A 144,179-nucleotide genomic window follows, 5' to 3' on the forward strand; every position below is an offset into this window, starting at 1 on the left:
AAGGCTTCCACTAGATATCAACCGTCTTTAGAACGTGGTGTCAGGATGCTCATGTGAAGGGGGGCCGGATGGGAGATGTTTTACTAAGGGGTCTGCCTACAGCCAATGGAATTCTCCGGTTGGAACAGTATTGAACTTTTATGATAAAAACATCCTAAAGATTGATTCTATACTTAGTTTGACAAGTTTCTTCGACCTGTAATATAACTTTTTGAACGTTTCGTCCGAATCGACCAGATCGCGCTTTTGGATTGTTTACCAAACGCCCTAACAAAAGAAGCTATTTGGACATAAATGATGGACATTATCGAACAAAACAAGCATTTATTGTGGAACTGCGATTCCTGGGAGTGCATGCTGATGAAGATCATCAAAGGTAAGTGAATATTTATATATGAATAATGTTGACTACCCAACATGGCGTATATTTCTCTGGCTGGTTTGGGATCTGAGCGCCGTTCTCAGATTATGCTTTTTCCGTAAAGTTTTTTTGAAATCTGACACAACGGTCGCATTAAGAAGTGAAGTGAATCTAAAGTTTCATGTATAATAGCTGTATTTTCATCAACATTTATTATGAGTATTTCTGTGAATTCATGTGGCTCTCTGCAATATCACTGCATGTTTTGGAACTACTGAATCTAACACACCAATGTAAAATAAGATTTTTACCGAACAAAACATACATGTATTGTGTAACATGAAGTCCTATGAGTGTCATCTGATGAAGATCATCAAAGGTTAGTGATTAATTTTATCTCTATTTGTGCTTTTTGTGACTCCTCTCTTTGGCGGGAAAAATGGCTGGGTTTATCTGTGACTTGGTGGTGACCTAACAATCGTTTGTGGAGCTTTCGCTGTAAAGCATATTTGAAATCAGACACTGTGGCTGGATTAACGAGAATGTTATCTTTAAAATGGCGCCTAATACTTGTACGTTTGAGAAATTAGATTTATGAGTTTTCTGTTGTTTTGTATTTGGCGCCCTGCAATTTTATTGGCTGTTGACGAGGGGTTCCGCTAGCGGAACGGGGTGAATTATGAATTATACAATTTGTTTTGGTTAATGATCCAGTGTCCAACTGCGATCACCTATGTCCTGTCTCGTGCTTGCCGTTTGCAGTTTGTCTCTCTGGTTAGCTTTTGTCTCTGTAAGAGGTGAGTGGGTCAAATGGACCTGAGGAAGCAGCGAAGGTCTGGACTAGATTTTACTTGGCATTGCTTCCATTGGTTGGTGGTTTCCCCTACATACAGTAGCTGAAGCATAGGTGTTCAGAATCACATTACATGCAATTAATGCACCTTTACTGCATTCCCCTTCACAAGTACAAATAGAATACTAATGTGAATTTAAATCCTGCGATTAGATATTTGCATGGTTAGACACATCACCAAGCCAAAACAATGAATGAGAGGGCAGACACAGAAAATGTAACAAGTTGTTGCATTGTTTCAAGAAAATGGATTTGATAGTGTAAAACAGTCAACTGATTGCCAATATTAGATTTTTAAACTCTTAATGAACCTTTCATTCTCCTCTGACAACTCCTACAGACTAAGACATACATAGGGGGTACAGTATGAGCTACACATTGATCTGGGATTGGGTGTGAGACGAAAACATGTCAAAAACATGGGAACTCACCCCAAACTCAAATCTATCTAAAAGGTAGTTGGGAGTTTAGACATCTGATGCCAGACATTGGTATTGACATATCAAATCATCTCAAACAGGAAATAGTATAAAATGGTATTGAAAATAAAACAAAAAATGCTGCTCCTTACTCATTTGACTAGGAATTGTTTATTAAAGGTGAGAAAACAAAAACAGCCACATTCAATCAATTTATTGCTTAAACCCTATTTACACATTATAAATACGTATCACTACATACAACCATTGTTCCTAGTCCTACATGGAGCTGTTATTTATTGTTTGAAGAAAGACAGAGAGGAGAGGATACTGAATGTGCATCCCAAATTTTCACATTTACATTTTTGTCATTTATCAGATGCTCTTATCCAGATCGACATACAGGAGCAATTAGGGTTAAGTACCTTAATCAAGGGCACATCAATACATTTCTCACCTAGTCAGCCCGGGGGTTTCGAACCAGAGACTTTTTGGTTACTGGCCCAACACTTAAAAAGTTAGGCTAACTGCCGACTCAGTAGTTATCATGAATATGTGGAGGTGTAACACCGCATCCCAAATGGCACCCTATTCCCTTTATAGTGCACTACATTTGACCAGATCCCATGTAGTGCACTAAATAAAATAGGGTGCCATTTGGGACACCTAATTACACCCCCACAGCTTCATAATGACTGTACTGAAGTTTGACTGTAGTAGGACTGAGGCAGATTGGCACCAAAAAAAATTCAGACGGGGGTAGAGGACGTTACAGACCCAAAACTCAAGAAACAGACAAAACGGCACATTGTCATTCCAAGTCGTGCAGTAAAAACCGCTCTGTGCACACAGTGTTCTCTGGATTATAAGGCCTTTAACAGTTCTGAATTAGAGAGAAACAAATCCTCATCAACAATTGGTTCCCATGAGGAGAGAGAATAGGAGAGGGAGAGCGGGGAAAAAGGTAATCTGGAGTTTGTCTGTGACTCAGAAAATACATCTCTCTCCTCAAAGGAGCTGATGGTCTAATTTCTTTGTAGTATTATTCTCATGGGAGTATCATCATCCAGTCTTGAAGATACCCCTTAATTTGAAGCTCCTCTACCATTAAGTCAAGAGGGAAATATGTCAGTCAGAACAAGTCAGGGTCTTCCAGACTCAAATGGTCTGATGCAAGCTTACCGGGTGAATGGGTTTGTGTGTGGTGGCCGACTGTGCATGTACGTCTCTGTCCTGGGTCTGCGCTAGCTGCTCTCCCGGGTGTCCGGCTGCTGCTGTTGCTGCTGCTGGGGGAGGGAGGTAGAGGGGGGCATCATTTGGGTCTGGGAGGGGGGCATAATGATCTGGTTCAGCCCGCTGTAGACTGGTGCTTCCAGCACCACCGGCTCCTCACAAACACGCTCCAACTTCACCACTGCTGTCACACCTCCTCCTCCTATGCCCATGCTTCTGCCCAAACTTCCAACTACGCCCCCACTCAAGATAGACGACTTGCGGGTGCAGTCGATGCAGATGTAGTCCTCGTTCTCGGCCATCTCGCAGGTCACACCCACACACACCTGGTGGAACCACTCGTCACAGCCGCCGTCGCACTGAACCCAGTCCACCTGACAGAGGGAAGAGATAGGCGATCACACCTTCTGCTTAAATAAGGATATAATATCATCAGCTAATGCTCAGAAAAGGTCATTGCCCTTCAGATTCACAAGAGTCATACTTGTAGATAGTTTGTGTTTTTAAAAGGAATATACCATTACGTACTTGATGTATAATAAGCATGATATTTATGTTGCATTTAAGCCTAATCCAATCCAGTCCCCCTTCAAGTTCTGTTAAGCTGGAGGATATCCCCATGCCTCTGTTGTGTTCTGAGAGCACATGGCTGGGAAGGACTGGGAGGGTGGTTAGGCTACTCATTGACTTAATTTACAGTCACATCCAACAGCACATAGCTTGTCCTGTTAATACGTTGTGTAACTAAGGTGTTCCAGTGCTGTTATCAGCTGTTGATATTCAATTGTTCCATGATGCTCACTTCCAAAGATGTTTGCTTCACAGTGTTCAATATTAACTCGGCATACTTGGCTCTGCGTCATACTCAGCAAAAAAATACACAAAGTGAGACATTCAGTTTTTGTTTTGAAGAGCTAATATCATTAAACCTCCTAAAAGGAAAGTATTCAAACCTCCAGAAATTGACATTTTGCCTACGCATCTCTACTTTTACTTGGGTCAAAACCTGACTTGTGTTTTTGATATGGCCCACCCTCTCAGGCCACACACTGAACCCATCTCAGGCTCTCACTGACCTATGTTGCACCGTTAACCAATAAACCCTCACACCTATCAATCATCTATGGAAATCATCTGTCAGAATGATTCTGAGTCGCTACATCCTCTCTCAAATGAGCCCCTCTCCCCTGATCCAAAAATGCTCCTTTTTATTCAAGGTCTGATGACAACTACAGAAGATGCACTGCCCTCTGCTGGCAAATTAATGGTCTCAATCAGTTAGTCTGGAATACCAGGGCAGAAGTCAATCCCTTCGCTGAGGTTGTACCCATAGACACAATAATAGCCACACCTAGGTGTTCTGACCATATTCCTTACACCTCTTCAGTAATTTTGAAATGTGCATCAAGTAGTGTATACTGGAGAGAGGGTTGATTTTGGACTAAATACACACACACAGACACACACACAAACTGTGTACATGCTTCTTGTGTCGCTCTCACCTTGTCCTTGCAGGGTCTCATACAGTTCTTGGATGCACAGACAGCGTTCTCATCATTGGAGTCCTCAGCTCCGGACCAYTCGTATTTRGACGGTATATCCAGGATCTTCTTCTCTTTCCTRTTCTCCAGRCCKTCCCTGACAGCCTCAGKCTTGARCACAGCTTTKTCCTTCCTCTTCCTCTCCTTATCCTCTTTAGCTAGGCGCTTGGCCAGCTGTTTCAGTTCACGGTTCTTATCCGGGTTCAGCTTCAGCTTRTTCTTCTTGGGTTTCCCCAGCGGGTCTAAGAGGCTCCGTTTCGGATCCTTTGAGGACTTGGGGGACCGCATCATGTCTCCGACCCCCGAGACAGCTGCCATGAGAAGCTGGTGCTCCGCCCTCTCCAGCTTCCTCTTCCTCTTCTTCTCAGAGTCCTTCATCTTGATCTTCATCGGCTTCTCAAACTGAGAATCCTCATGCTGGGAAGGGAAGACAGTAAAGAGGGATGGACACAATTGCTCAATTAATAATCCCTACTGAAAGTGCTTTTAAGTCCATTAAGTAGACTTAATCAGGATGCAGGAAACCAGCCTTAGTATCACCCATGTTCAGTTCATACATGTGTTTTCAGCCAGTGACTGTGTATTCTTTACTGGAGCTGCCCTCTTGGCCATGTCTACCTTGACCTCAATAGGTCAACCTGGTTAAATAAAAAAACAAAAATATAAAATGCTACATGCAAAAACTTCAAAGATTTTACTGAGTTAATTCATAAGGAAATCAGTCAATTGAAATAAATTAATTAGGCCTTAATCTACAGATTTCACATGACTGGGAATACAGATATGCATAGGGTTGTGATTCAGAAAACCAGTCAGTATCTGGTGTGACCACCATTTGCCTCATGCTTGCAGCGTGACATCTCCTTCACATAGTGTTGATCAGGCTGTTGATGGTGGCCTGTGGAATGTTGTCCCACTCATCTTCAATGGCTGTGCAAAGTCACTGGATATTGGCGGGAACTGGAACACGCAATCGTATACGTCAATCCAGAGCATTCCAAACATGCTCAATGGGAGACATGTCAGGTGAGTATGCAGGCCATGGAAGATCTGGGACGTTTTCAGCTTCTAGGATGTGGACAGATCCTTAAAACATGGGGCTGTGCATTATCATGCTGAAACATGAGGTGATGATGGTGGATGAATTGTACGACAATGGGCCTAAGGATCTCGTCATTGTCTCTGTGCATTCAAATTGCCATTGATAAAATGCAATTGTGTTCATTGTCCGTAGGTTATGCCTGCCCATACCATAACCCCATCGCCACTATGGGGCACTCTGTTCACATCAGCTAACCGCTCACCCACACAACACCATATTGTCATCTGCCCCATCAGCGAAAAGCACACTTCTCCAGCATGCCAGTGGAATTCGAAGGTGAGCATTTGCCCACTGAAGTTGGTTATGACGCCAAACTGCAGTCAACTCAAGACCCTTGTGAGGACGACAAGCATGCAGATGAGCTTCCCTGAGACGGTTTCTGACAGTTTGTGCAGAAATTCTTTGGTTGTGCGGTTGTGGTAAAGAAATTAACATTAAATTCTCTGGCACAGCTCTGGTGGACAGTCCTGCAGACATCATGCCAATTGCGCGCTCCCTCCAACTTGAGACATCTGTGGCATTGTGTTGTGACAAAACTGCACATTATACTGGCCTTTTATTGTCCCCAGCACTAGGTGCACCTGTGTAATGATCATGCTTTTTAAATCAGCTACTTGATATGCCACACTTTACATGTTGCATTTATATTTTTGTTCAGTATAAAAATAAGTGTATAAACCAATGCCTCTCTCCTACCTCCATGACCTGTAGGAACCTCTCCTCAGAGGGAGGGTGTGTGGCCTCCAGGATCCTCCAGATGTGCTGGGTCTCGTCCAGGGACACCTCCAGCAGGTCCCCCACCATCATCAGCTCCTCCAACTGGGCCTTGGCCGGAGGGGACAGCTCCAGCACAGGGGGCTCCAGGGATCGAGGCACCAGGGGCGTCTTCCTGGGCTGCTTCCTGGGGGTGCTCTGGTCTGGAGGTTAGAGGGGGAGAAGGATTCATCAATCAACCAATGAAAACACATATTTACCCTCTCAATATCTACATGTATAGTTTAATGTAAGGATAAGTAATTTGAGATTCTCATTTCTAAATAAGGTTCCAAAGACAATACACATAAGGAAAGGAAACAATACTCCAGAACATAAAATGACACATTTATAAGTTACTATTTTTAAGTATAACATGGGAGAGAGAGTTTGTGTAGCCATAGATTATAATGCCATGTCTTACTCTGAGGGCAGGACTTGGATGCAGAGGAGTAGGCGTGTTCAGCGCAGAAAGAGGGTGTGGTGGGCCACATGTGACTGACTACTTCCTCTGACTTGACAGGGATCTCCTCATCACAAAACAGGTACGGCTTCACTTCACCTGGGTCCTGACACACACACACACACACACACACACACACACACACACACACACACACACACACACACACACACACACACACACACACACACACACACACACACACACACACACACACACACACACACACACACACACACACACACACACACACAGAGCGCGAGTGACAGCGAGAAAGTGGGGCAGGTGAGGACACAATGCTAGAAAAGCAGGATTTGCTAAGTGCTGTGTCTTTGCATGAGATAAATTGAATAGCAATGTTTTACTGGCTTTGTTACCACTCCTGCTGAAACATTGCCTATAGAGTACTAGCAGCTATACAGTAGTATTTGGTTTTATTTTAATTGATTCAACAGGTATTTTTGATATTTAAAAAAACTTGGATGCTTGAGAAAACTCTCCATTGGCCATGTTTGAAGTATCCCTATATTTCTGTTACTACAGGCTATCACTCTGTTATTAGTGCGCCTGCGCAGGAGTCTCGGTGGTGATGAACCTGGCCTGAGTGCAATGGCGACCATGTAGTGTGCTAATATGGTTAAGTAAACGTTGTTAAACTGGAACCTTGTCGTTGTGTCATTTCGAGTTAACAGGCCACACCACAGTACCTTCATGTCGTAGCCATATGTTTCCCTGATGTCCTCGTCAGAGTCCGTCTCCTCGTCATCGTAGTCGACAGACTGGCGTGGCGACGCTGCCCTGCTGAACCCTGCCTGCTGGAACGTCTGGATGTGACCCTATGGAGAGAACAGACGTCACAGTCATTCTGTTACTTCTCATCAGTAGTAATAATACTACCTTGGAACCAATCTCTGTTTTTCGCTCTCTAATGCACTGAACAAATAAGGAGAGGACCTGGAAAAACCTGGAACCTGGAAAAAACCACTTCAGTCTGTTCATCTCATGACTTACCTTATCCCTGAGCATCTTGTTTAGAGGAATGATTGGCCACGAGAGCCATATAGAGCGATAACAGCCAACTTTTACACTGGACGCCATGTTAGCGCCTACAAACTCTCTTTATACATGGCTCTTAGTAGCATATGGCAGCAGTAATCTCTTACCTGCAGGTCAGGGTTTGCGGCAGCCTTCTGCAGCTCGGCGTTGATGATTTTCTCGGTCTTCTCCCGGGCAGCCTGTTCTACCATCCTCTGACTGAGCACCGACAGCTTGGCCAGGGCCGAGGACAGCTCGTTTGTAGCCAGGGCCTGCCTGGCGCGGTCCTGCAAGTAGAGAGGAGTTAGATTAATCGATTCCATTAATGAATAGAGAGGAGTTTAAATATGTGAATAATATGTGAACCCTTGCACATACACTTCTTACTATGTTTTGCAAAATTTGATTTATCGAACCTAGCAACCAAACTTGTGTTGAACACATCTCTTCCTGCAGTGGTGCAGAGTACTTAAATAAAAATACTTTAAAGTACACTTTAGTTGTTTGGGTTATCTGTACTTTACAAATTATATTTTGGAAAACTTTTACTTCACTACATTCCTAAAGCAAATAATGCACTTTTTACTCCATATATTTTCCTGACACCCAAAAGTACTTGTTTCATGTTGAATGATTAGTAGGACAGGAAAATTGTCCAATTCACACACTTATCAAGAGAACATCCCTTGTCATCCCTACTGCCTCTGATCTGGCAGTCTCACTAAAAACAAATGCTTTGTTTGTAAATGAGTTGGAGTTTGCCCCTGGCTATCGGTAAATAACACCAAAAAAAAATATTTTTAAAAATGGTGCCGTCTGGTTTGCTTAATATAAGGAAAGTGAAATAATTTATACTTTTGATACTTAAGTACACTACCGGTCAAAAGTTTTAGAACACCTACTCATTCAAGGGTTTTTTTAATTTATTTTTGATATTTTCTACATTGTACAATAATAGTGAAGACATCAAAACTATGAAATCATGTAGTACCTAAAAAAGTATTAAACAAATCAAAATATATTTTATATTTGAGATTCTTCAAATAGCCACACTTTGCCTTGATGACAGCTTTGCACACTCTTGGCATTCTCTCAACCAGCTTCAACTGGAATTATTTTCCAACAGTCTTGAAGGAGTTCCCACATATGCTGAGCACTTGTTGGTTGCTTTTCCTTCACTCTGCGGTCCAACTCATCCCAAACCATCTCAATTGGGTTGAAGTCAGGTGATTGTGGAGGACAGGTCATCTGATGTAGCACTCCATCACGCTCCTTCTTGGTCAAATAGCCTTTAAACAGCCTGGAAGTGTGTTGGGTCATTGAAAAATAAATGACAGTCCCACTAAGCGCAAACCAGATGGGATGGCGTATCGCTGCAGAACGCTGTGGTAGCCATGCTGGTTAAGTGTGCCTTGAATTCTAAATAAATCACTGACAGTGTTAACAGAAAAGCACCCCCACACCATAACACCTCCTAAATGCTTCACGTGGGAAATACACATTCAGAGATCATCCTTTCACCCACATCGCGTCTCACAAAGACACGGCGGTTGGATTCAAAAATCTCCAATTTGGACTCCAGACCAAAGGACATATTTCCACTGGTCGAATGTCCATTGCTTGTGTTTCTTGCCGCAAGCAAGTCTCTTCTTATTGGTGTCCTTTAGTAGTGCTTTTATTGCAGCAATTCAACCACGAAGGCCTGATTCACAGTCTCCTCGGAACAGTAGATGTGTCTGTTACTTGAATTCTGAAGCATTTATTTGGGCTGCAATTTCTGAGGCTGGTAACTCTAATGAACTTGTCCTCTGCAGCAAAGGTCTTTCACTCCTGTGGCGGTCCTCATGAGAGCCAGTTTCATCATAGTGCTTGATGGTTTTTGCAACTGCACTTGAAGAAACTTTCAAAGTTCTTGAAATTTTCCACATGGACTGACATTCTTGTCTTCAAGTAATGGACTGTCATTTCTCTTTGCTTATTTGAGCTGTTCTTGCCATACGGATTTTGTCTTTAACCAAATAGAGCCATTTTCTGTATACCCCCCTACCTTGTCACAACACAACTGACTGGCTCAAACYCATTAAGGAAAGAAATTCCACAAATTAACTTTTAAGAAGGCACACCTGTTAATTGAAATGCATTCCAGGTGACTACCTCATGAAGCTGGTTGAGAGAATGCCAAGAGTGTGCAAAGCTGTCATCAAGGCAAAGGGAGGCTACTTTGAAGAATCTCAAATATATTTTGATTTGTTTAACACTTCTTTGGTTACTACATGATTCCATATGTGTTATTTCAGTTTTGATGTCTTCACTATTATTCTACAATGCAGAAAATAGTAAAAATAAAGAAAAATCCTTGAATGAGCAGGTGTTCTAAAACTTTTGACCAGTAGTGTATATTTTAGCAATTAAAATATACTTTTGATACTTAAGTATATGTCAAATCAAATACTTTTCGACTTTTACTCAAGTAGTATTTTACTGGGTGACTCACTTTTACTTGAGTCATTTTCCATTAAGGCATCTTTACTTTTACTCAAGTATAACAACTGAGTACTTTTTCCACAACTGCCTACCTGCCAGCCCATGGCCCTCTCCGTCAGGCACTGTAGGGCCTCCCCCTCAGGCAGACGCACCGGCAGCTTCTGGAGGGACACCAGGAGAGACAGGATGGTCTCCAGACGCGGGCGACGTGACCTCTGGCATAACGGACACAGGAATTTGGCCTCCTTGCTGTTGCTTTGGCACCCGGCCGAGCCCATGAGCTTCTTCTGCGAGCCCGCTTTCGGTAACGGCACGCAGGCTCCATGGAACCAGTCCTTGCACAGTTCACACTGCAGCATAAACCCGCTGGCAGTCTTACGACACAGACAGAACTTGACCTCCTCAATGCGGTCAGACATGGCCATCTTAGCCAGGTTGGCAGCTCGGAGGGAGTGGATGGCCTCAACTTCTTTCTGCTCCTTGGATTTGAATGCCGCTACGACGATGGCCGGGTCACAGGCATCTTCATAACTCTCGTCAAGGTCGCTGAGACCCTCCAGGTCTAGACCTCTCTCCTTCTCAAGGAGCTCCTTGACTCGTTTGCGTTTGCTCTTGCTGTTGCCGTAGATACCAATATCCACACGCGGACTAAGGACCTAAGAGAGACAACACACAGAGAATAGAGATTAGCACACATGCTATCTAACTACTAGTCCTATGATAATATTGGTCCTATTCTACCTACAGTATACAGATGGAATTCACAACAATCTGCGTATGGTGGTCCACCAACTTCTGCACCATTCTACATAGCTTACGCAAATATATCATATTGCACTCTGGGGTCAGCATAGTCTGAAAAGGGCTGCTTGGTTAGAAAAATCTTTCAAAACACCATCACAGCGACATACTCATCCATGATTTCCCAATGCCTAGGTACAGCCCAACCCAGGGTATTATGTCTTACCTGTAACAGGGTGTAGGTGGAGTTCTTCTTGAGAAAGGTGCGTGCGGTCCTCTCCCTCCAGGCGCGGGCTGAGGCCACCTGGGATTCGACCTGGGGCAGGGGGTCCAGCCGAACGGGGATGGAGCGACCCCTCGCCAGCAGGCTCTCCAGCTGCTCCAGGTATGCATAGTTACTGCCACACTGAAGGGAGTGAGACATTTTTTTAATTAAGTAATGTGTCGCACAGTATGACCCTTTCCATTCACATGTATCATTCATATTCTGACAACAAGATAAATGACAAACTTATCTAGTAAAAATAACCATGTTCCCAACCAACTATTTATATGAAAGTCAATTTCCGGTCGGATAAAAAAAAAAAAAACTCACGACAGGCCTGATGGAAACAGTATAATTGGCTGTAAACTTTCCAAATGTCGACAGAACAAAAATACACTAGACGGGATAATTGTTTTGTTGGTAAAATAGATAAATGGGACAAATGCAGCCGAAACGCTGTCACAGTAAATAATACGGTTGTGTGGTCCACCCACTATGAGTTGGAAAAGCATGCAGACTGCACAGTTTATTATTCTACAGATTAAATAAATTACGAACTTCAGAGGGTGGTGAAAGTGCACAGTGATGAGCTTGATGCTTCTTTCCAATAAATATTGAGAGTCTTAATTTTATGCTGGTGGCATGATCTGTACTTGGCTGTCAATAAATAAAAATGATCTCGCTCTTATCCATAAACTCATCATAAAGCCTACCCTCTGCTCTGTATCTGCGAGCTGTTGACAAGACAGCACGTGCCAAAAAACAGATAAACACATTTGCTGTTTCTCTCAGACTTTGTGGCAAAACCATGGACAGAGTTAAAAATTGGGATGGAAACACATCGCACGTCTGTTTTTTATTAGGTACAGTTGAAGTCGGAAGTTTACATACGGTTAGGTTGGATTCATTAAAACTCGTTTTTCAACCACTCCACTAATTTCTTGTTAACAAACTATAGTTTTGGCAAGTCGGTTAGGACATCTATCTATTTTTCCAACAATTGTTTACAGACAGATTATTTCACTGTATCACAATTCCAGTGGGTCAGAAGTTAACATACACTAAGATGACTGTGCCTTTAAACAGCTTTAAAATTCCCGAAAATTATGTCATGGATTTTGATAGGCTAATTGACATCATTTGAGTCAACTGGAGGTGTGCCTGTGGATGTATTTCAAGGCCTGCCTTCAAACTCAGTGCCTCTTTGCTTGACATCATGGGGAAATCAAAAGAAATCAGCAAAGACCTAAGAAAAAACATTGTAGACCTCCACAAGTCTGGTTCATCCTTGGGAGCAATTTACAAATGCCTGAAGGTACCACGTTCATCTTTACAAACAATAGTACGGAAGTGTAAACCCCATGGGACCACGCAGCCGTCATACCGCTCAGGAAGGAGACACGTTCTGTCTCCTAGAGATGAATGTACTTTGGTGCAAAAAGTGCAAATCAATCCCAGAACAATAGCAAAGGACCTTGTGAAGATGCTGGAGGAAACAGGTACAAACGTATCTATATCCACAGTAAAATGAGTCCTATATCGACATAACCTGAAAGGCCGCTCAGCAAGGAAGAAGCCACTGCTCCAAAAACACCATAAAAAAAGCCAGACTACGGTTTGCAACTGCACATGGGGACAAAGATCGTACTTTTTGGAGAAATGTCCTCTGGTCTGATGTAACAAAAATAGAACTGTTTGGCCATAATGACCATCGTTATGTTTGGAGGAAAATGGGGGACGCTTGCAAGCCGAAGAACACCATCCCAACCGTGAGGCACGGGGGTGGCAGCATCATGTTGTGGGTGTGCTTTGCTGCAGGAGGGACTGGTGCACTTCAAATGGACAAGCATACTTCCAAATTTGTGGCAAAATGGCTTAAGGACAACAAAGTCAAGGTATTGGAGTGGCCATCACAAAGCCCTGACCTCAATCCTATTGAACATTTGTGGACAGAACTGAAAAAGCGTGTGGGAGCAAAGAGGCCTACAAGCCTGACTCAGTTACACCAGCTCTGTCAGGAGGAAAGGGACAAAATTCACCCAACGTTTGATACAATTTAAAGGAAATGCTACCAAATATTAATTGAGTGTATGTAAACTTCTGACCCACTGGGAATATGATGAAAGAAATAAAAGCTGAAATAAAAATCACTCTACACTATTATTCAGACATTTCACATTCTTAAAATAAAGTGGTGATCCTAACTGACCCAGGACAGGGAATGTTTACTAGGATTAAATGTTAGGAATTGTGAAAAACAGAGTTTAAATGTTTTTGGCTAAGGTGTATGTAAACTTCCGACTTCAACTGTAAATGAAAAGTTGTGCTTTTTATTTGCACTACGTCATTAAGCACAGCTTTTGACTCCCAAGAAGCCAGTTTGCTGGAAACAGACCTTTGCTGGTAAAATGTGCATATTTTTTGGTGTTACAATATTAGAATATTAGTCATCATCCCCCAATTCCGTGATATCCAATTGGTAGTTACAGTCTTTTCTCATCGCTGCAACTCCCGTACGGACTTCGTACAGCTGGCGACCAAAGCCAGTCATTAGAGCGTGATGGGACAAGGAAATCCCGGCCTGCCAAACCCTCCCCTAAACCCGACGACACTGGGCCAATTGTGTGCCGCCTCATGGTTCTCCCGGTCACGGCCAGCTGTGACGCAGCCTAGGATCGAACCCGGGGCTGTAGTTAGACTGCAATGCCACTGGGGATGCCCCCGCTTGAAAATCTTTCGACAAATTGATGGAAACATAGCTAATTTAAGCTTCTAACAAATGATCAGGCCATTCCGTTGCGTATAAACAGAGCCGAGGGCATCAAATACAAATATTGAGAGATGCCCATCTATCCTGTAGCTACATCTATATACATCACAAATTGAATCTATACTTAGTAATTACCGTGCGACGCGACACTACCTGAACGGCATCCACCTTGGCACTCCACTCCTTGGCCTTGTGCAGAGCCTCTCGGAGGGCCAGGACGTTGGGCAGGTAGGCCGGTATGTTCCTGGCCTCTATCATGATGCTCTCCAGGGTTAGCATGCTGTGCCGAGGCCTGGGGAAGGGAAAGAGACAAGAAATAATGTATTTAGAGAAATTCATCATCTCACAGTTACAGGCATCCTTTGATGCAATATGCTAAACAGGAATTGGGTCACGTTCAGAAGGGATAAATCCTTTTGAAACCGAGTGGTACTACCTGAACTTGTCCAGTAAGAAGACCGATTTGCCATACATTTTTGCGAAGGTGTACCCTATTGAACACGACCCAAGCATATGACACCAAAGCTATAGGTATATGCTTGGGTCGAGAGAGGGCAGCTTCACTTCAAGTCCTTAGGAAACTGCGCAGTATTTTGTTTTTATATGTATTAATTTCTTACATCGTTAGCCCAGAAATTGTTATGTTTTATTACATACAGCCGGGAAGAACTATTGGATAACAGAGAGACGTCAACTTACCAGCACTACGACCAGGATTACGACTTTCCCAAATCAGTGCTTTTGTCTGCACCTCCCAGGGCATTTGAACTGATTCCAGAGGTCGACCCAAAACAACGCAGACGGAAGAGTGGGTGCCGGAGCGGTCTTCTAGTGAGGCTTCGGTTGCTCGCACACCACCCACCGCTTCAGAGTATATTACTCGCTAATGTCCCGTCCCTAGTTAACAAAGTCGACGAAATTAGGGCAAGAGTTACTTTCCAAAGAGATATCCGGGATTGTAACACTCTGTTTCACGGAGACATGGCCAGCTGGAGACAGCTGGAGACGTACCGCATTTAATCATGGCAAGGCGACTGGAAAAATGGCTGAATACAAACAGTGTAGTTATTACCTGCGTAAGGCAATAAAACAAGCAAAGAGTCAGTATAGAGACAAAGTGGAGTCGCAATTCAATGCCTCAAACACGAGATGTATGTGGCAGGGTTCACAATCACGGATAGCAAAAAAAAAAACAAGCCCCGTCGAGAACATCGACGTCTTGCTTCCAGACAAATTAAACAACTTCGTTGCACGCTATGAAGACAATACAGTGCCACCGATACGGCCCGCTACCAACGACTGTGGGCACTCCCGACGTGAGTAAAACATTTAAACGTTAACCCTTGCAAGGCTGCCGGCCCAGACGACATCCCTAGCCGCATACTCAGAGCATGCGCAGACCAGTCTGCTGTCCCCACATGCGAACCAGTCTGCTGTCCCCACAAGTGAACTAAATGACTATCGCCCTGTAGCACTCACCTCTGTCATCATGAAGTGCTTTGAGAGACTAGTCAAGGATCAAATCACCTCCACCCTACCTGTCACCCTACTACAATTTGCTTACCGCCCCAATAGGTCGCCAGACGATGCAATCGCCATCACACTGAACACTGCCCTATCCCACCTGGACAAGAGGAATACCTATGTAAGAATGCTGTTCATTGACTATAGCTCAGCACTTAACACCATAGTACCCTCCAAACTCATCATTAAGCTCGAGAGCCTGGGTCTCGACCCCGCCCTGTGCAACTGGGTCCTGGACTTCCTGGTAGTCCGCCCCCAGGTGGTGAAGGTAGGAAACAACATCTCCACTCCGCTGATCCTCAACACTGGGGCACCACAAGGGTGTGTTCTCAGCCCTCTCCTGTACTCCCTGTTCACCCACGACTGCGTGGCGAAGCACGCCTCCAACTGAATCATCAAGTTTGCAGACGACTCTACAGTGGTAGACTTGAATACCAACAGCGACGAGACAGCCTACAGGGAGGTGATGAGGGAACTTGGAGTGCGGTGTGAGGAAAATAACCTCACTCAATGTCAGCAAAACAAGAGATGATCGTGGACTTCAGGAAACAGCAGAGGGAGCATCCCCCCTATCCACATCGACGGGACAGTAGTAGAGAAGGAGGACAGTTTTAAGTTCCTCAGGGTACACATCACGGATAAACTGAAATGGTCCACGCACACAGTCAGTGTGGTGAAGAAGGTGCAACAGCGCCTCTTCAACCTCAAGAGGCTGAAAAAAAACTGGCTTGTCACCCAAAACCCTGACAAACATTTACAGATGCACAATCGAGAGCGTCCTGTCGGGCTGTATCACAGCCTGGTACGGCAACTGCATCGCCCACAACTGCATCACCCACAAACTACCTGCCCTCCCGGACACCTACAACACATGATGTCACCGGAAGGTAAAAAGATTATCAAGGACAATAACATTTACATTACATTTACATTTAAGTCATTTAGCAGACGCTCTTATCCAGAGCGACTTACAAATTGGACCACCCGAGCCACTACCTGTTCACCCCGCTTCCATCCAGAAGGCAAGGTCAGTACCGGTGCATCAAAGCTGGGACAGAGCAATAGAAGCTGTTTTTCAATCAAGGCCATCAGATTGTTAAACAGCCAGACATAGCACAGAGGCGGCCGCCAACCTACAGACTTAATATCATTGGCCACTTTAATAAATGGAGCAATAGTCACTTTAATAATGCCATTTTAAGAATGTACATATCTCACATTACTCATCTCATATGTACACTACTGTTCAAAAGTTTGGGGTCACAACAAATGTCTGTGTTTTTGAAAGAAAAGCTAATTTTTTGTCCATTAAAATATCAAATTGATCAGAAACACAGTGTAGACATTGTTAATGTTGTAAATGACTATTGTAGCTGGAAACAGACTTTTTATGGAATATCTACATAGGCGTAAAGAGGCCCATTATCAGCAACCATCACTCGTGTTCCAATGGCACGTTGTGTTAGCTAATTCAAGTTTATCATTTTAAAAGACTAATTGATCATTAGAAAACCCTTTTGCAATTATGTTAGCACAGCTGAAAACTGTTGTCCTGATTAAAGAAGAAATAAAACTGGCCTTCTTTAGACTAGTTGAGTATCTGGAGCATCAGCGTTTGGGGCTTCGATTATAGGCTCAGAATGCACAGAAACAAAGAACATTCTTCTGAAACGTCATCAGTCTATTCTTGTTCTGAGAAACGAAGGCTTTTCCATGCGAGAAATCGCCAAGAAACTGAAGATCTAGTACAACGCTGTGTACTACTCCCTTCACAGAACAGCGCAAACTGGCTCTAACCAGAATAGAAAGAGGAGTGGGAGGCCCCGGTGCACAACTGAGCAAGAGGACAAGTACTTTATAATCTTTTTACCGTTGGCTACCTTGTAGTGTGTTCATATAGTATAGTAGACTTTGTTAAACTGGAACCTTGTCGTTGTGTCATTTCGAGTTAACATTGGTAGCAGAGGATGGCTAATAACTACAATGTGCCACCTCTCTTCGACGAGAAGAGGTCGTACGAAAGTTGGAAAAATGAACTGGGAATCTGGACACGCATTACTAATCTGGACGCGAAAAAGCAAGCACTTGCGGTGGTATTATCGCTCGAGGGAAGAGCGAGAGATACAGCACTGGGAATATCAGTTGAGGATTTGAACAAGGATGACGGTATGGGAACTTTGATCACAGCACTGGATTCTGTATTTCTTAAAGAAGAAAAAGGGCCGGCCTACGAGGCATATTCAAACTTTGACAGTGTTACGAGAGATATGTCGGTTGCAATGACGGACTACATCATTGATTTCGAACAGAGGTACAATAGAATGCGTAAGTACGACATGGTTCTCCCGGAAGCAGTGTTAGCTTTCAAGTTGCTAGATACTGCCTGTCTAGATGGTAGGGAGAAACAGTTGGCTTTGACTGCTTGTACTGTGCTGACTATTGCATCTATGAAGTCGGCAATAAAAATAATATTTGGTGAAAAGACGTCTGTCGCGCCAATAACAGATGGAATGCAAGTGAGTGACGCAGCATATTACACGGAGCAGCAGAGAAAAGGCGCCAACAAGTCACGTTCTCAAGACAACCAGAAGAGGGTGCCATTTCCCGGCACAAATCCACTGGACAAATATGGAAGGAAATCAAAATGTGCTATTTGTCAAAGCACTTACCATTGGGTTAAAGACTGTCCTCATAAAAACGAACAAGTTAAACTAACAGACGAAAATGTAAACAGAGATAGAGCAGTGTAACATTACACTGTTTTCAAATGAATCTGCTTCTGATACTGAGATTTTTATAGTTGAATCCTTAGGATCTGCTGTGATTGATACTGCATGTACACGGACAGTGTGTGGTGCAAAATGGCTTGATAGCTATGTCAGTGAACTAAATATGAAAGAAGTACAAAATATGATTGACACACCAAGCAACAGAGCATTCAAATTTGGAGATGGGAGAATTGTCCATTCTACCAAGAGAGTTAAGATACCAGCAAAAATTGGTCAGACTAAGTGTCACATTGAAACAGAGGTGGTCCCTACAGATATTCCCTTACTATTAAGAAAAGCTTCCCTCAAGAAGGCAGAGGCTGTACTTGACATAAAAAATGACAAGGCAGTGATGTTTAAACAACCAGTGACTCTTGAACTTACTACCTCAGGCCACTATTGTGTAAACATTTTAGACAAAGACATCACATGCAAAGAGTCCATGCAAAAATGAGATTCTGACTGACACAGAACACATGGAGATTCTGACAGTCACAGAGAACATGAGCACTAAAGAAAAACACAAAGTATTGTTAAAGCTTTACAAACAGTTTGGACATGATACAGTTGACAYACTTCAGAATTTACTCAGCAGTTCAGGGAATAATGATGATGAGAGGTACGAAACTGGAAACAAAGTGTACTACAAACGAGTTGACTGTCAAGAGTGGAAAGTAGTCATTGGTCAAGATGGTGTGGTGATATTTGTGAGGCACGGAGGCATCATTGTCAGGGTGCATCACTCAAGATTGCGGAAAGTAAATTATCAACAAGATAGAGGGGCTGTTGCTGAGAATCAGTCTCCTAATGAAAATGACAAAAAGAACACAGTAACAGACACAAACCTACCAGATGTCGCATCCAATGATATGGACACTGAAACTGACACAGGAAATGGAGCAGAGACCTTCAACCATGCCACAGGTAATACGGTTGAGCGTTCAAATGAGGAAAACATTCAACAACAGCCACATGTGTTAAGAGAACATGGTTGTTCCAATCTGAAAACTGGACAAACTGTTAAATACATGGACAGAGAAAGTGGTATTCCACATACAGCAACCGTCATTGGACGAGCAGGAAAAGCAAAACACAAGAACTGGGACAACTTGCAGTACTCTGAACCAGGTACACTTTCTGGTACAACAGGGTCAGCTGACCTGTCACTTGTAGATAATATCAGAATTGAACCAATGGAAAATCAAGAAAAACAGAATGACATTCAAAATGATGATGTACTTGAAACAAAGGACGTGTCATTTGACTCAACTAAGCTAGATGAGCTCAGTAATTGGAGGAAAAATTGAGTGTTTGAGGAAGTCAAAGACATTGGCCAAAAATGCATCTCAACAAGGTGGGTGTGTACCCTTAAAGAATCCTTAACTGGAATAGTGCCTAAAGCACGTCTAGTGGCTAGAGGTTTTGAGGAGCTGGCTGCTAAAGAACTCCCAAAAGACTCACCYACATGCGCCTCAGAGTCACTCAGATTGCTGATGTCAGTGATCTGCCAGAAAAAATGGAAATTTCATAGACATCAAATCTGGATTTTTGCAGGGAAAAGAGCTGTCAAGGGACAATCACATCCGACCTCCGCCTGAAGCTAAAAGCGAAGGAACACTGTGGAAACTAAAAAAAGTGTGTGTATGGACTGGCAGATGGATCACTCTACTGGTACAACAAAGTCAAGGCAACAATGCTGAATACAGGTGGAAAAATGTCACAAGTGGATCCTGCAGTCTTCTATTGGCTTGATCAAGACTGRAATGTGACTGGAGTACTTGCCTGTCATGTTGATGACTTTATCTGGGGTGGCTCACAGACCTTTGCTTCAACTGTGATTCCACACCTCAAAGCTGTTTTCTAGGTTGGCCGTGAGGAHCATGATCATTTTTGTTATGTTGGCATAGAGRTTATTACAGTTGATGGAAKAATACTGATGCAACAGGAGAGCTATATCAAGAATCTTCAACCCATCCACATGGATTCTTCAAGAGCCGTACAAAGGAATTCCCCTCTATGTGGAATTGAAGCTGGTCAATTGAGGTCAAAGATACAATTTGTCCTATGGGCTGCGAGACAGAGTAGACCTGGTTTGATGGTTGCAACTTGGCATCTAACACAAAACACACCACTGTACAAACCATTCATGAGGCAAACAAAGTTGTTCGTAAACTGAAATCACAACAAGTGACTTTGTTGGAAAAGATGACTCTTTGAAACTAGTTGTCTTCAGTGATGCTTCGCTAGGTTACACATGGTGGGACAAAACGGCACTTTCTACCTGTAGTTTGTGTCACTGACAACTACTCATTAGTTGATGCTGTGAAGTCAACCAAGTCTGTCACAGAGAAAAGACTTCGAGATTAGCAGCATCAAGGAACTTAATCAAGCACAGAGATCCAGCGGATTCTGTGGTCGACCACAAAGGAACAGCTTGCTGACTGTCTGACTAAAAAAGGAGCATCCGGTCTTGTGCTCCTACAGGCTCTCGCTCCTACAGGCTCTCAAGTCATGGAAAGTGGCAGCTTGAGTAATACAAATAAAAACTGTCACACAACCCATTTGTAATGGGGATCTTGAATAATACTTGGACATTTAATTATGTTGTTGATGTTTTATTTGTCTTTAAAGAAAAGGGGGAGATTGTTAAATTCATGTTTTAAGTATCCCTATATTTCTGTTAATACGGGGCTATCACTCAGTCAAGAGTGCGCATGCGCAGGAAGTCTAGTCGTTGATGGACCTAGCCTTGAGTGAAATGGCTACCTTGTATTGTGTTCATATAGTATAATAAACTTTGTTAAAATGGAACCTTGTCGTTGTGTCATTTCGAGTTAACATTCTGTCTATTATGGAGTGGTCAGAACAGTCACCGGATCTCAACCCTATTGAGCTGTTGTGGGAGCAGCTTGACCGTATGGTACGTAAGCAGTGCCCACCAAGCTAATCCAACTTGTGAGAGGTGCTTCAGGAAGCATGGGGTGAAATCTCTTCAGATTACCACAACAAATTGAAAAGTAGAATGCCAAAGGTCTGCAAGGCTGTAATTGCTGCAAACGGAGGATTCTTTGACGAAAGCAAAGTTTGAAGGCCACTATTATTTCAATTCAAAATCATTATTTATAACCTTGTCAACGTCTTGACTATATTTCCTATTCATTTTGCAACTCATTTCATGTATGTTTTCATGGAAAACAAGGACATTTCTAAGTGAACCTAAACTTTTGAACGGTAGTGTATATACTGTATCCTTCACTATCTATTCTTTATTTTCTATTATATCTTAGCCGCTCTGTCACTGCTTATCCATATATTATATACTTATAAATATTCTCAACCCATTCCTTTAATAGATTGTGTGCATTAGGTTTTGTTGTGGAATTGTTAGATATTACCTGTTAGATACTGCTGCACTGTCGGATCTAGAAGCATAAGCATTTCCCTACAATCGCAATAACATCTGCTAACTATGTGTATGTGACCAATAAAATTTGATTTGAGGTGACTTAAGAAAAGCATTGTCATATTCTCATTTACCTGGCCTGTAGGCAGATGAGAGAACTGTTCCATAGGTGTGTAATGTGTATCTTCATCATTACCTGGCCTGTAGGCATGCACGGGCCTTGTCCTCCCATCTCTCTGACACAGTGAGTATCTCCTGCAACTCAGCCATGGCCTTCTCCACAGCATGGTGTGGTGCCAGCCCCACCCCAGAGTCTATCAGCCGCTTCATCAGCTCCAGGGTCACCCGGTGGGGCTCTGCCAGCGTCACACGCACCTAATGATAACAAAATGTTTCAATAAAATATTTTTCCTCTCCCATAAAACATACATTTTAGACTGTTGAAGACAGCACAAACAAACTGAGGTAAAACACTACGCTAATGTACAATAATATCATCAGTCATCACCTCATCCAGCCAGCGGGCCTGCTGCAGCTCCTGTTTGAGCCTGGGAAGCTCAGGTAGTTCCACATCCAGACCTCCACCCAGGTCTAGCAGGGCCTGCAGCTTGGAGGAGTCAGGCAGCTCGTCAGCCAGGGCTACCTGGGCTCTCTCATGGAAGTCCTCCACGTTCTCTAGTAACTCCTGTGGAGGGAGGGAGAGAGGGATGAAGGGATGAGGGATATGGTGTTAAATACTAACAATCAAGAACTACTAATCAACTAATACTGGTTTGGGGACAGGTCAACTTCAGTATTATAATACAAATAGAGTAGGATGTCAGAGGAGGAGAATTACTGTACATCTCTTAAGAAGGGCCTGTGACTGTATTAGGTTTGGGACTTACTTTGACCTGTCGAGCCTGTCCGATGACACAGGGCAGTTTGAACAACTGCTCTACAAAGACTTTCAGCTCCTCCACTGTCAGCTTGTTACGAGTCCTGCTGCTCTCTGGATGCTGCCTGGTACTGGAATACAGAGACATACTTTGAGTTGATTTATTACTCACAGGTAGAGGTATACATGTTAAATGGTGCTTTAGGTTATGTCCCAATTTGCTACCCTTCTCCTAAAGTGTGCACTAGCACACTCTCCCTCACAGATTATATGGTGTAAAAACAATAAAGGAGAATGCTGGCACCAATCCAATGCTTTTAATTCCATGGTGTGGAGTGTGCAAGTGCACAACTCGGGAGAAGGGTAGAGAACAGGGATATAAACTTTAGTGTGACATAACAGCAGTGTGTGTATCTGTACTCTACTGACCTGTGTCTCTGCTTGCGGCTGAGCAGTACCTGGGCCACAGAAGAGCAGGTTTCGGCCTCCTTCACCATCTCTCTGAGCCGACGGAACAGACTGTTCTCTGGATACTTCCTGTCCTCTGCATCCTCCAGAAGAACCTTCAACTCTATCAGGCCTGACAAAGGGAGATTGACAGAGACAGGAAAGAAAGACATGAGGCATGGGGTATCGTAGTACAATTGTTATAATATTGTGCAGAGTATTTCCACCTTTACAGTACAGATAGTCCTCCTACCTTTCTTATTCTTGTGGTCAGCAGCCAAGGCCTCAGTGACCCGCTTGACCCAGGTGTCATAGGACAGGGCTCTGGACTTCACCCCATACAGCATGGAGGGAAACTCCTCCAGATCATACCGGTAGCTGGAATACAAAGAGACAGAGGAGCGTCAGAATCTATTTAATATTGATTGCTATACGTGGTCAAATTTACCCATATTAACCCTATTCATTCATTAAAAAGCAACGTTCAATGGAGATTATAATTATTTTGGGTCAGTGAAACTACATCCAAGTCGTCACTGATGCATTGACAGGTAAAACAACTATCATTAAATCAGTGGGCTCTTATAGGGGCTTCTGAGCAGTACAGAGTTCATAACTCCTCCTACTTCATTCATCCATCCATCCATTTATCCATTCCTTCTCAGCAGAGACACTTGTAACTCCCCAAATGAATGTATTCACTCACCCACCCCTCTCTCCTCAGTAGAGCTGCCCTCCCACCCCAACAACCACCCCTCTCCTTAGTAGAGCTGGGACGATAAGAACATTTTTATCGACACTGACCATAATGATGATGGCGCCGGAGAGGGCTGCCATCATATCGGCTCTAAACCAACCATGATATTTGTAAAAAAAAAAATGCGTTGTTCGTAACTTGTTTTGTACATAATGTTGCTGTTACCGTCTCTTATGTACAAAAAGAGCTTCTGAACATCAGAACTGGAATTACTCAACTCAAATTGAACGAGGAGTTCTTCTTCAATGAGTCGGACGCGAGGGATATACTACAGACACCCGACCAGGCCCAGATCCCCGTGATTCACTGGAAAAGGAAACTGAGCTTTCGCGGAAAGAGATCAGGTTCCCTTGTGAGGATCAGGCGACGAGTGGCTAATCTGCCCTTTCCTTCCGTTCTGCTAGCTAACGTTCAATCGCTGGAAAATAAATGGGACGGACTGAAAGCATGTATATCATACCACCGGGACATAAAAACTGTAATATGTTAGGTTTCACCGAATCGTGGCTGAACGATGACAATAAGAACATACAGCTGGCGGGATATACACTCCATCAGCAGGACAGAACAGCAGCCTCTGGTAAGACACGGGGCGGGGGCCTAAGCATATTTGTAAACAATAGCTGGTGCACGATATTTAAGAAAGTCTCAAGGTTTTACTCACCTGAGGTAGAGTATCTCATGATAAGCTGTAGACCACACTATCTACCTAGAGAGTTTATCTGTATTTTTCGTAGCTGTCTACATACCACAGACCGATGTTGGCACTAAAACCTCACTCAATGAGCTATATACCGCCATAAGCAAACAGGAAAACGCGAGGCGGTGCTCCTAGTGGTCGGGGATTTAAATGCAGGGAAACTTAAATCAGTTTCACTTCATTTCTATCAGCATGTTAAATGTGCAACCAGACACAAAATACATTCTAGACCACCTTTACTCCACACACAGAAGCGTACAAAGCTCTCTCTCGCAAAGCTCTCTCCTCCTGATTCCTGCTTACAAGCAAAAATTTAAGCAGGAAGCACCAGTGACTCGCTTTATAAAAAAGTGGTCCGATGAAACAGATGCTAAACTACAGGACTGTTTTGCTAGCACAGACTGCAATATGTTCCGGGATTCTTCCGATGGCATTGATGAGTACACCACATCAGTCACTGGCTTTATCAATAAGTGCACAGTGACTGTACATACATACCCCAACCAGAAGCCATGGATTACAGCCAACATCCGCACTGAGCTAAAGGGTAGAGCTGCCGCTTTCAAGGAGCGGGACTCTAACCCGGAAGCTTATAAGAAATCCCACTATGCCCTCCAACAAACCATCCAACAGGCAAAGCAACAATACAGGACTAAGATCGAATCGTACTACACCGGCTCCGACGCTCGGCGGATGTGGCAGGGCTTGCAAACTATTAGACTACAAAGGGAAGCACAGCCGAGAGCTGCCCAGTGACATGAGCCTAACAGATGAGCTAAATAACGTCTATGCTCGCTTCGAGGCAAGTAACACTGAAACATGCATGAGAGCATCAGCAGTTCCGGACGACTGTGTGATCATGCTCTCCTGCAGCCGATGTGAGTAAGACCTTTAAACAGGTCAACATTCACAAGGCCGCTGGGCCAGACAGATTACCAGGACGTGTACTCCGAGCATGCACTGACCATCTGGCAAGTGTTTTCACTGACATTTTCAACCTCTCCATGTCTGAGTCTAATACTAACATGTTTCAAGCAGACCACCATAGTACTTGTGCCCAAGAACACTAAGGTAACCTGCCTAAATGACTACCGACCCATAGCACTCACATCTGTAGCCATGAAATGCTTTGAAATGCTGGTCATGGCTCACATCAACACCATTATCCCAGAAACCCTACACCCACTCCAATTTGCATTACTGCACCAACAGATCCACAGATGATGCAATCTCTATTGCACTCTACACTGCCCTTTCCCACTTGGACAAAAGGAACGCCTATGCGAGAATGCTATTCGTTGACTACAGCTCAGCGTTCAACACCATAGTGCCCTCAAAGCTCATCACTAAGCTAAGGACCCTGGGACTAAACACATCCCTCTGCGACTGGATCCTGGACTTCCTGATGGGCCGCCCCCATGTGGTAAGGGTAGGTAACAACACATCCGCCACGCTGACCCTCAACACGGGGGCCCCTCAGCGGTGCGTGCTCAGCCCCCTCCTATACTCCCTGTTCTCTCATGACTGCACAGCCAGGCACAACTCCAACAACGTCATCATTAAGTTTGCTGATGACAAAAGTGGTAGGCCTGATCACCGACAACGACGAGACAGCCTATAGGGAGGTGGTCAGAGACCTGACCGTGTGGTGCAAGGATAACAACATCTCCCTCAACGTGATCAAGACAAAGGAGATGATTGTGGACTACAGGAAAAGGAGGACCGAGCACACCTCCATTCTCATCAACGGGGCTGAAGTGGAGCAGGTTGAAAGCTTCAAGTTCTTTGGCGTCCACATCACCAACAAACTAACATGGTCCAAGCACACCATTACAGTCGTGAAGATGGCACGACAAAACCTATTCCCCTCAGGAGACTGAAAAGATTTGGCATGGGTCCTCAGATTGTCAAAAGGTTTTACAGCTGCACCATTGAGAGCATCCTGACGGGTTGTATCACTACCGGGTATGGCAACTGCTCGGCCTCCGACCGTAAGGCAATTGTAAATGAGAACTTGTTCTCAATTTGCCTAACTGGTTAAATAAAGGTGAAACAAATAAAAAGGCACTACAGAGGGTAGCGCATACGGCCCAGGACATCACCGGGGCCAAGCTTCCTGCCATCCAGGACCTCTGTACCAGGCGGTGTCAGAGGAAGGCCCCAAAAATGGTCAAAGACTCCAGCCACCCTAGTCATAGACTGTTCTCTCTGCTACCGCACGGCAAGCGGTACCAGAGCGCCAAATCTAGGTCCAAGAGGCTTCTAAACAGCTTCTACCCCATAAGAGTCCTGAACAGCTAATCAAATGGCTACCCAGACTATTTGCACCCCCCCCCCACACGCTGCTGCTCCTGTTTTCATCTATGCATAGCCACTTTAATAACGCTACCTACATGTACATAATTACCTCGACACCGGTACCCCCGCACATTGACACATTGACTCTGTAACGGTACCCCCTGTATATAGCCCTGCTATTGTTATTTACTGCAGCTCTAATTATTTGTTATTCTTACCTCTTACTTTTTTTGTTGTTGGTATTTTCTTAAAACTGCATGGTTGGTTAAGGGCTTGTAAATAAGCAATTCACTGAAAGGCCCACACCTGTTGTATTCACGCATGTTACATATACAATTTTATTTTATTTGACAAATCACTTAGCGATCATTACGATAAGTAGCCTATTTTAGATAAATGTGAAGTTTGAAATAAGTTTGTTAACATGGGTGATTGTTAATAGGACAATTGATAGCTACAACCATTAAACTAGTAGTAGTTTAAAGGATAATAAATAAAAAACTGGTGCACATTGTTATGAAGTTATTGTTCCAGATGGACTTTTGTCCATATCACACAGCTGTAGTAATTTACCGTAGACACTTGATTCCCAGGGGACAGTCACAAAGCTCCTTGGCGTGGTGCAGACAGACGAGACGCTCTGGGCTGCAGGGACACGTCAGAGCTGACAGGAAACAGGTGGTCTTACACTTCTGACACTGCCGTTCGTCATCAGGGACCAGCTCAAACACCTCCTGCTCTGAGGACAGCACACCCTGCAGACACAGAGGGAAAATCTCAACCAGAAAACAATCCACTTCAACTAGACTGGAAGGACAAATGTGAAATTACATAATTAATTAACTTTTGGGGTGATAGGAAATAATTTGAAACATATCTTTGGGATTGTGCGACGTCAACATATTGTTAGATAGTGTATCATCATAATGTATTCCCAAGTAAACCCCGCTTGCATTTCTTCACCCTCTCTGTCCTGGCCCTCCTGTCAAGTTTTCCTAAAGTGACAAAAGGTTGTTTATATAGAAATACCCCTGGGCCCTGTCCCTCACCATCTCCTGCAAGGCCTGTCTAAGCCGTGTCTCTTCCTCCATCATCTCTCCCATCTCTCTGAAGACTGCAGCAGCCAGCTCCACGTCCAGGCTCTCGGGGTCGGCAGCCATCTTGCACAGCAGCTCCTCGTGGGAGAAGACACAGTAGCGGTGGAGCCGCCGGTAGTGGGCCACACACTGACGACCCATCGGGAGCTGGAAGGGGATGGACACACAGAGACAGTCAAAAGTCTTTAATCGATTCCTTGGATCTTTTCTCCTCAAAACATCAAGGAGAAGCAAAGAAAGCAATGGAACGGGAATATCTAAGATGATTGATTCACCAAGACAGCAATGTGGACAGTAAGGGTATAAAATACTTTACGAAATGATTTTAAGCTCCCAACTAGGCTTGGGCGGTATACCGGGGCATTTGGAAATACCCACGGGATGGTTTTCCAATACCGCCAATAGCATTGAAACTATTTATTTGATGTTTTTTTTATGAATTTTAATATCTGTAGCTACTCAAGTAAATACCTGCAGTCAACTTGTGCAATATGTTTGGAGATAAAGATTGTGATCTTCCATTTCACCAGTAACCTAATTTTTCATTATGAAGCTTAACGGTAGTACCCAGTCACAGAACTACCGAGACCACAGCCTTGTGAGTCACTCACAGTTGTGCAGCATGCGCCAGGTGATCTAGTTACAGTATGGAATTCACAACTAAATGTTTTCCAGCTGGATATCTTATAACTAAGTAACTGTCTAAAATGCAGTAAATGCTCTGAAGTTCTGCATTTGGTTTGCTAATATAGTAGTTAGTTAGCTAAGTGGTTAGCTTCTTCCAAAATCAAGCATTCAGATAATCCCCTCCTGGATCCAAAGCCTTGCTGTCTAATATTTGTTTTGTGCATGCAGCATTTGAGTTACTTGTATAGTTCAGGTCAGAGACTATAAAATATTCGCAATGCGCTTGTTAGCATTCACTATGGGATTTTACATGTTCTTGTTAGCATTGTTAACCTTTAGATTACATATTATCAATTGGGGTTTGAAGTTATGATAATCTTGATACCGCCCAAACCTACTCCCAATTTCAAAATTCCAATTCAACATTCTGGTAATATTTGTTTACACACAAACACTTGCTAAAACTTTAAACTCACCCAGTCTGCGGTACAGAAGTTGACAGCCTCAGCAAAGTTGTATCCCTGGTTGAAGCCACTGTGGTAGGCTCTGGGAAAGGTCACCACAAACTCCCCCGCACACTGGTTGGTGCGGAAAACCTAAGTGGCACAAACACACACCAGTAAAAGACACGATGCAGAATTGGTCTCGTAAAAGCAGCGGTGGAAAAAGTACCCAATTGTCATACTTGAGTAAAAGTAAAGATGCCTTACTAGAAAATGACAAGTAAAAGTCACCCAGTAAAATAGTTGCGTAAAAGTCTAAAAGTAAAAAAAATTCAAATTGCTTATATTAAGCAAACCATATGGCAGTTTTCTTGTTTTTAAAATTTATAGATAGCCAGGGACACACTCCAACACTCGGAAATCATTTACAAAGTAAGCATGTGTTTAGTGAGTCCGTCAGATCAGAGGCAATAGGGTAGACCAGGGATGTTTTCTTGATAAGTTTGTGAATTGGACAATTTTCCTGTCCTCCTAAGCATTCAAAATGTAATGGGTACTTTTGGGTGTCAGGGAAAATGTCTGGCGAATGTAGTGAAGTAAAAGTTGTCTAAAATATAAACAGTAAAGTTCAGTATAGATACCCAAAAAAACTACTCAAGTAGTACTTTAAAGTATTTTTACTTAAGTACTTCACACCACTGCGTAAAAGGGGCCAGTTCTGAGGCGGAGTTCTGATCGAGGGTCAGATCCCCACCCTTGTCCATATAAACTTATTCATTGTGATCCAACAGGCAAAACTGTTCCTAGATCAGCACTCCTATGAAACAGTTGATACATACGGCTACTGATGGAAACACACACTACATACGGGCACTCCGTGCTCCATGAGGACGTTGGGATTCATGATGGTGACAAGCTGGTGCAACAGGTCAGGCTGAGAGTCAAACAGCTCTGGGGCCAGCTTTTTCATCACTGACTCCAGCTGCTCTGCCGCGTGGGCCGGGACACCATACCACGTCTTAGGCTCCCCCCTGGAGAGACAGGCAGAGAAAGAGAAGATGGTTAACCAATCAGACGAATGAAGATGGGGAGTACAATTGCATCTACGACCCATTGCAATGTAATGGGAATTTTAATGTTGGTGCTTTTCTTATAACTAATTTCTGTGTTCTATTCTTGTGCTGTTCTATAAACCAATGTTTGTGTTCATGCAAGTGACTGTACAAATCCTCACTTATCAGTAGCTGCAATTTGGCAGTACGCTCAGACGTTGTTTTGAGAACGAACAAAAGATCTCAGTTTCAAGGTCTCAGCTCAGAGAGGAGAAGCCTCGTGAGGTGTTGGTCTGTCACATGTTATAAAACAGTATTGGTCAGTCACATGAATGAAACAAAACGGTACTGATTAATTAATTATGCTAAATCATCCAAATATAACTTGTCTGTGTATAGCCATATAGAAGACAACTGCTGGGACTGCCCAGGGAGAGCTCCTGATTGACATGTGTACTATAGTGTATTGAGTTGGTTGGAACCTCTCCAGCGCGCTGACAATAAACAAAGATTCATTTAAGACGGACTTTCCCTGTGTAAGAATTTTTCCACAACAGCAACATTGTATACGGTTTACATTGTTTTGTACGTGCATTTGTCTGTCTCTTCCCACTGAGGACTGTTAAAAATACATTTTATTTGTGTACTTTGGATAAAAAATATATAGTATTACTAAATATTTGGGTAAGCTGTTGATTTAGGACAAGAAATTCATGTTTGTTACTTTACCAGTGCAGGAAGTTGATGGAGTAGCTCCAGTGGTCCTCGATGTGCCAGCAGAAGGAGGAGAAGCACATGCCCACATAGAGCCAGGGCACCTTCATGCCAGATATATCCACGTTTATGTGGGTAAGGACCGACTGCTCCAGGACTGGCATGTTGTTCAGGTTCCAGCCTGAATTGGCATACTCCTACAGAAGAACAAGACAGAGGTGATGGAAGTTACTTATTCATACTGGGGCTCTTTCTCAATTAATCTTTCCACGATTCCTTGTGTCCTCTCTCTATTCCAAAAAGGCATTAGAGGACAAGATCCAACTGTAGGAACAGATCTTCACCTCCAATGCGTTTTGAAAAGGTGGCGAAAGACTAACGAGAAAGAGTCGAGGTCCTTTGTCCCAGTTGGTGCATAGTTACCTCTTCGTCTCCCAGTAGCCGTCTCTTGCCATCCCTAACGGGGAAGCCGCTGCCCACCTCCTTAGAGCTGATGTCAGCTCCGTACTCCACAATGACATCCTCCTCGATGGAGCTCACCAGACGCCAGAACTCCTTCTCCACTAGCTCTGTAGGCACCATCTGGGGGTGCAGAGAAAGGAGAACACACACATGCATTGTTTAGATGTGATTGCACATTAGTGGGAGAGAAAGGTTAGGTGTTCAACTTCAAACAGCATGAAGGACGAAAAAAATAAATAATAATAAATCACCCAAAGAAAGTGTGTTGACTTGATTTTGAGATGAACCTAGCCAGAACATATGTATTCCAAAATAAATTGTTTTCTTTAGATTCTTGCATATTACTTAAGGTGACCGTTTGATTTTGATACGTACGTGCACGGGCATGTTGAAGTAGTCTGACTTGAAGTGGTCAGCCATCTCTCCAAAGCTCTGGAGGGTGTACTCCCTCACGGCTTGCTCAAAGCCAAACGCCTCCCGTGGCTTACTGCACTCCTGTAGGGTGAAACGGGGTGGGACAGCCAGTGAGAAAACATCATCCTATCCCATTGTCCTCAACAAGATTTATGTACAGTACCAGTCAAAGGTTGACACCTACTCATTCAAGGGTTTTATTTGTACTATTTTCTACAATGTAGAATAAGAGTAAAGACATAATTTCATAACATATGGAATCATGTAGAAAAAAAAGTGTTTAACAAATCAAAACATATTTTATATTTGAGATTCTTCAAAGTAGACACCACTTGCCTTGATAACTTTGCACAATCTTGGCATTCTCTCAACCAGCTTCACCTGGAATGCTTTTCCAACAGTCTCGAAGGAGTTCCCACATATGCTAAGCACTTATTGGCTGCATTTCCTTCACTCTGCGGTCCAACTCAAATGGGTTGAGGTCGGGTGATTGCGGAGGCCAGGTCATCTGATGCAGCACTCCATCACACTCCCTCTTGGTCAAATAGACCTTACACAGTCTGGAGGTGCGTTTGGTCATCGGCCTGTTGAAAACAAATGATAGTCCCACTAAGCACAAAGCAGATGGGATGGCATATTGCTGCAGAATGCTGTGGTAGCCATGCTGGTTAAATGGGGAACCACACATGGGGAGATCATCCGCTAACCTACTCTGTGTCTGAAAGACACGGCGGTTGGAACCACAAATATCAAATTTGGACAGACCAAAGGACAGATTTCCACCGGTCGATTGTCCATTGCTCGTATTTCTTGGCCCAAGCAAGTCTCTTCTTCTTCTTATTGGTGTCCTTTAGTAGTAGTTTCTTTGTAACAATTTGACCTTGAAGGCCTGATTCACGCAGCCTCCTCTGAACAGTTGATGTTGAGATGTGTCTGTTACTTGAACTCTGAAGGATTTATTTGGGCTGAATTTTCTGAGGCTGGTAACTAATGAACTTGTTCTCTGCAGCAGAGGCAAGTCTGGGTCTTCCTTTCCTGTGGCGGTCCTCYTGAGAGCCAGTTTCATCATAGTGCTTGGTTTTTGCGACTGCACTTGAAGTTCTTGACTTTTTCCATATTGACTGACCTCCATGTCTTAAAAGTAATGATGGACTGTCATTTCTCTTTGCTTATTTGAGCTGTTCTTGCCATAATATGGACTTGGTCTTTTACCAAAAAGGGCTATGTTCTGTATACCACCCCTACCTTGTCACAACAACTGATTGGCTCAAACGCATTGAGGAAAGAAATCTCACAAATTAACAATTAACACCTGTTCATTGAAATGCATTCCAGGTGACTATCTCAAGAAGCTGGGTGAGAGACCGCCAAGAGTGTGCAAAGCTGTCATCAAGGCAAAGGGTGGCTATTTGAAGAATCTCAAATATATGTTGATTTGTTTAACACTTTTTTGGTTACTACATGATTCCATATGTGTTATTTCATAGTTGTGATGTCTTCACCATTACTCTACAATTTAGAAAATAGTAAAAGTAAAGAAACCCTTGAATGAGTAGGTGTGTCAAAACTTGACTGGTTCTGTATATCATCACAGCTTAACAAACACTACAACCTATTCACACGGAGCCAAACTTATAACACGTGGTAGGCAGGTGTGAACTGTTTGCACGTTTTTTCTTGATGTAATACTCCTTGTGATTTACTTTGTTGTATGTATTTATGCACTATATATGTGATGATGTTGTGCTGTTTGAGATACATTTTCCGAAAGCGACACAAAAAATAAACTATTATAATTCACAACTTCTGCAAAAATCTTCCATTGATATAGAATACATGCATGACTAGCATGAAAATTCAAGTTAGCTGTCGTGGGTTTCTTAAGTGAGGAATCAGCTTCGGATTGGGTAGTGGCAGGGTCACCAGAGTTCCATACCTCAGCAACACACTTGGGGCATCGCCAGTCCCCCTTAGGGACATCCTGTAGGGGCGGAATCAGACAGAAGGTGTGGTAGCTGTCATCACAGCCGTCACACAGCAGGAGGCGGTCCTCCTCGTCGCCCCGCCCACACATCAGGCACATGTAGAGGTCAATCTGGGGGATCTAGAATAGGAAACACAAAATAATAATAAATCAAATGATTACATTCAAAAAGTGGTCCATGAAACTAAAAACATTTTGAGCTGTTGTCCACTAGTGATTCATTTGTTTCTAAGCACTCTAGTGAGTGAGAACAGGACAACACAGACAGTGAAGAAAAGTTGAAATCAACTCATACTCATGAACTCATACAATAATCTAGATTTATTATAGAATATTAGACCGACACAAATGAGGAAGTTAACTGGTGATACTCACAAAGTTGACCTCCAGGGTTTCTTTGCGTGGTCGCATCTTAATGGCAAAGGCCTGGGCCTTCAGGTAACGCTGCTTCTTATTGAACCCATCGTCTTCTCATGTAACACAAGACAACAAAATTGCTCCAATACTGAGCTGAGGGAATTGACATTCCACAACTTGCATTTTCCACAAAAATACAGAAAGAACATTGCACACTAATTATGCTCCAAAACATTTAATGGGTATAGCAACCAACATTTCGGCACGCAGTGCCTTCTTCAGGGTTAAATGGCAAATGCTTGAACCAGGTTATGTAGACAAAAGGTGCAATTAGTTCAGCCAATGAACACAGTGAGGAGAGTATCATTGTAATTAAGGTAATGAGGGACAAAAAAGTGGTTAAAAAACTAAGATTATACAGCATGTCAAGATGTAAATAATTGCCCCATGTATTCAACATCTTATGTCAACATGATTAGATAAAATGTAAAATCTCGGTCGACCGAGAGTAGTCTCTTCTTTCTTTCTTTTAAACGTTGTACTTTTACGTGTATAGACACACCCTGTGTTTGAATGAAATCCACATATGCACTGAGCTTCTCTGGTGCTTTAAGCACTGTTGAAATAATTAAGATACACACACAAACAACTCAAGAGGGAACCTGATGACCACGCTGTGTTAAAATCTCTCTCTCCCAGCAGGCACTACAGCACAGCAAGTGTTCATAGTGCTGTCCGCGCTGAAGCTGCAACATAAGTACAGCCAATTTTCTTTTTTTCTTACTTGTCTCTGAGAAGTTCTGTTACCGAAATTGTTTAGGAAAACCATTKCCTCCCTATTCCATTAACCCTTTCTCTCTTTAAGTGAAATATGTATGCAATGCATCCACATGACCAATAGGGCCTGACCTACAGACTACCATAATAACAACAGCAAAATGGATGCGGAGGACGTGAAAAAGAAACTTGAGAACAGGGGAATGTTTACTGGTTGCTCAGGAGGGAAAGGGGAAGTCAGATGTGTGAAAGCCATTTGAATTAGTTGTGGAAACTACTGGAGATCAAGAAAAAGGAGGGTATAGGAGCAAGCGCTGCTTCAGTAGTGTGTGCCAAACAGGTGCTGTTAGATTACAATATAATTGTTCTGCCCGTTTGGAACACTGTAAACATTAAATAAATTAAGTAATACCAGAGTCTGCTTTAAAACCTTTATTACAGCATAGCAAAGATTAAAAACAGACGAATTTGTGAAATTGCTTTACCCAACATTTTGCATTGCGTGAGGCTTGGTGCTCACATACATCAGAGTAGGATATTAAACAAACATTCAAACAGTCAACAAAAGCAGGATCTGTCTTACTTCTGTAGGTAGATGTATATATAAATAAATAAATAAATAAATATATATATATATATATATATATATATATAAGTAAGGCACGTTTTAACAGTTAGGTTATTGAGTATAGGCCCAATTAATTTGGGGTTTCCTCTCGCCTTAATTTTCTTAGTCAATTAAGGCAAGGGCTGTTTCCTCGTCGCCTCACTCCGCTGCTGTCTCCGCTGCATAGTTCTCAACACCAATATGCTGGTTAACTTTGCTATTATGCAAATAGCAACATACAGGGAATGGCGCCAATTCAACGCTGCACTGAAGATTGTTTCAGAACTGTTCAGTGACCAATATCCATTGCGGGAAAAAATATATTACTTTATGATAAATGTGTTTGTTAGTGTTGCCCCATTATTCTTACAAAATATAACCATTTACAATTTCAGTACCACGTCTTAGAGTGATGGACTGTGAGATCCCCAAGGCCTCCGCAATGGATTAGTACACTGAGACGTACGAATCAGACAGGTATCTGGTGCACCATAATTTWAAAAAATCAATTTGCGACTGCTCGACAAAAGAAATCTCAGTTGACCAAGTCTATTGGCCAAACAATTGACAAAAAATAAACTAGAGACAGTGCCTTCGGAAAGTATTCAGACGCCTTGACTTTATCACATTACAGCCTTTTCTAAAATGTATTAAATAAAAAACAAAACCTCATCGATCTACACAGAATACCCCATAATGAAAAAGAGAACAGGTTTTGGAATGACTGTATATTTATTTAAAAAAATAACTGAAARACATTATTTATATAAGTATTCAGACCKTTTGATATGAGACTCGAAATTGAGCTCAGGTGCATCCTGTTTCCATTGATCATGCTTGAGATGTTTCTACAACTTCACCTGTGGTAAATTCAATTGATTGGACATGATTTGGAAAGGCACACACCTTTCTATATAAAAGGTCCCACAGTTGACAGTGCATGTCAGAGAAAAAACCAAGCCATGAGGTCGAAAGAATTGCCCGTAGAGCTCAGAGACATGATTGTGTCGAGGCACAGATCTGGGGAAGGGTACCAAAACATTTCTGCAGCATTGAAGGTCCCCAAGAACAGTGGCCTCCCTCATTCTTAAATGGAAGAAGGTTGGAACCACCAAGACTCTTCGTAGAGCTGGCCACCTGGCCAAACTAAATAAACAGGGGAGAAGGGCCTTGGTCAAGGAGGTGACCAAGAACCCAATGGTCAATGACAGAGCTCCAGAGTTCCTCTGTGGAGATGGGAGAACCTTCCAGAAGGTCAACCATCTCTGCAGCACTCCACCAATCAGGCCTTTACGGTAGAGTGGCCAGACAGACTCCACCTGACAGCCCGCTTGGAGTTTGCCAAAAGGCACCTAAAGACTCTCAGATCATGAGAAACGAGATTCTCTTGTCTAATGAAAACAAGATTGAACTCCTTGGCCTGAATGCCAAGCATCACGTCTGGACGAAACCTGGATCCATCCCTATGGTGAAGCATGGTGGCAGCATCATGCTGTGGGGATGTTTTTCAGTGGCAGGGGCTGGGTGACTAGACAGGATCAAGGCAAAGTACAGAGTTTCTTTATAACCTGATCCAAAGACCTCAAGACCTCAGACTGGGTCGAAGGTTCACCTTCCAACAGGACAACGACCCTAGCCAAGACAATGCAGGAGTGGCTTTAGCACAAGTCTCTGAATATCCTTAAATGGCCAAGGGAGAGCCCGGACTTGAACCCGATCAAACATCTCTGGAGAGACCTGAAAATAGCTGTGCAGCAACGCTCCCCATCCAACCTGACAGAGCTTAAGAGGATCTGCAGAGAAGAATGGGAGAAAATCCCCAAATCAAGGTGTGCAAAGCTTGTAACATCAAGAAGCCTCAAGGCTGTAATCACTGCCAAAGGTGCTTCAACAAAGTACTGAGTAAAGGGTCTAAATACTTATATAAAATGCTTATTTTCAGTTTTTAAGCAACAATTTCTAAATCTGTTTTTGCTTCGTCATTATGGGATATTGCGTGTAGATTGATGAGGGATGAAAAACAAATTAATCAATGTTAGAATAAGGCTGTAACGTAACAAAAATGTGGAAAAAGTGATAATCCGTATACTTTCCCTTACATGTACTTATGCATGCATACACGTACGCATGCATGTATGTACGTACGTAAACTCAGCAAAAAAAGAAACGTCAGGACCCTGTCTTTCAAAGATAATTTGTAAAAATCCAAATAACTTTATAGATCTTCAATGTGAAGGGTTTAAACACCGTTTCCCATGCTTGTTCAATGAACCATAAACAATTAACGAACATGTACCTGTGGAACGGTCATTAAGACACTAACAGCTGACAGACGGTAGGCAACTAAGGTCACAGTTATGGAGACTTTGTAGAAATGCCTCTCTAGTGTCCTGACTGAAAAACATCAAAAGAAAGATGCCCAGGGTCCTTGCTCATCTGCGTGAACGTGCCTTAGGCATGCTGCAAGGAGGCATGAGGACTGTAGATGTGGCCAGGGCAATAGATTGCAATGACCGTACTGTGAGATGCCTAAGATCAAATCAAAATCAAATCAAATGTATTTATATAGCCCTTCTAAAGACAGCGCTACAGGGAGACAGGACAGACAGCTGATCGTCCTCACAGTGGCAGACCACGTGCAACACCTGCACAGGATCGGTACATCTGAACATCACACATGCGGTACAGGTACAGGATGGCAGGTGTACGTAAACCTCAGAATTCAACTGTACATACTAGAGGTCGACCGATTATGATTATTCAAGGCCGATACCGATACCGATTATTGGAGGACCAAAAAAAGCCGATACTGATTTAAAAATGAAAATATGATGAAAAATATATCTATTTATTTGTAATAATGACAATTACAACAATACTGAATGAACACTTTTAGTTTAACTTAATATAATACATCAATACAATCAATTTAGCCTCAAATAAATAATCAAACTGGTGCAATTTGGTTAAAATAATGCAAAAACAAAGTTTTGGAGAAGAAAGTAAAAGTGCAATATGTGCCATGTAAAAAAGCTAATGTTTAYGTTCATTGGAACTCATTAGAACTTAGAATCTGGTGGTTCCTTTTAAACTTGAGTCTTCAATATTCCCAGGTAAGAAGTTTTAGGTTGTAGTTATTATAGGACTATTTCTCTCTATACCATTTGTATTTCATATACCTTTGACTATTGGATGTTCTTATAGGCACTTTAGTATTGCCAGTGTAACAGAATAGCTTCCGTCCCTCTCCTCGCCCCTACCTGGGCTCGAAACAGGAACACATGGACAACAGCTACCCTCGAAGCATCGTTACACATTGCTCCAAAAAAGCTGRGGCCCTTGCAGGGCAAGGGGAACAACTACTTCAAGGTCTCAGAGCAAGTGACATCACCGATTGCAACACTATTAGCGCACACCCCGCTAACTAGCTCGGGAGTTGATAGGCTTGAAGTCATAAACAGCTCAATGCTTGAAGCACAGCGAAGAGCTGATGGCAAACGCACGAAAGTGCTGTTTGAATGAATGCTTACGAGCCTGCTGCTGCCTACCACCGCTCAGTCAGCCTGCTATATCAAATCATACTTAATTATAACATAATAACACACAGAAATACGAGCCTTAGGTCATAAATATGGTCAAATCCGGAAACGATCATTTCGAAAACAAAACGTTTATTCTTCCAGTGAAATACAGAACCGTTCCGTATTTTATCTAACGGGTGGCATCCATAAGTCTAAATATTCCTGTTACATTGCACAACCATCAATGTTGTCATAATTAAGTAAAATTCTGGCAAATTAGTTCGAGCCAAAAACTGTTGCATATACCCACCCTGACTCTGCGTGCAATGAACGCAAGAGAAGTGACAATTTCCCTAGTTTAAAATTGCCTGCTAACCTGGATTTCTTTTAACCAAATATGCAGGTTTAATAAAATATACTTCTGTGTATTGATTTTAAGAAAGGCATTGATGTTTATGGTTAGGTACATCCGTACAAAAATTGTGCTTTTTTCGCAAATGCACTTTTGTTAAATCATCCCTTGTTTGGCGAAGTTGGCTGTCTTTGTAAGGAAGAAATAGTCTTCACACAGTTCGCAACGAGCCAGGCAGTCCAAACTGCTGCATGTACCCTGACTCTGTTGCACAGAACAGAACACAAGAGAAGTGACACAATTTCCCTGGTTAAAAGAAATGCATGTTAGCAGGCAATATTAACTAAATATGCAGGTTCAAAAATATATACTTGTGTATTGATTTTAAGAAAGGCGTTGATGTTTATGGTTAGGTACACATTGGTGCAATGACAGTGCTTTTTTTTGCGAATGCCCTTGTTAAATCACCCATTTGGCGAATTAGGCTATGATTCAATGATAAATTAACAGGCACCGCGTCGATTATATGCAACGCAGGACAAGCTAGATAAACTAGTAATATCATCAACCATGTGTAGTTAACTAGTGATTATGTTAAGATTGATTGTTTTTTATAAGATACGTTTAATGCTAATTAGTATTTGGTAGTATTGCCTTTAAATTGCTTAACTTCGGTCAAACGTTTCAGGTAGCCTTCCACAAGCTTCCCACAATAAGTTGGGTGAATTTTGGCCCATTCCTCCTGACAGAGCTGGTGTAACTGAGTCAGGTTTGTAGGCTTCCTTGCTTGCACACGCTTATTTTAGTTCTGCCCACAATTTTTCTATAGGATTGAGGTCAGGGATTTGTGATGGCCACTCCAATACCTTGACTTTGTTGTCCTTAAGCCATTTTGTGGTCATTGTTCATTTGGAAGAACAATGTGCGACCAAGCTTTAACTTCCTGACTGATGTCTTGAGATGTTGCTTCAATATATCCACATAATTGTCCTCCCTCATGATGTCATCTATTTTGTGATGGGCACCAGACCCTCATGCAGCAAAGCACACCCACAACATGATGCTGCCCCCCTGTGCTTCATGGCAGTATAGTGTTCTTCAGCTTGCAAGCATCCCCCTTTCTCCTCCAAACATAATGATGGTCATTATGGCCAAACAGTTCTATTTTTGTTTCATCAGACCAGAGGATATTTCTCCAAAAAGTACGATCTTTGTCCCCATGTGCAGTTGCAAACCATAGTCTGGTATTTTTATGGCGAAATTTGGAGCAGTGGCTCCTTCCTTGCTGAGCGGCCTTTCAGGATGTCGATATTGGACTTGTTTTACTGTGGACATAGATACTATTGTACCCGTTTCCTTCAGCATCTTCACAAGGTCCTTTAATGTTGTTCTGGGATTGATTTGCACTTTTCGCACCAAAGTAAATTAATCTCTAGGAGACAGTACGCGTCTCCTTCCTGAGCGGTATGATGGCTGCGTGGTCCCATGGTGTTTATACTTGAGTACAATTGTTTGTACAGATGGACGTGGTACCTTCAGGCGTTTGGAAATTGCTCACAAGGATTAACCAGACTTGCGGAGGTCTACKATTTTTTTCTGAGGTCTTGGCTGATTTCTTTTGATTTTCCCATGATGTCAAGCAAAGAGGCACTGAGTTTGAAGGCCGGCCTTGTAATACATCTACAGGCACACCTCCAAATGACTCAAATTATATAAATTAGGCTATCAGAAGCTTCTAAAGCCATGACAGAATTTTTTGCAATTTCCCAAGCCGRTTAAAAGCACAGTCAACTTAGTGTATGTAAACTTCTGACCCACTGGAATTGTGATACAGTGAATTATAAGTGAAATAATCTGTCTGAACAATTGTTGGAACAATTACTTGTGTCATGCACAAAGTAGATGCCTAACCGACTTGCCAAAACTATAGTTTGTTAACTTCTCTAGGGTACGTGAGACGTTAGCGTCCCACCTCTTCAACAGCCAGTGAAACTGCTGGGAGCCAAATTCAAATACAGAAATACTCATTATGAAAATTCAGAAAACAAAACATATTTTACATAGGTTTAAAGATTAACTTCTTGTGAATCCAACCACGGTGTCAGATTTAAAAAATGCTTTCCCGCGAAAGCATACCTTACGATTATTTGAGAACATAGCCCAGCAGACAAATCATTACAAACAGTAACCAGCCAAGTAGAAGAGTTACACAAGTCAGAAATAGAGATACAATTAATCCCTTACCTTTGATGATCTTCATATGGTTGCACTCAGCAGACATTCATTTACTCAATAAATGTTCCTCTTGTTCGATAAAGTCTCTTTATATCCAAAAACCTCAGTTTTGTTCGTGCGTTTTCTTCAGTAATCCACAGGGTCAAACGCAGTCAAAACAGGCAGACAAAAAATCCAAATTGTATCCGTAAAGTTCATAGAAACGTGTCAAACGATGCTTATATTCAATCCTCAGGTTGTTTTTAGCCTAAATAATCGATAATATTTCAACCGGACAATAACGTCGTCAATAGAAAATGTAAACAAGAAACGCACTCTCTCGGTCGTGCGCATGAAAAAGCTCTGTGACACTTTAAGGGTCCACTCATTCAGACTGCTCTTACTTCCTAATTTTTCAGAATACAAGCCTGAAACAATTTCTAAAAGACTGTTGACATCTAGTGGAAGGCATAGGAACTGCAATTTGAGTCCTAAGTCAATGGATACTGTAATGGCATTGAATAGAAAACTAAAAAAKCAAAAAAATAACTACTTCCTGAATGGATTTCTCAGGTTTTCGCCTGCCAAATCAGTTCTGTTATACTCACAGACACTGTTTTAACAGTTTTGGAAACTTTGGAGTGTTTTCTATCCAAATCTACCAGTTATATGCATATCATATCTTCTGGGCCGAGGAAGCAGGCAGTTTAATTTGGGCATGCTCTTCATCCAAAATTCCAAATGCTGCCCCCTACCCTAGAGAAGTTAATTGAAATGCATTCCAGGTGACTACCTCATGAAGCTGGTTGAGAGAATGCCAAGAGTGTGCAAAGCTGTCAAGGCAAAGGGTTGGCTACTTTGAAGAACCTCAAATATATGTTGATTTGTTTAACACTTTTTTGGTTACTACATGAATCCATATMTGCTATTTTAAAGTGTTGATATCTTCACTACTATTCTACAATGTAGAAAATAGTAACAACAAAGAAAAACCCTGGAATAAGTAGGTGTCCAAACTTTTGAGCACACAGCCATGCAATCTCCATAGACAAATATTGGTAGTAGAATGGCCTTACTGAAGTGTTCAGTGACTTTGAACATGGCACAGTCATAGGATGACACCTCTCCAACAAGTCAGTCAGTCAAATTTCTGCCCTGCTAAGCTGCCCCGGTCAACTGTAAGTGCTGGTATTGTGAAGTGGAAACGTCTAGGAGCAACAACGGCTCAGGCGCGAAGAGGTAGGCCCAACAAGCTCACAGAAAGGGACTGCCGAGTACGGAACCTCGTAGCACGTAAAAAAAATCATCTGTCCTCGGTTGCAACACTCAGTTTCAAACTGCCTCTGGAAGCAACATCAGCAAAGTAACTTTGCTACACGAAATGGGTTTCCATGGCTGAGCAGAAGATATATTTTTGCTGTTTTAAAGTTCATTTTCTGCAATTCTACACATTTTGCCATGGAGCTGAAAGAAAATGTTGCAGTTTAAAAGCTAATTTTGGGTCCCTGGCTGGGCCACTCAAGAATATTCAGAGACTTGTCCCAAAGCCACTCCTGCATTGTCTTGGCTGTGTGTTTAAGGTAATTGTCCTGTTGGAAGGTGAACCGTCGCAGGTTGTCAAGAAACTCTGCACTTTGCTCCGTTCAGCTTTCCCTCAATCCAGACTGGTCGACTAGTCCCTGCCGCTGAAATACATCCCTTAAGCATGACGCTGCCACCACCATGCTTCAGCGTAGGAATGGTATCAAATCAAACTTTGTCACATGTGGCGAATTCAACATGTGTAGACCTTACCATGAAATGCTTAGTTACAAGCCCTTAACTTGTAATGGCTTGGGGGCAGTATTTCAACATCTGGATGAGAAGCGTACCCAAAGTTAACAAAGCCTGTTACTCAGGCCCAGAAGCTAGGATATGCATATAATTGGTAGATTTGGATAGAAAACACTAAAGTTTCCAAAACTGTTCAAATAATGTCTGTGAGTATAATAGAACTGTTTTGGCAGGCGAAAACCTGAGGGATATCCATCCAGGAAGTGGGATATTTTTGATGTGTGTAGTTTTCAACTGCCCGCCTATACAGTATGTGTTGGGTTAGGACCCAGATTGCAGTTCCTATGGCTTCCACTAGATGTCAGTCTTTAGACATTGTTTCAGGCTTGTATTCTGAAAAACGAGGTAGAATGAGACATATTGTAAGTGGCATGCAGAATGAAGCAGAGCTCCTTTGCACGCGTGACCGATTGCGCGCTGTTCGTTGTTTTTCCTTTCTATTGAAGACGCTATTGTCCGGTTGAAATATTATTGATTATTTAGACAATAGACAACCTGAGGATTAATTATAAACATCGTTTGACATGTTTCGACAAACTTTACCGGTACTATTAGGATGTATTCGTCTGCATGTTGTGACCGGCATTGAGCCAGTGGATTACTGAACAAAACGCGCCAAATTTTTGGAACATAAAGAACTTTATCGAACAAAACAAACATTTGTGTAAAAGGAACTCTTGTGACTGCAACCAGTTGAAGCTCAAAGGTAAGTGATTAATTTTATTGCTATTTCTGACTTGTGACTCCTCTACTTGGCTAGAAAATGTTTGTATGCTTCTGTAAGCGGGGCGCTGTCCTCAGATAAATCGCATGGTATGCTTTCGCCGTAAAGCCTTTTTGAAATCTGACACAGCGGCTGGATTAACAAGAAATTAATCTGTAAGCCAATGTATAACACTTGTATCTTTTAATGAATGTTTATAATGAGTATTTCTGTATTTTGAATTTGGCGCTCTGCAATTTCACCGGATGTTGTTTAGGTGGGTCGCTAGCGGAACGCCTGCGCCAGAGAGGTTAATTAACCAACAATGGAGTTCAAGAAGAGTTAAGAAAACATTTACCAAATAGACTAAAGTAAAAAAAATATTAAAAAGTAACAAGAACAACTAGGCCATAAACAGGGGGTACCGGTAAAGAGTCAGTGTGTGGGAGTACAAGTTAGTTTAGGTAATTTGTACATGTAGATAGGGGTGAAGGGACTATGCATAGATAACAAACAACGAGTAGCAGCAGTGTACAAAAGAGAGGGGGATAGAAGCTGTTTAGGAACCTTTTGGTCCTAGACTTGGCACTCCGGTACCACTTGCCGTGTGGTAGCAGGGAGAACAATCTATGAGACTACGGTGGCTGGAGACGGACAATTATGGGCTTTCCTCTGACACCGCCTGGTATAGAGGTCCTGGATGGCAGGAAGCTTGGCCTCAGTGATGTACTGGGCCGTACGCACTGCCCTCCGTAGCGCCTTATGGTCAGATGCCGAGCAATTGCCATACCAGACGGTGATGCAACCGGTCAGGATGCTCTCGATGGTGCAGCTGTAGAACCATGAGGATCTGGGGACACATGCCAAATCTTTTCAGTCTCCTGAGGGGGAATAGGTTTTGTCATGCCCTGTTCACAACTGTCCTGGTATGTTTGGACCATGATAGTTCGCTGGTGATGTGGACACCAAGGAACTTGAAACTCTCGACCTGCTCCACTACAGCCCCGTCAATGTTAATGGCGGACTGTTCGGCCCGCTTTTTCCTGTAGTCCACAATCAGCTCCTTTGTCTTGCTCACACTGAGGGAAAGGTTGTTATCCTGGCACCACACCGCCAGTTCTCTGACCGCCCTACAGGCCGTCTCATCGTTGTCGGTGTTCAGGCCTACCACTGTTGATGGTGTTGGAGTCGTGTTTGGCTACGCAGTCGTGGGTGAACAGGGAGTACAGGAGGGGACTAAGTACACACCCGAGGGGCCCCAGTATTGGCTAGGTGATGAGCGGTGCCTGGTTTCCTACCAAAATCAAATCAAATTGTATTTGTCAAATACACATGGTTAGCAGATGTTAATGCAAGTGTAAGCGAAATGCTTGTGCTTCTAGTTCCGACAATGCAGTAATATCCAACGAGTAATCTAACCTAACAATTTCACAACAATTACCTTAGACACACAAGCGTAAAGGAATGAATAAGACTATGTACATAAAAAAAATATGAATGAGTGATGGTATAATACAGCATAGGCAAGATGGAGTAGATGATACAGAGTACAGTATATACACATATGAGATGAGTAATGTAGGGTATGTATATATATATATATATATATATATATAAAAGTGGCATTGTTAAGTGGCTAATGATACATCAAGATGGCAAGATGCAGTAGAAGGTATAGAGTACAGTATATACATATGAGATGAGTTAATACAGGTAATGAGTGGAGAACAGGAGGGCTTCTTAAAGAAAAACTAACAGGCCAATTCTTACTGGTTGGTAGGTGATCAAATACTTATGTCATGCAATAAAATGCAAATTAATTACTTAAAAATCATACAATGTGATTTTCGTTTTAGAATCCGTCTCTCACAGTTGAAGTGTACCTATGATAAAAATTACAGACCTCTACATGCTTTGTAAGTAGGAAAACCTGCAAAATCGGCAGTCTATCAAATACTTGTTCTCCCCACTGTATATATACACTGCTCAAAAAAATAAAGGGAACACTTAAACCACACAATGTAACTCCAAGTCAATCACACTTCTGTGAAATCAAACTGTCACCTTAGCAGCACACTGGTTGACAATAAATTTCACATGCTGTTGTGCAAATGGAATAGACAACAAGTGGAAATTATAGGCAATTAGCAAGACACCCCAATAAAGGATGGTTCTGCAGGTGGTGACCACAGACACCTTCTCAGTTCCTATGCTTCCTGGCTGATGTTTTGGTCACTTTTGAATGCTGGCGGTGCTTTCACTCTAGTGGTAGCATGAGACGGAGTCTACAACCCACACAAGTGGCTCAGGTAGTGCAGCTCATCCAGGATGGCACATAATGTGAGCTGTGGCAAAAGGTTTGCTGTGTCTGTCAGCGTAGTGTCCAGAGCATGGAGGCGCTACCAGGAGACAGGCCAGTACACAGGGAGACGTGGAGGAGGCCGTAAGAGGGCAACAACCAGCAGCAGGACCGCTACCTCCGCCTTTGTGCAGGAGGAGCACTGCCAGAGCCCTGCAAAATGACCTTCAGCAGGCCACAAATGTGCAGTGTCTGCTCAAAACGGTCAGAAACAGACTCCATGAGGGTGGTATGAGGGCCCGACATCCACAGCCCAACACCGTGCAGGACGTTTGACATTTGCCAGAGAACACCAAGATTGGCAAATTTGCCACTGGCGCCCTGTGCTCTTCACAGATGAAAGCAGGTTCACACTGAGCACGTGACAGAGTCTGGAGACGCCGTGGAGAACGTTCTGCTGCCTGCAACATCCTCCAGCATGACCGGTTTGGTGGTGGGTCAGTCATGGTGTGGGGTGGCATTTCTTTGGGGGGCCGCACAGCCCTCCATGTGCTCGCCAGAGGTAGCTGACTGCCATTAGGTACCGAGATGAAGATCCTCAGACCCCTTTGAGACCATATGCTGGTGCGGTTGGCCCGGGTTCCTCCTAATGCAAGACAATGCTAGACTCATGTGGCTGGAGCTGTCATGCCAGTGTGTTCCTGCAAGGAGGAAGGATTGATGTATGGATGGCCGCCCGGTCCCATACCTGAATCCAATTGAGCACATCTGGGACATCATGTCTCGCTCCATCCACCAATGCCACGTTGCACCACAGACTGTCCAGGAGTTGGTGGATGCTTTAGTCCAGGTCTGGGACTACCTCATCAGGAGCATGCCCAGGCATTGTAGGGAGGTCATACAGGCACGTGGAGGCCACACACACTACTGAGCCTCATTTTGACTTGTTTTAAGGACATTACATCAAAGTTGGATCAGCCTGTAGTGTGGTTTTCCACTTTAATTTTGAGTGTGACTCCAAATCCAGACCTCCATGAGTTGATAAATTTGATTTCCATTGATCATTTTTGTGTGATTTTGTTGTCAGCACATTCAACTATGTAAAGAAAAAAGTATTTAATAAGAATATTTCATTCATTCAGATCTAGGATGTGTTATATTAGTGTTCCCTTTATTTTTTTGAGCAGTGTATATATATATTTTTTTTATTCGGCAAAATCGGCATCCAAAAATACCGATTTCCGATTGTTATGAAAACTTGAAAATCGGCCCTAATTAATCGTCCATTCCGATTAATTGGTCGACCTCTAGCCTGAATACATTCTAAATGCACTGTATATGGCATTATCTTTCCGACATACTTTATATCTGGTTTAAGTTGTTTAAAAACAAAGCGTTAACATGCGAAAATGTATATACAAAAAAATATATATATATTTAAATGAAAAATATATATATAGCTTGGACTTAGGCGTCCCGATAAACTGCTTAGGCGGCCTGCTCTAGAGTTTCTATCGAAACTCACTTGTCGTTGCAGCATCTCCTCTGGATAAGTGAAGTCAAATAAATACTAGCTAAGTTCCTTACCAGCCGGTACAATCTCTAAACCAACCATCTTGGGACCACTGCCAAAGATCTGCATGGGCTTGGGCTCTTTGTTTTCCCGCTAGGAGAGGAGACAAAAACATGATACAAAATCAGGGAACGTTCCTGGGATGAGTCCAAAATGTTACCCGTTTCCCTATATAGCGCACTACTTTTGACCAGAGTATTATGCAGGCCCCAAAGTAGTGTACTATATAGGGAATAGGGTCTATTTCAGATGCAGAGTCCTGGAGAGATGTCCAGGAAACAGTTAGATCTTGTTGGAATGACAAACATCAACCACTGACCCCGTGGAGAGTTCTACTGACTGCAGCTGGGGAATCTAGGAAATGATGAAGGGGCAGAAGCTGGGTCGCTGTTCAATTTAAAAGGTAGCCAACAACAGTAATGTGATATTGGGCCTGGATAATCAATGAATCCATGGTGATACCTCTGTAGGCATTATGTTTGTTGCTGTATATTGCATGTCATTTGGAAGTCTTTATGCCAAACTACACAAAACAATTGCCATACAGTAAATTCTCTGGATTACCTCAAGCAGAGTTTCCGTTAACCTGTAATAGCAGGCTTCTGGCAAAAAAAAAAAAAATGTAAAGGCTGATAAATTTCCCGGCGCCAATTGTCCGGGAGAATAAAAATAAAAAATAAACGAAATAATGCTCATCGATCTATAGGTTAATTCTCATACTGTTGTGGAATTAAAATTGGCACGTGTACAGTATATTCGTTATGCATCTTATCCATCACATGCGTACAGATTAGAGGTCGACCGATTAATCGGAATGGCCGATTAATTAGGGCCGATTTCAAGTTATCATAACAATCGGTAGTCGGCATTTTTGGACACCGATCATGGCCGATTACATTGCACTCCACGAGGAGACTGAGTGGCAGGCTAACTACATGTTATGCGAGTGCAGCAAGGAGCCAAGGTAAGGTGCTAGCTAGTATTAAACGTATCTTATAAAAAACAATCAATCAATCTTAACATAAATCACTAGTTAACTACACATGGTTGATGATATTACTAGTTTATCTAGCTTGTCCTGCGTTGCATATAATCGACGCGGTGCCTGTTAATTTATCATTGAATCATAGCCTAATTCGCCAAATGGGTGATTTAACAAGGGCATTCGCAAAAAAAAGCACTGTCATTGCACCAATGTGTACCTAACCATAAACATCAACGCCTTTCTTAAAATCAATACACAAGTATATATTTTTGAACCTGCATATTTAGTTAATATTGCCTGCTAACATGCATTTCTTTTAACCAGGGAAATTGTGTCACTTCTCTTGTGTTCTGTTCTGTGCAACAGAGTCAGGGTACATGCAGCAGTTTGGACTGCCTGGCTCGTTGCGAACTGTGTGAAGACTATTTCTTCCTAAAAAGACAGAATACTTCGCCAAACGGGGGATGATTTAACAAAAGCGCATTTGCGAAAAAAGCACAATTTTTGTACGAATGTACCTAACCATAAACATCAATGCCTTTCTTAAAAACAATACACAGAAGTATATTTTTTTTTAAACCTGCATATTTAGCTAAACGAAACCCTGGTTAGCAGGCAATATTAAACTAGGGAAATTGTGTCACTTCTCTTGCGTTCATTGCACGCAGAGTCAGGGTATTTGCAACAGTTTGGGCCGCCTGGCTCGTTGCGAACTAATTTGCCAGAATTTGACGTAWTTATGACATAACATTGAAGGTTGTGCAATGTAACAGGAATATTTAGACTTARGGATGCCACCCGTTAGATAAAATACGGAACGGTTCTGTATTTCACTGAAAGAATAAACGTTTTGTTTTCGAAATGATAGTTTCCATATTTTACCATATTAATGACCTACGGCTCGTATTTCTGTGTGTTATTATATTATAATTAAGTCTATGATTTGATAGAGCAGGCTGACTGAGCGGTGGTTGGCAGCAGCAGGCTCATAAGCATTCATTCAAACAGCACTTTACTGCGTTTGCCAGCAACATTGCGCTGTTTATGACTTCAAGCATATCAACTCCCGAGATTAGGCTGGCAATAAAGTACCTATTAGAACATCCAATAGTCAAAGGTATATGAAATACAAAATGGTATAGAGAGAAATAGTTCTATAATAACTACAACCTAAAACTTCTTACCTGGGAATATTGAAGACTCACGTTTAAAAGGAACCACCAGATTCTAAGTTCTAATGAGTTCCAATGAACTTAAACGTTAGCTTTTTTACATGGCACATATTGCACTTTTACTTTCTTCTCCAAAACTTTGTTTTTGCATTATTTTAACCAAATTGAACATGTTTCATTATTTATTTGAGACTAAATTGATTTTATTGATGTATTATATTAAGTTAAACTAAAAGTGTTCATTCAGTATTGTTGTAATTGTCATTATTACAAATATATATATAAAAATCGTCTGATTAATCGTTATCGGCTTTTTTGGGTTCTCCAATAATCGGTATCGTTGAAAAATCATAATCGGTCAACCTCTAGTAGATAGAGCCTTTGAGCGGAAAATCTGTCAAGAGGGTACGAGAGCTGCTGCTACAGCATCTCAAACAGCAAATGCATAGGCAATGGAAGGCAGGTTTCATCAGCGTGTCACACACAACTTTGCAATAAGCTGGAGGCAGTATACATTTTGAAAAAATATACTTAATTGTTTGAAACCTGAATGTTTTAATACAAGGCATGTCTTACCATGCTTCAAAGTAGCCTAGCCAAAAATTTGACCATATCCATGAAGGCAATTATTTTATAATCAACTTTCTTTCATTGTCCAGTAGCCAAAGGCACAATAGTAGTCACAATAGCATCCCAAGATAGTTTTTGCATATTAGATCTTCCCTCTTTCTAATGGATATTTTCATCTCTGTTACATGAAACCACTCACATGTGCACTTTTGACAGCAGTGTTTTCTCGCCAATTGCATTAACTATTGAACGAACATTCGTACAGAGTCATCTGCCTTGTGCAACATTTTCTGACCTGTTGCATCAGACCAATTGCTTTTTAAAGTTTCCTATGTAGCCTAGACCAACTGGTTCGATCATCCCACATCTGACCCAAAGTCAGATTGGAAATAAGCTATTTCTCTCTCGACAAGCTGATCAATAAAATAGGTAAACTTTTCTTCTATGCGGGATAGCAGATTGCTGCTATCCCCCATAGGAGAAAAGTTTACCTATTCTATTGGTCATCTTGTCGAGAAAGAAATAGGCTAGTAATTTTGCTATTCGTTACTCGTCTTGTTGGCAGAGGAAAAGTAAATGTGGATAGTTATTCTGACATCTTCAAAGTGCACATCAGAATTCGGCAAGAAGGACCGCACATTGTTGCATCCTAGACTTTCATGTTCCGTTAATATGAAGTACAACAATCCAAACGTGATTTCTGTCATTCTGAGCACCGTGGGTGAACGTCCTAATCAGGTTACGCACCCATTACATATGGGTCCGGTAAATTTCTCAAATGTCCGTCGAAATTTGTAAATCATGCAGCGCCTTGTGTCACCATTGCAGATTTTAGAGAAACAATAAATGTCGGTACATATAAGTGTCTTATATGGGCTGAATGCTCAAATTTGTGTTAATATAACTGCACTGTCCAATTTGAAGTAGCTATTACTGCGAAAAAATGCCATGCTATTGTTTGAGCGCTCCTAACAACAAAACTAATTTTTTCACTGCGATAGGTTTGATAAATTCACCTCTGAAGGTGAAACGTGTACTTAAATCAGAGAAAGATTTCAGAATGTATGCAAGGAGTCTGCCATTTTTTAAATTTGTAAATAATGTGAGATTATGTTGAAATAAATCATAGTGTATTAACCTGATCATTTATAGTTTTAATAAAATAAGTGTTATTAGGAACAAAGGGTCCCAGAAATAACATGAAGTGTCGTTTTGTTAGATAAAATCATTTTTCATATCCTAAAAAGGTCCATATAGCATGTACGATCGATTTTGTATTTCCACTCGTTCAAAGTGCAAATCTGTGAAATCTAACCCTAAACGTTGTTTCAACCAGTCAAATCACGTTCGTATGTATTCCTCAGAGATCCTAGAACGTAACCAGACTTCACTATATCATTAGGGGTGTAGTATATCCTATAGGACACTAAGTTTGGTCAGAGAGCGACGCCTTCATGGCACGCCGATGACGCGGGCGGTCTTCACTTGATCGACTGTAACTTTGTCAAATAAGCACAAATCAGGGTCAAACAAAGCTAGCCAATGAGCAGAACCCCGTATCTGTCGCAAAATGTAGCTGCTAACCTTGTGCGACAGCCAGTCTTTTCTATTTGGACAAAAATAAGAATATGGAGTTATGAAAACTGGTTGTTTTGCAAATGTGGAGCCTATAACATGGCTACTAATACTGGAAAAGCTAAATCAGCGTCCAAGTATACAGATTTGACGATATTCTTGCAGAACATTTTTATATGAATGTAAATGTCTCCTTCACGATTTGCCCAAATGTACCTGGGTGACTTTCACATTTTACATTTAAGTCATTTAGCAGACGCTCTTATCCAGAGCGACTTACAAATTGGTGCATTCACCTTATGATATCCAGTGGAACAACCACTTTACAATAGTGCATCTAACTCTTTTAAAGGGGGGGGGGTTAGAAGGATTACTTTATCCTATCCTAGGTATTCCTTAAAGAGGTGGGGTTTCAGGTGTCTCCGGAAGGTGGTGATTGACTCCGCTGACCTGGCGTCGTGAGGGAGTTTGTTCCACCATTGGGGTGCCAGAGCAGCGAACAGTTTTGACTGGGCTGAGCGGGAACTGTACTTCCTCAGAGGTAGGGAGGCGAGCAGGCCAGAGGTGGATGAACGCAGTGCCCTTGTTTGGGTGTAGGGCCTGATCAGAGCCTGAAGGTACGGAGGTGCCGTTCCCCTCACAGCTCCGTAGGCAAGCACCATGGTCTTGTAACGGATGCGAGCTTCAACTGGAAGCCAGTGGAGAGAGCGGAGGAGCGGGTGACGTGAGAGAACTTGGGAAAGTTGAACACCAGACGGGCTGCGGCGTTCTGGATGAGTTGTAGGGGTTTAATGGCACAGGCAGGGAGCCCAGCCAACAGCGAGTTGCAGTAATCCAGACGGGAGATGACAAGTGCCTGGATTAGGACCTGCGCCGCTTCCTGCGTGAGGCAGGGTCGTACTCTGCGAATGTTGTAGAGCATGAACCTACAGGAACGGTCACCGCCTTGATGTTAGTTGAGAACGACAGGGTGTTGTCCAGGATCACGCCAAGATTCTTTAGCACTCTGGGAGGAGGACACAATGGAGTTGTCAACCGTGATGGCGAGATCATGGAACGGGCAGTCCTTCCCCGGGAGGAAGAGCAGCTCCGTCTTGCCGAGGTTCAGCTTGAGGTGGTGATCCGTCATCCACACTGATATGTCTGCCAGACATGCGAGATGCGATTCACCACCTGGTTATCAGAGGGGGGAAAGGAGAAGATTAATTGTGTGTCGTCTGCATAGCAATGATAGGAGAGACCATCGTTGAGGATATGACAGAGCCAAGTGACTTGGTGTATAGCGAGAATAGGAGAGGGCCTAGAACAGAGCCCTGGGGGACACCAGTGGTGAGAGCACGTGGTGCGGAGACAGATTCTCGCCACGCCACCTGGTAGGAGCGACCTGTCAGGTAGGACGCAATCCAAGCATGGGCCGCGCCGGAGATGCCCAGCTCGGAGAGTTGGACTTTAGTGTGAAGGGGACTTCACACTAAATGTCATGTAGTTTGCTCATACTTCAAGTTATCCGTCTGAAACTTTGCACATACACTGCTGCCATCTTGTGGACACCATCGGATTTACAACCAGAGTGATGGCTAGACGTGGGACCTTTCTGTTGCATTTCAAAGATGGTAGGGGAGAAAAAAAGTTGTTTTTTTCTTTGTATTTTCTTCTACCAGATCTATTGTTATATTCTCCTACATTCAATTCACATTTCCACAAACTTCAAAGTTTCCTTTCAAATGGTACCAAGAATATGCATATCCTTGCTTCAGGGCCCAAGCTACAGGCAGTTAGATTTGGGTATGGCATTATAGGCGAAAATTTGAATAAAAAGGGGAGCATCCCTAAGAAGTTTTAAAATGCTGCTGGTCAAATGCGCCACAGTTACCAGCATATATAAGTACAACCCCCAACCTAACTTTCTACAGCACTTGTGATAAGAAATAGGCTGTTCTGAATTACACAAGAGGAAAAGATAATGCCATTACAGTAACCATGTGACCCCATGAAAAAAATGACCTCCACAGGAAGATGAGCAGATTTGCCAAGAAGAAAGGTCTCTGTTGATGTTATGGGCAGACACAGTACACGCAAGGCTAAGGCTCTCTGTCTATTGAGAATGTAGCTAATGCATCCAGAGCCAGCAAACAGGCTGCAAAGGCCCTCTTACTAATGAGAATCTATCTCCATCAATTGCATTTCCAGTGCATTAAGTCCACAAAGTTAGGCAAAAAAAAGAAGAGTAAAAATGCAGATAATTTTTTGTAAATCACCATGTGAACTCAAAATGAAAACTGATAAAATAAATTATAAAAACAAAAACAGTCTCCAGTGATCACCTCATCACCGACCTCGGACTTCAGGCGGCGGGAGCGTCGCTCAGTGAGCGGGCAGTCCTTGTTCTGAGTCCCGTCACTCAGGCTGTCCCTCTCTTCATCCTCCTCCTCCTCCTCTTCCCCCATGCCCTCGTCCTGCACCTCTCCGTCATCTCCCTCCTCGTACAGATGGTGGATACCCTGAGGGGGAGAGAGAGGGTAGGGAGCAGAGTTAAAAATCAGCAACAGAGGAAGGGGAAGGCCTACTTACCCACTTCAAAACAACGTGGTGGTAAGGTAGGTGTTACTGTGGCAGATGTAAGGTGTTGGTTGATAGATTCTTGGAAAGTGGTTGAATAGAGCAGGGAGTAGTAACATTTCAAATCAAATTGTATTTGTCACATGCGCCGAATAGGSTATATAGGTCCGGGATGGCAGGAAGCTTGGCCCCAGTGATGTACTGGGCCGTTCGKACCACCCTCTGTAGTGCCTTGCGGTCGGAGGACAAGCAGTTGCAATACCATGCAGTGATGAAACCAGTCAGGATGTTCTCGATGGTGCAGCTGTAGAACCTTTTGAGGATCTGAGGACCCATGCCAAATATTTTCAGTCTCCTGAGGGGGAATAGGTTTTGTCGTGCCCTTTTCACGACTGTCTTGGTGTGCTTGGGCCATGTTAGTTTGTTGGTGATGTGGATGCTAAGGAACTTGAAGCTGCTCGGTCCTCCTTTTCCTGTAGTCCACAATCATGTCCTTTGTCTTTATCATGTTGAGGGAGAGGTTGCTGTCCTGGCACCACAAGGTGTCGTCGTTTGTTGGTGATCAGGCCTACCACTGTTGTGTCATCAGCAAACTTAATGGTGTTGGAGTCATGCCTGGCCATACAGTCATGAGTGAACAGGGAGTACAGGAGGGGACTGAGCACAAACCCCTGAGGGCCCCCCCGTGTTGATGATCAGCGTGACGGATGTGTTGTTTCCTACCCTTACCACCTGGGGGCAGCCCTCCAGGAAGTCCAGTTGCAGAGGGAGGTGTTTAGTCCAAGGGTATTTAGCTTAGTGATGAGCTTCGAGGGCACTGAGATGTAGTCAATGAATAGCATTCTCACATAGGTGTTCCTTTTGTACAGGTGTGAAAGGGCAGTGTGGAGTGCATTAGAGATTGCATCATCTGTGCATCTGTTTGGGCATTATGCAAATTGGGGTGGGTCTAGGGTTTCTGGGATAATGGTGTTGTGAGCCATGACCAGCCTTTCAAAGCACTTCATGGCTAAAGATGTGAGTGCTGCAGGTTGGTATTCATTTAGGCAGGTTACCTTCGTGTTCTTGGGCACAGGGACTATGGTGGTCTGCTTGAAACATGTTGGTATTAGACTCAGACAGGGAAGGGATGAAAATGTCAGTGAACACACTTGCCAGTCGGTCAGCGCATGCTCAAGCTACACGTCCTGGTAATTCGTCTGGCCCTGCGGCCTTGTGAAAGTTGACCTGTATAAAGGTCTTACATCGGCTATGGAGTGAGATCACACAATCGTCGGAACAGCTGATTCTCTCATGCAAATTTCAGTGTAACTTACCTCAAAGCGAGCATATAAGTAATTTATCTAATCTGGTAGGCTCATATCATTGGGCAGCTCTTGGCTGTGCTTCCCTTTGTAGTCTAAGTTTGCAAGCCCTGCCACATCCGACGAGTGTCGGAGCCGGTGTAGTACGATTTGATCTTAGTCCTGTATTGACGCTTTGCCTGTTCATCGAAGGGCATAGCAGGATTTCTTATAAGCTTCCGGGTTAGAGTCCCATTCCTTGAAAGCAGCAGCTCAGTGCAGATGTTGCCTGTAATCCATGGCTTCTGGTTGGGGTACGTACAGTCACGGTGGGGACGACGTCCTCAATGCACTTATTGATAAAGCCAGTGACTGATGTGGTGTACTCCTCAATGCCATCGGAAGAATCCCGGAACTCATTCCAGTCTGTGCTAGCAAAACAGTCCTGTAGCTTAGCATCTGCTTTATCTGACCACCTTTTTTTATTTATTGACCGAGTCACTCGTACTTCCTGCTTTAGTTTTTGCTTGTAAGCAGGAGGATAAAATTATGGTCAGATTGCCAAATGGAGAGCTTTGTAAGCATCTCTGTGTGTGGAGTAACGGTGGTCTAGAATTTTTTCTCCCCCTCTGGTTTGAAAATTAACCTCTGGGGTAGGGGGCAGAATTTTGACGTCCGGATGAAAAGTGTGCCCAAAGTAAACTGCCTGTTACTCAGGCCCAGAAGCTAGGAAATGCACATAATTTGTAGATTTGGATGGAAAACACTTTAAAGTTTCTAAAACTGTTAAAGTAATGTCTGTGAGTATAACAGAACTGATATGGCAGGCGAAACCCCGAGGACAAACCACCCCCTCAAAAAGAAAATTCATCTTACCACTTTTTTCAATGGCTATTACTTTAATTATAAGGCCAAGTCCTCCCAGATTGCAGTTCCTAGGGCTTCCACTAGATGTCAAGTCTTTAGAAAGAGTTTCAGGCTGGGTTTTGGAAAAGTGACCCAGAAATTGTAGTTTTTCTAGGTGGCTCCCATTTTGGCTGAAGTGTTTCTAAGTGCGTGGAAGAAAGCGCGTCCTCTGGTATTTTTCTCTGGTAAAGACAATAACGATTCTAAGTCTTAATTTTTATTGTTTATTTGCGTATTAGGATACCTAAGGATTCATTATAAACATTGTTTGACTTGTTTGGAAAAGTTTATTATTAATGTTTGGGATTCATTTTGTATGCATTTAGATGGAGGGAAAATGGGTGGATTATTGACTTAAAAGTGCGCCAGCTAAACTGAGTTCATATGGACATAAAGAAGGACATTATCGAACAAAAGGACCATTTGTGATGTTTCTGGGACATTTTGGAGTGCCAACAGAAGAAGATCAAAGGTAAGGCATTTTTAATATCGCTATTTCTGACTTTTGTGTCGCACCTGCCTGGTTGAAATATGATTTTCATGTGTTTGTATGCGAGGCTCTGTCCTCACATAATCGCATGGTTTGCATTCGCCGTAAAGCCTTTTTGAAATCTGACACAGCGGCTGAATTAACAAAAAGTTAATCTTTATTATTTTCAAGAATGTTAACTTCTCTGGGATATTTGGGACGCTAACGTCCCACTTGGCCAAAAGCCAGCAAAAACGCAGAGCGCCAAATTCAAATATATTACTATAAAAATCAAACTTTCATTAAATCACACATGAAAGATACCAAATTAAAGCTACACTTGTTGTGAATCCAGCCAACATGTCTGATTTCAAAAAGGATTTACGGTGAAAGTACACCAAACGATTATGTTAGGTCAGTACATAGCCACAMAYKKACACAGCCATTTTTCCAGCCAAAGAGAGGAGTAACAAAAAGCAGAAAGTGATCAAATTAATCACTAACCTTTGATGATCTTCATCAGATGACACTCATAGGACTTCATGTTACACAATACATGTATGTTTTGTTCGGTAAAGTTCACATTTATATCCAAAAATCTCAGTTTAGGCGGGACGCTACTGTCTCACTTGGCCAAAAGCCAGAGAAAATGCAGAGCGCCATATTCAAATAAATTACTATAAAAATCAAACTTTCATTAAAGCTACACTGGTTGTGAATCCAGCCAAACTGTCAGATTTCAAATAGGCTTTTCGGCAAAAGCAAACGATGCTATTATCTGAGGATAGCACCATAGTAAACAGAGAGAGAAGCATATTTCAACCCTGCAGGCGCGACACAAAACACAGAAATAAAAATATAATGCATGCCTTACCTTTGACGAGCTTCTGTTGTTGGCACTCCAATATGTCCCATAAACATCACAAATGGTCCTTTTGTTCAATTAATTCCGTCGATATACACTGCTCAAAAAAATAAAGGGAACACTTAAACAACACAATGTAACTCCAAGTCAATCACACTTTCTGTGAAATCAAACTGTCCACTTAGGAAGCAACACTGATTGAAAATAAATTTCAATGCTGTTGTGCAAATGGAATAGACAACAGGTGGAAATTATAGGCAATTAGCAAAGACACTAAAGGAGTGGTTTTGCAGGTGGTGACCACAGACCACTTCTCAGTTCCTATGCTTCTTGGCTGATGTTTTGGTCACTTTTGAATGCTGGCGGTGCTTTCATCTCTAGTGGTAGCATGAGACGGAGTCTACAACCCACACAAGTGGCTCAGGTAGTGCAGCTCATCCAGGATGGCACATCAATGCGAGCTGTGGCAAGAAGGTTTGCTGTGTCTGTCAGCGTAGTGTCCAGAGCATGGAGGCGCTACCAGGACAGGCCAGTACATCAGGGACGTGGAGGAGGGCAACAACCCAGCAGCAGACCGCTACTCCGCCTTTGTGCAAGGAGGAGCACTGCCAGAGCCCTGCAAAATGACCTCCAGCAGGCCACAAATGAGCATGTGTCAGACTCCATGAGGTGGTATGCGATGGGGACCGACATCCACAGGTGGGGTTGTGCTTACAGCCCAACCACCGTGCAGGACGTTTGGCATTTGCCAGAGAACACCAAGATTGGCAAATTTGCCACTGGCGCCCTGTGCTCTTCACAGATGAAAGCAGGTTCACACTGAGCACGTGACAGACGTGACAGAGTCTGGAGACGCCGTGGAGAACGTTCAGCTGCCTGCAACATCCTCAGCATGACCGGTTTGGTGGTGGGTCAGTCATGGTGTGGGGTGGCATTTCTTTGGGGGGCCGCACAGCCTCCATGTGCTCGCCAGAGGTAGCCTGACTGCCATTAGGTACCGAGATGAGATCCTCAGACCCTTGTGAGACCATATGCTGGTGCGGTTGCCCTGGGTCCTCCTAATGCAAGACAATGCTAGACCTCATGTGGCTGGAGTGTGTCAGCAGTTCCTGCAAGAGGAAGGCATTGATGCTATGGACTGGCCCGCCAGACTCCCAGACCTGAATCCAATTGAGCACATCTGGGACATCATGTCTCGCTCATCCACCAACGCCACGTTGCACCACAGACTGTCCAGGAGTTGGCGGATGCTTTAGTCCAGGTCTGGGAGGAGATGCCTCAGGAGACCATCCGCCACCTCATCAGGAGCATGCCCGGCGTTGGGGAGGTCATACAGGCACGTGGAGGCCACACACACTACTGAGCCTCATTTTGACTTGTTTTAAGGACATTACATCAAAGTTGGATCAGCCTGTAGTGTGGTTTTCCACTTTAATTTTGAGTGTGACTCCAAATCCAGACCTCCATGGGTTGATAAATTTGATTTCCATTGATAATTTGTGTGATTTTGTTGTCAGCACATTCAACTATGTAAAGAAAAAAGTATTTAATAAGAATATTTTATTCATTCAGATCTAGGATGTGTTATTTTAGTGTTCCCTTTATTTTTTTGAGCAGTGTATATCCAAAATGTCCATTTATTTGGCGCGTTTGATCCAGAAAAACACCGGTTCCAACTTGTGAAACGTGACTACAAGATCTCCTAAAAGTTACCTGTAAACTTTGCCAAAACATTTCAAACTACTTTTGTAATACAACTTTAGGTATTTTTTTACGTAAATAATCGATGAAATTGAAGACGGGATGATCTGTGTTCAATACAGGATTAAAACAAGCTGTAGCTAGCTTCCTGGTCATGCGCCTCTAACAAACAGTACACAACAAGTGACCCTGATTCAAAATGGCCGTACTTCTTCATTACACAAAGGAAAACCCCTCAACTAATTTCTGAAGACTGTTGACATCCAGTGGAAGCGGTAGGAACTGCAAAAAGGTCAATTAGAAATCTGTATTCCCAATGAAAATGTATTGAAAAGAGAGTGACCTCAAATTAAATCTGAATGGTTTGTCCTCGGGGTTTCGCCTGCTAAATAAGTTCTGTTATACTCACAGACATGATTCAAACAGTTTTATAAACTTCAGAGTGTTTTCTATCCAAATCTACTAACAATATGCATATCTTATCTTCTGGGGATGTGTAGCTGGCAGTTGAATGTGGGTATGCTTTTCATCCAAACGTGAAAATGCTGCCCCCTATCCTAGAGAAGTTAAATATTTGAATTTTTGAATTTCGCGTGCTGCAATTGCACTGGATGTTGGCCAGGTGAGACACTACCATCCCACCTACCCTAGAAAGGTTAAAAGAACAACCACGTTAGATCATTTGTTTTGTGAGATTAAAGACGTTATAAACGGAAATATTGTAACTTTAAGAGCTTCCACAATGTTTGTCAGAGTTAAATCTAAATGTTGTATAACTTATATGATTAAATATGAAACAATTTGTGAGAAGACGAAATGTGATTTCAGCTTTCGAAATGAGATAACTTTATTTGAAAAACAATTTTCCAGTCAGTAACCATGCCCACGTGAGTACAGATATTACGCCAAAAGGATGGAACGCCCCTTTTGCCAGAGTGCTTATAAAGGACTCCTAAAGAATTAACATGCCGAGTTGCTGCCGGTGTGGAAAGTGGTCCCTGAATAATCAAGCATTGAGACCAGAAAACGTGCAGTGGTGGCTACACGTTGAAATGGTTGCAATTTAAATATAGACCAAGCAGGCAGACGGTGTTGAGCCGGACGTCAAGAATGGTTACTCTACCAGACCAGAAAATGGTCAGACCCTCTGAAACTCGACAAGTGAAGAAAGATGAAGACTATACCAAACATTCTCAGTCTGCAGCTGGATAATGTAAAGGAGTCTAGAACTTTGACCAAAGACACAAGGAAGATCTCAGCAGACAACCATTGTGTACCTTTGATGTCGAACGACTCCCAATAGATGGGACAGGGCACTTTCGAGAGAGAGAGACGACAAAGACATACATTGCAATTATTTTCAAATTAGTGGTTGTTAGGGTGCTAAATATCCATAATTACAATGAGCGTATTTTCCACATGTATGTATAATGGGTTCTCTTCGTCTCTCCCGCTCTTTCTTTCCCCATCCCTTTCATTGTGTAACAAGCTGTCATAAGTCCACTAGGGACTTTATTGCATTATGTGAGTAATCAACATAAACACACACACACGATAGATTATATGTAATTCTGTGTGATTAAATTAGTAAATAAATAATTAAGCCAATTTGTGTATCGCTGAATCACATTTAGACTAGGGTTCGTGCAGATTTGAAGTCAACAACGTTCAGAATGAGACTGATGAGGTAATAATAATTCATGGATAACAATATATTCTGATATATTCTTGAGTTCATTCGAGAAACGTTAACTCATTAACATGTCTAGGACTGAGGTTCCGCTAGCGGAACCCCTCGCCAACAGCCAATGAAATTGCAGGGAGCCAAATTCAATCAACAGAAATCTCATAATTAAATTCTCAAACATACAAGTATTAGACACCATTTTAAAGATACAATTCTCATTAATCCAACCACTGTGTCCGATTTCAAAAAAGCTTTTCGGCGAAAGCAGAACATATCATTATGTTAGGTCAGCAACTAGTCACAGAAAGCATACAGCAATTTTCCAACCAAAGAGAGGCATCACAAAAAGCAGAAATATTGATAAAATTCATCACTAACCTTTGATATTCTTCATCAGATGACACTCCCGGGACAACATGTTACTCAATACATGTATGTTTTGTTCGATGAGGTTCATATTTATATCCAAAAACATCAGTTAACATTTGGCTTTGCCTCCAAAACATCCCGTGAATTTGCACAGAGCCACATCAAATCACAGAAATACTCAAAATAAACATTAATAAAATATACAAGTGTTATTCACAGATTTAAAGATATACTTCTCCTTAATGCAACCGCTGTGTCAGATTTTTTTTTAAATTTACGGAAAAAGCTAACCATGCAATAATCTGAGTACGGCGCTCAGAGACCAACACAACCCAAGAAGATATCCGCCATGTTGGAGTCAACATAAGTCAGAAATAGCATTATAAATATTCACTTACCTTTGATGATCTTCGTCAGAATGCCCTCCCAGGAATCCCAGTTCCACAATAAATGTTTGATTTGTTCCATAAAGTCCATAATTTATGTCCAAATTCCTCCTTTTTGTTCGCCCGTTCAGTACACAATCTAAACTCACGACACGCGGGCAGGTCCAGGCAAAAGTTCAGACGAAAAGTCATATTACAGTCCGTAGAAACATGTCAAATTAAGTATAAAATCAATCTTTAGGATGTTTTTAACATAAATCTTCAATAATGTTCCAACCGGAGAATTCCTTTGTCTGTAGAAAAGCTATGGAACAGAGCTCACGTCAAAAACAACAGTAGCTACATTTGCATAAGCTGTTTTCTGGTGACATTTATTTGGATACATCCATAACAATGAGCTAATGAGGCGCGATTTCGCCAGGCAAAAAAATTTGCTCTCCCGTCAGGACACTGTTGAGGAGCTAGCCAAAAACATAGCTAACACAATCACTTCAAACACTGAGGCTGTTAGCAGTTGGTGTTATTCTTCAATAACAGACCCCAAAGCAAATCAGGGGGAGAAAAATATATTTATTCAAAGAGAACAAATCATAGTTGTTATGCTGGAAAGTAGATGGTAGATGTTCATTCTTCCCTGTCCTCAGTGTTTTCTCAACTGAACAAAGAGACAGGATGTAGTTTATAACCCAAACCTAGCCTGTGGTTGACCAATTAGAAATCCTTGCAGTAAAATTGGGCCAATAGCCAAATATCTATTTTCAGGCTCAATGTATAGACAATTCGGACCAATGAGAACTTGCCACATATAGCTTTGAGTCCTGTTCTGAAATTTCTCCCACAACTACAATAGGCCTATGTGTAATGTGTTAAACATAGTCGTCCTTTAGTCCTCTGCATTGTGTATTTATCTTTGAATATTCTTACACTGTAAAGACTGCAAAGTAGCGGCACTTCGTTTTACCTATTGGCATTTCTTTGTATATATCCACAAAATTTATCCCAGCCGATTCAAGATGTCGACTGACTAAGAAATGCTACCTGCCTGTCCGTCTCGTCTTGACTCCTACAAGTTAATTACTATAGACAGCTGGAGATCGAATTTTAATATTGAAACAATGTTGCAAATGTCAGAGAGACAGACAGCAAGGTTTATACTAATCTCCACTGTTGAAAACTAAATGTTAGTCTAAAAGAAATGAATGGTAACCAGTGGTAACTTGTGGAATAGACACCGGCTGGAACGAGCATTTAATCAATCAGCATTAGACCCACCCGTTGTATAATTCCCTATAACGCACGGTATATCTGCACGGTAGCATTCAATGGCTATAGTTCATTCTTACATCTTCTGTGTTTGAGCTGCTTTTGAAAGCAAAATTCGAACTAAAAACATATTTTCATAATAGCAAGCTAGGACAGATGGTTTGGTTAGCTAAACCAGCAAGTCTGTTTGGTTACCAAGGCAACTACTGTAGCTATCTAGTAAATGTGCTAGCTATTAAAGCAGTAAAGGTGTTAAATTATAACCATGCAACTCCGCGGAAGGTTAGTTCCATTCCACTAGCACGTTGTGGAACACACCTTCCATGTAGTTCATTATTTTCCATAGAACGCATAGCCCCTCATTAATTATCCCTTACATGTTGTGATACAGAATCAGAAGAGGCTGGTGAGAGGAGCTATAGGAGGATGGGCTCATTGTAATGGCTGGATTGATTCTGTCCTAGCCATTACAATGAGCCCGTCCTCCTATAGCTCTWCCCACCAGCCTCCTCTGTACAGAACACTGTTACAAATGTGAATGTAGCAAGGCAAAGCACAAAAGGAAAGTACTACATGACAGGGTATTGACATGAGTTGTAAGAATGTAGAAGTGTGAATACATAGCACAAACCTATGATGATCCACACCTAACATTTGCCAATAGAGGGCTGATGCAATTTACTACCTCTATTGACATCACAAAAACATTTCTCACTCCAGAGCCTACATGTTCTTGTGTGCATGTGTCAACCAATAGCACTTACAGTGAGCGTGGCTCCAGACTGGAAGAGCTCATAGGGGTAGAGGATCCTCTCGAAGTGGGACCGCAGCAGAGAGCCCATACCTTTCCCTGGGGGGAAACCCATCCTGCTGCCCACCTTGGACCATCTCTTCTCCTTACACACTGTCTCAAAGCCTCCCTCGGAGGAGACAATCTGAAATACAATGTTTTTTAGTGAGATGGTTATGGTTGACTCACACACAAAAAGCATATTTTCAGAATACTAAGGAGACATTCAAATGTACACCAGCACTTAGCACCTCTGCTGTCCTAAAACAAAATCCAAAACAAACGCTACTTACGCCTAAGATATAAATAAATCATAGCATACTTATACAAACACACCACATGTTTCTAAAAACAGTATACTGTTCAGGTGAATGGTCTGACTCCGGTCTTACCTTGCTGAGCTGGTACAGATCGAGGATCTTCCTCTCCACATGAGGGAAGCGCAGCCTGGACCCCTGCAGCTCCCAGAACTTGGCAATCTGATCCAGGAAGTTGAGCTTGACTCGAGTGAGGGCCTGAAAGCAATGGGAGAGGTGAGGGAACGGTACAAACACATGAAAGTCAATTCAAGTGAAAAATCTGGCATGCTCAACTCTAAACAGGACTATAAAGAGGTGCCTTGGAGAAATCAAAGTAAAGACAGCCTACAAAAGCCAGTGACTGATATCCTTTAAACTCTTAATATAGGCTAAGTTACAACTTTTCTGACCCTAAAAACCCTTCCTAAAGTAGACCTACCACCCATTCAGGCCAGTGCGGTTAACTCAGTCATTGTATTCAAGAGTGCTGCCCCCAAAATGTGACGGCAGCTGCAGTCAATGCACATAAGGACTGCACTGTCAAGCCACACCATCATATAGGTTACCTCACCAAAAAACATGTTTATTCATAGACTACCAAAACATAATAAAATAACATACATACATCAGTGAATGACTGACAAACTCATTCAAATAACTAGCTTATTTGACTACTAACTTAGGCAATAACTATTTTTATTTCTTTTTATTTAACTAGGCAAGTCAGTTAAGAACAAATTCTTATTTACAATGACGGCCTATTTAGGCCTATACCTTATAACGACTACATACAGGGTACCTAACTGCATTTCCAACATAGCCTTCACAGTGTTGTAACTAGGTACAGTATACTTACCTCCAATTCATTGAGTCTCTGGACTCTGGGAGTGAAGCGGAAGTTGCGTACGTCGCAGGCAAAAGGAGGTGTCCAGTCCTAAAAGACAGAAGAGAACAATGGAAACCAAATGAACAACTTTGGTTCAGATTTTCATACAACTAAGTAATGTGTAAGTAAAAGCAACAAAAATAGAAAATACTTGTCAAAATAAACATTACATAATACTATTCAAATCCCCTTTCTACATAAATAATATAGGGATGTGTGGATACAGATTGGGAAAGCGTCAGCCCAGGAAATTGGATGTAAAGAAATATATATATTTCTAAAATGTTTAAAACCACCCAACAACACCAGAATACTGGATATGACATAAATAATAATTGAAGTCCCTGTAGTCTAATTGCTTTAAAATGGGCACAGACTTATCCCCAAACGATATATACACATATATATATATATATATATATATTACTCTTCACAGCTACATACATGGATATTGCTCATATTGTAGTCATGATGTAGCAAAGACTTTGAAATCTAGGCCATCAAATGAAAAGCAACGAGGAATTGGTATATCAAATTGTTAATAGTTCCAAAAATTTATCTAGACATCTAATTCGTGGGACGTTACTTGATATCCCGAACGTAACAGTTGCAATCTGTCCAGAAAACACACCAAAAAAAAAGAGTCAGACGGGAGTCTGGAATAGAGGCCGCTGTTTTAAATGACGGCTTTACTTGAACTGTTTGGCTAAATATAAACATCCAAAATCATTGTTCAAATAAACTGAGAAACATACAAGAAATGACTCATTTTGACCTACTCGACTAAAAATGTGCGTGGGCTAGGCCGAAAATACCATAAATAGATGACAACAAGGGCACAAACCAATGCAGGAGTAAATCTTAAAATGGAAGCAATGTGTTATATTCCAAAAGCAGAAACAGTGAGGTTACCTCGGGCGGTCGAATTTTGCAGATGCCAGCTCTCTCTGCAATAGGTCGAATCTTGTTTATAAATCCTAGTGGATCCGAAAAATCTTCCCAACTCGGTTCAAAAACTGGGCACTCGGGAGGGGGTACGAATTCAGCAAAATCAGACATGATGAAATCACAACTTATACTTTCTTTAAAAGACAATAGTACTTGTGTTTAAAATGTATTGTGTTGACATCTGTGAGTGACATCAGTCCATGATTCGGTTATCTTTCAATTAGCACACATATTGTTGCTTCGGGAACTTCTCCTTCATGGTCATGATTGTTTTAGTCTCAAGAAAAATCATTTCAATGAAGACAATTTCTTGATATGCCAACAGCTGGGCGACATGACAATATTGTTGAGTTGACGTCTCAAAGACAAAACTGTAAAAGATCAAAAATACATTTCCAGTCCTATTCCATTTTAAGGAAATTGCTGGGCCAAGCCGGGCGGCGTCCACCCCACCACTCCAGTACAGCAACGTTAAATGAAAGCCTGAGAACTACCTGGGGCTCAGGACGTCAGTCAAAAGCGCCATCACTCCCCTTTAAAATGAGGACATATGATCCCGCAACAAAATAAAAACGGCCCAAAAAAATGTGATGTATAATTATTCTAAGCTCCATATTAACCCAATAAACATTTCCCATTATTTGCGATTTCACTTTTGAATATCCATTGGTTGTGACATCTTCATATGCCAGGAAAGGGCATTATTTCATCCAGATTTCGCAATTTTATCCATTTAAAGTTGCGCCTTAATGGTCATCCAATCTAAATACGACGTTCTTCAGTAGTTTTCCAAGCTAAATGAGTGCGACCCTCTTCATCCGACGAGTAGCTCGTGACCATCAACATCGAAACCTGAGCAGTTAGCTTAGCAATTAGCGCACATTGTTGATCAAACCACGTCCACTGCGACGTCCATTCAATTGAAGGATAACGTTAGTTAGCTCGTCGCTACAACAGGCGGGGGGTTCCGTGGAGATGAAGGGTCGACATTCCCGATGCAGCAACATACGTTATTTGCTCCACAATAAACCAGACGACGAGCTAATTTAAACCATTCTCATGCACACGGTTCTCTTGCTTCGAGTACTTTTCTAGCTGCTGTTGTCATTAAAAACGAAGATACTTCCTAGCTTAGCTAATTTAGCCTAGCCACACTATGCTGTGACTGCTTGCTAGTTGCTGGCGAATAACTTCGTATGGTGTCTTTCTTTAGTTTGCTCGCACAGTTCTGGAATATACATTTTTCAGGATAAACATTTCCTCTAAAATTGTTCAGTAGATGCCTATGTTGCTCGACGCTATGAACTTTCAAATATTGTGTATGTATATATATATATATTTATATATTTCCCACCTTTCTTTTACTAGCAACGACCATATCACTACCATGTATGTAACAATAATATACCAATCCTCCACTTCCGCCTCCACATCCGCTTCAAGAAAACTAGAACCATGGTTTATTTACTATTTCCCTCTATACAAAATCATATGCCTCCAGATATGTACATCAGCATTTATGGTAAATTAGTTGTAGTTCTGTAAGGAATACTAGGTTCATAACCAAGTGGGGGAAAAATCCATCGTCTCTCGTGGTGCTTTCATGACCACTGGGATTCGGGAAAAAACGAGATCAATCGTGACGTCAGTGATATTCAAGTCGGAGAAGTCTAGGATGATCCCAGAGGTTTTCCGACTTGGAATTCCGAGTTGGATGACTGTTCAAAACAATTTATCCTGCTCGAAACATTTTTCCGGAATTGCCAGTTGTATTGAACACACTGATGTCGGAGATATCCGAGTTCCCAGTTGTATGCAACGCGGCATGAACTCCGAATTCTCGCCATGATAAACTCTGATATCACCTAAGGAATTTATCTCTATAAAATATTTTTTGTCAGTTTGTAACAATTAAATATTATTTATAAAAGCAATCTATTATGTTTAACACTATATTTTGATTACAAGCATGATTGATAGCTGTACTTTTAGTTTACGGTTGATCAGCTTGTTGGCCATTTGCCAATCGGCGTTTCAACGAGTTCAAAGCATGTGTGAATGCATCTAAATTCTATTTACGACTTCACAACTCGTAATTACCACTTTTCCATTTGGTTATGCTGTGTTCCTGTGCTCGTCGGAGATTCCTATTTGATTTTGAAAATACGACTTTGTTTTATTCATGTGCTTTTTGGTCTGAACAATTCTTCAAACAACGTTGCTGATAAATATTTTGCTAGTTTGCTTAACAGTGACAATGTGGTCAAACTATCTACATTACCCATAGACCTATTGTAGCTGTCAAAAACGGATTTGTTATTTTGGTTGAAAAGTTAAGGTTATGGTAAAACGTCACAACATTTTCATGGTTGTTTCACACTTGTAGGCAAATTCCGACTTGTATGCAGATATAGAACAATGAGGGTTAGCTAAAAAAAATATTTGATGTAGGGTCGTTCAAGTGAAACTTCCCAGTCGGAACTAACTTCGGATAACTCCGAAAGCACATATACAGCATTAGTGTGTATAGATAATAGAAAAGTTAACCCCATACAAATACAGTGAAAACACGTAAAACACACCCTATCCCCTCACAGCACTCAAATGAAGTGGACACTTCTGATGACGTTTCATGACGTCTGACGAGTATACACTTGCAAGGCGAGGGAGGTATGAATGATTTTTAAATGGGCCGCCCTTGCTCGGATATTCGTTACTCCCGCGATGATTGTATTTTCAGCCAGCGGCAGTTTGTGGGCGCTTTATATGCGTTACAGTCAATTATGATTGCATGTCTACTTATTATTAACTATATCATTATTAATATACGACTACTGTATGGTAGCTAGCAAAATAATTAGCTAACTAATGTTAGCCTGCCTAGCTGGAACTTCTGAAGAAGGAAAATGTTTTATTTCTACAATTTCCTAAAGCTAACCAAACAAAAACATTACTTTTACTAGACGTGTTTGTGCCGTCATGTGCATTAGTTGCACAAGTTCTAACCTTTTTATATTCGTTTTTACTTACACTTGTATGTTGACTGCTCCATTTATGTTGTTTTTAAGTTTTGGCTGACTTTTCTTAGTGGATGTAAAATCTTCGTGAATTGAATTATGGGGAGTTTCAGGCCCTGAGTGAACATAATTGTACACTCGCAAACTCGACTAAAACGAGGGCTGAGGGGCTTACGTTGCATACTTACTTTCTTGGCTAATAATTTGGACTGCCCGAACTGATTTAGGATTCCCCCAAGGGCATAGAACGAGGGTGTGTCTTTTAGGTGTTTGGACCGCAACATAACAATACTGCAGGTGTTTCACCAGATTAGAATCGCCCCAGAAGTATCCCGATGCAAATTCATATTAATATTATCCATCCACCCCCCTGATAGTTTTCAATTCAGTTGCATTATACAATATCAAAATACAAACAGTTGTTAAACTAACAACCTTAAACAATTAACAACAACAAAACAAGAAAAAACAGGAAAGATATAATTCATGATGTATGCAAATGTTATTGCGGGTTTAGCTAAATGCTTGTGTTTCTAACTCCGACAGTGCAGTAATATCTAACAAGTAATGTGTAACAATTTCACAACAAACGTACTGTTTGTTGTGAAATTGTTACACATTACTTGTTAGATATTACTGCACTGTCAGAGTTTGGGCACACCTACTCATTCAAAGGATTTTTCTTTATTTTTACTATTTTCTACATTGTGGAATAATAGTGAAGACATCACAACTATGAAATAACACATATGGAATCATGTAGCAACCAAAAAAAGTGTTCAACATATCAAAATGTATTTGAGATTTGAGATTCTTCAAATAGCCACCCTTTGCCTTGATGACAGCTTTGAACACTCTTGGTATTCTCTCAACCAGCTATATGAGGTAGTCACCTGGAATGCATTTCAATTAACAGGTGTGCCTTGTTAAAAGTATGTTTGTGGAATTTCTTTCTTAATGCGTTTGAGCCAATCCCTTGTGTTGTGACAAGGTAGAGGGTGGTAAAAGACCAAGTCCATATTATGACAAGAACAGCTCAAATAAGCAAAGAGAAATGACAGTCCATCATTACTTTAAGACKTGAAGTTCAATCAATCCAGAACATTTCAAGAATTTTGTGCAAAAACCATCAAGCGCTATGATGAAACTGGCTCTCATGAGGACCACCACAGGAATGGAAGACCCAGAGTTACCTCTGCTCCAGAGGATAAGTTAAAACTTCTTATGGCTGCGATATGACAAGAGCCAGTGAAAGTGCAGGGCGCCAAATTCAAACAACAGAAATCTCATAATTAAAATTCCTCAAACATCTTATACCATTTTAAAGGTAATCTTGTTGTTAATCCCACCAAGGTGTCCGATTTCAAAAAGGCTTTACAGCGAAAGCACCACAAACGATTATGTTAGGTCACCGCCAAATCACAGAAAAACACAGCCATTTTTCCAGCCAAAGACAGGAGTCACAAAAAGCAGAAATAGAGATAAAATTAATCACTAACCTTTGATGATTTTCATCAGATGACACTCATATGACTTCATGTTACACAATACATGTATGTTTTGTTCGCTAAAGTTCATATTTATATAAAAAAATCTCAGTATACATTGGCGCGTTATGTTCAGTTGTTCCAAAAACATCCGGTGATTTTGCAGAGAGCCACATCAATTTCCAGAAATACTCATAATAAACGTTGATCAAAGAAAAAAGTGTTATGCATGGGATTTTAGATCCACTTCTCCTTAATCTTAGCGCTAGGGGTCAGAATTTCTTTTTTGTCTTAAAATAATGTTCCCAAGGTAAACGGACATTTTCTCTGGCCCAGATCGTAGAAAATGCATATAATTTACAGATTAGGATAGAAAACACTCCAAAGTTTCCAAAACTYTCAAAATATTGTCTGTGAGTATAACAAAACGTATTCTGCAGACGAAAACCTGAGAAAATCTAACCCGGAAGTGATATTTAAAATTAAAAAATCTGTGTTTCCTGGACCGTCTTTCTTCCATTTAAAGGGGTATCAACCAGATTCCTTTTCCAATGGCTTCCTCAGGCTGTGACCAGGCTTTAGACATAGTTTCAGGCTTTTATTTTGAAAAATGAGCGTGATTTTTCAAAAGTAGCCAGGTGTCCTCCGAATAGTTCCTGCGCGCGCAAGAGGGGCTCTCCATTTTCCTTTTGTCTCTTAATGAATAGGTTATGGTCCGGTTTAAATATTATCGATTATGTTTGTTAAAAACAACCTGAGGATTGATTATAAAAAACAAATGAATATCACCGAAGGTGGCTCCCCTTCCCGTTCGGGTGGCGCTCGGCGGACGTCGTCACCGGTCTACTAGCTGCCCCCGATCCCTTTTCGTTTGGTTTTGTCTAATTGTTTTCACCTGTTCCTTGTTGGGGTTTTGGGGTGGTTGGTATTTAAGTTTGATTAGCCCGCTTGTGTTTGTGCGGGCTTGTTTCTGTATTTGTATTTTTTTCCAGAGTGTACTTAGGTGGAGTGTATTACGCCTATGTTCGGCGTTACCTTTTGTACCTTTTGTGGATGGACATTAAAGCGTGTTTTTCCCTGTATCCTCTGCTCTCTGTGCCTGACTCCACACCCATTCACTCTTTGAGCATTACAACGATAGGTGGATTAACAACAAGCTAAGCTGTGTTTTGGTATATTTCACTTGTGATTGCATGATTATAAATATTTTTAGTCTGATACGTTTGGGAATTTTCTTCTGCCTTTCAGGACCGGAACGAGGCTGTAGTTTTCTCAACAACGCGCAACCCAAATGGCGTTTTTTTGTTATAAAAGTAATATTTATCGAACAAAAATAACATTTATTGTGTAACTGGGAGTCTTGTGAGTGCAAACATCCGAAGATTATCTAAGGTAAGCGATTCATTTAATTGCTTTTCTGAATTTCGTGACCATGCTAATTTGGGGCTAGCTGTTGTAGCATTGATTGCTACACTCACAAAAGCTTGGATTTCTTTCGCTGTAAAGTATATTTTCAAAATCTGACACGATAGGTGGATTAACAACAAGCTAAGCTGTGTTTTGGTATATTTCACTTGTGATTGCATGATTATAAATATTTTTAGTAATATTTTTGCATTTGGCGCGCTGCAATTCTAGCGGTTGTTTAGGAAAGTGATCCCGCTAACGGGATTCGTAGCGCAGAGAAGTTAATGCAACCGCTGTGTCAGATTTCAAAAAAGCTTTACGGAAAAAGCAAACCATGTAATAATCTGAGGTCGGCGCTCAGAGCCCAATCAAGACAAAAAGATATCCGCCATATTGTGCAGTCAACAGAAATCAGAAGTAACATTATAAATATTCACTTACCTTTGATGATCTTCATCAGAATGCACTCCCAGGAATCCCAGTTCCACAATAAATGTTTGATTTGTTCGATAATGTCCATCATTTATGTCCAAATAGCTACTTTTGTTAGCGCGTTTGGTAAACAAAATAAAAACTCACGAAGCGCGTTCACTAGTTGCAGACGAATTGTCAAAAAGTTCCGTTACAGTCCGTAGAAACATGTCAAACGATGTATTGAATCAATCTTTAGGATGTTTTTAACATAAATCTTCAATAATGTTCCAACTGGAGAATTCCTTTTTCTTCAGAAAAAGCAAATGGAACGGGAGCTACCTCATGTGAAAGCGCGTGACCAGCTCTTGGCACTCTGCCAGACCTCTGACTCAATCCCCTCTCATTCAGCCCCCCTCCTTCACAGTAGAAGCCTCAAACAAGTTTCTAAAGACGGTTGACATCTAGTGGAGGCCTTCGGAAGTGCAACATGACCAAAATCCCACTGTATCTTCAATAGGGGCTGAGTTGAAAATCGACCAACCTCAGATTTCCCACTTCCTGGTTGGATTTTTTTCTCAGGTTTTTGCCTGCCATATGAGTTCTGTTATACTTACAGACATAATTCAAACAGTTTTAGAAACTTCAGAGTGTTTTCTATCCAAATATACTAATATTATGCATATATTAGCAACTGGGACTGAGGAGCAGGCAGTTTACTCTGGGCACCTTATTCATTCAAGCTACTCAATACTGCCCCCAGCCATAAGAAGTTGATTGGAGTTACCAGCCTCAGAAATTGCAGGCCAAATAAATGCTTCACAGGGTTCAAGTAACAGACACATCTCAACATCAACTGTTCAGAGGAGACTGCATGAATCAGGCCTTCATGGTCGAATTTCTGCAAAGGAATCACTATTAAGGACACCAATAAGAAGAAGAGACTTGCTTGGGCCAAGAAACAAGAGCAATGGACATTAGACCAGTGAAAATCTGTCATTTGGTCCGATGAGTCCAAAATTTTGACTTTTGGTTTAAATTGCTGTGTCTTTGTGAGACACAGAGTAGGTGAGCGGATTATCTCCACATGTGTAGTACCCACTGTGAAGCATGAAGGACCAGGTGTTATGGTGTGGGGTTACTTTGCTGGTGTCACTGTCGTGATTTATTTAGAATTCCAGGCACATTTAACCAGCATGGCTACCACAGCATTCTGCAGCGAGAAGCCTTCCCGTCTGGTTTGCGGTTAGTGGGACAATCATTTGTTTTTCAACAGGACAATGACCCAACACACCTCCAGGCTGTGTAGGGGTTATTTGACCAAGAAGGAGAGTGATGGAGTGCTGCATCAGATGACCTGGCCTCCAGAAGGCCAGCATCCAGAAGGCCAGCACTCTCTACAAAAGCTTTCCAGAACTTGCAAACTGCTTTTTATACTGTTCAACATACCTTGTGTCAATTGAAGCTTATCCTCAATACTGACTAAACTAATGGTGTTTTCTAATGCAAGAAATAGACCTCTGAACCTTTCACCTATTACTACCTGTCAGGGCAAGGAGATTGAGGTTGTAACCTCATATAAATATCTTGGAATTTTAATTGATGACGGCCTCTCTTTTAAATTGCATATTCAACAARTMACAAAAAAATTGAAGCTGAAATTGGGWTTTTATTTTAGGAATAAGGCCTGTTTTTCTTTTGAAGCCAGAAGGAGGCTAGTATCAGCTACATTTATGCCTTTACTAGACTATGGGGATATTTTATATATGAATGCTTCCGCTCAGTGTTTGAGATCAATTGACACTCTTTACCATGGCACTTTGAGATTTAACTACAAAACCCTTACGCACCACTGCACTTTGTATACCAGGGTTGGCTGGCCTTCTCTAGTCACTCGTAGGCTCAGTCACTGCCATTTTGGGTTTACTACCTTTTTATTTGGGCATTTTTATTGTTCAGAAATGTGGTGGGTACTCTCTTCGTTCGCTGGACTTTATCCTGCTAACTGTTCCAAATGTCCGAACTGAATTTGGAAAAAGGGCTTTTATGTACTCTGCGCCATCGTCTTGGAACACCTTACAAAATACTTTTAAACTGGAAGAACTTGTCCCGATTGGTGTTTTTAAATCACTGATGAAGGATTTTGAGGCTGATTCCCTGACCTGTCAATGTTTTTAATTTGCTGTTTTTGATTTTGTTATACTCTTGTGTGAATGCAATGGTTTTTACTAGATTACTTGTAGTTTTTCATGTTGTCTGTCTGTAATTTTTGTAATGACTTGGTGCTGCCTATCTTGGCCAGGACGCTCTTGAAAAAGAGATTTTAAATCTCAGTGAGCCCTTCCTGGTTAAATAAAGGTTAAATAAATTTAAAAAATTTAAAAATCCTGGAGTCGCCTCTTCACTGTTGAAGTTGAGACTGGTGTTCTGTGAAGGGAGTAGTACACAGCGTTGTACGGGATCTTCGATTTTTTGCAATTTCTCGCATGGAATAGCTACCATGTCTCAGAACAAGAATAAACTGATGAGTTTCAGAAGAAAGATCTTTGGAACACAGGAGTGATGGCTGCTGATAATGGGCCTCTGTACGCCTATGGAGACATTCCATAAAAAAGCTGTCGTTTCCAGCTACAATAGTCATTTACAACAATAACAATGTCTACAGTGCACTGTATTTCTGATCAATTTGATGTTATTTTAATGGACAAAAAATTTGCTTTTCTTTCAAAAACAAAGACATTTCTAAGTGACCCAAAACTTTTGAACGGTAGTGTACATATGAAATGAGTATTGCAAAATATGTAAACATTATTAAAGTGACTAGTGTTCCATTTATTAAAGTGGCCAGTGATTTCAAGTCTATGTATATAGGCAGCAGCCTCTAATGTGCTAGTGATGGCTATTTAACAGTCTGATGGCCTTGAGATAAAAGCTGTTTTTCAGTCTCTCGGTCCCAGCTTTGATGCACCTGTAGTGACCTTGCCTTCTGGATGGTAGCGGGCTGAACAGGCAGTGGCTCGGGTGGTTGTTGTCCTTGATTATCTTTTTAGCCTTCCTGTGACATCGGGTGGTGAAGGTGTCCTGGAGGGCAGGTAGTTTGTCCCCGGTGATGCGTTGGGCAGACAGTTGCGGGCAGTACAGTTGCCGTACCAGGCGGTGATACAGCCCAACTGTCACACCCTGATCTGTTTCACCTGTCTTTGTGCTTGTCTCCATCCCCCACCAGGTGTCGCCCATCTTCCCCATTATCCCCTGTGTATTTATACCTGTGTTCTCTGTTTGTCTGTTGCTGGTTCGTTTTGTTCATGAAACCTACCAGCGTTTGTTCCCCTGCTCCTGCCTGTTTCTTGCTCTTGTTTTCTAGTCCTACCAGGTATTGACCTTTCTGCCTGCCCTGACCCTGAGACTACCTGCCGTCCTGTACCTTACCCCACCTTACTGGATTATTGACCACTGCCTGCCCTGACCCTGAGACCGCCTGCCGTTCTGAACCCTTTGAACCCTTTCTGGATTATTGACCCCTGCCTGCCATTGACCTGTCATTTGCTTAACCCAGTATAAGGAATTATCTTTTGTTTCTTCAACACTGTCTGCATCTGGGTCATAACTGAAACGTGATGCCAACAGGATGTTCTCAATTGTACATTTGTAAAAGTTTGGGAAGGTTTTAGTTGCCAAACCAAATTTCTTCAGCCTCCTGAGGTTGAAGAGGCATGCGCCTTCTTCACAACACTGTTTGTGTGGGTGGACCATTTCAGTTTGTCAGTAATGTGTATGCCAAGGAAGCTTTCCACCTTCTCCACTGCGGTCCCGTCAATGTGGATAGGGGAGTGCTCCCTCTGCTGTTTCCTGAAGTCCACGATCATCTCCTATGTTTTATTGATGTTGAGTGATAGGTTATTGTCCTTGCACCACACTCCCAGAGCCCTCACCTCCTCCCTGTAGGCTGTCTCGTCATTGTTGGTAATCTAGCCTACTACTGTTGTGTCGTCTGCAAACTTGATCATTGAGTTTGAGGCGTGCGTGGCCACGCAGTCATGGGTGAACAGGGAGTATAGGAGGGGACTGAGCACTCACCCTTTTGGGGCCCCAGTGTTGAGGATCAGCAAAGTGGAGGTGTTGTATCTCACCTTCACCATCTGGCCTTGAGCTAGGCCCATATACCAGCTAATTCTAGGGCTACAATTCCTCCTTTGCCAATTGGCCTGGACCCTTTATTGTCGACATAGAGCCCCGCCGATCCATCACGACTGGACTGCCGATGTGATTGCCCGATGTGGTCTCAACAGGCTATTCTGTTACGATGTCGCCGAAGAACCATCTACTAGCCCCGGCCCGCTAGCTTTTCTGAACACTGTGTCCCCTGCTCGCCTAGCGTAGTAGTGACCACCGAACGGCACCCTGACTCACCTATTGCTGCTCTTTTGACCTTATGATCACTCGGCGACACAGCTGATGCCCCCTGGACTGTTTCAATAACACGGTATCTCATTTTGTTTACCTGTCGGTCCCAGCCTCGAACTCAGGTTCTGTATGTACCTAACTGACCCACTCTGCCCATTCATCGCCATTTACCCGTTGTGGTCTTAGCTCTCCTGATCAACAGCTGTGATTGCGTTATGCCTCTCTCTATTGTCAATATGCCTTGTCTACTGCTGCCTTGGCTAGTTCTTATTGTTTTATTTTACTGTAGAGACATCAGTCCCGCTCAAAATGCCTTAGATAGATAGCTCTTTTGTCCCACCCCACACAAATGCGGAGACCTCACCTGGCTTAACTGGTGCCTCCAAAGACGAAACCTCTCTCATTGTTGCTCAACGCCTAGGTTTACCTCCACTGTACTCACATCCTACCATACCATTGTCTGTACATTATGCCCTGAATCTATTCTACCACTCCCAGAAATCTGCTCCTTTTAATCTCTGGCCCCAACTCACTAGACGGCCAGTTCTTAAAGCCTTTAGCCGTACCCTTATCCGACTCCTCCTCTGTTCCTCTGGTGATGTATAGGTTAACCCAGGCCCTGTATCCCCCAGTTCCACTCCTATTCGCCAAGCACTATCATTTGTTGACTTCTGTAACTGTAAAAGCCTTGGTTTCATGCATGTTAACATCATAACCATCTTAAATAAGCATGCCCCATTTAAAAAATGTTGAACTAAGAACAGATATAGCCCTTGGTTCACTCCAGACTTGACTGCCCTTGACCAGCACAAAAACATCCTGTGGCATACTGCATTAGCATTGAATAGCCCCCGCGATATACAACTATTCAGGGAAGTCAGGAACCAATATGCTTAGTCAGTTAGGAAAGCTAAGGCTAGCTTTTTCAAACAGAAATTTGCATCCTGTAGCACAAACTCCAAAAAGTTCGGGGACACTAAAGTCCATGGAGAATAAGAGCACCTCCTCCCAGCTACCCACTGCAATGAGGCTAGGAAACACTGTCACCACCGATGCATCTACGATAATCGAGAATTTCAAGAAGCATTTTTCTATGGCTGGCCATGCTTTCCACCTGGCTACCCCTACCCCAGTCAACAGCTCTGCACCCCACACAGCAACTTGCCCAAGCCTCCCCATTTCTACTTCACCCAATTCCAGATAGCTGATGTTCTGAAAGAGTTGCAAAATCTGGACCCCTACAAATCAGCTGGGCTAGACAATCTGGACCCTCTCTTTCTAAAATTATCAGCCACAATTGTTGCAACCCCTATTACTAGCCTGTTCAACCTCTCTTTCATAGCGTCTGAGATCCCTAAAGATTGGAAAGCTGCCGTGGTCATCCCCCTCTTCAAAAAGGGAGACACTCTAGACCCAAACTGTTACAGTCCTATATCTATCCTACCCTGCCTTTCTAAAGTCTTCAAAAGTCAAGTTAACAAACAGCTCACCGACCATATCGAATCCCACCGTACCTTCTCCGCTATGCAATCTGGTTTCCGAGCTGGTCATGGGTGCACCTCAGCCACGCTCAAGGTCCTGAATGATATCATAACCGCCATCGATAAATCACTGCATTCTTTTCGGCAGACTCAACAGCCTTGGTTTCTCAAATGACTGCCTCGCCTGGTTCACCAACTACTTCTCAGATAGAGTTAGTGTGTCAAATCGGATGGCCTGTTGGTTGGACCTCTGGCAGTCTCTATGGGGATGCCACAGCGTTAAATTCTCGGGCCGACTCTTTTCTCTGTATACGTCAATGATGTCGATCTTGCTGCCAGTGATTCTCTGATCCACCTCTACGCAGACAACACCATTCTGGATACTTCTGGCCCTTATTTGGACACTGTGTTAACAAACCTCCAGACGAGCTTCAATGCCGTACAACACTCCTTCCGTGGCCCCAACTGCTCTTAAATGCAAGTAAAACTAAATGCCTGCTCTTCAACCCATCGCTGCTCGCACCCGCCCGCCTGTCTTGCATCACTACTCTGGACGGTTCTGTCTTAGAATATGTGGACAACTACAAATACCTAGGTGTCTGGTTAGACTGTAAACTCTCCTTCCAGACTCACATTACCATCTCCAATCCAAAATTAAATCTAGAATCGGCTTCCTATGTCACGTTCCTGACCTTATTTTCCCTTGTTTTGTATTTATTTAGTATGGTCAGGGCGTGAGTTGGGGTGGGTTGTCTATGTGTGTTTTTCTATGTTGGTTTGTGTTTGGCCTGGTATGATTCTCAATCAGAGGCAGCTGTCAATCGTTGTCCCTGATTGAGAATCATACTTAGGCAGCCGGGGTTTCACGTGTGGTTTGTGGGTATTTGTTGCCGTGTTAGTGTTTTTTCACCACACGGTACTGTTTCGGTTTTCTGCACATCGTTTATTGTTTTTGTATTTCAGTGTTCAGTTCGGTTTTAATAAATCATCATGAGCACTTACCACTCTGCATATTGGTCCGATCCTTCTCGCCTCTCCTCGTCCGATGAGGAGGACGAAATAGACAATCGTTACATCCTATTTCGCAACAAAGCATCCTTCACTCATGCTGCCAAACATACCCTCGTAAAACTGACTATCCTACCGATCCTTGACTTCGGCAATGTCATTTACAAAATAGCCTCCAACACTCTACTCAGCAAACTGGATGTCGTATATCACAGTGCCATCCGTTTTGTCACCAAAGCCCCATATACTACCCACCACTGTGACCTGTATGCTCTCGTTGGCTGGCTCTCGCTTCACATTCGTCGCCAAACCCACTGGCTCCAGGTCATCATTTGCTCGGTAAAGCCCCACCTTATCTCAGCTCACTGGTCACCATAGCAACACCCACCCATAGCACTCGCTCCAGCAGGTATATTTCACTGGTCATCCCAAAAGCCAACTCCTGCCTTTGGCCGCGTTTCCTTCCATTTCTCTGCTGCCAATGACTGGAAGGAATTGCAAAAATCAGTGAAGCTGGAGTCTTATACAGTGAGGGAAAAAGTATTTGATCCCCTACTGATTTTGTACGTTTGCCCACTGACAAAGAAATTATCAGTCTATAATTTTAATGGTAGTTTTATTTGAACAGTGAGAGACAGAATTACAACAAAAAATCCAGAAAAACGCATGTCAAAAATTTTATAAATTTATTTGCATTTTAATGAGGGAAATAAGTATTTGACCCCCTCTCAATGAGAAAGATTTCTGGCTCCCAGGTGTCTTTTATACAGGTAACGAGCTGAGATTAGGAGCACACTTGTAACGATCGTCGTCTTCCTCGGATGAGGAATAAGAAGGATCGGACCAAAACGCAGCGTGGTAAGTGTCCGTGTTAATTTTAATAAATAAACTGAACACTGCAATAACAAAAAAACAACAAAGAGAGTGAACGAAACGAAACAGTTCTGTAAGGTGAAGACACACAAACAGAAAACAACTACCCACAAACACAGGTGGGAACAGGCTACCTAAGTATGGTTCTCAATCAGAGACCACGATTGACAGCTGCCTCTGATTGGGAACCATACCATGCCAAACACATAGAAATACAATACACAGAACAAAACATAGCATGCCCACCCCAACTCACGCCCTGACCAAACCAAAACAGAGACATAAAAAGGATCTCTAAGGTCAGGGCGTGACAACACTCTTAAAGGGAGTGCTCCTAATCTCAGCTTGTTACCTGTATTAAAGACACCTGTCCACAGAAGCAATCAATCAATCAGATTCCAAACTCTCCACCATGGCCAAGACCAAAGAGCTCTCCAAGGATGTCAGGGACAAGATTGTAGACCTACACAAGGCTGGAATGGGCTACAAGACCATCGCCAAGCAGCTTGGTGAGAAGGTGACAACAGTTGATGCGATTATTCGCAAATGGAAGAAACACAAAAGAACTATCAATCTCCCTCGGCCTGGGGCTCCATGCAAGATCTCACCTCGTGGAGTAGCAATGATCATGAGAACGGTGAGGAATCAGCCCAGAACTACACAGGAGGATCTTGTCAATGATCTCAAGGCAGCTGGGACCATAGTCACCAAGAAAACAATTGGTAACACACTACGCCGTGAAGGACTGAAATCCTGCAGCGCCCGCAAGGTCCCCCTGCTCAAGAAAGCACATATACATGCCCGTCTGAAGTTTGCCAATGAACATCTGAATGATTCAGAGGACAACTGGGTGAAAGTATTGTGGTAAGATGAGAACAAAATGGAGCTCTTTGGAATCAACTCAACTCGCCGTGTTTGGAGGAGGAGGAATGCTGCCTACCCCAGGAACACCATCCCCACAGTCAAACATGGAGGTGGAAACATTGTGTTCCAATGGCACGTTGTGTTAGCTAATCCAAGTTTATAATTTTAAAAGGCTAATTGATCATTAGAAAACCCTTTTGCAATTATGTTAGCACAGCTGAAAACTGTTGTTCTGATTAAAAAAGCAATACAACTGACCTTCTTTAGACTAGTTGAGTATCTGGAGCATCAGCATTTGTGGGTTCAATTACAGGCTCAAAATGTCCAGAAACAAAGACCTTCCTTCTGAAACTCATCAGTCTATTCTTGTTCTGAGAAATGAAGGCTATTCCATGCGAGAAATTGCCAAGAAACTGAAGATCTCATACAACGCTCTGTACTACTTCCTTCACAGAACAGCGCAAACTGGCTCTAACCAGAATAGAAAGAGTGGGAGGCCCGGTGCACAACTGAGCAAGAGGACAAGTACATTAGAGTGTCTAGTTTGAGAAACAGATGCCTCACAAGTCCTCAACTGGCAGCTTCATTAAATAGTACCCACAAAACACCAGTCTCAACGTCAACAGTGAAGAGGCGACTCAGGGATGATGGCCTTCAAGGCAGAGTTGCAAAGAAAAAGCCATATCTCAGACTGGCCAATTAAAAGAAAAGATTAAGATGAGCAAAATAACAGACACTGGACAGAGGAACTCTGCCTAGAAGGCCAGCATCCCGGACACACCTGTTATCCAGATACTGACTGTTAGCACTTGGTGGTCTATAGCAGCTTCCTACAAGAATGGGCTTTAGGTGAGGCAGATTAACCTGTAGCCCTATTACTTCAACAGTATTTAACATGAGCTCCTCTCTAAGCTTTACAGAAATGTGGCTCTGAATATAGACCGCAACACTGCCCCCATTGGCATTTCTGTATTTTCTGTGGATGTTATAACCATGTATCGCTACCACTGTAGGTATTATCGGTATTATCTAAGTGAGTTTCAGAGATAGACACAATATGGATGTCATCTCTTACTGGCAAGTTATCGATTTAATGAACCTTGTTTCTTAGAATACATATGTTAATGTGTGCTATTTTTGTAGGGGACAGAATTCGGTTGGACCATCAAATAATTGGCATATATATTATTCTTATAGAATTTCTACGTAGGCGAGGATATTGGAAATTGAATCAAAGCCTATTGGATGATAACTTGTTTTGAATTAGGACCGAAAAATGTATAAATGACTTATTCCAACATAACATAGGTTCAGCGGATTCCTTTATTGTATGGAATACTTTTAAATGTGCCGTTAGAGGCCATGTAATTCTCTAAAATAAAAGCAATTTAGGTCAAAAGAGTCCAAAGGAAGTGGAAGGACTAATAGTACACACTGCCCTAAAAACGGTACCATAGAGGAACAGAAAATGTTGGAGGAAAAACAAAAAGAAAATTAGGAACTTATTCAAGAAATGAAGTGTAATATATTGTAAAAAATAAAGAGAACTGGATGGAATATGGGAACAAATTCACCAAATATTTWTTTTTATCTTCAACATAGAAATGCTACCAAAAATAATTTACTGAAACTTGTTACAAATGGTGGAATCACCCATGATTCACCAAACAATATTTTGAAAGAGGAAGCAAAGTACTTTAAGCATATTTTTTCATTTCAGACTCCTTCATCTCCACTAACCAAAGATAATTGTATGGACTTTTTTGGGCAACCTTTCCAAACGTACCACCAAACGTGTGTGATTAGAATGCTTATTTAGAATGTCCAGTTTCGATTGATGCAACAGTCAGCATTTGAGCTGGCCACACAGTTTTTTCACAGAAACATTTTGCACAAACACAGTCCTTACAAAGTTATGTCGTGAATGTGACTAGTTTATTTTTGGATGCAATGTTCAGACATTCACTGAAGTAAATACAGCATAACACAATCATCCAAACTGTAAAATGTAGGCTACATTTGTCCTTGCGCTAACATAGGAAAGATTGACATAACACAAACGGTCATATTTAGATAACTCTCGGCTGACAGAAATTACAATATTAATTAGTTAATAGCAATTACTATTTATAATTCATAACGTCACGGGTGAGCTCACCATTTGATCTAAATAATTGAGTAAAACACTTTCTAGAAATCGAAAGTAATCCGATGATGGGTAGTTTATGCACACCGCCATGTTTTTTGGGGGGTCAACCAAAGATAATAAGAGGAGACGAAGAGTTTGATATTTTTGCAGTATGCATGTTGAAGGGGGTGTGTCGTCTACCATCGTTCACATCTCATTATTCACTTCCGAAAGTTGAATCGAAACATTTGTGAACCCTCCCTCACCTCATTTTGTGATAACCTCTTTGGTATGACAGACATGAAACCCAGAATTACGTGAAACCCAGAATGCGTTGTGTGTCAACAAACATGGCTCCACACATAGCTGGAATTAGCTTAGCTCATCATAATTAGTACAACCTTCAAAATAATGTATTTTACACACACGAAGAYAGTCGGAATGCATGATTCACCAGTACTTGAAAACATGTGAATAAAACAGTAAATAAATAAATAATTACCACACAAAACATTTTCTGTGGTGCGTGCCTGCATATAAGTGGCGCGTGCCTGCAGTCAATCATGTAACCTCTGACTCCCACTCTGAGCTATTCAGTGTTGTTGTTTATGTATGTAGCTAGTAGGCTAAGCTGTAGCATTAGCAATGTGTTTCAAAAGGAGACAACTCACAAATGCAGAAATTCTGGAGATTTTTATAAATTCTGACAATTAGTTTGAGTATGGTCAGATTCTGACAGTGACAGTGAGGAGCTGCCCCCCAACCTTGTAGCCAAGGAGAACCCTGATTCTGAGGACCCCTTGACCACTGACGAAGTCCCAGGGTCCTTTGAAGATGCTTGTGGTGATGGAGGCAGACCGACAGTGGATGAAGTACGGGAGGTCTGTGGTAGCTGGAAGGCCGCCAGCCATTTCACCCCTCCTGTCCCTGCTGTTTGCTTTGAGTCCCAGTCTGGAGTGCAACGCCCCTTGCCATTTCCATCTGAGGCAGAGTGCTTCAAGCTGTTTCTGACAGAGGAGCTGGTGGGAGACATAGTAGAGGAGACCAATCGCTATGCCTTGGAGCTACAGGAGAAGAGAGAGCCAGGAGTGAGGGGGAAACTCGCTAAATGGGTGACAACCACAATTCTTTTACATCACCGTATAGTTTACCAATAAAATGGTCTGACGGTGATCAGGACATACTTGGTATACATATCCCAAAATAAATAAATAATCTCACTACAATACATTTTAATAGAAAGTTAGCAAAAATGTTGGAAGGATGGAAAGGAAAATACCTGTCTATTTGAGGAATAATCACACTGATTTACCCAGTTTACCTATTTGCTTATGGTCTTGCGTACACCTAGCAACCTGTTTTTTTAAATGATATGAGCAAAAAATAATAAATTTTATTTGGAACGGCAAGCCAGACAAAATTAAACGTGCCTATTTATTTAATGAATATGAATTCGGAGGACAGATATGATTAAATATTTAAGCATTAGACCTCTCACTAAAGACATCAGTCATACAGAAGTTATACTTAAATCCAAACTGGTTCTTCAGCAGATTAGTAAAAATGTCTCACCCCATGTTCAAGAAGGGCATTTTTCCCTTTATTCAGATTACAACCTCTCACTTTCGGTTATTTGAAAATGAAATGGTCTCCAAAATATAGCTATTTTTAAAACAAGCCATAGAAAGCTGATTGCAATTTCAGTTTAATCCACCAGAAAAGACAGAACAAATTATGTGGTTAAACTCAAATATTCTTATTGATAAAAGAAAACAGAATTTTTCGAGATAGAAAAATGAAAAATGTATAATCTTTGTAAAATATTATAAATAGAACTGGTGGATTGATGTCACACATGCAGCTAACAAATATATATGGAAATGTCTACTCTACCCAAAATTACAACCAACTTATTGCAGAATTACCGCAAAGATGGAAGAGGAAAGTGGAAGGGGGAACTTTGGTTAAAGAAAATTGTGTTAAATAAAAAAGTTTACCAGTTTAATGTAAGGACCAAAAACTTCACAGCTGTGCCGTATAGAGTGCAAATAGTTGGGAAAAGATTTTTGATGTACCGATTCCATGGCACATGGTTTATGAACTGATTCGCAAAACAACGCTGGATTGAAAATTTAGAATTTTTCAATAAAAATTATTATTTAAAAAAAATCGAAGAGACCGACTCATCAGACCATTTGTTTTGGTACTGTCCATATGTAGCTTGTTTTTGGTCACAGGTTCAGGAATGGTTGTAGAAGTGCAACATTTACCTGAAGCCAACTCTGCAGATAGCACTACTGGGTGATTTGAAAAGTCATAGTCAATACTTTTAGCAAAACATTTTATCTTTAATTTACAATCTGTAGAAACTATGAGAAGAGATGGCAAATATAAATAAAAAATGGATGATGTTAAGAGATAGATGAGATGGGTTGAGTGGAGGGATTAAAAACAACAAGATAACTAATGTAAAATATACTGTGTCCGTGAAATGTATATAGGTTCAGAACTTGTGAAACGGCACAGTTAAAAATATATGGAATTTTTTTAAACCAAACTGGATGGTCTTCAGAGATAGATGGGAGGGATTGATGGTAGCTGAAAGATTGGAGCTATTGTAATACGTTGGGTCTGTAATATGTATATAGTATGTATAAACTGGAAGTAGAAGCCTAAGAGTTGTTGTCTATTAGTTTACTCCAATTAGGGGAGAGGTGGTAGGGTTAAGTGAAAATAATAAAGGAACATATTTTTTTTTTAAGATATGTGTGTATATATACAGTACCTGTCAAAAGTTTGGACACACCTACTCATTCAAGGGTTTTTCTTTATTTTTACTATTTTCTACATTGTAGAATAATAGTGAAGACATGAAAATTATGAAATAACACATGGAATCATGTAGTAACCCAAAAAGTTTTAAACAAATCAAAATATATTGGACCGCAGAGTGAAGGAAAAGCAGCCATGTGCTCAGCATATGTGGGAACTCCTTCAAGACTTAGAAAAGCATTCCAGGTGAAGCTGGTTTAGAGAATGCCAAGAATGTGCAAAGCTGTCATCAAGGAAAAGGGAAGAATCTCAAATATAAAAATATATTTTGATTTGTTTAACACTTTTTTGGTTACTACATGCATACATATGTGTTATTTCATAGTTTTGATGTATTCACAATTATTCTACCATATAGAAAAACCCTTGAATGAGTAGGTGTGTCCAAACCTTTGACTGGTACTGTATATGGGGGATTGGAAATGATGCAGAAAATTACATTGATGGAAGCTACAATCTATCTGCAGTGTTAAAGCCCTCTGCCTGCCTTTGACCTGTTGTTTGCCTGCCCCTGGACTAGAAATAATTATTTGACACTGACTGAATTCCCTAATTATGTTAACCATGAATGCTTGTTATGATTTAATCTTTGTGATTATGAATTTGATTGGATACATGTTATTTTGTTTCCTTTGTTATGCAGCACAGACTACTCAGTAAATATACCACTTTATGGTTAAAGGAATTCCTGCCTCAGTCTCATCCATTCCTCTGTCACCTGACACGTGACCACCTGTTCACCTTCACTGCCAGTCATCCTACCTGTCCAGCTACCCACACAGATTCCACTAATCTTTCAATCGTCCTTCGAGCTGGATGACGACTGAACCAAAGACAGGTGAAAAGGAAATGGAGGAGGAGAGGGAAGAATTGTCTCCACTGGAAGGAAGAAGAGAGGAGGAGAGAGCAGCTGAGGGAAAGGTCTTGGAACAAAGGAAATATCCAGGAGCTAAGCCTAAAGCAACAAAGGCTTCATCCTCAACCACCAGCAGCACCAGAAGAACCAGGCAAGCACCTGGTTATCTTAAGGATTATGTGGTCGAGTTTCCGACATCAAAGGGCAAGCCCACCAGAGCTCAAAGTGGTGATGGATCAACTGTACGTTTCAGCCATCAACCATCCCCTCTGAGCCAAGGACCGGAAACTGCTTTGGAGAAGGAAAGTGGTCTACATGAAGAACCCATGGAGGTGACTCCCACAGCACAGGTTGTTAAGAGAATTTTGTTCTCAATGTTCATAAACTGAACTTCAATTAAACTACTCGGTCTGTTACCAAGAATTTGTAAGGTTCTTGTTGAAATGAAACAGACAGAGGCCAGTCTACAATAGTCAGAATGTTTATTTACGAGAGCGCTCCTTATCATTTCCTGTACATTGGTTTATATACCTTTATATACCTTTCATTTCATAAATGTCCCTCCTCCTCTCAGACAATATAGTTCACAAGTCTTCTCCTACTCATACATTGCCTGCCACCTGTTATACAATCTACTACAAGCCCAAAGTTTCTCCCCTCCCTGGGTGGGGAGACTTCCTTCCCTGTTATCAGTTTCACAGAGGTCACAAGTTGTCTGCCACAGTTCCTCTTCTCTTATGGACAAACATTCTCCATCCTTATACAGAGACAGGGTAGAATTCTGTTAGTTATAGTTCTACGTTAAATGTATACATCATTTAGTCATTATTCATAAAATTCATAACACAGGTCGACCAGCTTCCTGAGGCAGGTTCCGCTCACCCCTTAACTAATGGGAAATCATCGAGGCACTCTAGATGGAGTGGGAGTTCGACCAGTGGATAACCCTTTGGAAGTGGCCTTGGCAGCCGCCATTCACTAGCCCTCAGTGATTCACAGACTGCTGTCCTACAAGAGAGGATGAAACTATTAGCTTTGGAGGAAATTGAGCGTCAGATTGAGGATTAACGACAGGCTGACGAACGTTGTCACCTATTGGATGTGCAGGCCCGTAGAGCTCTACAGGAACGGGAATTCATTGCCAAGGACCTGGCACAGCAGCGACGGCACCGTCAAGCCAGAAGGGAATTGGAGGAGGCACGGATGGTCTCATCCTTCCTGGAGAGGAACGAACAGGGAGTTGACCTACCCACCCCTCCACATGGACCTGACCTGTCTGCCTTTCTTTCCCAATCTGCCCCTCTGGTACAGCATGGCACACAGTCTCCGGAGGCTCCGGGTCAACAGCCAACACGGAGCACGGGGGACAGGCCGCTCCACCAACGCCCTCTATGCCAGTGACGCAAGTTAGCATTCCTCCATCTGGACAAAGCATCACTCCTTCGCCTTTCCGCCAATTACCAACCACGGCAAATCGTTCCTCTCGTCCAGGGCCAGGCCAGTCCTCAAACATCAGGTGGGAGTGCTCTCACCCAATTCCGGCTGCCACCAATGGAGGGTCTGGGACAGTAGCGGCCCGGCCCAATGAGGCCACAGTGGGCTCATCAGAAGTCCCGGGTTTATCCTTCACGCAACCAGAAGAGGGAGCCAACATTATGAAACTTCTAGTAGCCTCAGCCTATGGAATTCGCAGACCCAAACTGCCATACTTTGAGAGCGGAAAGGAGAGTGAATTTGTCCTTTTTGAAATGGCATTGGAGAGCCTACTGGGGATTCACAGTCATCTGTCAGAACGCTGTACTAAATYCAAAGTACTAATGGATCATTTACGGTTTCCCAGTGCATACAGGCTGGCCCAATCCTTTATGCCCTCCGCAACACCATACACTGCCGCTCTCCAGGCCCTGAAGGCGAGATATGGTGAGCCACGCCAACTAGTCCTGAATGAACTAAACAACATCCTGAACATGTCTCCAATTAAAATGGGAGACCATGCTGCCTTCCAAGAGTTCTCCCTGGCTGTCCAATCCCTGACCTCGATGCTGAAATGTGGCTCCCACGTGGACAGGCTTCCAGTGTACCTCAGAGACAGTTTCATTGAACATTGTTTGAACAAGGGCATCCTGAAAGAGGGCTCGAGAAGCACCTATGCTCTCAGAGACCTGGCCGCATGGTTGGAGGTGAAGGCAAAGGCGAAGAGCATCGCTCACCAGGCCACAATCTCAGCCATAGCCACCGGGGGAAGGAAGGAGTTTGAACGCCAGGGGGGACAGAAAAGGCCAAATCCCACTACAATGTACTTAAATAGTGAAGCCGGGGAGGAACCCGGGAAGAAGACCCCTCTCAAGAGCAAGAACATCCAATTCCATTCTTACTGCCCATATTACAATAGTAAGGGGCACTTCCTTGGCTTATACCCCAGGGTAAAAAAGCTCACTCAATTGAAGGCCTAGATCACTTCAGGCGAGCGATGCTACAAGTGTGCCCGTAGCCATAAGGCGGAGACCTGCACATTGAGGAAACCCTGCAGTCGCTGTAAGGAAATCCATCTCACAGTGTTGCATGATGTAATTCCACAAGCACAGAAGGAGCAGAGTATGCTCATGGTAGGAGCTGTAAAGGAGCTGTACCTCGACCAGCAGAACCGGTTTCCAAGGGTCATGTTGAAGGTGTCATGTTTTGTCTTTGATCATCATGTCTTGTCCCTGTGCTTCCCTCTGCTGGTCTTATTAGGTTCTTTCCCTCTTTCTATCCCTCTCTCTCCTCCTCCCTCTCTCCCTCTCCCGCTCTCTCTCTCTATCGTTCCGTTCCTGCTCCCAGCTGTTTCTCATTCTCCTAACGACCTCATTTACTCTTTCACACCTGTCCCCTATTTTGCCCTCTGATTAGAGTCCCTATTTCTCCCTCTGTTTTCCGCTTCTGTCCTTGTCGGATTCTTGTTTGATGTTTGCTGTCCCTGTGTCCTTGTTCCGCCCTGTCGTGTTTTTGCCTTCTTCAGATGCTGCGTGTGAGCAGGTGTCTATGTCAGCTACGGCCTGTGCCTTCCTGAAGCGACCTGCAGTCTGTGGTCGCGTCTCCAGTCGTTCCTCTCTARTGACGAGAGGATTTCAGTTTCCTGTTTTGGATTTACCTTTGATATATCCAGGAGAATCATTGTTTGTTTGATACTGGAATAAAGACTCTGTTTCTATTACGTCGCTTTTGGGTCCTCATTCACCAGCATAACAGAAGGTGGTCAAGGTCACTCTGCAAAGTGAAGGGAGAAGCATTGATACATTCGCCGTTCTAGATGATGGGTCAGAAAGAACAATCATTCTCACGGCGGCCACCGGCAGCTTAACCTGGAGGGGACCTCCGAGACCCTTAATCTCAGAACGGTGCGATATGATGTTATCCAAATGAAAGGCTCTGCTGTGACCTTTAGCATTTCACCTTCAGGAAACAGGGACGTGACCTATAACATCACCAATGCCTTCACGGCAGATGGCTTGAATCTCGCAGAGCACTCCTGCCCGGTAAGTGTTCTACAGAAACAATATCCTCATCTACGAGGATTGCCTCTTCCTAACCTGGCCAGAGTAGCGCCACTTATCCTGAWTGGGTCAGACCACCCACATCTCGTCACCCCYACTGAGCCTATACGAGCTGMACCAGAAYGAGGGCCCATTGCTGTCCATACATCCTTGGGTTGGGCTGTGCAAGGTCCAGCCCATCTACTTCTCTCCACCCAAGCTGTACAGTCACAGCAAGTCCTCTTCACCAGAATCAATCCAGCTCCATCCCCCTGTGCAACCACTGACCTCCTTCGGAATGTAGAGATGCTCTGGAAGATGGACACCTTCTCCAACCGGAAGCTACATGAGGTCACCCGCTCGAAACATGACTCGTATGCATTAGACCTCCTGGAGAAGCGCACCACCACCACTGAACTGGATGGCGTTCAGAGGTACGCGACCCCACTGCTACGGGTGCCCAACCATTCTCCTCTGGCAACCACAACACGGGCTGTACTCCCACTACTGCGTGGAATGGAGCGATGCCTGGTGAAGAATCCTGAGCTTGCTGGAGTTCATAACCGAGAGATTCATAACCTTGTGAAGGCAGGCTATGTCACAAAAGTGACCYCTCATGAAGAGGGAAACCCACTCAGCGAATCCTGGTATCTCCCTCACCATGTTATCCAGCAACACGGTGGGAAGTACCGACTTGTCTTCAACTGTTCATTCCAAGCTGCTGGTCAAAGCCTGAATGACTGTCTACTCCCGGACCAACCTCGGTGTCCTTCTCCGGTTCCAGCAGCACTCTACAGCCATCAGTGGAGACATCAAAGCCATGTTTCATCAGATTCATCTACTGCCTTCCGACACCACACTGCTCCGGTTCATATGGCGAGGGCGAGATATGGAATGAGACGCAGAGCCCACCATCTATGAATGGCAAGTACTCCCATTTGGCACCACCTGCAGTCCTTGCTGTGCCATATACGCTCTGCAGAGACACGCACGGGAGCACACAGACAGTGACCCAGAAGTTTGGGATTCAGTGGAAAATGCCTTCTATGTGGATAACTGCTTACAGAGCATCCCATCCACGGCTGAAGCAAAAGCACTCCTTGATAAAGTACGGAATCTCCTGTCCAAAGAGGGATTTGAGGTCCGACAGTGGGCGAGTAACAGAGCGGAGGTTATCCAGCACCTTCCGCCACAAGCCAGGTCCAGTAGCAGTGAACTATGGCTATCGCAGTCTGGCACTAACCCACAGAGCCCACTCTAGGACTGAGATGGAGCTGCATACCGGATACCCTTGGGTACAAGCACCGCTCAGCCCTGAGTACTGAAACACCCACTCTGCGCACCATCTATCGGACCCTGGCCAGTCAATACGATCCCCTTGGGTATATCCTGCCATACACAACCCGGGCCAAAGTCTTAGTCCAGGACCTGTGGCAGACCAAGAGGGACTGGGATGAACCGATCCACCCGGCTGACCTAGTGGAACGATGGATCTGTTGGGAAACAGAGTTATCGGAGCTCTCTGAAGTCCAAATGCCAAGATGTTATGTACCACCCTGTGCTGACCAACTGGGATCATACCTGGAACTGCATGTGTTCTGTGATGCTTCGGAGCGAGCTTATGGGGCGGTTTCCTATCTAAGAGTGGAGGATAAGGCAGGCCACACCCATGTCTCCTTTGTCATGGCCAGGTCCAGGGTCGCACCCAAGAAGCAGTTGTCAATGCCTAGGCTGGAACTCAGTGCTGCCCTTTCCGGAGCCCAGTTGGCTTCTACCTTGCGAGCCGAGCTCACCTTGCCAATCCAAAGGGTCATCTACTGGAGTGATTCGACCACTGTATTGACCTGGCTCACATCGGTGTCCTGTAGACTGTAGACTGGAGTCACTGGTGCTTCCTGCTTCAATTTTTGCTTGTAAGCAGGAATCAGGAGGATAGAGTTATGATCAGATTTCCCAAATGGAGGGCGAGGGAGAGCTTTGTACGCGTCTCTGTGTGGAGTAAAGGTGGTCTAGAATTTTTCTCCTCTGGTTGCACATTTAACATGCTGATTGAAATTAGGTGAGACTGATTTAAGTTTCCCTGCATTAAAGTCCCCAGCCACTAGGAGCGCCGCCTCTGGATGAGCATTTTTCTGTTTGCTTATGGTGGAGAATAGCTCATTGAGTGTGGTTTTAGTGCCAGCCTCGGTCTGTGGTGGTATGTAGACAGCTACGAAAAATACAGATGCAAACTCTCCAGGTAGATAGTGAGATACTCTTCCTCAGGCGAGCAAAACCTTGAGACTTCCTTAGATATCGTCCACCAACTATTGTTTACAAATATGCATAGGCCCCCGCCCCGTATCTTACCAGAGGCTGCTGTTCTGTCCTGTCGAGTGTTCTTAATGTCGTCGTTCAGCCACTACTCGGTGAAACATAAGATATTATACTTTTTGATGTCCTTTTGGTAGGATATACGTACTTTCAGTCCGTCCCATTTATTTTCCAGCGATTGAACGTTAGCTAGCAGGATGGAAGGCAAGGGTAGATTATCCACTCGTCACCTGATCCACACAAGGCACTCTGATCTCTTTCCGCGAAACACCCATTTTCTTTTCCAGCAAATCACGGGGATCTGGGCCTGGTCGGGTGTCTGTATTAGTATATCTCTTCCATTCAACTCATTGAAGAACTCTTTGTCCAATTCGAGGTGAGTAATCCCAGTTCTGATGTTCAGAAGCTCTTTTCGATCATAAGAGACGGTAGCAGCAACATTATGTACAAAACAAGTTACGAACAATGTGAAAAAACAAACAAAATATCATGGTGTGTTAAGAGTCTGGCAGCCCTCCTCTCCGGCACCATTTTCAAACAATTGTTAGTTTGGTAAATTATATTTTCAGAGTAGTTTCCCCAAGACTGAGATCATCTCAAAGAACAAAACGTATATAATCTCTTAAACCTGCGTTTATCACAGACCTTATTTTCGGCGTTTATCCAAAAACCTCATTCATTTCAACCATAGGCTTTGACCATGGCTGAGTTTGTGCCTACAAAAATATGCCATTACTATTCTGCCCTAAAAAAAAAATTCTGTCACGAACTCGGATACCTCCTGCGCCTTGACCTGTTGTTTTGGCCGGTTGTTTCCTTAGGAGGATTGCGGAGGATTACAGGAATGAGGTGGCTATCTTTAGCAAGCAAATAAAACATTTGTGTGAACTTATGGGGAAAATGCAAATTTGAACTTTCTTGTTCTCAACTCCTGTGACTGGACGCCGCTCGGGCTTGATGGATGTATCCCTGCCTTGTCATCTGTCCCTATACGAATGGCCTGTGCTACTTGGAACTTGCCTGCCAAGGAAGCTGTCTCCATCTGCTTCTCCTCCTCCATCTTGTAGTGGAGTAAACAGAGAACAGCAAGAGGATTGTTCCAATCAGCGCTAGTCCCATGTCACAAGTCGTGGAAACCGCTGCTAAGCGGCCTGGAGTGTCTGCGAGAGATCTGGAGCAGATTGACATGAGGAATAGTTTTGCGGCCCTGGTGCCTGATCTACCTGCGCCTTCATTGCTGGGACTGCCTGTGTTTGCGACGACTGTGCTGACTCCAATACGCCGACTACAGCATTGGCTTCGTCAAGTTTGGCTCCTTTCCCTCTCTCTGGATCTGACGGGGCACTGCCTGCTGTGGGAGGTCTGGACCTATAGCCGGGAGCTGTGGGCATATGCTATCCTGCTTCTCGTGGGCCTGTGAAAGGTTCCATGAATTGTGTGAGGGGTAGGAATGGGCAGATTTCTCCATCCCCTTCTCTGGCAGTTGTATTGGGCAGTTCAATGGTGAGAAATATCTCAGTCTGTCACGTTCGTCGTATGAACTGGAAGCATACTCGGACCAACGTGTAGCGTGATCTGGGTTCCACATCTTTATTTAGTGAAACACACAAAACATTAAAGAGTAACGAAACGTGACGACAATGGGGCTGACATACAACTACCCATAAACAATATCCCACAAACACAGGAGGGAAAAACAGCTACTTAAATATGATCCCCAATTAGAGACAACGATTACCAGCTGGCTCTAATTAGGAATCATACAAATCACTAACATAGAAAACAAAACTAGAACCCCACATAGAAAATATAAACTAGACTAACCCCCCCAGTCACGCCCTGACCTACTCTACCATAGAAAATAAGGGCTCTCTGTGGTGCAGACTCCGGCTGTAAAACCTGAAACCAAAAGGGAGGGTTAGGGGAGGTGTCTAGTGTCGGTTGCGGCTCTGGTGCGGGGCGAAGAACCCGCTCATTCCGCGGATCCGCCAGCATTGGGGGCGGCTCTGGTGCGGGACGAAGAACCCGCTCAGCTCGCGAATCCATCATCTTTGGTGGCGGCTCTGGTGCGGGCCGAGGAACCCACTCATCCCGCGGATCCAGCCATGGACTCAGGCTGAACACTGTGCCTGGACTGGACCTCGGTGCAGAGGAAGGCTCCTGCCATGGAGCAGGACTGGACACCAGATCTGGACTGGACATCAGTGCAGAGGAAGGCTCCTGCCATGCAGCAGGACTGGATGCCGTATCTGGACTGAGCACCGACTCAGGAGAAGGCTCCGGCCATAGAGCTGGACCGGACGCCGTGCCAGGGCTGGGCATCGGCGCAGGGGATGGCTCCCGCCATGGAGCGGGACTGGACACTGTGCCTGGACTGGGCACCAACGCCGAAGAAGACTCTGGCCTTGGAGCTGGACTGGACGCCGTGCTTAGACTGGGCATCGGCACAGGGGAAGGCTCCGGCCATGGAGCTTGAGGTTCCGGACCGCTGACCGTCTCAGGAGGTTCCGGACCGCTGACCGTCTCAGGAGGTTCCGGACCGTGGACCGTCTCAGGAGGTTCCGGACCGTGGACCGTCTCAGGAGGTTCTGGACCGTGGACCGTCTCAGGAGGATCCGGACCTTGGACCGTCTCAGGAGGTTCCGGACTGGGAACCGTCGCCGGAAGCTCTGGACTGGGAACCGTCGCCGGAAGCTCTGGACTGGGAACCGTCGCGTGAAGCTCTGGACTGGGGATCGTTGCAGGAAGCCTGGTGTGTGGGGCAGGCACTGGTGGTACTGGACTGGTGACACGCACCTCAGGGTGAGCGCGAGGAGCAGGCACAGGACGTACCGGACTGGGGAGGCGCACTGGAGGCCTGATGCGTGGGGCCGGTACAGGTAGCACCGGACTGGTGACACGCACTTCAGGGCGAGTGCAGGGAGGAGGAACAGGACGTACTGGGCTGTGAAGTCGCACCGGAGACTTGATGCGTATAGCCTGCATCAATTGTACCGGTTCGATGACACACCTCGCACGGCAAGTGTGAGGAGCTGGCACAGGACGTTCTGGGCTGTGAAGGCGCACTGGAGACCTGGTGTGTATAGCCGGCATCAATTGTACCGGAACTTTAACACACTTCGCACGGTGAGTACGAGGAGTTGGCACAGGACGTACTGGGCTGTGAAGGCGTACTGGAGAATTGGTGTTTAGAGCTGGCACAGATGGTGCCGGGCTGAGAAGGTGCGTTGAGCTGCAGCATACTCCTTTCCCCAAACTCTCTCCGGTATCTCTCATTACCTTCTTCTATCGACTCCCACACAGGCTCTGGCTCACTCCCCGGTTCCGCCAACCACCCCATGTGCCCCCCCCCAAAAAAAAATAAATTCAGGCTGTCATTTGGGCTTTCCTTGTGGCCGCGAAACCCAGCGTTGTCGCTGTCCTCCCTTCTCTCCTGTCGTCTGTTTCCACGGCAGGCTTTCGTGTCTTGCCAAGACTTCCTCCCAAGTCCAGGATATTCTCTCCTCGATCTCCTCCAAAGACCAGGATGCCATCTCKTCCTGGGCACGCTGCTTGGTCCTGTAACTTCTCTGCACTACGGATCCCGTTAGCGGGATTAAATTCGACAACATACGGTGAGCGCCACATAAATAGTCATATTAAACATTCCTGAAGATAGAAGTGTCTCACATGGTTCAAAAGCCTAGAATCTTGCTAATCCAACTGCGTTGTCAGATTTAAAAAAGGATTTACTGCGAAAGAATATAATGTGATTATCTGAGGACAGAGCCCCATACCAAAATACTATTTCAACCAGCACAGGCGTAACAAAATCACAGATTGCAATAGAATAAATCGTTTACCTTTGACGATTTTCCTCTGTTTGCAATCCAAAGGCTCATTGTTACACAATGAATGGTCTTTTGTTCGGTTAAATCCATTTTTATAGCCTACCGAAACATTTTGTGAACCGCTGGTGTTGTGAATTCCGTGTCATTCAATTTTTGACMAAACATTCGACGTAAATACACAAACTAAACGTGACTTTATCCAGTCATGTTTGGTTTCATTGCAATCAACTGGTTTATTGTAACACAACCAAACTTGATGGGTCATTTCGCGGGASGTATTGACCGAAATAAACCGATTGGAAGACAACAAGTAATGACCTCATTGTGCACCAATTATATGACCGCTGTTTCGTTTATTGACTGTATTTTAACCCAATGACCACTGATCGTCTTGAAATCTAGCTGGGTAGATAGCCAATGAGCTGAGGTAAACGGCAATATGTAATGTTTGGGTTGGAAGACCAACCATGTCATAAACTCCTGCGTAAAGACGGCCATTCGCCATTGAAGATTCATACTGGAAGGAGCCAAGCTTGTTACGCACAGCACTATTTCGGTAACGCGCATCTTCAGCTGTTTATACACTGCTCAAAAAAATAAAGGGAACACTTAAACAACACAATGTAACTCCAAGTCAATCACACTTCTGTGAAATCAAACTGTCCACTTAGGAAGCAACACTGATTGACAATAAATTTCACATGCTGTTGTGCAAATGGAATAGACAAAAGGTGGAAATTATAGGCAATTAGCAAGACAGGCCAATAAAGGAGTGGTTCTGCAGGTGGTGACCACAGACCACTTRTCAGTTCCTATGCTTCCTGGCTGATGTTTTGGTCACTTTTGAATGCTGGCGGTGCTTTCACTCTAGTGGTAGCATGAGACGGAGTCTARAACCCACACAAGTGGCTCAGGTAGTGCAGCTCATCCAGGATGGCACATCAATGCGAGCTGTGGCAAGAAGGTTTGCTGTGTCTGTCAGAGCATGGAGGCGCTACCAGGAGACAGGCCAGTACATCAGGAGACGTGGAGGTGGCCGTAGGAGGGCAACAACCCAGCAGCAGGACCGCTACCTCCGCCTTTGTGCAAGGAGGAGCACTGCCAGAGCCCTGCAAAATGACCTCCAGCAGGCCACAAATCTCTCATGGCTCAAATGTCATTTGTTTAAACTAATAGCACACATCTCGGACACCCATGCATACCCCACAAGACATGCCACATGAGGTCTCTTCACAATCCCCAAGTACAGCACAGACTATGGGAGGCGCACAGTACTACTGTAACGCTCGTCGTTGGAATGAGAAGAGGAGGACCAATGCGCAACGTGGTAAGTATCCATTTTAATAAGAATACTTGAACAATGAACAAAAACAATAAACTGACAAACGAACYAAACAGTCCCGTATGGTAATAACACAGACACAGGATACAACCACCCACAAAACCCAAAGGAAAACAGGCTACCTAAATATGGCTCCCAATCAGAGACAACGACTGACACCTGCCTCTGATTGGGAACCATACTAGGCCAAACACAGAAATAGACAACCTAGACATACAACATAGAATGCCCACCCACATCACACGCTGACCAAACAAAACATASAAACATACAAAGCAAACTATGGTCAGGGCGTGACAACTACATAGAGCCAAGACGACATGGAACTCTCTTCCAGATCAGGTAACTGATGCAAGCAGTATAATCAAATTGAAAAAATATATACAAATACACCTTATGGAAAAGAGGGTACTGTGAGAGACACACAGAGGTACAGACACACGCATACACACACAAACGCTAGCACACACATTCTACACACACGTACCTTGTAATATTCTTGTATGGTGGTATTATACATTTTGTATTGTAGATAAAGTGCATTCGGATAGTATTCAGACCAATTGACTTTTTCCACATTTTGTTACGTTACAGCCTTATTATAAAATGTATAAAATACATGTTTTACTCATCAATCTACACACAATACCCCACAATACCCCATTTTGCTAATTTATAAAAAATTTAAAACAGAAATGCCTGATTTACACAAGTATGCAGACCCTTTGCTATGACACTAAAAATTGAGCTCAGGTAGATCCTGTTTAATTTGATCATCATTGAGATGTTTCTACAACTTAATTGGAATCCATCTGTGGTAAATTCTATTTATTCAACATGGTTTGGAAAGGCACACATCTGTCAAAGGAATTGTCCGTAGAACTCAGAGACAGGATTGTGTCGAGGCACAGATCTGGGGAAGGGTACCAAAAGAATTCTGCAGCATTGAAGGTCCCCAAGAACACATGGCTCCATAATTCTTAAATGGAAGAAATTTGGAACCACCAAGACTCTTCCTAGAGGTCGCTGCCCGGCCAAACTGAGCAATTGGCTTAGAAGGGCCTTGGTCAAGGAGGTGACCAAGAATCTGATGGTCACTTAAACAGAGCTCCAGAGTTCCTCTGTGGAGATGGGAGAGCCTTCCAAAAGCACAAACATCTCTGCAGCACTCAGTAAAAGGGAAAGATTAACAGAGCAAAAGACAGAGAGATCCTTGATGAAAACTCGCCCCAGAGCGCTCAGGAACTCAGACTGGGGCGAAGGTTCACCTTCCAACAGGACAACAACCCTAAGCACACAGCCAAGACAACGCAGGAGTGGCTTCGGGACAAGTCTCTGAATGTCCTTGAGTGGCCCAGACAGAGCCCGGACTTGAACCTGATCAGACATCTCTGGAGAGACCTGAAAGTAGTGACACTCCCCATCTAACCTGACAGAGCTTGACAGGAGCTGCAGAGAAGAATGGGAGAAACTCCCCAAATATAGGGGCCTGAATACTTTCCGAATGCACTGTAGACAAGTGAGAATGCACTGATGTATTATCTTATTATGAAGTCCTTTTTTATGCTTATCAACCATGACAAAAACATGACTGGTGACGCAAAGCACTTCCTCATTGTCTCTGTACTGCTGTACTGTTTGTTGCTACTTGCTAAACTTTTTGTATTTTTACTCTTAATAACTCTGTTTTTAACAAGTTTACCGACGTCTTAGTTTTGTCCTCACGTGACTTTATTAATTCAATTGTTTCATTTCTACATAAATTGGTTCTCAAATTTGATCAGATCTTCATCTAAGTAGTCACAACAATAGACAAACATACCAACGTCTCCAATCTCCTGACTCCAATTAGCTTTGGAGAAGTCATTAGCCTAGGGGTTCACATACTTTTCCAACCTACACTGTGAATGTTTAAATGATGTATTCAATGTAGACAAGAAAAACACTAAACTAATAACACACATATTAGTGTTTTTCTTGTCTAATGACTAATGACTTCTAATTGGAGTCAGGAGATTGGAGATGTCGGTTAGAGCGGCCTTGCCCTATTAAAAAACACTCACAAAATTTGAGTTTGCTATTCACAAGAAGCATTGCCTGATGTGAACCATGCCTCTGACAAAAGAGATCTAAGAAGATCTAAGATTAAGAATGGTTGACTTGTATAAAGCTGGAAAGGGTTACAAAAGTATCTCTAACAGTCTTGATGTTCATCAGTCCATGGTAGGACAAATTGTCTATAAATGGAGATAATTGTCTATAAGTTCAGCACTGTTGCTACACTCCCTAGGAGTGGCCGTCCTGCAAAGATGAATGCAAGAGCACAGAGCAGAATGCTCAGTGAGGTTAAGATAGAATATTAAAGACTTACAGAAATCTCTAGAACATGCTAACATCTCTGTTGACAAGTCCACGATACACAAAACACTAAACAAGAATGGTGTTTATGGGAGGACACCACGGAAGAAGCCACTGCTGTCGAAAAACCACCATTGCTGCACGTCTGAAGTTTGCAAAAGTTCACCTGGATGTTCCACTGCGCTACTGGCAAAATATTCTGTGGACAGATGAAACTACAGTTGAGTTGTTTGGAAGGAACACACAACACTATGTGTGGAGAAAAAATGGTGCCTCGGGGCCTGGACAGCTTGCTATCATTGACAGAAAAATGAGTTCCCAAGTTTATCAAATCATTTTTCAGGAGAATGTTAGGCCATCTGTCCGTCAATTGAAGCTCAACAGAAGTTGGGTGATGCAACAGGACAACGACCCAAAACACAGAAGTAATTCAACAACAGAATGGCTTCAACAGAAGAAAATATGCCTTCTGAAGTGGCCCAGTCAAAGTCCTGACCTCAACCCAATTGAGATGCTGTGGCATGACCTCGAGAGCAGTTCACACCAGACATCCCAAGAATATTGTTGAACTGAAACAGTTTTGTAAAGAGGAATGGTCCAAAATTCCTCTTGACCGTTGTGCAGGTCTGATCCGCAACTACAGAAAATGTTTGGCTGATGTTATTGCTGCCAAAGGAGGGTCAACCAGTTATTCACATACTTTTCCCAACCTGCACTGTGAATGTTTACACAGTCTGCTCAATAAAGGCATGAAAATGTATAATTGTTTGTGTGTTATTAGTTTAAGCAGACTGTGTTTGTCTATTGTTGTGACCTAGATGAAGATAAGATCAAATTTGATGACCAATTTATGCAGAAATCCAGGTATTTCCAAAGGGTTCACATACTTTTTCTTGCCACTGTATGTCGCAAGTAAAAGCCTTGGGTAGCGAGTTGATACAATTCCAAGTCTGGAAGGTTACAACCAACCTCACACTTTGGAAGATTTAAAACTTTCCTTTTTATTCTATGAATTTGATTTGCCCAAGTCTGTTATAACCGAGTATACTTTTTAAAGAATGTCTTCGGGTGGGTAATTGAAATTCTCAAAAATAGATACAAAATCTTCAGAAGCCATTCTATTCTAGAGGTTTATAAAAGTTCTTTGTGCGTATGGAACATTACGGGGATCTTTTATTTCAGCTCATGAAACGCTTTACATGTTGTGTTTATATTTTTGTTCAATGTACTTAGCTAGTCATCTCGGATTGCCCGGGAATAGCAACATAGCTCAGGTGAACTGTAGAAACTAGCAACGCCCCCATTTTGAAAAGCCTGCCTTCGAGGGTGGGAACACAATTGGACAAGAAAGTCGGGATCCCGTCAGGTTGTAGTCTTTACAAAGCCAGTGTCACGCCCTGACCTTAGATCCTTTTTATGTCTCTATTTTGGTTTGATCAGGGTGTGAGTTGGGGTGGGTATTCTATGTTCTATTATTTGTATTAGTATGTTTTGGCCGGGTAGGGTTCTCAATCAGGGACAGCTGTATGATTGAGAACCATACTTAGGTAGCCCTTTTTCCCACCTGTCTTTGTTGGGAAGTTGACTTTGTTTATGGCACATAGCCTTTAGCTTCACGTTTTTTTTGGTAGTGTTTATTGTTTTGTTCGGTGTATTTTCTATAAAAAGAACATGTACGCTCACCACGCTGCACCTTGGTCCTCTTCCTTCAACAGACGTGACAGAACTTCCCACCACCAACGGACCAGGCAGCGTGGTAAGGAGGAGCAGCGTGTTCAGGATTCATGGACTTGGGAGGAAATTCTGGACGGTAAGGGACCCTGGAGGCAGGCTGGGAGTATCGCCGTCCATGGGAGGAACTGGAGGCAGCGAAAGCAGAGCGGCAGCGTTACGAGGGAACACGGCTAGCAAGGAAGCCCGAGAGGCAGCCCCCAAATTTATTTTGGGGGGGGGGAACACGGGGAGTTTGGCTGAGTCAGGTTGGAGACCTGAGCCAACTGGTCAGGCACCGTGTTATGCGGTGGAGCGCACGGTGTCTCCAGTACGCCAGGACGGGTTGTGCCAGCCCTGCTCTCCGGACCTCCAGTGCGCCTCCTCGGCCCAGTATGTCCTGGGCCGGCTCTGCGCACTGTGTCTCTGGTACGTCTGCACAGCCCAGTGTGTCCTGTGACAGCTCCCCGCATTTGCAGGGTGAAGATAACCACTCAGCCAGGACGGGTTGTGCAGGCTCCAAGCTCAAGACCTCCAGTGCGCCTCCACGGCCCAGTGTATCCGGTGCCTCTGCCAAGGACAGGGCCTCCTGTTTGTCTCTCCAGCCTGGTGAGTCTTGTACCTGCGCCCAGAACTAATCCTCCTGTATGTCTCCCCATGGCAGCTCCACGTACCAGACTACCCATACGTCTCCTCACTCCAGTGATGATCCATTGCAAGAAGCCTCCAGTGATGATCCAGGGCACGAAGCCTCCAGTGATGATCCATGGCAAGAAGCCTCCAGTGATGATCCATGGCACGAAGCCTCCAGTGATGATCCATGGCACGAGAGCTCAGTGATGATCCATGGCACGAAGCCTCCAGTGATGATCCATGGCACGAAGCCTCCAGTGAGGAGTCATGGCACGGAGCCTCCAGCGACGTTCTCCAGTTCGGTGCCTCGAGCGACGTTCTCCAGTCCGGAGCCCCCAGCGACGTTCTCCAGTCCGGAGCCTCCAGCGACGGTCTCCAGTCCGGAGCCTCCAGCGACGGTGCCCAGTCCGGGGCCCGCAGCGAGGGTGCCCAGTCCGGGGCCCGCAACAAGGGTACCCAGTCCGGGGCCTGCAACGAGGGAAAGAACATGTACGCTGACCACGCTGCACCTTGGTCCACTTCTGTTGACAGCCGTGACAGCCAGGTAAAAAAAATATTCAACCTAGATATCCTGCAAGTCCAAAAGCTCTATGAAACAAGGACAACCGTATCTACTCGCTGCTAGCATGATCGTGCAATAGGCGAAACACAAAGACCACATAATTGCTACAAAACATGACTCCATACATTTTTTTAGCAGGCTCAATGCTCCTGGATMGAAAATTCTAAAATACTGCTATGGTGTATAATAACGTCTGAAAAACCTTTCATCATTCATAATTATGTTGGGACACTGGAAAAAAACAGCCCAAATAGTGTCTAGAGGTGAAGTTTCCCTTTAAAGCTTAGACTCAACATTGAGTACTATACTTTGTTGAAGTCATGCCTTAATAATATTTAGATATTTAGATACCCTTTATGGCCTTGGCCTTGACCTTTGGGTGAACGCTAAAGCTTTTACAAAACTGTATTTCTGCAAGCTGAAGATGTCTTGTACACTTTGTGAATTTAAAATACAATGGTGAATGCATTTTTTTTTATAGATTTTTTTACCAAGTGTGGCGCAGTGTATATCAGTAACTGACACTGATCATCCTTGAACTCATTTGAATCAGGGGTTGTTATGCAGGTCTAGTTGGCTTACCTTCCATGTGATCTGTCTCATGGTATAAGTACTTCCCATTCCACCCTTGGGGTAGAATGTGTCTCCTGGCTTCACGAAACTAAACATTTTAGGTAGAAATGTAGAGTGATAGAATTATATTCAATATTCAGTTAGGACATGGGTCATTGCTGTACCTTGAAGGCAGTGTCCATTTCAACAATGTATAGGCCCACATAGTCAAGCTGAAAGGTCTTCAGTGTTCTCTCTAAAGCAGGTCTGACCAGCTCCAGAGGATGGAAGGTATTCCACAGCTACATATTTTGAATAACATTTTAATAAATACATTATTGACATAGGCTCAATGATCACAAAAGAAGACAGTCAGTGACCTTGCTCACTACTAAAATACATTTTATCAAATACTTAATGGTTTCATTAGACCAAAACAGACATTTGAGTATATGCCTTTCAAACTTTCTCAAAATATACACCTTTCTACAGTAGAAGATATCCTCTCTGTTTTATATTACAACATATGGAAGTCCAGTACAGAAGTCCAGAGAGGACATTTGAGAGGAGATCAACTCCTCCCCAGACTACTGGGTTTTGCTGGCAGGGACTTTGGGAGGGATTCATAAATTGATAATGAATGAGAAATCATGTAAGTAAATATGACTGTGAAAAAAATCTAAGAAATGAACTATGTTTTTTTTTTACTTGGTACATTTATTTGCTTGTGTTGATTGCATTGAACAATTAAAAACGCCTTTCGAATTTAAAAAACTATTTTGGCCTGAACTGGTTGCTGTACCATAAAAATATCAGGGTGCATGCTGGGCACTCCGTGTGTTTTTTTTGGGGGAAAGAATGTTGCTTGTACAGATGGTAGCTAGCAATTTCCATTGATAGAAGTTTGTATTGCACGTTTATTGTACAAAATTACTATTCTGTGTCATCTACTATTGTTCAGTTTCATTGACACTAGGCAGCTATTTAATAACTAAATTACGTCATCCTTCGTAGTAGCAACTGTGTCATCTAGCTAACGTTAGCTATCTAGCTTCCCAACCGCAGAGTTAAACACTTTCAATTTATGATTTTATACTAATGTTGGCTAAACCTGCCATTACTGTGGGTAATTTCGGGAGGTAGTATTATGTAGGAACCATGAACTTTGCTCGTGCAAGGCATATGCCCAACTGATTTCGACTTTAACAGACTGCAGAGAGACTAGCTAACATTAGCTAGTATCCGCTAGCTAGCTAACAGTTACTGGTTTCCAAGCACTCAAGTCCATCTTGAATAGGCACAAAGCAACAACCGAGACAATGGATGAGAGCCCAGAAGCTGCTGTAGACAACGATGACCTTGTTATTATAGTGGAAAACGAGGCAGAGAGCTTGCCAGCTGAAGAGGAGAGGGCGAAACAGCTAGGAGGTAGCATCGGTCTCATGGACACATGCCCTGTCTGTAAGTTGAATTTCCACAATCGAGAGCCGAAACTTCTGCCATGCCTCCACTCTTTCTGCAAGAAGTGTCTTCCACCCCCTTCAAGGAACTTAGTCAACACTGAACAACGTCGCGACCCGCAACTTCAAGCGGACAACTCGAAACCACGTGAGATCCGTCAGTTTGTTTATCGGGAAGTTGATAACTGTACTGAAGTGCAGGATGATCATTACAACTTTTCATTAAAATGCAGGTGTCTTTTGTAACTTGATATTAGAAAATGCCTTACTCATTCCTGTGTATGTTATTTCCCTGGTTCCAGTCAATGTGATCCGCTGCCCAGTTTGTCGACAAGAGTGCTGGGAGGTGGAGGTGCTGGATAACTTCTTTGTGAAAGACTCTGTGGAGGTTCCCAGCAGCACAGTGGAGAAGACCAGTCAGGTGCGTTAATATTGGTTACCAGTAAGGGTAACAAATGATACACCCTGGGAAAACATTTTCCAGATGGTGAATCCTTGTCTGTTAAGGCCAGGTAGTAAGTGTTTACTGACCGAGACCCAGGACACTTAGAGTGTCTTCAGAAAGTATTCATACCCCTTTACTTATTCCACATTTGGTGGTGTTACAGCCTGAATTCAAAATGGATTAAATATATTTTTTCTCACCCATCTTCACACAATACCCCATAATGACAAAGTGAAAACATGTTTTTAGAAGTTGTTGCAAATGTATTCAAAATTAAATACAGAACTGTCTCATTTTTTTTAAATTTCATCTTCATTTAACCAGGTAGGCCAGTTGAGAACGAGTTCTCATTTACAACTGCAACCTGGCCAAGATAAAGCAAAGCAGTGTGACAAAAACATAAGAGTTGCACATAAACAAACGTATAGTCAATCACACAATAGAAAAATCTATGTACAGGCAATAAATAGGCCATGAATGCAAAATAATTACAATTTAGCATTTACACTGGAATGGCAGATGTGCAGATGGTGTGCAAGTCGAGAATAGAAATACTGGGGTGCAAAAGAGCAAGATGGTAAGTAACAATATGGGGATGAGGTAGTTGGGTGTGCTATTTACAGATTGGCTGTGTACAGGTACAGTGATCGGTAAGCTGCTCTGACAGCTGATGCTTAAATTTAGAGAGAGATATACGGTAAGACTCCAGAGATTTTTTGTTGTTTTGTTTTTGCAATTCGTTCCAGTCAGTGGCAGCAGAGAACTGAAAGGAAAGGTGGCCAAAGGAAGTGTTGACTTTGAGGATGACCAGTGAAATATAGCTGCTGGAGCGAGTGCTACGGGTGGGTGTCGCTATGGTGACCAGTGAGCTGAGATAAGGTGGGGCTTTACCTAGCAAAGACTTATAGATGACCTGGAGCCAGTGGGTTTGGTGCCGAATATGTAGTGAGGGCCAGCCAACGAGAGCATACAGGTCGTAGTGGTGGGTAGTATATGGATGGGGCTTTGGTGACAACATAAGTATTCACACTCCTGAGTCAATACTTTGTAGAAACAGCGATTACACCTGTGAGTCTTTCTGGGTAACTCTTAAGAGCTTTCCACACCTGGATTGTGCAACATTTGGCCATTATCCTTTTCAAAATTCTTCAAGCTCTGTCAAATTGGTTGTTGATCATTGCTAGACAACCTTTTTCACATCTTGCCATAGATTTTCAAGCATATTTAAGTAAAAACTTGAACTCAGCACTCAAGAACATCCAATGTCTTATTGGTAAGAAACTCCAGTGTAGATTTGTGCTAGTGTTTTAGGTTATTGCCCTGCTGAAATGTGAATTCATCTCCCAGTGTCTGGTGCAAAGCAGACTGAACCAGGTTTCCCTCAAGGATTTTGCCTGTGCTTAGCTCAGTTTATTTTTTATCCTGGAAAAACTTCCCAGTCCTTAACTATAACAAGCATACCCATAACATGGTGAAACCACCACTATGCATGAACATATGGAGAGTAGTACTTAGTAATGTGTTGTATTGGAATTGCCCAAATAAAACACTTTGTATTCAGGACAAAATGTTAATTGCTTTGCCACATTTTTTGCAGTATTACTTTAGTGCCTTGTTGCAAACAGAATGCAGGTTTTGCAATATTTTTGTTCTCTACAGGCTTCCTTTTCACTCTGTCTATTAGGTTAGTATTGTGGCTTAACTACAATGTTGCTCCATCCTCAGAGCTCCATCCTCAGAGTTCTATCACAGCCATTAAACTCAAACTGTTTTTTTAAAGTCACCTTCGGCCTCATGGTGAAATCCCTGAGTGGTTTCCTTCCTCTCCGGCAACTGAGTTAGGAAAGACGCCTGTATCTTTGTAGTGATACAGGCATAATAACTTCGCCATGCTCAAAGGGATATTCAATGTCTGCTTTTTTATTTTTACCCATCTACTAATAGAGGTGCCCTTTGTAAGGCATTGGAAAACCTTCCTGGTCTTTTGTGGTTTAATCTGTGTCTYAAATTCACTGCTCAACTGAGATAATCGTGGGGTACAGAGATGAGGAATTCATTCAAAAATCATGTTAAACACTGAGTCAATGCAACGTATGTGACTTGTTAAGTACATTTTTACTCCTGAACTTATTTAGGCTTGCCATAACAAGAGATTGAATACTTATTAACTCAATACATTTAACCTAACATAATTCCACTTTGACATTATGGGGTATTGTATGTAAGCCAGTGACAACAAATCTCTATTTAATCCATTTTAAATTCAGACTGTAACACAACAAAATGTCAAAAGTTGAGTCTAAATACTTTCTGAAGGCACTGTATACCATGTGTCACCACTGAAACGTTGCCTTGCATAGGACTGAAATCATGGATTCAAGCAAAAGCCAGTTCTTGCTCATATGTTCTCCCTTCCCTATTTCCAGGTGTGTATGAGTTGTGATGACAACACCGAGGCCACAGGGTTCTGTGTGGAGTGTGTGGAGTTCCTGTGTGTGACGTGCATTGAGGCCCACCAGAGGGTCAAGTTCACCAGGGATCATACCATACGGCAGAAGGAGGAGATGTCACCAGGTAGCCTACTCTATGAAAATATGTGGCTTTCTGAATTGTATACTGTAAGAAAATATAATGTCCAGGGCCAAGGAAGGTGGTAGGTACAACAAAATCTATGAAACCAAATCACAAATATGTAGACAGGTAAATGCATAGTGATTTATTTTGTTATATGCTAAATTCTTGTCTTATTCCAGAGGCTGTGGGTGCGTCCTCACAGAAGCCAGTGTTCTGTGACATCCACAAGCAGGAGCCCCTCAAACTGTTCTGTGAGACCTGTGACCGTCTCACCTGCAGGGACTGTCAGCTGCTCAAGCACAAAGACCACAAGTATGACCACATTATTTATTCACCCTTTATGTTTCCAGGTTAGTGTCAGAGAATCTCTTTTGTCYTGCTTAGCTACCTTAAAGGGATACCTTGGGATTTTGACGATGAGGCCCCTTATCTACTTACCCAGAGTCAGATGAACTAGTGGATACAATTCTTATGTCTCTGTGTCCAGTATGAAGGAAGTTAGTTAGTTTCGCGAGCCAATGCAACACCGAGGCCAATTTTTACCTGTGCTTCATGTGACTGGAAGTCTATGGGCTTCTGCTAGCATGCTGCATCTGCTAGCATTAACCTGAAGTCGCTCTGGATAAGAGCATTTGCTAAACGACTTCAATGTAACAAGAGACCTAGCTATCAGAGGCCTGGGTTGAAACCTTCAATAGTCAATGTTATGCTCAAACTGGTTCTATATTTTGAAGTACTGTTTTTGTACCTGTGCTTCATGTGTTGGTATTAATCCTCTGTGGGAATTTTCAGGTGAACAAAAAGGAGAGCAGTCGTTGATAATATCAATAAAAATCCATCTGGTTTATTACAAGAATTCAGGGAGAACACCTCTAATTATATATTAATCACACAGCACCGAAGGTTCTGTAAACACAGCCCAAGAGGCTTGTAGGAAGTCACATCAACTGCTACAGAATCTGTGTCTCAGATAGATACATTACATTATCAGTGTGCCCTAGGCTCAGTCAAACTTTAACCATAACATTCAACACGGGCAGACATTTGATACTAGCAGTTAAACAGGTCAAAGGTCGGAACATCAACTTATACTTCACAAAAATATGACGTAACATGTAAAGTGTTGGTCCGACGGTTCATGATCTGAAATAAAAGATCCCATACATTTTCCATATGCACAAAAAGCTTATTTCTCTCAAATTTTGTGCACAAATTTGTTTACATCCCTGTTAATTTGTTTACATCCCTGTTAGTGAACATTTCTTCTTTGTCAAGACAATCCATCCACCTGACAGGTGTGGCATATCAAGAAGCTGATTAAACAGCATGATCATTACACCGGTGCATCTTGTGCTAGGGACAATAAAAGGCCCCTCTAAAATGTGCAGTTTTGTCACACAACACAATGCCACAGATGTCGCATGCAATTGGCATGCTGACTGCAGGAATGTCTACCAGAGTTGTTGCCAGAGAATTGAATGTTCATTTCTCTACCATAAGCCGCCTCCAATGTTGTTTTAGAGAATATGGCAGTATGTCAAACCGGCCTCACAACCACAGACGACGTGTACCCACGCCAGCCCAGGACCTCCACATCCGGCTTCTTCTCCTGAAACTGAGGAGTATTTCTGCTTGTAATACAGCCCTTTGTACAGATGGTAGCTAGCAGTTTCCCTTTGCCTATGCCCCCTGCCCAGTCATGTGAAATCCATAGATTAGGGCCTCATTTATTTTAATTGGCTGATTTCCTTATATGAGCTTTAACTCAGTAAATTTGTTACAACAGATAATTATAGACTAATATGGTACTTAAACTTACGTGGTTAACTCCTGTTTCCCTTCCCCAAGGGATCGCATCTGTCTGCGTCTCCCAGCACATACAGTCATGTTTTTTACTCATCAATCCATATCACCAGTAAATCAAATACGGAAAAATAATTACTCAAGTAATTTCCCATTACACTCTGCATATCTTGTCTCTCCAGTTACCAGTTCCTTGACGACGCCTACAGAAACCACAGGCAACACCTGGAAAACATGACGCATCAGCTACAGGAGAAGAGGAAAGCCATAGAAGAAGTGTCCAATTGCATCAACAATGGGTAATTTATTACATACACTAAACATGCGAACTAAACTCACATGTCATGTTATGTACATAGACAAGTTCAATAGCATGACTGACTACAGGCAAACTCATAATTTCCTGCGTTTCTACTATCTTTATTCTTTCAGACTCCAGCAAGTCGATGAAAACCGCAAGTCTGTCACCAATGAGATAAAGAAGTCAATTTGCAACTTGATCATGGAGATCAACAGAAAGGGAAAAATCTTGGTCAATCAACTTGAGGTATGCTTGTTAAACAGGACATGAGCAATCACGTCATTCCACCACATAATAAAATAATGTACACTTCTGCTGACATGGTGCTAATCACACTATGTGAGCATATTTGTAAGTAGCTTTGTGCTAATCATGGTGGTTGTGTCAGACACTGACGAAGGACCATGAGGTCGGACTAAAGAAACAACAAGAAGATGTCAGCCACCTGACCAGACATCTAGATCACGTCATCAACTTCACCAAGTGGGCCACAGCCAGTCACAGTGGCACAGCTCTCCTGTACTGCAAGAGACTGGTAGGAACCATGACTTTCACTAAGGAGATGGATTTATTTTGGCCTACCTTTTAATCCCAATGTTGACCTAAATTGTTCAGACAGCTCTGTGTAGAAAGTTACATTGAAAACTGAATTTGTTATGTTCAAAAGCATTAGGCTACTTCAATTTGAGTGATTCAGAAACCTTTTCTTTCAGATTCTTTGCCAAATCCATTACCTAATGAGGGCCAACTGTAACGCATCCATCGTCCCTCAGAGCTCAGTTCGCTTCCAGTGTCGCTCCGGTTTCTGGGCCTCAAATGTCGATCTTGGTAAGAATGCTAAAACTTCAGTTCTGACGGATACTGTAGACGTAATTCAAAATCATCCCTGTGATGTTAAATGCAGACATTGTTGATATTTTTTTTCTTCATGTTTCTGTGCATTTCCTAAGGTTCTTTGGCAGTAGAGAGAATCCCTGGTCGTCAGCCCAGTTCCTTGCAGCAGGGCTTCCCTCCTGGCCACCCCAGCCAGCCTGGCCCCGGCCCCAGAGGAGAGGGCCCTCCCGGGGCTTTCCCTCCAGGCTCCTCCGCTCACCAGCGTGGGAGCACCCTTGCCCAGCTCCAGCTGCAGGTAGAGAAGCTTGCCCAGCACCCCAACAGGGCTGGACAGCCCCCTCCCAACCACTGGTCCTGGTACCAGCAGGGTCTGAAGCTCCCGGGGCCAGGAGGCCCCCCTCCACAGAGGCCCCACCAGGGGGGTTCTCCGTCGCAAGGTCCCCCCAACATGGTCCAGATCCAGCAGCCGGGCCGGAGTTACGGACCCCCCGGGCCCCAAGCACATCCCAACCCCAGGAGCCCCACCTCTATGCTGCAAAACGCAGGATTCCCTCCTCAGGTATTTGTGTTAATCTTAAAAAAAGATATAGGTATATAAAAAAGGTATATAAAAAAGGTATATATTCCTTATCCCTTTTTAAGTTGTAAATTTGCTCTTTGCTGTTATCAGACAGTGTACAATAAGACTGAGCCACTGAGAACATGCTATTTCAGTTGTGATAAAATGGAGACAAGCTGATGCAAAGGCACCATTTATGATTAATATGTTTACTGATTTACTGTTGTGTTATTGTCTGTAGTAATCCGTGTTTAGCATTTTTTTTGTCATAATTCGCCTACAAATTGCAAGACTTGTGAAAAATGCTTGCCTCTGACTTTTGTGCCATTCTAGTCTCTGAGGGATCTCATCCACAACTCCAGCTTTCCTCCCAAACCAATGGATGTGTTACAGGGTACCTCCCGCTACTCTCATGCACCCCCTCCCAACACAGGACCCATCAGCACTCAAGCTTCTATACACCAGGTACATGCGGTTTCCTGTAAACTGAAGCTGAAACTCATTATTTAATATATTTACATGTATTTGCCACACACACAAACAAACGAGAAATAGAGTACTCTGGTTGTTGTTTTCAGCGTAACATGATGGAAGCCGCACAACTGAGGAGGAGTGACCCCAGTGGAGCTTCATCATCATTATCCATGCCCAACCCCAGAGCTAGTTATGCGCCGAGCCTAGCTACTGCCTTCCCAGACAGACATGGTAGGCGTCTCACCCTCACACTTCTCTCATTTGTTACATGCAAAACAAACATGAAATATAATTAAATTAGCTATTCATGCCCAATCATAATTTATTCTCAATAAAACCCCTTTCTCTTTCTCTCCTCAGCACAAGGAAGACAGAATTCCCCCATGTCCAAATCTTCCTCTGAAGCCAACATAGGGTAGGTGAACCCCACTCCCACACCACTGGGTGCTGTCCTCTTTACACCCCACACCAAGGTCACATTATGTACCTTTTGGTGGATGTGTTCCTGGCTGTAATATCTGTACCATGAGGTTGATGTGTTCCTGGTTGTAATATCTGTGGTTCGGTGTTGAAGGTCTGCTTCCTGGAAGCGCACAGAGCCTAATGCGGCGGCTCCCCCCTCAGCTAAGCGGAGGCGAAGGTCGTCCCCCGGACCAATCATCGTCATCAAGGACGAACCAGAGGACGATGACGAAGTCAGCTTTGTAAGTATGACTGCATTTACACACTCTCTGTATGTGTCTATCTCTGTGTGCCTTTGAAAGAGGTATATTGTATACAATCATGTATGAAAGATGATAGAATCTCCCTAGTCTCTCTTCCATCCTTCAGGTGCAGTCTAGTGTTGGAGCCTCAGCCAGCCTGCCAGACAGCAGTACAGGCATCCAGCCCAAGTCCCAGTCCCAGTCCCAGCCCCAGCAGCAATCTCTCCCAGCACCCATGTTGGAGCTCCAGCCAGAGCCCCAGCCAGAGCCCCAGCCAGAGCCCCAGCCAGAGCCCCAGCCAGAGACCCAGCCAGAGACCCAGCCAGAGACCCAGGTAGAGCTAGAGGCAGACCCCCAACCAGACCCCGAAAAGGCCACAGGTGTCACTGAAGACGACCCCAATGAAGACTGGTGCGCTGTGTGTCAGAACGGGGGAGAACTGCTCTGCTGTGACCGGTGTCCCAAAGTCTTCCATCTGAACTGTCATATACCTACACTTAGAGAGTCTCCCAGGTAATTAACACCTACTTTTAAATTTCTATGTGCCACTCACAGCTGCACCGTCCTGCCTTTTCTGTTTGTTAAATGTCTTACACCTGGGCCTCCCAAGTGGTGCAGTGGTCTAAGGTACTGCATTGCAGTGCTAGCTGTGCCACGAAAGATCCTGGTTCGAGTCCAGGTTCTGTTGCAGCCGGCCGTGACCAGGAGACCCATGGGGCGGCTCACAATTGGCCCAGCGTCGTCCGGTTTAGGGGAGGGTTTGGCTGGCAGGGATGTTCTTGTCCCATCGGGCACTAGCGGCTCCTGTGGCGGTTCGGGCACAATGCCCGCTGGGTTGTGTTTGCAGCGATGGAACAAGATTAACTACCAATTGGATACCATGAAATTTGGGAGAAAAAGGGGTAAAAAATAAATATATAAATTAAAATGTAATACAGCTGTCTCTGAAGGGTGATTTCGTTAGCAGTACTTTGTAATATAAACTGGGGTTATTGCAATATTGAGAGAATGCAATATTGTGAATTCACTAACCCCCCTATGTTTCCAGTGGTGAGTGGTTCTGTTCGTTCTGTCGTGACCTGACCAGTCCTGAGATGGAGTATAACCCAGAGAGCCAGGGAGAATTGCCAGCCATGAAGGAGGAGCCAGGATCAGAGGGATTCCCTCCAGTTGATAAAAGGAAATGTGAGAGACTGTTGCTCTGCATCTACTGCAACGAGTTCAGTACAGATTTCCAGGAGCCTGCCTCACCGTCGGTAAGATTACCAACTGCCCCATAGAAAGCTTTTGCTCTGTAGTTTTAATTCAATCAATACGATACAACTTTGTCTATCGAATCAGAAAATTGTCTTAACTCCTAATCCTTAACTCCCAAACACTACGCCATTATTTTTGGTTAATTTATCACAGTTAAGTAATGATGGTTCCCTCATCTGATATGTCCAGTCAATCCCAGAGTATAAGGAGCTGATTGAGACTCCAATGGACCTGTCCATAGTGAAGAGCAGGCTGGAATCTAAGGAGAGCCCGCGTTACTGCAGTGCTGAGGAGTTTGTCAAGGATGTCAGGCTCATATTCAGGAACTGTGCAAAGTATTACCAGGTACGGCAAGACTACACGACACACAATATGACGAACTTGGAATGGATTATTGTGCTTGCGTACCACACTAGAATTATTATTATATATTTTTTTTGCATTGGACCACAACTGAATATGCCCTGGTTTCCCAGACCCAAGTTAAGCCTATTTAGAATGGACTAAAAGTATGCTCAATGTCTAGTAGAAGGCATAATTTAGGTCTGGGGAAACCAGCCCTAAATGTGTTAACAGAATTCAGACAGACACAACACTTCTGTTTTGTTTAATTAGAGATATACATAGCATACAGTAATGTGCTTGTTTTCCTATTTTATTCTCTGACAGTGCTTTCAGTGCTTTCACTTCTGCTTTGCTTGGTCTTTGAGCTCGGGTAACTGTAAAGCACTTTGTGACAACTACTGATGTAAAAAGGCTTCATAAAATACTTTTGTTTCATTGACAGGCAGACACTGAGGTGGGAAGTGCAGGACTGAGCCTGGAGGAGTACTTTGAGGAGCAGCTGAAGTTCCTCTACCAAGACAGGAGCTTCCCTGGGGGCAGAGAGGAGGGCATGATACCCCCTGTGGAGGACGAGATGGAAGAAGGGATGGAAGACGATGGGATGGCTCCTAACGAAGGGGATATGCCCCCTGTCGAGGACGACCTAACGCCTGTTGAAGAAGGGATGCCTTCTATGGAGAAAGAAGGAACTGAAGAGGGGATGGATCCTGTGGAAGGAGAGATGGAGGAAGAAGGGATACCTCCTTTAGAAGAGAGCATGGAAGAGGAAGAGACTTCTCCAGTGAAAGAGGACTCACCACCTTGTGATGCTACTGAACCAGTAGATCCATCAATAAGGGGTGCATCATCTCCCAACCTTTCCAGCAAGGAGGCTCCCCAACCCCTCTCAGATACTCCAGACAACCCTCCCTGCAAGGAGGCTCCCCAACCCCTCTCGGATACCCCAGACAACCCTCCTGACTCCCAGGGCACCAGCCCTGCTGACTCCCAGGATACCAGCCCTGCTGCAGGCTTAGCCACAGAAAATGAGGGGACGACTGAAGAAGTGAGAGACAAAGCAGAAGAGGAATGATTATTGTTCTTCCACTGTAAATTGGACGGACAATAAAGCTTCTTGAATTATCTATAGGATCTGTTGTCAGAAAATACTGGCAGACCTCTTTGCTGTATCATACACTTTCTGATATGATTTGCAATAATAATAAATAAAACAGAGAAACCCAGGATGTATAACAGGGTACAGAGATGGACAATGAATGCACAAATGTTTCTTGTTACAAAGCAATGTAGCTACATGTATGAACTAATAATGCACAGACTGTTCTGTCTGCTGAGATTGAGAAGTTACAATCATGGTGTAACTGATTAACTTTCTACAATAACAATCATAACACACAAATAATGTCCATTATTGATAAGTTGTCTGCAATTTTCCATGTTGGCTTTTGTAAAGATGAATGCCATATAATACTGTATATTTATAATAATGTAAGTTTATTTATCCAACTCTAAAGGAAAAATAGCTGCAAAGACCGAACTCCATGAAAACCATAGCCCTACATCATATCTTAAAACTCTGGTCAATTATTTTTAACAGACATTTTTATGTGTACTTGTGTTTGTGTTATTTAGTTAAATTATAGGCTACTCTTGTACAGAACATTGTAAAGGAGGTATTCTGAAAGGTAGACTCAGCGATATAACATAGATGCAAAAAGTACACTGCATAGAGGGTCAATTTCAGCGACAACAAAGAGCGTGAGGCTCAACTTCTCTGCTGTTTTGGTGCCCTGGCTACCGTGAAGCCAACTGTGCACATGAGCAGATACTGTGTGAGGGCGAAGCCTTACATCTACTCATCTCAATATCTGATGTGCTGCTGGTGACAATGTCATTTCGCGAAGTCTACCTTTAAGACTGTTCACTAGATTACAGGGATGCAAAATGTAAATATTTTTCTCAGAATGAACGTGCAGTGTTCTCGAATGGTGCTGCTTGCTTTTTGGCATGTAAAGAGAACCAAACTGTTCCCCTCACTTTTCCTTGTTGCATGTTTTCTTGTTGCCTGGCTACCCAGACTTGGTCTGGCCGAACGCTACGCCACACCCACGGACGTTAATTTCTTCTCCACTATCAATCTGGATCTAAGTACCTCCCCAACCCGTCACCAAATGCGAACACATTCGGGGCCGTCTGATTGGTCCAGAGACTGATGGGTTGGGCCAGAGCCAGAACACACGTGGGTAAAGCGTCCAGTTAGAAAATGTGTAATTGACTTTGATACTCTGATTGGTTAGAGATGATCCAATCGATGAAGACTTTGTTTTGTACAACGCCCCTCATCCCCACCACAAGACTTCAATAGATGCTGTAAAGCGGTCACTGGAAAGCAGACTGGGGGGGATAGAAGGATGCCAGGTTGGTGCACATTCAACAAAATCTGATCTAACAAAGTGGATATTCGTCAAATCCGTCGTGATTGATGTATTGTAACAGGCCCACTGTGGTTACTAAAGTCTGATTTGGCTGTTTTCGCTGCATAACGTTTAGAAGTAGTCCCTTCTCAGGTTTAGAAGTGACTGCTAAATGCTAACTCCTGTTGGTATAAACTGGTAGCATACAATACAACTTTAATTAAACACTGAGTCTCAAATAGCCAGTTGTCCGTTTTAATAGCCGGATAATGGCCCACATATCAGCAAATAAATGCCCCTTTCAAATAAATGCAGGGTCTAAATGAATTGTTTAAAGAGGTTACCAGGAATTTCCAAAAACAGTCAACTTCCGGAGTACAGACCCCCAGAAATCGGCCGATCGCCTTTTAGTGGCGAAAGTAAGAACTGCCGGAAATGCACAGTCAGAGGAGAATGATGATTCTGTCAATAAAAAGTTTTTAAAATATATTTTTTTAACAGGCATACTAAGACAAAAGTAAATGAAAACACAGTGTAGGAAATGAAGAAATGTATTAAAATGATGGAAGTGAATTCTGGAATTAAACAAATATTCAAATGAGCAAAGCTGTGTGCATTAAGGAAATGAATGCCTGGCTCAAATTGAAGCAGTGGTGTTAGTCAAAGTTGTTTTTAACTATAATGGAGTTTATTGGTGACAATGACATGAACATGTACAGGGGTTGACATCCATACAAGCATTATACTCAGATTTGTACCTCAACATAGTGTGAAATACACATATATACTCAGATTTTTCCTCAGCATAGTGTGAAATACTCATATAAACAATAGCCTAAATGTAGACAAATTTTGCTGGGGGGCAATGAGGAGATTTGGGCGATTTCCCGCAGGCATCTTTCCCCATGCTTTTCCATGGCATTTCCATTGTTTTAATTGAGTTCTATTGATCTCTTTACCACATCTATAATGGCAGCCACAGACTAAAGTATGTAGCAAACGACAGAGCAACGGAAGAATTTAATGTTTGTCGTCAGGCTAGTTTTCTTGTTTAACCTCCTTGATAAGTGTCTCTGAAGTAGAGATAGGAGACCATTCAGTTCCTATCAAGTCACTGGTGTAAGGCGGCCAGACTTCTTGTTTAAATCAGAGCATCATGCAACCTTGTATACTTCAATATCTCTATCAGTGAAATGGTAGCATCAGAGCACAAAATATAGGGAGCAGGTGGGTCTCAGGTCCCCTATGAGACAGTCCCCCTGAATGTAACAAAGTCAAACTTTGGGGGGTCTCTAAATAATGCTATTTTAACCATTCTCCTATTTGTTTACAATCTGTACTTCTACAGTGGTATATATACAAATAAAAGCTTATTCCAAATTAAATGAATACCCCTACCTCTGTGTCGTGGTTTAAAAAAACATCCCCATGTGGCTGCACTTTTCATCTTGGAACAGTACCATATCACAACCCTTTTTCCGGTGACCCAACTTCTTTCTACAAAAAAAGGTCCTTATGTTAGCAAAACGTATGAATTAATTCAGGCTACAAGAGTGTAGGTCCAATTACAATCATTGAATGTCATTACACTTTTTAATGTTTTGTAACAAGATGTATCTTTCAATTGATCAAATAGCACAAGTGCACAGTGCACTGTTTGGATGCTGGAATTATTATGGAGAGGATGAACATGCTCAGGTAGCCTACGTTTGAAAGTGATTTGTTTGGCAATACGATGAAAACCGTTAAATGACATGTCTTTAGCCTGCTATAGTAATATATAGTATAGTAATATATTAGGCCTATAAAACATGTCATGCACATAGTAGGTCCTTTGAAAAAATAATTTGCACTGGGTAGCACCAAGACATGCTGAAAAGGTAGTAAAAAAATATATAATCAAACTCTTGAGTACATTACTTCAGTTGATATCTGTGTACTGATTACCCCTAGCACAAACAGAAAAGCAAGCAATGTTGATCAATGTAAGAAAGCCTATTATATCTCTATAGCCACTAATTGTATATCATAGATAACGTGGAATGCGTTCATTTTAGTTTTTAATGGACACCACATCGGCTAATAAACCAACAGTGAGATAGATGATGCCCTACACCCCCATACCCCAAAGCGAGATTATTCGCGCTGTTTTGCTACACCACTGCAATACATGAGATTCTCAGAAACTGTCTGACCTCCCTATACGCCGACTCACTCTCTCCTTTTGTCCCCTTCATGACGGGAGCGCTCAGCGGTCCAGAATAGAGAATGGTTTTCAAAGACTCAAGCAATCTTAAATATATTTTCAAGTCGTATTAATCAGAAAATATATTCCAATTGCAATCGAAACGTGGGTATTAGGAGAGAGCGAGGTACATTGTCAAACTGTTCATAACTCCAACACTAGAGGCGCTATCTCAAAAATCAAATAACTACTTTAGGTGACTACATGTTCTATGGTCAACTTCCTGTTCACATGTGGTCAAGGTCACTCTAATCTGAGGTGAGCACAAGTTTCTTATTTTTCCCCTTCAAAAGAAAAAAATTGGCAATTGACATTTTATGCAATAAAACTTTATTAGGTATGAATGTTCAAAATTATAATTTTGCACTGAGTAGAGGAGATAATAATGTGTCTTTTGATACTTTAGCTGCAGTCCTATGTCGAGCTAACCTTGAGATTTAGCCAACATTAGCACACATGTCAGTTTGGGGCAAGTTGTCTCAATGACCTTGGGGCAAGTCTTCYCATGTGACAACTTGCCCCAGTATACATAGACACATAGCACATGCTCAAAAAACATTGTGATATTGTGTAATCAGCTCTGATAATAGTATTACATGTTACTGTAAATTGATTATTATATATACACGTATAGTTTAAAGCAGAAGACATCACTGGACTACACAAGACAGGCTCTGGTGTGTGTGTGTGTGTGTGTGTGTGTCGTGTGTGTGTGTGTGTGTGTGTGTGTGTGTGTGTGTGTGTGTGTGTGTGTGTGTGTGTGTGTGTGTGTGTGGAAGTAGCTTCAACAGAGAAAATGTTAATGCTTTCTTCGACAATGTAGCAGAAGTGCTCCAGAGATATTAATTTGGACCAGGAGAAATATGGAATGTCGATGAAACTGGGGTGAACACTGTACATAAACCTGACAAAGTGGTGGGCAGACGTGGATTCAAACAAGTAGGGTCACTGACCTCCGCTGAAAGGGGAACCTTCGTCTCAGCCACAGGGAATTTTCACGTGTGCTCCCTCTCTGGCCTCTAGGTCACCAGGCTGCTCATTATGGGGCACACCTGTCACCATCGTTACGCACACCTACACGTCATCAGACTCACCTGGACTCCATCACATCCCTGATTACCTTCCCTATATATGTCCCTCCCTTTGGTTCCTTCCCCAGGCGTTATTGTTTTAGTTTCAGTTTCATGTCGGTGCGTTGTTCGTGTTTCTTGTTTTGTATTATGTTGCGTTTATTTATTAAAACACTCACTCCCTGAACTTGCTTGACGACTCTCAGCGCACATCGTTACAGAATAACGCCTCACCTAAGGGAAGCATCAGGGAGTGTTATTGTTTTAATTATATATATATATTTTGTGTCAGGTGGAATGGCGTCGGGTCCGGGAGCCGCTACAGACTTTCGTGCCTCAGCTGGATCGCCAGGCTCTCCTGCCTCTGCCGGTCTGTCAGGTTCCCGTGTCCCAGCCTGCGACAGGTTCCTGCGCATCAGCAGGGGTGACCGGTCCGCTCCTGATCCCTGGGATTGTCCCTTGGGTTGGCGTCTTGCGGCTGAAGCCGAAAGCGCCGGGGAGGGGGTACCGTCAGGTATGCTCTCTCTCTTCGGCGCTCTAGGTTGCCATGCTCCTGCGTCTCAGCCGGCTTGACAGGTTTCCTGCGCCTCTGCAGAGGAGTCCGGTCCGCTCCTGATCCCCGGGATTGTCATTTTGGTCAGCGGCTGGAGCCACGTGTCGGGGAGGGGGTACTGTCACGTGTACTCCCTCTCCGGCCTCTAGGTCACCAGGCTGCTCTTTATGGCGCACACCTGTCACCATCGTTACGCGCACCTGCGCGTCATCAGACTCACCTGGACTCCATCAATTCCCTGATTACCTTCCCTATATATGTCACTCCCTTTGGTTCCTTCCCCAGGCGTTATTGTTTCTGTTTCAGTTTCATGTCTGTGTTTTGTTCGTGTTTCTTGTTATGTATTATGTTGCGTTTATTAATGAAAACACTTTAGACAGGTCTGTCTACGGGCCGCTAAAGAGGCACATCAACACCGCGTGTGATGCCTGGGTGAGGAACAAACCCGGGAAGACAATGTCAATTTACGACATTCCTGGGATTGTGGCAATCGCCTATCCTCTGGCTGCAACCCCCTTGAACATTCAGGCTGGCTTTAGGGTGGCTGGGGTACAACATTTACATTACATTTAAGTCATTTAGCAGACGCTCTTATCCAGAGCGACTTACAAATTGGAAAGTTCATACATATTCATCCTGGTCCCCCCGTGGGGAATGAACCCACAACCCTGGCGTTGCAAGCGCCATGCTCTACCAACTGAGCCACACGGGACCACAACCTTACAACAGGGATGTATTTCTGGAAACCGAGTGTGCACCATCCTACGTTACAGCTCGCCCCATTCAGAACCCAACCCTACCAGGCCCCAGCACCAACCCTGCCCTGCCAGGCCCCAGCAACATTTCAACCCTGCCAGGCCCCAGCACCAACCTGCCAGGCCCCAGCACTATTCCAGCCCTGCCAGGGCCCAGCACCAACCTGCCAGGACCCAGCACCATTTCAGCCCTGCCACGCTCCAGCACCAACCTGCCAGGCCTCAGCACCATTCCAGCCCTGCCTAGCACGAGCTGAGACACAGACCTGCCCAGTTCTTATGCTAGCACCAGCTCACCCTTTGTAATGGGTGCGTGTTGATGGCAGGGAAGTCAGGCGCAGGAGAATGAACTTGGTATAAACGGAGTCGTTTAATAAGTGCTGAACATACTCCAAAAACCAAAATATATAAAAATAACAAAGTGGGTACAAAACCCGTCGCACACCAACACATACTAGCACAATCACATACAACAAAACAATCTCCGACAAGGACATGAGGGTTAAATACACAACATGTAATTGATGGGATTGGAACCAGGTGTGAAGGAAGACAAGACAAAAACTAATGGAAAATGAAAATGGATCAGTGATGGCTAGAAGGTCGGTGACGTCGACCGCCGAACACCGCCCGAACAGGGAGAGGGACCGACTTCGGCGGAAGTCGTGACAGTACCCGTCGTGACAGTACCCCCCCAGCACCGACCTCGGGGACGACCCGGAGGGCGAGGCGCAGGGCGATCCAGATGGAGACGGTGGAAATCTTGCAGCATAGAAGGATCCAACACGTCCTCCACCGGAACCCAGCATCTCTTCTCCAGACCATACCCCTCCCAGTCCACAAGGTACTGAAGGCCCCTCGCCCGACGTCTCGAATCCAGTATGGAACAAACGGAGTACGCCGGGGCCCCCTCGATGTCCAGTGGGGGCGGAGGAACCTCACGTACCTCAGACTCCTGAAGCGGGCCAGCCACCACCGGCCTGAGGAGAGACACATGGAATGAGGGGTTAATGTGGTAATCGGGGGGAAGCTGTAACCTGTAACATACCTCGTTCACTCTCCTCAGGACTTTAAATGGCCCCACAAACCAGTCGTCCACCGCAGGAGCCTCGGTCTGACTCTGATGCCAAGGAGCCAGAACCGGCTGATACCCCAATACACACCGGAAGGGAGAAAGGTTAGTGAAGGAGTGGCGGAGCGAGTTCTGGGCCATCTCTGCCCAGGGCACGAACGCTGCCCACTCCCCCGGCCGGTCTTGGCAATAAGACCTCAGAAACCTACCCACATCCTGAATAACTCTCTCCACCTGCCAGTTACTCTCGTGGTGAAAACCTGAGGTAAGGCTGACCGAGACCCCCAGATGTTCCATGAACGCCCGATCAGACACTATATCTTCAGGCACCCCGTAGTGCCGGAAGACGTGTGTAAATAGAGCCTCCGCAGTCTGTAGGYCCGATACCGGGCAATGGGAGGAGACGACAGGACTTAGAGAAACAATCCACAATGACCAGGATCATGGTGTTACCCTGTGAAGGAGGAAGATCAGTCAGGAAATCCACCGACACGTGCGACCATGGCCGTTGTGGAACGGGTAAGGGTTGTAACTTACCTCTGGGCAGGTGTCTGCTCGCACACCGAGCAGAAGGAAACATAAACCCTCACGTCCATAGCTAAAGTGGGCCACCAGTACTTCCCACTAAGACAGCGCACCGTCCGACCGATACCAGGATGACCAGAGGAGGATGATGTATGGGCCCAATAGATCAGCCAGTCGCGGACAGCAGACGGAACGTACAGACGCCCAGCTGGACACTGAAGGGGAGCGGGCTCTGTACGCAACGCCTGCTCAATGTTCGCGTCCAGCTCCCACACTACCGGTGCCACCAGGCAAGAGGCCGGGAGTATGGGAGTGGGATCCATGGGCCGCTCCTCTGTGTCATACAGCCGGACAATGCGTCTGCCTTAACGTTCTGAGAGCCTGGTCGGTAGGAAACGCTAAACACAAAACGGGTGAAAAACATGGCCCACCTTGCCTTGCAAGGGTTCAGTCTACTCGCTGCCCAGATCTACTCCAGATTGCGGTGGTCAGTCCAGATGAGAAAAGGGTGTTTAGCCCCCTCAAGCCAATGTCTCCACGCCTTCAAGGCCTTGACGACAGCCAATAGCTCCCGGTCCCCCACATCATAGTTTCGCTCCGCCGGGCTGAGCTTCTTCGAGAAGAATGCACAGGGGAAACAGGAAAAATAAAAATAAAGTTTTATCGGGCATTGTTACTGCATTCATAATGGGAGGCACAGGGGCGTAGTTGTATGTCTGTTGAGAGATGGTGTCATTAAACCAACTCAACCCCAACCACTCCCCCTGCCAACCCCATCATTCTTCCTCTATCACCTCCCACCACCACCCACTCCCCCTACAACCCTCAACTCTGTTGGTCAGATTGCCACATAGGCCCCATGTACAGGACCTAATTGCTGCCTTGGAGCCCTCCTAAAGGACCCCTGGGCTGCTGGGTGCCTGTAAAAAGCCCTGTGGATGGAGGTGAAAATTGCAGTGGGGAAGACACCTGGAGCACACATGGAACAGCATTTTTCTGACTGAAGACAGCATCCTTTCCTCTCCTCACACCACCTGTATTTTTCTGCTATTCACTTCTGTGTGGTCTAACAGGATAGCTCAGGAGCAGAGTTGTTCGACTGTAGTAGGGGACAAATTGTGTACCAGCGGCATCAACCTGGCCAAAGAACAGGAGGCCTGTGGGGTGCCTTTTACACATGGGGACCCCTGTGAAACAAAGACTATCAAGGTGTGTGATTGTGTATTGGCACTCTCTCTCAATCACCATCCTCCTCGTTTACTTACTGTAGCTCCTCTCCTCTCCAACATTTTCTTCCATCCTCACTCCCTTGTCTCAGAGTCTACCCTCTTAATGAGCGACTGAACGCACCGATTCCCCATGTTTTTTTGTTGCTCATTATGAAAAATGTGATTTCAATTTTGGGAGTGTGGTTCGATGTGGCAGCTACTGATGTTTGTTCCCCATGAAACACCATAGGAACAAAGCCAGTATCACTTCCTCAAAATAGTCAGAATGACTCTCAGATAACTCAAGAAATCAATAATAAATGTTGATGTTTTTGCCGAGGAGGCTTTAGTTGCGCAATTTTAGCTTAGGTGTTTTCTGTATACCAGGGAGCTAGTTTCTTATGACAAATGTTTTTTGTTTTTAAGGGTGCCGCTGCATCTAGGGTATTGTGCAAGGTTAAATTGAGTTCCTCAGTTAGGTGGTTAACTGATTTTTGTACTCTGACGTCCGTGGGTAGGCGGAGGGAGTCTGGAAGGGCATCTAGGAATCTTTGGGTTGTCTGAGAATTTATAGCACGACTTTTGATGATCCTTGGTTAGGGTCTGAGCAGATTATTTGTTGTGATTGCAAATGTAATAAAATGGTGGTCCGATAGTCCAGGATAGTCCAAGATCCACAACATTTATTCCACGGAACAAAACTAGGTCCAGAGGACGACTGTGGCAGTGAGTAGGTCCGGAGACATGTTGGACAAATCCCACTGAGTCCTGTGAGATAGAAGCGCATGACCAGAAGGCATGCTATGGTTGGTTTTAATCCTGTATTGAACACAGATCATCCCGTCTTCAATTTTATCGATTATTAACGTAAAGAAATACCTAAAGTTGTATTACAAAAGTAGTTTGACATTTTTTGGCAAAGTTTACAGGTAACCTTTGAGATATTTTGTCGTCACGTTTGAGCAAGTTGGAACCTGTGTTTTTCTGGATCAAACGCGCCAAATAAATGGACATTTTGGATATATATCGACAGAATTAATCGAACAAAAGGACCATGGCATTTATACTGACCAAATTATGTATATCACTATGTTAACCTTGAACCCCGTTCCGCTAGCAGAACCCCTCGCCAACAGCCAATGAAATTGCAGGGCACCAAATTCAATCAACAGAAATCTCATAATTCAATTTTCTCAAACATACAAGTATTAGACACCATTTTAAAGATCAAATTCTCGTTAATCCAACCACAGTGTCCGATTTCAAAAAAGCTTTTAGGCGAAAGCAGAACATATCATTATGTTAGGTCAGCAACTAGTCACAGAAAGCATACAGCAATTTTCCAACCAAAGTGAGGAGTCACAAAAATCTGAAATATTGATAAAATTAATCACTAACCTTTGATATTCTTCATCAGATGACACTCCCGGGACAACATGTTACACAATACATGTATGTTTTGTTCGATCAAGTTCATATTTATATCCAAAAACCTCCGTTTACATTTGGCTTTGCCTCCAAAACATCCCGTGAATTTGCACAGAGCCACATCAWATCACAGAAATACTCATAATAAACATTAATAAAATATACAAGTGTTATTCACAGATTTAAAGATATACTTCTCCTTAATGCAACCGCTGTGTCAGATTTCWAAAAAACTTTACGGAAAAAGCWAACCATGCAATAATCTGAGTACYGCGCTCAGAGACCAACACAACCCAAGAAGATATCCGCCATGTTGGAGTCAACATAAGTCAGAAATAGCATTATAAATATTCACTTACCTTTAATGATCTTCGTCAGAATGCACTCCCAGGAATCCCAGTTCCACAATAAATGTTTGATTTGTTCCATAAAGTCCATAATTTATGTCCAAATTCCTCCTTGTTGTTCGCCTGTTCAGTACACAATCTAAACTCATGACGCGCGGGCAGGACCAGGCAAAAGTTCAGATGAAAAGTCATATTACAGTCCGTAGAAACATGTCAAATGAAGTATAAAATCAATCTTTAGTATGTTTTTAACATAAATCTTCAATAATGTTCCAACCGGAGAATTCCTTTGTCTGTAGAAAAGCTATGGAACAGAGCTCGCTCTCACGTGAACGAGCGTCACGAGCTCAAAGTATTCTGCCAGACCTCTGACTCATTCCCCTCTCATTCGGCCCCACTTCACAGTAGAAGCATCAGACAAGGTTCTAAAGACTGTTGACATCTAGTGGAAGCCTTAGGAAGTGCAACATGATCCATATCCCACTGTATCTTCAATAGGGAATGAGTTGAAAAACGACCAATTTCAGATTTGCCACTTCCTGGTTGGATTTTTTCTCAGGTTTTTGCCTGCAATATGAGTTCTGTTATACTCACAGACATTATTCAAACAGTTTTATAAACTTCAGAGTGTTTTCTATCCAAAACTACTAATAATATGCATATATTAGCAACTGAGACTGAGTAGCAGGCAGTTTACTCTGGGCACGCTTTTCATCCAAACGTGAAAATGCTGCCCCCTATCCATAACAAGTTAAACAATTTAGCTTAACTGTCCAAATAAATGTAGGGGAGTGTCTACATTTGTATTTATTAGGGATCCCCATTAGCTGCTGCCAAGACGGCAGCTACTCTTCCTGGGGTCCAAACACACCAAAGCACCCACATTTACGTATAAAACAAAAGATCAAACATTGAACTATGTTTGTATTGAATGAGCTAAAGATGAACTAGTACATCATTTAACATCCCTACACCACCACATATCTACAACACAAAATGTTCAATACCACCATACAACAATATCACAATGTGTGTGTGTGTATGCATGTGTCTGTTCCTTTGTGTGTGTCTCTTCACAGTCCATGTTGTTCCATAAGGTGTATATTTACCTGCTTTTTAAATCTGATTATACTGCTTTCATCAGTTACCTGATGTGGAAAATAGTCATGGCTCTATGTATTATGTGTGCCTCCCATAGTCTGTTCTGGACTTAGGGACTGTGAAGAGACCTCTAGTGGCATGACAAGTCACTGTGGTGAATTATTATACAGTATGTGCCGTGTATCCATCATGTTTATACTGTTGGTGGATGTTGGCACTGACACAACAACAGCTTAGTTTGAGTCCACCTCCGTCCACCCCCCGGGGGCTAGCTGTCGGTCAGGGCACGGTGCCAGCTTGTCTTTTCACCAGGCGGTGAGCTATTAATCTGAGCCCCACTGTCCCCCTGACCCCCTCAGGAAGGAAGTTGTCATCGAGGTAATTGTTGAGCTCCCTCTGCTCTTCTCAGGTGGGCTACAGCCAGACACACTGGGCAAAAACTGTTTGAATCCATGTTGTTTCCAAGTCAATTCAACAAAAATTATGTGATAACGTTGAATCAATGTGGAAAACTGATTGGATTTGAAAAGTCAACTTAAATCAAATTACATTTAAATGTGTTGTTGATTTCAAGTAAAATCCACTTAAATTGACAACTGAACCAAATGTAAACCAAAGCTAGACATTGAAATGATGTCTGTGCCCAGTGGGTAGCTTGCCTGGAGTGCCGGATGTGTGGTCTTTGCCGGTTTGAGATGATTCTATTGGTCCATTCAGCCAGGCAAGCTCAATCAAGCACAGATAGTATTTGAACCCAGGTCTGGGCCACAGCCACACCGCTACATGGCCTGGTCACAGATGCTGACTGGGCATATGTGGAGAGGAAGAGAACTAGAGGGGGTGGGAGGCTGGGTCGCTTCCTTGTCATTCAAAATGGACACAGTACTCACTCATTGTACTGATAGTGTCCTGTACAGTGGGATGGTGGTAGCTAATCGAGAGTGGGTTAGTGTTACTCCCCTTCAACCACAAATCAAAGTAAAGTATGTGTGAATGTGTAGGAGACAGCAACCAATATGTGTAGTTTTGTAGAAAAAAGCTTTTGAGAGTCGGGTTTCTACATTCCTCTTGTTCCTCTTCCATTGTAAAATAAAACTAACTCTCACTCTCTGTGTGCCATAAATGTATATGTAATGCCATCCTTAACCTTTCTTTCTCCATCAGCCAGTGGGCCTACTTTGCTACCCGGAATATTCTAGAACACAACCTGGTGAATCAGGAGCTGGTGGCAGCTCTAGAACGTTGTGGGGTGGCCGATGACTCCGCCCTGAGGACCATGGGCTTAAGAGTAAAGGAGAGAGATGGTATCATGCTGCTCAAACCCTGTTCAAAAGACCCTTGAAGGTTTTCACACAAATGATTTCAAACCAATTTGTTGGTGCTAACCAAACTATATAGGGTTCCCCCTTCCGTTCCAAGGGTGTTGCAAAGGGAATGGATTTTGGTTGTCTTGCTACAAGCTTTGCACTATATCTGCTTTTACCACCCTGTTTTGGCTTTTGGTGAGAATATCAATGATACAAAGGACTATTCCTGTACTTCAGGGTACCGCATGTTTCTTCACAAAAAAAAATGTAGATTTAGTTACATGTAGATACATATTTGTAGTTACATATTCCAACCAACAGCACCAGTCTTCAACTTCCTTACGCATTTCAATAACCTCATCTATGTTATGTGTCAGCTATGTTTGCTGTGTGTGTGTACTTTTACTGGTATGGGTCTTTGGCAGCCAGCTAGATGGGGCAGACAGAGTGTGATTGGCAGTGTGTAGACAGTGAGCCCTTGTGTAAGTGGTAGTATATTTGTTTGTAGACAGAGACCCAAGTAGTGTGAGTGGCAGTGCGAGTGAATCAGACCAGAAGTATTGGCTTGCAGAACGACCCCCCCCCCCACTGAATAAGCTGACCGGTCCTGACACCTCAACAATACATTGCTTTAGTCACCCGGCCCACTTGCCGCTCTGCCCTATTTACTCTGTCCCTTGTTTTTTAATGACAAAATGTATTGAAACAATCGGGTTGACTTTTCCCAATCCGCTGGGTATAGTGAGGGGAGCTTATGAGGTTCCGGTCCCCAGCATTTCAGACGGCTGACAAAACACGGCTTTTACTTCTGCTCCAGTGGCTGCCTGCAATGCTTTTCAAACACAGGAAAAACCAGAGAGAGCGTCAGGCTGGCTGAATGAGGTGGCCGTCACAGCCGTCTATTCAACAACTTCAGGGTCAGGAGCAAACAGCTGTCCAACAGCAGCCAGGACTGAAAGGTGTCATCTAGATCAGCGTTTCACAACTCAAACCATAACTCTGTCCTCCTGTGCCTTCTTCTGTACTGGTATTCTTCCAGAATTATATCTGTACTACTCAAGGTCTATATAATGGATGATTGTAACTTTAACTGCTGAATAAAACTTTTGTGTGACAAATGTTCCCGTTTTTTTCAGAGAGAATGGGTCAGTCTTATGTAAATTGATGTATGCTTTTGTGTCTAAAGACAGTGGTACAGTAGTCTGGACAGGAAACCCAAGAAATCACTAAAAGATGCTCAGATTTTATTAGAAAAATTATAATTGTCAATTTTTCTGTGGTGCACACAATCCTGCATGGCCTAAAAGCTGTGCAATCATTTATCAGACATATAGCAGACATCAAATCCAACACTCGATCTCTAGCATCCATTTCTTTTCTTAATACTTAACATTTTGCTGCTGCATTACTTGATCATTCAAGTAAACTCACTGTCAACTTTATTTTCAGCAAACTTGACATGTGTAAATATTTGTATGAACATAGCAAGATTCAACAACTGAGACAAACTGAACAAGTTCCACAGACATGTGACTAACAGAAATTGAATAATGTTTCCCTGAACAAAGGAGTGGAGTCAGAATCAAAGTAACAGTCATTATCTGGTGTGGCCACCAGCTGCATTAAGTACTGCAGTGCATCTCCTCATGGACTGCACCAGATTTGGTAGTTCTTACTGTGAGATGTTACCACACTCTTCCACCAAGGCACCTGGAAGTTCCCGGACATTTCTGGGGGGAATGGCCCTAGCCCTCACCCTCCGATCCAACAGGTCCCAGACGTGCTCAATGGGATTGAGATCCGGGCTCTTCGCTGGCCATGGCAGAACAGTGACATTCCTGTCTTGCAGGAAATCACGCACAGAACGAGCAGTATGTCTGGTGGCATTGTCATGCTGGAGGGTCATGTCAGGATGAGCCTGCAGGAAGTGTACCAGATGAGGGAGGAGGATGTCTTCCCTGTAACACACAGCGTTGAGATTGTCTGCAATGACAACAAGCTCAGTCCGATGATGCTGTGACACACCGCCCCAGACCACCTCCAAATCGATCCTGCTCCAGAGTACAGGCCTCGGTGTAACACTCATTCCTTTGACGATAAACGCGAATCCGATGGTGAGACAAAACTGCGACTCGTCAGTGAAGAGCACTTTTTGCCAGTCCTGTCTGGTCTAGCGACGGTGGATTTGTGCCCATAGGCGACATTGTTGCCAGTGATGTCTGGTGAGGACCTGCCTTACAACAGGCCTAGAAGCCCTCATTCCAGCCTCCCTCAGCCTATTGAGAACAGTCTGAGCACTGATGGAGGGATTGTGCGTTCCTGGTGTTATTCTGGCAATTGTTGTTGCCATCCTGTACCTGTCCCGCAGGTGTGATGTTCAGATGTACCGATGCTGTGCAAGTGTTGTTGCACGTGGTCTGCCACTGCGAGGACGATCAGCTGTCCGTCCTGTCTCCCTGTAGCGCTGTCTTAGGTGTCTCACAGTACGGACATTGCAATGTATTGCCCTGGCCACAGTTGCAGTCCTCATGCCGCCTTGCAGCATGCCTAAGGCAAGTTCACGCAGATGAGCAGGGACCCTGGGCATCTTTCTTTTGGTGTTTTTCAGAGTCAGTAGAAAGGACTCTTTAGTGTCCTAAGTTTTCATAACTGTGACCTTAATTGCCTACCGTCTATAAGCTGTTAGTGTCTTAACGACCGTTCCACAGGTGCATGTTCATTGATTGTTTATGGTTCATTGAACAAGCATGGAAAACAGTGTTTAAACCCTTTACAATGAATATCTGTGAAGTTATTTGGATTTTTACAAATTATCTTTGAAAGACAGGGTCCAGAAAAAGGGATGTTTCTTTTTTTGCTGAGCTTATAAGACATTTCGTTTGAAGGTATCTTAACATAAATAAATAATTTATTTTCAGTGTTCAAACATAGTGCCTTCAGAAAGTATTCACACCCCTTGGCTTTTTCCACATTTTGTTGTGTTACAGCCTGAATTTAAGATGGATTCAATTGAGATGTTGTCACTGGCTTAAACACAATACCCCATAATGTCAAAGTGGAATTCTGTTTTTGGAAATGTTTTACAAATCAATAAAAATGAAAAGCTGAAATGTCTTGATTCAATAGGTATTCAACCCCTTTGCTATGGCAAGCCTAAATACGTTAGGAATAAAAGTTTGCTTAACAAGTCACAAGTTTAACTGTGTCATCTCTGTACCCCACACATACGACTATCTGTAAGGTTCCTCAGTTGAGCAGTGAATTTCAAACACAGGTTCAACCACAAAGAAAAGAGGTATTTCAATGCCTCCCAACGAAGGGCACCTATTGGTAGATGGGTAAAAAATTTGAAAGCAGACATTAAATATCCCTTTGAGCGTGGTGAAGTTATTAATTACACTTTGGCTGGTGTATCAATACACCCAGTCACTACAAAAGATGCAGGCGTCGTTCTTAACTCCGTTACCGGAGAGGAAGGAAACTGCTCCGGGATTTCACCATGAGGCCAATGGTGACTTTAAAACAGTTACAGAGTTTAATGGCTGTGATAGAACACTGAGGATGGATCAACAACATTGTGGAAAAAGTCAAGGGGTGTGAATAGTTTCTGAAGGCACTGTAATTACAGTGTGATTGGATAGTTAAGGTACGCCACCATTTCAACGTCAGCCTATTGAAACCATGCTCCTCTCTCTCTGTCCGTCTCGCATCGCCGTCAAAAGGCATTTTGCTGATGTACCGTTTCCAGTTTGAGGTTGTTTTTTTGTTGTCAGTTGGTCAGTTTTTATTCTCCCCCATTTCAGATGTCAAGAGATTATTGAGCTTTTTTGAGCAGTGTTACCGAGGAGGTGAAAACTGCACTTGATAAAGTTTGGGTCCACAATGTTTCCAATAACAGATTTGCTTGGTTGGAGACAGAAAAATTAACAACAACAATCCTTTCACTTCATCAATATCCTTCAACACATAGTATATCTGCATCACAGTTTTCCAGTCAGCGCATGAGAAAAAAACATTATTTGCCTACTTCTCAAAGTACTTTCTCTCAAAGTCATTTTAGTTAATTTAATCTTTTGTCTTTAAAATGAAATAGGATGTCCAATGTGCAAAATGAAGCCATGAAGAATCTAACAATTTCAAAGTCCACTGTAGAGTACATCCTGAAGAGTACTTCCCCACTAAGTCCACATCCTAATATCCTTTTTTCCTTTCCTTGTATCCTCTCTCATGGCCTTGCCCTGTCCCTTGTCCCTTTTCCCAGCTCCCTCCGTCCCCCTCCTCCATCCATCTATCCATCCTTTATTTGCAGGTGAACACCTCAGACCTCTCACTGCACGTGTTACACTTCACAAAACAGCACCACTGGAACTTGCAGTTGCACTGCCACACGCGGGTGTACTGGTGGGTGTTGTGGCCTCTACCACAACACATCAGATTGCAGCCGTCGGTATGGGGTGACGTGTGGTTACACAGCCTCCCCCGCGTCCCTGTACTCCCTGTTGCCGTGTCCTCCTCGCAGTAGTTAGGAGACCTCTCCAGGTAGACCAGATCTGTGTCCGTGGGTTTCTGGTACCCCCGCGACTCCTTCAGACGCAGGAAGGAGGGTTGACGGAGACGCGAGGCCCGGACCGGTTCGACTTGGACCGCCTCGCCGTAGCGCTCTTTCAGGACGTAGCCGATCTCCCGGAACTTGGGTAGGGTGGTCCAGCAGGTCTTGGTGGTGCAGGAGCCCGACACGCCGTGACACTTACACTCCAGTGTCATATGCTCCTCCAGGATCTGAGGGAGAGGAGAGAAGAAGGTTGGATACAGGGTTTGGAAAAGGTTGACGCAACCTGAGGGCTAGATACATGCTTTGAGAAAGAGTTGGCATGTCCCAAATGTTGAATAGTTGTGTGTAGGTAGCTTAAAGTGTTTGAGAGTAATTTGTTGTCATTGATGGTTATTAACTAGTTTGACCATCCTGATCTCACAAGCTTACATTCTGTTTCTCTACACAAATTAGGTGATTACGTGAAGTGAAATAAACCGAGCCCAGCGGTCAGGATGGGGGATCAGGCTAGTTAGACATATGCTGCCATTGTTATTCAGTTCAAAAGCACACTCTTAAGAGTTACATCTTAACTACTTAATTCACAGTGATGTGAATTGGAGATTTGCATGAAAAAGTTTAGGCCAGCCCACATATCCACAAATTGTATTTTCCAATTCATTCAACAGTTCTACAATACATTACGTCTATTAACTGAGGGCATCCCCTGCAATATAGCCTAAAGTCCATATGGAGTACATATTTCAAATCCCCCAACTGGACAGTGATGCCAGGTTCAAGCCTATATTCTCTTACTAACTTGACCTTCCTAAAGACCACAATAGACAGAATAAACGACCAGAACTCTCAAGTTACCAGAACATGTATAACATTGTACTGAGGTTTCATGTGCAATTTAAGTTTTGATGCCTCACAGATATATTCAGCGGACACATTTGCCAGATGACAGTTTACCGTTTAGGGTTGAGTTATATAGTTTTGACCAAATCGGAAATGTTTATGTAGCCCAATGTTCACCCAAAAATTATAGCAACTTCTAACACAAAGCAATATCTATCAGTGTTGCATAGATACATTGTCTATAGGAATTAAAGTAAAACTTCTAACTGGGTGGCCAGTACTGTAGCCTACTTTCCTATCATGTAAGAGTGTATCAGTGTATCAAGCCTGTTGCTCTTGATCTGCCCTGCTATCAAGTTAGGGGAATTGGCTCTTGATTAGGTTGCTTCAGTGTGTGCAGTGGTGCAGCAGCATGGTTTTGGGAGCTGCCACCGAGAGGAAGAGAGAGAGACTTTGCAATAATATCCTGTATCCTGACTTAATGCTCTGTAATTCAATGAATGGGAAAGCAGGGTTATGGCAGGCCTCCATTTGGCAGCCGGTTTGCCTGGACTTGCATTCCCTCCATTCACACATACACACGGGCATGCTCACGCACACACCGACACATGGGCAGGCACACACGCATGTGCTCTCACACACACACACATTCTGAAACCCTCTGTTTTTAAACTAGTATAGCATCATTTAGCACAGCGATGCTGTCTCTGCTGAACTTATATTTACACTGAAAAATATATAAATGCAGCAAGCAACAATTTCAAAGATTTTACTGAGTTAAATGAACTTAAGGAAATCAGTCAATTGAAATAAATAAATTATGCCCTAATCTATAGATTTTACATGACTGGGAATACAGATATGCATCTGTTGGTCACAGATACTTTTATAAAAAAGGTAGGGGCGTGGATCAGAAAACCAGTCAGTATCTGGCGTGACATCTCCTTCGCATTGAGTTGATCAGGCTGTTGATTGTGTCGTGTGGATTGTTGTCCCACTCTTTAACCTCTCTTGGGTAGGGGGCAGTATTTTGATATCCGGATGAAAAGCATGCCCAAAGTAAAACTGCCTGTTACTCAGGCCCAGAAGCTAGGATATGCATATAATTGGTAGATTTGGATAGAAAACTCTAAAGTTTCTAAAACTGTTAAAATAATGTCTGTGAGTATAACAGAACTGATTTGGCAGGCGAAACCCCGAGGACAAACCATCCAGGGGGGGGGGGGAATTAAGGTCATAGGATTTTCCAATAGATTTCTATGGAATGCCCTTTTTATTAGGAACCTGGTTGCATTTCCTATGGCTTCCACTAGATGTTAACAGTCTTTAGAAATTGTTCGATGTTTTTCTTTTGAGAAATGAAGAAGTAGTGATATTCATTGTAAGTGTCACTCCAGGTGGACTCTACTGTTTTGGTGCGTGTGACCAGGAGCTCGCTCCACGTTGTTTTTATCCGGTATTAGAAACAGTTTATTCCGTCATAAATTTGATCGATTATTTACGTTTTAGGGTACCTGAGGTTGGATTAGGAACGTTGTTTGAAATGTTTGGACCAAGTTTACAGGTAACTTATTAGATACTTTGTAGACATGTTGGGAGAGTTGAAACCGGTGTATTTCTGAATCAAACGCGACATTTTTGGGACATAAATCAAATCAAATTTTATTTGTCACATACACATGGTTAGCAGATGTTAATACGAGTGTAGCGAAATGCTTGTACTTCTAGTTCCGACAATGCAGTAATAACCAACGAGAAATCTAACCTAACAATTCCACAACTACTACCTTATACACACAAGTGTAAAGGGATATGTAGATAAAGATATATGAATGAGTGATGGTACAGAACGGCATAGGCAAGATGCAGTAGATGGTATTGAGTACAGTATATACATATGAGATGAGTAATGTAGGGTATGTAAACATAAAAGTGCGTAGTTTAAAGTGGCTAGTGATACATGTATTACATAAAGATGGCAAGATGCGGTAGATGATAGAGTACAGTATATACATATACATTATATAGTGGCATTGTTTAAAGTGGCTAGTGATACATTTTTGATCAATTTCCATTATTAAAGTGAGCTGGAGTTGAGTCAGTATGTTGGCAGCAGCCACTCGATGTTAGTGATGGCCTTGAGATAGAAGCTTTTTTTCAGTCTCTCGGTCCCTGCTTTGATGCACCTGTACTGACCTCGCCTTCTGGATGATAGCGGGGTGAACAGGCAGTGGCTGGGTTGTTGTCCTTGATGATCTTTATGGCCTTCCTGTGACATCGGGTGGTGTAGGTGTCCTGGAGGGCAGGTAGTTTGCCCCCAGTGATGCATTGTGCAGACCTCACTACCCTCTGGAGAGCCTTACGGATGTGGGCGGAGCAGTTGCCGTACCAGGCGGTGATACAGCCCGACAGGATGCTCTCYATTGTGCATCTGTAGAAGTTTGTGAGTGCTTTTGGGGACAAGCCAAACTTCTTCAGCCTCCTGAGGTTGAAGAGGCGCTGCTGCGCCTTCTTCACAACGCTGTCTGTGTGGGTCGACCAATTCAGTTTGTCCGTGATGTGTACGCTGAGGAACTTACAACTTACTACCCTCTCCACTACTGTCCCGTCGATGTGGATAGGGGGGTGCTCCCTCTGCTGTTTCCTGAAGTCCACAATCATCTCCTTTGTTTTGTTGACGTTGAGTGTGAGGTTATTTTCCTGACACCACACTCCGAGGGCCCTCACCTCCTCCCTGTAGGCCGTCTCGTCGCTGTTGGTAATCACACCTACCAATGTAGTGTCGTCCGCAAACTTGATGATTGAGTTGGAGGCGTGCATGGCCACGCAGTCGTGGGTGAACAGGGAGTACAGGAGAGGGCTCAGAACACACCCTTGTGGGGCCCCAGTGTTGAGGATCAGCGGGGGTGGAGACAGCATTCTCCCATAGGTATTCCTCTTGTCCAGATGGGTTAGGGCAGTGTGCAGTGTGATTGCGATTGCGTCGTCTGTGGACCTATTGGGGGGGTAAGCAAATTGGAGTGGGTCTAGGGTGTCAGGTAGGGTGGAGGTGATATGGTCCTTGACTAGTCTCTCAAAGCACTTCATGATGACGGAAGTGAGTGCTACGGGGCGGTAGTCGTTTAGCTCCGTTACCTTAGCTTTCTTGGGAACAGGAACAATGGTGGCCCTCTTGAAGCATGTGGGAACAGTCTGTGATGTCTCTCTGGAAGGCAACCCTTGCTCGGATTTCATCAACCTTGTTGTCAAGAGACTGGACATTGGCGAGTAGTATGCTAGGGAGTGGTGCGCGATGTGCCCGTCTCCAGAGCCTGACCAGAAGACCGCTTCGTTTGCCCCTTTTACGGCGACGTTGTTTATGTTCGCCGGCTGGGATCAGATCCATTGTCCTGGGTGGAAGGCAAAACCCAGGATCCGCTTCGGGAAAGTCATATTCCTGGTCGTAATGATGGTGAGTTGACGTTGCTCTTATATTCAGTAGTTCCTTCCGACTGTATGTAATAAAACCTAAGATTACCTGGGGTACCAATGTAAGAATTAACACGTAAAAAAACTAAATACTGCATAGTTTCCTAGGAACGCGAAGCGAGGCGGCCATCTCTGTTGGCGCTGGAAGTACATGGAGTACATACATAAAGAAGTACATAAAGAAGGACATTATCGAACAAAAGGACCATTTGTGATGTTTCTGGGACATTTTGGAGTGCCAACAGAAGAAGATCTTCAAAGGTAAGGCATTAATTATATCGCTATTTCTGACTTTTGTGGCGCACCTGCCTGGTTGAAATATCTTTTTCATGGTTTTGTATGCAGGGCGCTGTCCTCAGATAATCGCATGGTTTGCTTTCGCCGTAAAGCCTTTTTGAAATCTGACACAGTGGCTGGATTAACAAGAATTTATTTTGATGTATAACACATATTTTCAAGAATGTTAAATATTTGAATTTAGTATTTTTGAATTTCGCGCTCTGCAATTTCACCGGATGTTGGCCAGGTGGGACGCTACCGTCCCACGTACCCTAGAGAGGTTAATGGCTCTCCGAAGTTGCTGGATATTCCTGGGAACTGGAACATGCTGTCAAACACATCAATCAAGAGAAAACAAATGGGATTCATCCGTGAAGAGCACTCTTCTCTAGCGTGCCAGTGGCCATCGAAGGTGAGCATTTGCCCGCTGAAGTTGGTTATGACGCCGAACTGCAGTCAGGTCATGACCCTGGTGAGGATGACGAGCACACAGATGAGCTTCCCTGAGACGGTTTCTGACAGTTTGTGCAGAAATTCTTTGGTTGTGCAAACCCACAGTTTCATCAGCTGTCCAGTTGGATGGTCTCAGACGATCCCGCAAGTGAAGAAGCTGGATGTGTAGGTCATGGGCTGACGTGGTTGGACGTACTGCCAAATTCTAAAACGACTTTGGAGGCAGCTTATGGTAGAGAAATTAACATAAAATTATCTGGCAACAGCTCTGGTGGATATTCCTGCAGTCAGCATGCCAATTGCACCCTCCTTCAAAACTGTGGCATTGTGTTGTGTGACAAAACTGCACATTTAAGAGTGGCCTTTTATTGTCCCCAGCACAAAGTTCACCTGGGTAATGATCATGCTGTTTAATCAGCTTCTTAATATGCCATACCTGTCAGGTGGATGGATTATCTTGGCAACTGAGAAATGCTCACTAACAGGGATGTGAACAAATCTGTGCACAGAATTTGAGAGAATTACACTTTGTGCGCATTGAACATTTCTGAGATCTTTTATTTCAGCTCATGAAACATTTATATTTTTGTTCAGTATACTTTTCTGATGGAGTTGTATTATATTCTATTGTCTTCTATTCTAGATCCCTACAGAAACAACTACATTTTTGTTAGATGTGTTAAAACCCCAGACAACAAGACAAGCAGTGTCAGTCACTTTACCTTTCGTCCTGCCTCATTATTATGCAGGTTCATCAGACGTCGGGCGTTCTTCTTGATCTCTCGGGCATCCACGAAGCGTCTGGAGAACTCCACGCCGTACTTGATGTTGGCCGAGCAGCCTCCCCACTTCCAGCCCTCCTCCTGGTCATGGTAGCCCTGCTTCTCCCAGTCGCAGCCACACTGGCTCAGGTTGCCCTGACTACACGCTGCTGTCACCGAATGGGCCACGCCAGCCGCCGTGATGGCATAGGTGAATGCCGCCTCTCGGCTACCTGGGGAGGAGAGAGAGGGGGGCAAAGAGTTACCTTGCACTAGTCCTAGGTAAGTTGTAGTGCATTACAGTACGTAGTATGAGTTTGTTACAGTACAGTATTTTATGTTGTGGCCTAATGAAAGGCTAGTGGCCCACTATAACAAAATGTATCCTCACTTTACATTACTGGGTGACCTGACTGCAGTTCGGCCTTATACTAGTGTAATGTAATTAAGCTGTAACAGGCTAATAAATACCTACCATTCCTTATTTGATAGTCTCTGTCTATTGGACTGTCGTCAGAGCCCTAATTTTTAACAGGCGGGCTGGGTAAGACTCCATTGATAAAACCAAAGTGACATCTGCTGGTTACCAGAGGAGCCTTACTGTATCTGTGTCTGTACCGCAGATACAGTAAAAACTACTGTATGTACTATAGTAGTATATGTATATAAATATATATAAAGTATATAAATTCAGTAGGCTCTAATCTATGTATTTCAGATGACTGGGAATACAGATGTGTCTGTTGGTCACAGATACCTTAAAAAAAAGGTAGGAGCGTGGATCTGAAAACCAGTCAGTATCTGATGTGGCCACCAGCGCAACATATTTCCTTCGCATAGAGTTGATCAGGCTGTTGATTGTGGCCTGTGGAATGTTGTCCCACTCCTCTTCAATGGCTGTGCGAAGTTGCTGGATATTGGTGGGAACTGGAACACGCTGTCGTACACATTGAGCAAGAGCATCCCAAACATGTTCAACGGGTGACATGTCTGGTTAGTATGCAGGCCATGGAAGAACTGGGGCATTTTCAGCTTCCAAGAATTGTGTACAGATCCTTGCGACATGGGGCCGTGCATTATCATGCTGAAAGGTGAGGTGATGGCGGCGGATGAATGGCATGACCATCAGTTGTCCGTAGCTTATGCCTGCCCATACCATAACCCCACAACCACCATGGGGCACTCCGTTTACATCAGCAAACCGCTCGCCCACACGACGCCATACATGTGGTTTGCAGTTGTGAGGACAGTTGGACGTACTGCCAAATTCTCTAAAATTACATTGGAAGTGGCTTATGGTAGAGAAATTAACATTAGATGCTCTGGCAATAGCTCTGGTGGACATTCCTGCAGTCAGCATACTAATTGCACGCTCCCTCTAAACTGGAGACATCTGTGTCATTGTGTTGAATGACAAAACTGCAGATTTTAGAGTGGCCTTTTATTGTCCCCAGCAAAAGGTGCACCTGTGTAATGATCATATTGTTTAATCAGCTTGATATGCCACACATGTCAGGTGGATGGATTATCTTGGCAAAAGAGAAATGCTCACTAGCAGGGATGTAAACAAATTTGTGCACAAAATTTGAGAAATAATATTTTTAGCGTATGGAAATATTCTGGGATCTTTTATTTCAGCTCATGGGACCAACACTTTACATGTTACGTTTCTGTTTTTGTTCAGCGTAGATTATACTATCTATAAGTGCACTTAATGTGTGCCAGTTGGTTTCTGTTTCAGCCAACACATGTCATTCTATAGCTCACATTGTAGTGTTATTGATCTCACTACCTTCACTCTAGACAAGTTGTTTATGGATGTAGCGTAACGTCTTGTAAATGATTTATAAGAAGTTAATAAGCACACAAATCCACTTGAAGATGCTAGATAAATCTTAAGTGAACATTACTCATTGTTTTTGTAGCTGGTGTTGGTAACTTATGAGTTGTAGACCCACAACCACACAATACATTCTCACATCTGCTATACCATTGATCAATCTGTCAAACTACACCGTCAGAGCAACGATAAATACCCGTAAGAGCCTTTCAAATGGCAAGCTTTCCATTTCAGAACAAACACATTAACATTTACCTCATGGAAAGGAAATGAATTACTGTATATAACATTACTATTGCGTTGTCCTTGTAATAGGATATTTCTCGCCTCAATCAAGCTTCTATTCTCCTCAACAACCTGAGTATTAATGCATGGCGTCTAGTGGAAGGCAATGGGGTGGCTTCTCTCCAACCTGACACACTCACTCATAGATCCCATTAGCTCTGTGGCTCCCTGATCCATAACTTTAAACTAACTCTGAAGTCTTCTCTCATCAGTCCGAACCAGACCTTTCGGTAAATGTAGAATAGTGAATGTTTTCCTCGAGCTGCCAAACGTCATGCCCAGCTTATAAATGTGTTTTCATTATAGAGTAATACATGCTTGGTTCCATGCTTGGTATTCTAACTGCTGTAGCTGACTTTGATTAGTGGTCAAGACAGAAACCTGGTCTCACTCAATAGTTATATGTTCTCTGTCCTTGCAGGTCAATCAAATTAAGTGATTGAAGAGGAACTTCTTGACAACCGGCTGACCATGCTGGCCACCTGGCTACTCCAACCCCGGCCAACAGCTATGCACCACTCGCAGCAACTGGCCCAAGCCCCCCCCCCCCCCCCTCTAAAGTCTTCGAAAGCCAAGTGAACAAACAGATCACCGATCATTTCAAATCCCACRTTACCTTCTCCGCTATGCAATCTGGTTTCCGAGCTGGTCTCGGGTGCAACTCAGCCACACTCAAGGTCCTAAACGATATCATAACCATCATTGATAAAAGACAGTACTGTGCAGCCGTCTTCATCGACCTGGCCAAGGCTTTCGACTCTGTCAATCACCGTATTCTTATTGGCAGACTCAACAGCCTTGGTTTCTCTAATGACTGCCTCGCCTGGTTCACTAACTACTTCTCAGATAGAGTTCAGTGTGTGAAATCGGAGGGCCTGTTGTTCGGACCTCTGGCAGTCTCTATGGGGGTTCAATTCTCGGGCCGACTCTTTTCTCTGTATATATCAATGATGTCGCTCTTGCTGCTGGTGATTCTTTGATCCACCTCTACACAGACGACACCATTCTGTACACATCCGGCCCTTCTTTGAACACTGTGTTAACAAACGAGCTTCAACGCCATACAACACTCCTTCCATGGCCTCCAACTGCTCTTAAATGCAAGTAAAACGGAATGCATGCTCTTCAACCGATCGCTGCCTGAACCCGCCCTCCCGACTAGCATCACTACTCTGGACGGTTCTGACTTAGAATATGTGGACAACTATAAATACCTAGGTGTCTGGCTAGACTGTAAACTCTCCTTCCAGACTCACATTAAGCATCTCCAATCCAAAGTTCAATCTAGAATTGGCTTCGTTTTTCGCAAACAAAGCCTAAATCACTCATGCTGCCAAACTTACCCTCGTAAAACTGACTATCCTACCGATCCTTGACTTCGGCGATGTCATTTACAAATGATCCTCCAACACTCTACTCAGCAAATTGGATGCAGTCTATCACAGTGCCATCCGTTTTGTCACCAAATCCCCATATACTACCCACCACTGCGACCTGTATGCTCTCGTTGGCTTGTCCTCGCTACATATTTGTCGCCAAACCCACTGGCTCCAGGTCATCTATAAGTCTTTGCTAGATATAGCTCTGCCTTATCTCAGCTCACTGGTTACCATAGCAACACCCACCCATAGCACGCGCTCCAGTATATTTCACTGGTCATCCCCAAAGCCAATACCTCCATTGGCTGCCTTTCCTTTCAGTTCTCTGCTGCCAGTGACTGGAACGAATTGCAAAAATCACTTGGAGACATATCTCCCTCACTAACTACCTACCTCATCCCCATATTTGTTTTTCTGCTATTTTGCACACCAGTATTTCTACTTGCACATACTCATCTGCACATATATCACTCCAATATAAATTGCTAAATTGTAATTACTTCGCCACTATTGGCCTATTTATTGCCTTACCTCCTGGATTTCCTGTATACAGATTTTTCTATTGTGTTATTGACTGTACGTTTGTTTATCCCATGTGTAACTCTGTGTTGTTGTTTTTGTCACACTGCTTTGCTTTATCTTGGCCAGGTTGCAGTTGTAAATGAGAACTTGTTCTCAACTGACCTACCTGGTTAAATAATGGTGAAATATATATATATTTTTAAACGTGACTCCTTTACACATGCATGAACTCAAATGGATCAACTGACCATAGGATGAGCCTGTCCGGGCCCTTTGAATGACCAATCCAACATCTCATCACTACCAACAACAACCCAAGAGATGAGTCTTACCATAACTTTCCAGTAGATCGACAGAGTTCTTGTCATATCAATCTCTCCCAACACATACAGTCAGTAGAGGGACAAGCTGAGTGTCCCATTTAACCCCCTAACACACCATAATCCTAACACACCATGGTGAACAGAGGAATAGATACATTTCCTTTCCTCTGACAAAATAACTAAATGGATCCAGCGGTCCGCCTGTCTGTAAGAGGAGGGATTGTTTCCAGAGCTGTTGGATTAAACACAGTTCCCAAACCACAGCGAGACTACAACAAAACATTTCTGACTGATAGACAATTCATATAAGAGCAAATCGACTAGTGTGCTGTGGGAAATAAAAAAGATTATGAGTATAGATAGTTAGGAGAGGTTGCACATCTAAGGACATTCTGGTTCATTTTCACACAATAATTAATACAGACCTACTGTATTTAAGACAGTCAGTGTTGTAAGAATGAATGTCACAAACCAAACTCAAGCCCAGAGGCAGGACAAACTTCTACACAACGAGGTCACATGTAGGACAGACTGTTGTAGAATTGAAACCCCTTCAGAACACTAGCAACACGGCTTCAAG

General features: G+C 43.2%; 3 protein-coding genes across 8 annotated transcripts in view; 1 reads left to right on the forward strand and 2 right to left on the reverse strand.

Moving 5' to 3' along the window:
• Window positions 1-1,427: 1,427 nt before the first annotated feature.
• Window positions 1,428-67,936, reverse strand: LOC111951526 (lysine-specific demethylase 5A). Of its 6 annotated transcripts, none has more exons than XM_070434883.1 (29): window positions 66,501-67,936; window positions 65,559-65,636; window positions 64,796-64,918; window positions 64,378-64,548; window positions 54,462-54,626; window positions 47,838-47,916; window positions 33,963-34,054; window positions 33,540-33,707; window positions 31,565-31,684; window positions 31,151-31,309; window positions 30,743-30,924; window positions 29,830-29,992; window positions 28,995-29,114; window positions 27,844-28,038; window positions 27,368-27,549; window positions 23,293-23,417; window positions 23,022-23,172; window positions 22,603-22,723; window positions 22,224-22,400; window positions 21,912-22,090; window positions 14,156-14,312; window positions 11,212-11,391; window positions 10,337-10,900; window positions 7,889-8,047; window positions 7,433-7,561; window positions 6,687-6,831; window positions 6,206-6,426; window positions 4,369-4,824; window positions 1,428-3,240 (listed from the first exon to the last, which is right to left on the reverse strand). In XM_070434883.1, exons 1-29 carry the CDS (start codon window positions 66,645-66,647, stop codon window positions 2,878-2,880), a joined length of 5,271 nt encoding a protein of 1,756 aa, XP_070290984.1. In that variant the 5' UTR covers window positions 66,648-67,936; the 3' UTR covers window positions 1,428-2,877. The 6 variants fall into 6 exon arrangements, with proteins under 6 accessions (XP_070290984.1, XP_023825473.1, XP_023825465.1 ...); XM_023969705.2 differs by having other exon boundaries at window positions 33,963-34,057; XM_023969697.2 differs by having other exon boundaries at window positions 54,450-54,626.
• A 36,992-nt stretch (window positions 67,937-104,928) lies between these two features.
• LOC111951546 (transcription intermediary factor 1-alpha) lies at window positions 104,929-117,517 on the forward strand. Its single transcript, XM_023969721.2, has 17 exons — window positions 104,929-105,724; window positions 105,879-105,997; window positions 108,448-108,595; window positions 108,775-108,907; window positions 110,581-110,697; window positions 110,831-110,945; window positions 111,088-111,234; window positions 111,413-111,527; window positions 111,650-112,092; window positions 112,426-112,557; window positions 112,671-112,797; window positions 112,927-112,981; window positions 113,141-113,270; window positions 113,398-113,783; window positions 114,319-114,526; window positions 114,717-114,872; window positions 115,315-117,517. Exons 1-17 carry the CDS (start codon window positions 105,436-105,438, stop codon window positions 115,942-115,944), a joined length of 3,450 nt encoding a protein of 1,149 aa, XP_023825489.1. The 5' UTR covers window positions 104,929-105,435; the 3' UTR covers window positions 115,945-117,517.
• A 12,602-nt stretch (window positions 117,518-130,119) lies between these two features.
• LOC111956213 (protein Wnt-7b-like) overlaps window positions 130,120-144,179 on the reverse strand; it is a 23,571-nt gene continuing 9,511 nt past the window's right edge. The window contains exons 7-8 of the mRNA XM_070449534.1: window positions 139,212-139,483; window positions 130,120-133,676 (exon numbers count right to left, since the gene is read on the reverse strand). Coding sequence (XP_070305635.1) covers window positions 133,197-133,676; window positions 139,212-139,483 — 752 coding nt within the window. The 3' untranslated portion in view covers window positions 130,120-133,196. The remainder of the gene's footprint in view (window positions 133,677-139,211; window positions 139,484-144,179) is intronic.

Source organism: Salvelinus sp. IW2-2015, linkage group LG3, assembly GCF_002910315.2.
Source record: "Salvelinus sp. IW2-2015 linkage group LG3, ASM291031v2, whole genome shotgun sequence".
NCBI lineage: Eukaryota > Metazoa > Chordata > Actinopteri > Salmoniformes > Salmonidae > Salvelinus > Salvelinus sp. IW2-2015.

Excerpts from the sequence above, each read along its gene's own strand:
- LOC111951546 (XM_023969721.2), top strand. The coding sequence starts at position 105,436 with ATGGATGAGAGCCCAGAAGCTGCTGTAGACAACGATGACCTTGTTATT. Across the intron at positions 108,596-108,774 it reads GAAGGAGGAGATGTCACCAG|AGGCTGTGGGTGCGTCCTCA; the intron begins GTAGCCTACTCT and ends GTCTTATTCCAG. Across the intron at positions 114,527-114,716 it reads AGGAGCCTGCCTCACCGTCG|TCAATCCCAGAGTATAAGGA; the intron begins GTAAGATTACCA and ends TGATATGTCCAG.